Source organism: Henckelia pumila, chromosome 2, assembly GCF_033568475.1.
Source record: "Henckelia pumila isolate YLH828 chromosome 2, ASM3356847v2, whole genome shotgun sequence".
Classification (NCBI taxonomy): Eukaryota; Viridiplantae; Streptophyta; class Magnoliopsida; order Lamiales; family Gesneriaceae; genus Henckelia; species Henckelia pumila.
Window position 1 is genome coordinate 118,371,579 of NC_133121.1, and position 143,348 is coordinate 118,514,926.

General features: G+C 38.1%; 11 protein-coding genes and 1 non-coding gene across 23 annotated transcripts; 7 read left to right on the forward strand and 5 right to left on the reverse strand.

Moving 5' to 3' along the window:
- Window positions 1-19,558: 19,558 nt before the first annotated feature.
- Window positions 19,559-20,357, reverse strand: LOC140885249 (E3 ubiquitin-protein ligase RHA2A-like). The gene has a single exon (XM_073292194.1). The coding sequence runs from the start codon at window positions 20,293-20,295 to the stop codon at window positions 19,813-19,815; it is 483 nt and encodes a 160-aa protein (XP_073148295.1). The 5' UTR covers window positions 20,296-20,357; the 3' UTR covers window positions 19,559-19,812.
- A 1,327-nt stretch (window positions 20,358-21,684) lies between these two features.
- On the reverse strand, window positions 21,685-28,574 carry LOC140880068 (nuclear poly(A) polymerase 1-like). Of its 2 annotated transcripts, XM_073284162.1 has the most exons (14): window positions 28,404-28,574; window positions 28,028-28,075; window positions 27,450-27,553; window positions 27,174-27,251; window positions 26,983-27,090; window positions 25,923-25,985; window positions 25,673-25,834; window positions 24,720-24,833; window positions 24,584-24,646; window positions 24,128-24,457; window positions 23,571-23,735; window positions 22,610-23,470; window positions 22,101-22,174; window positions 21,685-22,000 (listed from the first exon to the last, which is right to left on the reverse strand). In XM_073284162.1, the coding sequence occupies exons 3-14, from the start codon at window positions 27,540-27,542 to the stop codon at window positions 21,964-21,966; spliced, it is 2,148 nt and encodes a 715-aa protein (XP_073140263.1). In that variant the 5' UTR covers window positions 27,543-27,553; window positions 28,028-28,075; window positions 28,404-28,574; the 3' UTR covers window positions 21,685-21,963. The 2 variants fall into 2 exon arrangements, with proteins under 2 accessions (XP_073140263.1, XP_073140262.1); XM_073284161.1 differs by having other exon boundaries at window positions 27,450-28,075.
- A 264-nt stretch (window positions 28,575-28,838) lies between these two features.
- Window positions 28,839-30,912, forward strand: LOC140879412 (uncharacterized). 3 transcript variants are annotated; one of them, XM_073283111.1, is made up of 3 exons: window positions 28,839-29,568; window positions 30,389-30,467; window positions 30,575-30,912. In XM_073283111.1, exons 1-2 carry the CDS (start codon window positions 28,903-28,905, stop codon window positions 30,392-30,394), a joined length of 672 nt encoding a protein of 223 aa, XP_073139212.1. In that variant the 5' UTR covers window positions 28,839-28,902; the 3' UTR covers window positions 30,395-30,467; window positions 30,575-30,912. The 3 variants fall into 3 exon arrangements, with proteins under 3 accessions (XP_073139212.1, XP_073139213.1, XP_073139211.1); XM_073283112.1 differs by having other exon boundaries at window positions 30,389-30,463; XM_073283110.1 differs by having other exon boundaries at window positions 28,841-30,467.
- A 321-nt stretch (window positions 30,913-31,233) lies between these two features.
- LOC140879411 (fructose-bisphosphate aldolase 3, chloroplastic-like) lies at window positions 31,234-34,736 on the forward strand. The gene is made up of 6 exons (XM_073283109.1): window positions 31,234-31,665; window positions 32,529-32,798; window positions 32,960-33,069; window positions 33,162-33,252; window positions 33,362-33,631; window positions 34,178-34,736. Exons 1-6 carry the CDS (start codon window positions 31,504-31,506, stop codon window positions 34,454-34,456), a joined length of 1,182 nt encoding a protein of 393 aa, XP_073139210.1. The 5' UTR covers window positions 31,234-31,503; the 3' UTR covers window positions 34,457-34,736.
- A 2,973-nt stretch (window positions 34,737-37,709) lies between these two features.
- Window positions 37,710-43,811, forward strand: LOC140881687 (CDP-diacylglycerol--serine O-phosphatidyltransferase 1-like). 7 transcript variants are annotated; one of them, XM_073287189.1, is made up of 15 exons: window positions 37,710-38,160; window positions 38,308-38,387; window positions 38,815-38,892; window positions 39,360-39,554; window positions 39,826-39,891; window positions 40,030-40,089; window positions 40,718-40,808; window positions 41,226-41,280; window positions 41,850-41,929; window positions 42,031-42,147; window positions 42,258-42,342; window positions 42,629-42,720; window positions 42,870-43,123; window positions 43,226-43,314; window positions 43,412-43,811. In XM_073287189.1, the coding sequence occupies exons 4-15, from the start codon at window positions 39,391-39,393 to the stop codon at window positions 43,537-43,539; spliced, it is 1,281 nt and encodes a 426-aa protein (XP_073143290.1). In that variant the 5' UTR covers window positions 37,710-38,160; window positions 38,308-38,387; window positions 38,815-38,892; window positions 39,360-39,390; the 3' UTR covers window positions 43,540-43,811. The 7 variants fall into 7 exon arrangements, with proteins under 7 accessions (XP_073143290.1, XP_073143288.1, XP_073143292.1 ...); XM_073287187.1 differs by having other exon boundaries at window positions 37,710-38,678; XM_073287191.1 differs by lacking the exon at window positions 38,308-38,387 and having other exon boundaries at window positions 37,710-38,164.
- A 19,247-nt stretch (window positions 43,812-63,058) lies between these two features.
- On the forward strand, window positions 63,059-66,586 carry LOC140881638 (proteasome subunit beta type-7-B-like). Its single transcript, XM_073287111.1, has 9 exons — window positions 63,059-63,332; window positions 64,220-64,381; window positions 65,031-65,172; window positions 65,289-65,385; window positions 65,481-65,550; window positions 65,640-65,744; window positions 65,827-65,925; window positions 66,027-66,114; window positions 66,244-66,586. Exons 2-9 carry the CDS (start codon window positions 64,247-64,249, stop codon window positions 66,315-66,317), a joined length of 810 nt encoding a protein of 269 aa, XP_073143212.1. The 5' UTR covers window positions 63,059-63,332; window positions 64,220-64,246; the 3' UTR covers window positions 66,318-66,586.
- Window positions 66,587-67,607: 1,021 nt separating this feature from the next.
- On the forward strand, window positions 67,608-70,284 carry LOC140882773 (sec-independent protein translocase protein TATC, chloroplastic-like). 2 transcript variants are annotated; one of them, XM_073288963.1, is made up of 4 exons: window positions 67,608-67,996; window positions 68,516-68,823; window positions 69,184-69,474; window positions 69,759-70,284. In XM_073288963.1, the coding sequence occupies exons 1-4, from the start codon at window positions 67,741-67,743 to the stop codon at window positions 69,966-69,968; spliced, it is 1,065 nt and encodes a 354-aa protein (XP_073145064.1). In that variant the 5' UTR covers window positions 67,608-67,740; the 3' UTR covers window positions 69,969-70,284. The 2 variants fall into 2 exon arrangements, with proteins under 2 accessions (XP_073145064.1, XP_073145065.1); XM_073288964.1 differs by having other exon boundaries at window positions 67,608-67,987.
- A 682-nt stretch (window positions 70,285-70,966) lies between these two features.
- Window positions 70,967-74,763, forward strand: LOC140877125 (ATP synthase subunit beta, mitochondrial). The gene is made up of 9 exons (XM_073280653.1): window positions 70,967-71,591; window positions 72,024-72,099; window positions 72,185-72,273; window positions 72,405-72,522; window positions 72,602-72,705; window positions 72,793-72,951; window positions 73,025-73,249; window positions 73,336-73,647; window positions 74,221-74,763. Exons 1-9 carry the CDS (start codon window positions 71,127-71,129, stop codon window positions 74,332-74,334), a joined length of 1,662 nt encoding a protein of 553 aa, XP_073136754.1. The 5' UTR covers window positions 70,967-71,126; the 3' UTR covers window positions 74,335-74,763.
- A 463-nt stretch (window positions 74,764-75,226) lies between these two features.
- LOC140877126 (loganic acid O-methyltransferase-like) lies at window positions 75,227-77,062 on the reverse strand. Its single transcript, XM_073280654.1, has 3 exons — window positions 76,793-77,062; window positions 75,988-76,668; window positions 75,227-75,896 (listed from the first exon to the last, which is right to left on the reverse strand). The coding sequence occupies exons 1-3, from the start codon at window positions 77,006-77,008 to the stop codon at window positions 75,555-75,557; spliced, it is 1,239 nt and encodes a 412-aa protein (XP_073136755.1). The 5' UTR covers window positions 77,009-77,062; the 3' UTR covers window positions 75,227-75,554.
- Window positions 77,063-80,377: 3,315 nt separating this feature from the next.
- Window positions 80,378-84,781, reverse strand: LOC140881791 (uncharacterized). 2 transcript variants are annotated; one of them, XM_073287376.1, is made up of 13 exons: window positions 84,521-84,780; window positions 84,318-84,427; window positions 84,053-84,163; window positions 83,903-83,966; window positions 83,718-83,807; window positions 83,456-83,550; window positions 83,303-83,356; window positions 82,148-82,285; window positions 81,834-81,885; window positions 81,619-81,733; window positions 81,417-81,486; window positions 80,991-81,062; window positions 80,378-80,796 (listed from the first exon to the last, which is right to left on the reverse strand). In XM_073287376.1, exons 1-13 carry the CDS (start codon window positions 84,693-84,695, stop codon window positions 80,680-80,682), a joined length of 1,263 nt encoding a protein of 420 aa, XP_073143477.1. In that variant the 5' UTR covers window positions 84,696-84,780; the 3' UTR covers window positions 80,378-80,679. The 2 variants fall into 2 exon arrangements, with proteins under 2 accessions (XP_073143477.1, XP_073143478.1); XM_073287377.1 differs by lacking the exon at window positions 83,303-83,356 and having other exon boundaries at window positions 84,521-84,781.
- Window positions 84,782-89,389: 4,608 nt separating this feature from the next.
- Window positions 89,390-92,209, reverse strand: LOC140882768 (wall-associated receptor kinase-like 10). The gene is made up of 2 exons (XM_073288959.1): window positions 92,091-92,209; window positions 89,390-91,701 (listed from the first exon to the last, which is right to left on the reverse strand). Exon 2 carries the CDS (start codon window positions 91,666-91,668, stop codon window positions 89,542-89,544), a length of 2,127 nt encoding a protein of 708 aa, XP_073145060.1. The 5' UTR covers window positions 91,669-91,701; window positions 92,091-92,209; the 3' UTR covers window positions 89,390-89,541.
- Window positions 92,210-114,315: 22,106 nt separating this feature from the next.
- On the forward strand, window positions 114,316-114,422 carry LOC140885671 (small nucleolar RNA R71). The gene has a single exon (XR_012151090.1). It is a non-coding gene; the product is annotated as a small nucleolar RNA R71 (small nucleolar RNA).
- The last annotated feature ends 28,926 nt before the right edge of the window (window positions 114,423-143,348 follow it).

Consider the following 143,348-nt stretch of genomic DNA (forward strand, 5'->3'; position numbering starts at 1 on the left):
ACGATGAACCCGGAAAGCTAGGGTTGGTGATAATCGTGGGGATCATGCCCCTAAAACACGGGCCTTAAATAAGTCCTGCAAACCTGGTTTTCCGGGCTCCTGAGGCTACTGGGCTACCTTAATACAGCCCTACCAGTCTGGGTCATTCGTGTTGTAAGAGTGGGTGCCCAGTGAGCCAACTGTGTGGCTATGGGCTTTGATGACTCTTTGTATAAACAATCTTTTGTATAATATTATTTACACTTTTATTAATGGCAATGACTTTATATTACTTCATATTGTTATATTGTGATATACTATTGTTGTTTTGATAAAGACCTTGAATATACTATAGTGTATGTAAGATGTGGTAGAACATGGAGATGTCTATCATGAAATACATCTTATAGTCACTGTATATTCTAAAAACCGTTCCTAGTCGATTGAGTCGTCCGATAATAAGGATAAGGATCGCTCGAGTTTGAGACTAGCATTTGCGATGCGGAGTACCACGTTTCATTGGTAGGGAACATGGAGATGTTCGAAGCATGCAAATGGATATTCATAGGATGAATAATCGAACTACCCTATCCGGACTTTCCAAGTGGTTATCACTTATCGAGTGGATAAAGTCCGCGGTTTTGGTTGTACACCATTAGTCCTTACGACTTGAAACATCATGGAGACTCTATATGCTAGTGCTGTGCTTTGACTCGTTTACCGACTCTATGGGGGTCATCAGGTGTCGGGATTGGGTACAGTTACGACACATATAGGAGTCAATGCATTGTTGTCAAGGATTCACCACATACTTGCGAGTGTGGATATCCTATGCGATCTGAGGAGATATTAGTGTGACAAATCTCTGGCAAGAGTACTTGATGTGATTTAAGAAATGGTTTCTTAGTAGCACATGCGATGTCACTAATTTGATCTTCAAGATGCATTGCATAGTTATCGAATCTTGAGCGACTCTCGATATACCAATGGTTGTTGATTCGATCGGGATATATGGATGAAGGGACCGTACTGTACGCTAACCAAAATCTACTGGTTCTTGTAGGCACTATCAGTGATACCTAGGGAATCATGGGGCGATGTTGCTAGGCGCTTTACCATGATTCGTTGGGCAAGTCGGAAATCGTTGTTCCGAGTCACAAGGAGTTGTGAGCCCACGGCTAGCTGTATCCCTGAACCATTGAGGGTCACACAGTGTAATGGAGTTTTAATCCCCGTTGAGATAGTTAAATTTAAAGAGTTAAATTTAATGAATAAAGAAGTTGGACTTCTTAAATAAGAGTAAGGGAGTAGGATTTCCTAAAATGACATAGGGATGTACATTTTTGGAAACCACTGAATTCGGATTCAGGAAAATTTATCTTGACTATAAAATGTGCAGAAATGGTTTCTGTGCACATTGGTAAAATCGGTTTATCAATCGGAGTCACGATGAATTTTATATTAATTTCTGAACGTGTGGGCTTTGCTTGTCGGGCCTCAACTTATGACTAATGGGCCCTAAGGTGTTAGTGGCCTGCATTATAAATAAGTTATTGCAGTACAGAAATTACACACAACAGGTCATTATTTTTGAGAGCAAAAAATTTCGAACCCTAGCCCCTCTCTCATAAAGTTTCGGCCGAACACTCCCACTCTGTCAGAGAAAATTTCGGTCTGTGATTTTGAATCGCAGTCAGGAATAACGAATCAGATTCGTTTAATCTCTTCGCAGAAAACTTCTGATAGATTTTCTAGTGCAATCTATCAGAGGGATTTAAACCCCATTCGTGGACCTGATTGAAGGAGTTCATCAGTTCCTGGGAGATACAAGAAGCGCAGAGAAATCTGTGTGGTGTCCATTAATCTCGCTTCGAGATTGAAGGTAAAATTTAATTAATTGTTATTTGAATTTTACACACACAATAATTTAATCGTTGAATGGTTGATACCCACACCATGGAATTGTTCCATGATAAAATTTTTAAACTTCCGCTGCACCGGGTATCAATCGTGATTGATCTGACCGCCAGTTTTCCAACAGTGGTATCAGAGCCAGGTTGCTCAGATCAAACGATTGAATTAATCAATTGTACAAAATTTTTGAGTCTCGGTTTTTGAAACAAAATAAATATTTTTAAATAAAATTTTTTTTTCGGGGCAAAACCCGGGCAGCGATTGGATCGCTGCCCGGAGGGGGCGGCGATGGTCGCTGCCCCCGGGGGAGGCGCACGGCGCCGCCCAGGGGCTGTGCGCTGCCCAGCGCAGCGCTGGGCGCTGCGCTGGGCAGCGCTCGGCGCTGCCCAGGGCGGCGCACAGCGCCGCCCAGGGCAACGCACGGCGCCGCCCAGCGGCGGCACCAGGCGCCGCCAGGGCAGCGAGAATCGCTGCCCTAAGGGGGCAGCCGGGCTGCCCCCGGCCCGCGCCCCGGGTGCGGGCCGGCCCGGGAGTGTCCCGGGCGGCCCGCGGGAAAAATTAAATTTTATTTAAAATTAATTTTAATGTGATAAAATTTTATTTTTGGTACGGTCAAAAATTGTTTTTGATTGGTTCACGAGATTTCGGATCGAATTGTTCGAGTCCGTAAATTTTAAAATTGATTTTGGATAAATTTGAATTTTTGGAAAATTTTAATATTTTATCCGTAAATTGAATTTTGAAATCAATTATTTTTGGTACAATTGATGATAAGATATGATCTTATGATATATTGAGTAAAATATGATTTTATTTGTAAAATTGGATTTTATAGATAAAATATGATTTTATTTGATATAGAGATAAAATATGATTTTATATGTGAAATGAGATTTTATATATAAAATATGATTTTATCTTGTTTAAATTTGAATTGCCACTGCATGTTATCCAATAAATTAATTTTGAATTAAATGTTATTGGATAAGGATGATCGATTGCCATGACCAATTTTGTAGGTGTATGTTAGGAATTTACATTTTGTTTTTATTGTTGTTGGTTTTATTAATGGGCCTGGTTTATGGCCCGATATGAATGTCATATGTAATAAAAGTGGGCTTGGTTTATAGCCCGTTCCCACCCCTAAAAATGTATCCCCTACTTGTCATTGTTATTTATTGTAAATACATTAGATTTAGTGGGAGATCAAGATTTGAAGACGGTGGGCCCAGCAGACAATAAAGACTGAAAAAATGTAAATTGGAAGCACATGTAATAGGATTGCATTGCATACTGCATATTACCTAGGATTGGACTAAGACCCGTGATTGGCAACCACGGGTCAATTAGAAATGGAATCGATCATCCTATATAATATTTGATATTATGATTGTATGCATGTTTAGACATAATTGCGTGAATCCGGCAAGCATGCAATAAATTAAATATGATGAGACAAATATTTTTATAATTAAAAATTCCTCATTTTAAATATGATTTAAAATTGATATCAAGATAAATAAAGGAAATTTAAATTTGTTTAAATGTTCCTACCTTCCATCAACGGTCAATGTATGTGATGCTACCCGCGGATACCGTCCGGCTCATATTATTGGGGGGGCCCGTCCGTCGGAAAGCTGTACATTGGATCGACAAATGTTGTAAGTTGGGTGGAACTCCCATGGGATCGGCTCATATTATTGGGGGATCCACATGGCGACCGTCCATCACAACTTAATATTGATGGGTCATCTTGACATGTCACTTTAAACGGCGTCATATTATTGGGCCCTTATTGGACATGAGGTAAACACATGAGGGTTGCTTTGGAAGCAATTGGGCTCTACCTTTTGAGAATTATGGTTGGCTGATATTATTCGGGACCATAAGTTTGTCAATTGGACTCCATGTTCTCACTAAGGAAAAAGTTTCCCGTTTTCACTAGAGGGTGGTGAAATCGTTAAAATAGTGGGAGTGAGATTCATAAAATTAAATTCGCCTATTTTATGTCTTAGTAAATTGTTAAACAATCATTGATATATGTCTGTTTTTCTTTTCAGTATTTCATACAATGAATTTGCGAAATCCATTATTCTCCAACAAAACAAACTTATTGGCGCAAACAATACAGAATGATTCCATAAGTTAAGATTGCCCTAAGTTCGGAAAAGATTTTCTAAAGTGTTAGAAAAGGCTTCTCCGAAAACAGCCCCGGCTGATGTAACTACCGAAGGGTTGGCCGAACTAGAGAAATGGTTGGACCATGATCTCAAGGCCAAATGTTACATGCAAAATTGGACAAGTCTAAACAAGTTTGCCATCACTGCAAGAAACCCGGTCATTGGAAACATAACTGCAAGGAATACCTCAAGCAGTTGCGAACTGCAAAGGGTATGTTTTACATTAAAATGTTTTTCTTAATACTACTTCTTGGGTATTGGATACCAGATGTAGATCTCATATTTGCAATGAGTTGCAAATGATGACAAGAAGTAATAGGCTAAGGATGGGTGAGACCCAGTCAAGGCTCGGGAATGGTTCCAGAGATAAATCCAAAGCTATAGGAGACATTTTTGCAGAACAATTTTAAGTTTTTTTTGAGAGATGTTTTATTTGTTCCAGATTTGATTAAAAACATTATTTCTGTTTCTATGCTTGATAGAGATAGTTATTCTTGCAATTTTGTGAATGGGATTTGCAATATTTACAAGAATGAATGTTTAATTGGAAATGGACAACTTGAAAACGATCTATACAACTTAAAACTAAAAGACGTTCCAGTGAATTATGTTGATAAACCGGCGACAACAAACAAAAGGAAAATCGATAGTCAAAACCCGGCAAACCTTTGGCATGCTAGGCTAGGTCATATTTCCTCAAGGAGGATGAACAAGCTAGTGGGAGAGGGCATGTTTGATATGTCTGATATTAATTCTCTACCTACTTGTGAATCCTGCCTAAAAGGAAAAATGACTAAATCTCCTTTTAAGGGGAAACCTGAGCGTAGTCAGAATCTGTTGGATTTGATCCATACAGATGTTTGTGGTCCATTTAGAGTAGGGACTCAACATGGCCACACCTACTTCATTACCTTTACTGATGATTATTCAAGGTATGGGTATTTATATTTAATGAAATATAAGTCTGAAGCATTTGAAAAGTTCAAAGAATTCAGGGCTGAAGTAGAAAACAAGCTAGGTAAAAGTATTAAAGCACTTCGATCGGATCGAGGTGGAGAATACTTGAGTACCGAGTTTTTGGACTATCTGAAAGAGAATGGGATTCTCTCTCAGTGGACTCCTCCTATGACACCACAGCTTAATGGTGTATCGGAGCGTCGTAATCGAACTTTGTTGGACATGGTTCGATCTATGATGAGCTTCACTGAGCTTCCACCTTCGTTTTGGGGCTATGCGCTTGAAACGGCGGTATTGTTGTTGAACAACGTCCACACTAAAGCAGTGGACAAAACACCATACGAGTTATGGAATGGCAAAGCTCCTAAGTATTCGTACTTGAGGATTTGGGGATGTCCTGCTTACGTGAAGCGGACAGTGGGAGATAAGTTGGATAGTCGATCCAGCTTATGTTATTTTGTAGGGTATCCGAAGAATTCAATCGGATATTATTTCTATTATCCTGCTGAAACAAAGGTGTTTGTTTCTAGGAATGCCACCTTCTTGGAGAAGGAGTTCTTATTGGATAAGAAAGGCGAGATGATGGAACTCGAAGAAGTTCGAGAAGAACCCGAAATACAAAATAACGATCCTACACCTCAGGAACCATTGCTGGACACGCCTGAACCTAGAAGATCCGAGAGGACTTCTAGACCTCCAGTTCGATATGGTCTTCTTCTTGAAGGGGATCAAGATGAACCCGACATTGGATGTGATCCAAGAAACTTCAAGAAAGCAATTTCTGATGCGGATTCGAATTTATGGCTTGAAGCTATGCAGTCAGAATTGGATTCGATGCATACAAACCAAGTTTGGTCTTTAGTAGATCCTCCCGATGGAATTGTTCCAATAGGGTGTAAATGGATCTACAAAAGAAAGCTTGGGCCTGATGGTAAGGTATTGACCTACAAGGCGCGATTGGTGGCGAAAGGTTATACTCAAAGGCAAGGAGTTGACTATGATGAAACCTTTTCACCAGTTGCTATGTTCAAGTCCATAAGAATCCTTATTGCCATAGCTGCATGGTATGACTATGAGATATGGCAAATGGATGTGAAGACTGCTTTTCTTAATGGAGACATTAAGGAAGAAATCTATATGAAGCAGCCTGAGGGGTACACATCCATGGGAAGCGAGCATAAGGTATGCAAGCTTCAGAGATCAATTTATGGTCTAAAACAAGCATCAAGAAGTTGGAACCAGAAATTTGATGAAACAATTAAAGATTTTGGTTTCATCAAGAACCCGGAGGAACCTTGCGTCTCAATCAACTTACATCGATACCATATTGAAACGGTTTTCAATGGATGGGTCCAAAATAGGACATCTACCCATGTGTCATGGAGTTTCTCTATCCAAGTCTATGTGTCCCAAGACTGATGAAGAGATAGAGAATATGACACATGTACCATATGCGTCAGCTATAGGTAGTATCATGTATGGGATGATATCTACCAGACCGGATGTAGCATTTGCTCTGAGTGTCACGAGCAGATATCAGTCTAATCCTGGTCAAATGCATTGGAAAGCCGTGAAGGACATTCTTAAAGTACTTGCGAAGGACTAAGAATATGTTCATGGTTTATGGAGGACGAGAACTCAAATTGGAAGGCTATACCGACTCTAGCTTCCAAAGTGATGTGGATGACTCGAAGTCAACCTCTGGATTTGTGTTCATGCTCAATGGCGGTGCTGTCTCTTGGAAGAGTTCCAAGCAGGACACCACAGCGGATTCCACCACTGAGGCTGAATACATTGCAGCATCAGCTGCTGCTAAAGAGGCCGTTTGGATGAGGAAGTTCGTCCAAGAGTTGGGCGTTATTCCTGAATTTGTTGGTCCAGTCCCGGTGTACTGTGACAACACGGGTGCCGTTGCTCAAGCAAAGGAACCAAGGTCTCATCAAAGATCCAAACACGTACTGAGGAAATACCACATAATCCGGGAGATTGTGGAAAGAGGAGACATCATTGTCGAACGAGTGGCCTCTGCAGACAATATCGCTGATCCGCTTACTAAGCCTTTGCCAGGACCATTGTTTGACAAACATCGCGAAGCAATGGGTCTACGTAGTATGACTAGTTGGCTATAGGGCAAGTGGAAGATTGTAAGAGTGGGTGCCCAGTGAGCCAACTGTGTGGCTATGGGCTTTGATGACTCTTTGTATAAACAATCTTTTGTTTAATATTATTTACACTTTTATTAATGGCAATGACTTTATATTACTTCATATTGTTATATTGTGATATACTATTGTTGTTTTGATAAAGACCTTGAATATACTATAGTGCATGTAAGATGTGGTAGAACATGGAGATGTCTATCATGAAATACATCTTATAGTCACTGTATATTCTAAAAACCGTTCCTAGTCGATTGAGTCGTCCGATAATAAGGATAAGGATCGCTCGAGTTTGAGACTAGCATTTGCGATGCGGAGTACCACGTTTCATTGGTAGGGAACATGGAGATGTTCGAAGCATGCAAATGGATATTCATAGGATGAATAATCGAACTACCCTATCCGGACTTTCCAAGTGGTTATCACTTATCGAGTGGATAAAGTCCGCGGTTTTGGTTGTACACCATTAGTCCTTACGACTTGAAACATCATGGAGACTCTATATGCTAGTGCTGTGCTTTGACTCGTTTACCGACTCTATGGGGGTCATCAGGTGTCGGGATTGGGTACAGTTACGACACATATAGGAGTCAATGCATTGTTGTCAAGGATTCACCACATACTTGCGAGTGTGGATATCCTATGCGATCTGAGGAGATATTAGTGTGACAAATCTCTGGCCAGAGTACTTGATGTGATTTAAGAAATGGTTTCTTAGTAGCACATGCGATGTCACTAATTTGATCTTCAAGATGCATTGCATAGTTATCGAATCTTGAGCGACTCTCAATATACCAATGGTTGTTGATTCGATCGGGATATATGGATGAAGGGACCGTACTGTACGCTAACCAAAATCTACTGGTTCTTGTAGGCACTATCAGTGATACCTAGGGAATCATGGGGCGATGTTGCTAGGCGCTTTACCATGATTCGTTGGGCAAGTCGGAAATCGTTGTTCCGAGTCACAAGGAGTTGTGAGCCCACGGCTAGCTGTATCCCTGAACCATTGAGGGTCACACAGTGTAATGGAGTTTTAATCCCCGTTGAGATAGTTAAATTTAAAGAGTTAAATTTAATGAATAAAGAAGTTGGACTTCTTAAATAAGAGTAAGGGAGTAGGATTTCCTAAAATGACATAGGGATGTACATTTTTGGAAACCACTGAATTCGGATTCAGGAAAATTTATCTTGACTATAAAATGTGCAGAAATGGTTTCTGTGCACATTGGTAAAATCGGTTTATCAATCGGAGTCACGATGAATTTTATATTAATTTCTGAACGTGTGGGCTTTGCTTGTCGGGCCTCAACTTATGACTAATGGGCCCTAAGGTGTTAGTGGCCTGCATTATAAATAATTTATTGCAGTACAGAAATTACACACAACAGGTCATTATTTTTGAGAGCAAAAAATTTCGAACCCTAGCTCCTCTCTCATAAAGTTTCGGCCGAACACTCCCACTCTGTCAGAGAAAATTTCGGTCTGTGATTTTGAATCGCAGTCAGGAATAACGAATCAGATTCGTTTAATCTCTTCGCAGAAAACTTCTGATAGATTTTCTAGTGCAATCTATCAGAGGGATTTAAACCCCATTCGTGGACCTGATTGAAGGAGTTCATCAGTTCCTGGGAGATACAAGAAGCGCAGAGAAATCTGTGTGGTGTCCATTAATCTCGCTTCGAGATTGAAGGTAAAATTTAATTAATTGTTATTTGAATTTTACACACACAATAATTTAATCGTTGAATGGTTGATACCCACACCATGGAATTGTTCCATGATAAAATTTTTAAACTTCCGCTGCACCGGGTATCAATCGTGATTGATCTGACCGCCAGTTTTCCAACACGTGTCCCGGGCCCCCTGGCTTACCGGGACATCACTACTCATCCCAAAAATAGTCGGGCTAGAGTCTTAATCGCTGTCCCGACTTACGGTTCCGCCACCCTTGCTTTAATACAACCCTGTAATCCCTGACTGTTTATGCCCCTGTTTCCCAGGGCATATGCGGCCCTGCTCCCCTGTCTTGCCGGGACATCACTACTCAGCCCAAAAATAGTCGGGCTAGAGTCTTAATCGCTGTTCCGACTTACAGTTCCGCCACCCTTGCTTTAATACAACCCTGTAATCCCTGACTGTTTATGCCCCTGTTTCCCAGGGCATATGCGGCCCTGCTCCCCTGTCTTGCCGGGACATCACTACTCAGCCCAAAAATAGTCGGGCTAGAGTCTTAATCGCTGTCCCGACTTACGGTTCCGCCACCCTTGCTTTAATACAACCCTGTAATCCCTGACTGTTTATGCCCCTGTTTCCCAGGGCATATGCGGCCCTGCTCCCCTGTCTTGCCGGGACATCACTACTCAGCCCAAAAATAGTGGGACTAGAGTCTTACTCGCTGTCCCGACTTACAGTCCTGCCCCTGGCTGTTCAAAGGTTTGATACCCCGGCCTTGTAGGTGTATCGTCCAGTAATGTCCAAAAATTATAGGGCTGACGTTAACCCTAGAATTTTGAAAAGACGGGCAGGTGTCAGAAGCCGTTACCTGTCCTTTCGACTGCCCGCGTCATCATTACGCTGCCCGGTTCAACTTCCCAAGATCATCCGTACCCTTCGATCATCGTTTCATCGACGGCCAGCATTAAAGCTCTTCGCCTATAAAACCCCCTTTCTCCACTGCTTCTTTACCTTCCCTATTCGCGTATTCCCTCCCTGCTACCAAACTTCTCCGGCTCCGGCGACTCCGCGTAACAAGCTTGCTTTCTTCTGTAAGTTTTCTATCTATCTTACCTTAAAGTTTCCTTGTCCTTTGAACATGTCGAATTCCACATCTTCAACTTCCGGTGGCCACGTTCGTGGCTCCTCTGATATAGAATCCGAGGCCTTACGCCACGATTCTCCCCCTCCTGTCACCTCCCATGTTCGATCCATAGTAGCTCCCTCCTCCTCTCGTCCGAAAAAGGCTAAAATCGGGCCTTCTAAGGACAAGGGTAAGGCTAAAGTATCCGAGTTTGGGCCTCTCCTTCCTTTGCCCAAACCAAACCCCGAAGGTCCCTGGTTCTCCCACGTTACCAGTACCCTCCGCCCAGAATCCATAGAGGAGCTTAAGCTTATGGGTAACATTCCCCCGGCGTACTCGATTATCATTCCGGGGCCCCTAGGTCGGGCTGACCAGCCGCCCGAGGGGTTCTATACCTTCTTCAGGGAACAGCTCAGGAATGGGCTTCGTTTCCCTATTCATCCCTTTTATTATAAAATTGCTTCTTTTTACAAGGTTTCCTTGAACCAATTTCATCCCAATGTCTTCCGCATGATGGCTGCCACTTATGTTCTTTTTAAAGCGAACAACTTAGCCATCACCCATCTCATCTTTCACTACTATTATGCCTGCCGTTTCACGGAGATGGCTTTCTCTTTGAATGCCCGGCAGAATGCCCGGTTTCTAGAGGATACCCCGTCCTCGTGGAAGGGATGGAAAGAGAGATTCTTTTATATTCAACTCCCTGGTGCCCGAACCAGACCTACCCAATTCTTGACGGCCCTTCCTCCTCAACCTGAGCTCCCTAAAAATTATAAGTTGGAGGAACCCTACCTCCGAACCCAAGAGCTAGTGGAAAACCAGAAGTTTCCTTCAGCCCCTCTCCTGGAGGAAAAAAGTTTGAATGATTACGGGCTGGGTGCCCGGGTAACTGATCCGGTTGATCGGATTATTGATGCATATGATGAGTCGGCCCCAGTCGCTGGTATGCTTTACTGTTACCATATATTTGCTTCTCTTATATGCTGTTTGTAATGTACCGATTTTTATCATTTTTGCGCAGCATCCCCAGCCCCGCCTAAGAAGAAAAAATCTCGACTGATGAAGCAGGCCTTTGCTCAGAAACGGGCAGCCGAGAAGGCAGCTGCCCGGGAAAAGGAAGAAGCCAGGGCTGCAGAGGCAGCGAGAAAAGCCCGAGTTCTTCAGCTAGCGGAGGAACGCAGAGCTCAACAAGGCCTAGGTGAGGAAGCTGCCACTGCAGTTGTCATCTCCGAGGTCGTCGCTCCTTCACCTTCTGCCATACCCCTGCCACTTCCATCTGTGGAGGCAGGGTGGACGAATGAGCCGGCTCCTGCTGCTGCCGGTCCTTCCTCGCCTTTGACGCGGAAGAGGAAAACCCTGGAGGAGCCAGAAATGGTCATTCTTAGTGACCCAGAAGAGGTGGCTCCTTCCTCTCCCTCCTTCCCCCCATTGGCCCCCTTTTACCAGGCTGCCCAGGGATCTAGTCCCTTTGGCGCAAGGGAAAATATATTCCAAGCCGGGGCCTCTGGCCGGGGAGTGCGGATGCTGAAGGACCTCTTGACTTCGGCGGAGCAGCTCCACCTCTACAACCAAAACCCAACCGTGAAGTATTTCGAGGGCACCAACCGGGTTATATCCGTAAGTTTACTTCTCCTAGTCTCGAACGTGTCATGTTTTCTATTTCTAACACCTCTGCTTTCAGGGATTGCATATGCTGGTGGACAGCTATGAAGATGCGACCAAATTTGGTCGGGTTGAGACTGATCGGGCACACGTAGAGGCTGAGAAATCTCGGGCTGCTGCGGAGTTGATCAAAAAGCTGGAACAAGACTTGATGATGGCACAACAAAGTCATGATCAAGTGGCGTCTAGTCTCCGTTCAGCCCTGGAGGCGGCCGAGCAAAATCTTCACTCTGCTCAGCTGGATCGTGCCCGCTCTGAAGCTGATCTAGGGCAGGCTCGAGATACTCTAGCCACCACTACGGGTGAGTTGAGGGCGGCAGAAAACCGGGCTGCAGAGGTTCAAGTGGAAGCGGCTAGCGCAAGGGATAAAGCAGAGAAAGCAGTGTCAGCTCTGGAAACTCGCCTGAAGTCAGAGGAAGAGCTCAAAGCAACCTTCCTATCTTCTGCTGAGTTTCAAGAGGCAGTGGTGGACAGATCGTACACCTTTTTCCAGGTCGGATTTTACAAATGCCGAGATCAATTCGAGGAAGCTGGCCTATGGTCTGCTGACAAGAGAGATTTTCCCGACTTGGATAAGGCCATCGACTCCCTCCCCGCCACCCAAGGAGCTGAAAATGCGAGGGCTGCCCCGAGTCAGACAACTGCAGATGCCGGTCCCTCTAATAGCCCCGCCCTTTGAATTATTATTTGTAATTGGGCCGCAAGTGCCCCTCCTCTTATATTCTGTTGTCAATGGAACTCCTCTATTCTTGTCATTCATTATGTAATGCCTGATATATATAAATAAAAGAGTAGGTAATGCCAAGGGCTTATATATGCCTTGGGCTTACGATGGGTGCCGGGGCCTGGAACCTCCCGGGCTTATATAATGCCAAGGGCTTATATATGCCTTGGGCTTATGATGGGTGCCGGGGCCTGGAACCTCCCGGGCTTATATAATTCCAAGGGCTTATATATGCCTTGGGCTTATGATGGGTGCCGGGGCCTGGAACCTCCCGGGCTTATATAATGCCAAGGGCTTATATATGCCTTGGGCTTATGATGGGTGCCGGGGCCTGGAACCTCCCGGGCTTATATAATGCCAAGGGCTTATATATGCCTTGGGCTTATGATGGGTGCCGGGGCCTGGAACCTCCCGGGCTTATATAATGCCAAGGGCTTATATATGCCTTGGGCTTATGATGGGTGCCGGGGCCTGGAACCTCCCGGGCTTATATAATGCCAAGGGCTTATATATGCCTTGGGCTTATGATGGGTGCCGGGGCCTGGAACCTCCCGGGCTTATATAATGCCAAGGGCTTATGATGGGTGCCGGGGCCTGGAACCTCCCGGGCTTATATAATGCCAAGGGCTTATATATGCCTTGGGCTTATGATGGGTGCCGGGGCCTAGAACCTCCCAGGCTTATATAATGCCAAGCCTTCTTTCATGATAAAACTTCTTCATTAATAAAACATTAAATACAAAGCATTACACAAAATACTTCTTCAAATGTAAAGCATTCCACGGTCGCTTGAGGGGGCGTCCCTGGCCATCTTGTAGGTACCAAGTATTGGCACCGACTTTTCTGATCAACTTATATGGTCCCTCCCATCGGGCATCTAGCTTCCCTACTTCCCCTGCTGGATTAACTCTTTTCAACACAAATTCTCCCTCTTGGAATTCCCGAGGCCGGACCTTCTGATTATAGGCTCTCATCACCCGAGCTCTGTAGGCCTCCATTCTACGAGCCGCCTTCTCTCTTTGCTCTTCAATGAGATCCAATTCTTGTGCCCGGGCTCCTTCGTCTGTGTCCTCATATGCTTTAATCCGAGCTGAAGGCTGTCCAATCTCTACAGGCAAAATAGCCTCCGACCCATATACCAGGCTAAAAGGTGATTCTTGTGTTGCACTGTGTGGAGTGGTGCGATAGGCCCATAACACACTCGGGATCTCTTCAACCCAATCTTTCCCCATTCCATGCAATCGCGCCTGTAAAGACCAAACAATAGTACGATTGGTTACCTCTGTTTGGCCATTAGCTTGAGGATAGGCGACCGAGGTGAAAACCTGCTTGATGCCCATCTCAGCACACCAGTCTGCCAATTTTTGGCCCTGAAATTGCCTGCCATTATCTGAGACCAGCTTTCTTGGTAGCCCAAATCGACATACTATACTTTTCCATAAAAACTTCATCACCTCGGCCTCTGTAATTTTCGCCAAAGGCTCTGCCTCCACCCACTTGGAAAAATAATCAACAGCTACCAACAAGAACTTCTTCTATGCCCGGGCTAGTGGAAAAGGTCCCACTATGTCCAGACCCCATTGATCAAAGGGGCAGGATGCCCATATCGGAGTCAAGTTGCTTGCCGGGCTATGTTGTATAATTTCGAACCTCTGACATCCTTCACAAGACCGGGAAATCTTGTATGCGTCTGCCTGCATAGTTGGCCACCAATATCCTGACAGCAACACCCTTCGGACCAGACTCATAGACCCTCCATGGTTTCCACAACATCCCTCGTGCACTTACCGCAAGACATATTTGGTTTCTCCTTCCTCCAAACATTTGAGCAAAGGGCCCTGGTAGGAACGCCTATACAGGCTTCCTCCCAAGATAGCAAACCTGGCTGCCTGTCTTCGTATGATCCGGGCTCGTCCTTTGTCCTCCGGGAGGCTCCCCTGAGTTAGGTACTTGACAATCGGGGCTTTCCATGTGTTTACTTGGAGGACCGGTTCCCCGGCTTCTATGGCAGCCACCGTTTCCCTTTGCAGAAGGGATTCGCTACAATCACCTTCCCCCGCGGCCGCTTTCTTAGCCAAGGCGTCTGCTTCCATATTTCTTTCCCGGGGTATCTGCTCTATACTCCAAGTGTCGAAACTGACCCCGAGCTCTTCAATCATCTTACAATATTTTATCAATTTCTCCTCTCGAGTACAGAAGGCTTTGTTTACTTGTTGAACAACCAACTGAGAGTCAGAATAAATTATGATATGACTTACCCCGACATCCCGGGCTCGTTGCATCCCCGCTATCACAGCCTCGTATTCAGCTTCGTTGTTGGAGGCCTGGAAGTCTAGCTTCACGGCTATCTCAATCTTCTCTTGGGCCGGTGAGATCAGGATGATCCCCACACTACTGCCTCCAGCACCACTTGCTCCATCTACAAAAACCCTCCACACTTCTTCTCGGCCAAAAACGGCCACCTCTGTCAAAAAATCTGACAAAGCCTGGGCTTTGATGGCCTTACGTGGCCGGTACTCAATATCATATTCTCCTAATTCCACCGACCATTTCACGAGTCTTCCCGAGGCATCTGGATGAGTCATAATACGCCCCAGGAGGCTATTAGTAAGAACAGTTACCGGGTGAGACAAAAAATAAGGTCTCAATTTCCGGGCCGTTATTACTAGAGCCAAGGCCATCTTCTCAATTTCCGTATATCTAACTTCCGCCCCCTTCAAAGCATGGCTGACGTAGTACACAGGCCTCTGATCTCCCTTTTCCTCTTTTATCAAGACAGTGCTGACCGCCTTTTCTGTAGTGGATAGATATATCCACAATCGTTCCCCTGGTTCCGGCTTAACCAAGATAGGCAAGCTAGCCAGATGCTCCTTCAACTCCTGAAAGGCCTGCTCGCATTGCTCAGTCCAGCCGAACCTCTGGGCTTTACGCAACACTTGGAAAAAATGATAGCTGCGATGAGCTGATCGAGCTATAAATCGGGCCAGGGCTGTAATTCGGCCGATTAATCGCTGTACCTCTTTAATAGATGTTGGTGAAGGCATTTCCCGCAACAGCTTCACTTTTTCAGGGTTGACTTCTATCCCCCGTTCAGTGACCATGAACCCCAGAAACTTGCCACTTTTCACCCCAAACATACACTTAGCCGGGTTCAATTTGATCCCATATCGCCGAACTGTCGCAAAAGTTTCCTCCAAGTCGGGTAAAAAACTATCCCGGGTCCTGGACTTCACCAATATATCATCCACATATACCTCCACATTTCGGCCCACCTGTTCCCGGAACACTCTGTCCATCATCTGCTGATACGTAGCTCCTGCATTCTTCAAACCAAATGGCATCACTACGTAGCAGAAAGTACCTCCCGAGGTAACAAAGCTGACTTTGTCTTGATCTTCCAGGGCTAAAGGAATTTGATGATAGCCCTGGTATGCATCCATGAAGCTCAGCAACTCACACCCGGATGTAGAGTCCACCAACTGGTCAATTCGGGGCAGAGGGTAACAATCTTTGGGACAAGCTTTATTTAAATCCCGAAAATCCACACACATTCTCCACTTCCCCGTGGCCTTTGGTACTAGCACTACGTTGGACAACCAAGTAGGAAATTGTATTTCCTTAATGTGCCCGGCCCGCAGTAGCTCTTGAACCTGCTCCGCTATCACCTTATCCTTCTCGGCCCCAAAATGCCTCTTCTTTTGTATGACAGGTCGGGAACCTGGGCTGATGTTTAATTTGTGTTCCGCCACCCGGGATGAAACTCCCACCAAATCACCCTGAGCCCAGGCGAACACATCTTTATTCTGAATGAGGCAGCCTCTCAATGCTTCCATCAACCATGCATCTAAATCCCGAGCTATCTTAACAGACTTCCCTGTTTGCCCGGGTTCCATCTCTACCTCTTCATACTCGCTTTTAGATTCCTCCACCGAACAGACTTCTCTTCCCCCCAAGGCTCCTACCTTTCCATTCTGTTTTGCCCTCTTGTAGTCTATCTTCACTGTCTCGGCATAGCATTTTCGGGAGGAAGGCTGATCTCCTCGAACTTCTCCGACTTTATCTCCCACTGGGAACTTGATCTTTTGATGGTAAGCTGAGGCTACGGCTTTGAAAGAGTTCATAGCCGGCCTACCCAAGATGACATTATAGGAAGAAGGTGCTTCCACTAATGTGAATCTTGTCATGACCGTCCTCTTCTCATCTCCTGATCCCAAGGTGATAGGCAGCAACATTTCCCCTTGGGGTTGGACAGTGTACCCGACAAAACCATATAAGGCGATTTTTACCGGGCTCAACTCATACCCCTACAAATCCATCTGCTCGAATGCTTCTTGAAAAAGGACATTCACTGAGCTTCCCGAGTCAACGAACACCCTTCGAACATCATAATTGGCGATCCGAGCTTGTATAAGCAAGGCGTCATTATGGGGTAAGTTTACTCCCTCCAGGTCTTGGGGTCCAAATGTAATGATTGGCCCCGCCCCTGCCTTCCTTCCTCCACCCCTAAGCTTTCCCTCCGACTCCAGGCCTTCCTAGCCCGGTTGGAATCTCCATCCGTAGATCCTCCCGATATCATGTTAATGATACCTTTGGCCGGCCCATCTCCCAATGTTTTGTCTTTTTTTGCATGATCCATTTCTTGTTTTCCTTTTTCCCGAGAGCTGGTGGCATCCCGGGGAGGAATCGACGTCTGTGACCCCCGAAACCAAGGCACGCTTCGAGGCTTTTTTGGGACCGGCCTACCATCTCTAGCATAAGACAGTTGGTGTCTTTGCTGCAGAGTTCGACACTCACTGGTGTCATGAGTGCACTCTTGATGAAGTGCACAGTACTTCCAGAGCTTCTTCTTAGAAATAGGGGTCTGTGTGTCGACCCTTTCTTCACACATATGAACAGTCTTATCTCGGGTTCCTCGGTACGGAGCATACCGGGACAATCGCCCCATGGGATCATGGTTCTCCCTACTTCTCCCTTGTTCCCGGCCTCCCTCCCGCCGGGCCACCTCATTTTTCTGCCTCTGAGCTTCCTCCATGTTAATGTATTTTTCAGCCCGAGCCAGCAAATCTTCGAAGGTCCGGGGTGCTTTTTTCACCAACGATTTGAAAAATTCCCCCTCCCGAAGACCTTGAGTGAAAGCCGTGATCTTGGTCTCCTGGGCACAAGTCCGGACCTCCAAAGCAATTTTGTTAAACCTTTTGATGTAGGTTCGTAAAGACTCCTCTCTAGACTGCTTTGCTTCAAAAAGGCTATAGGCAGTTTTCCTATACCTCTTGCTATTGCCAAAGTGCTGCAAAAATACTTGCTTGAACTTGGCAAATGATTGAACACTCTGGGGCTCCAACTTCTCAAACCATCTTTGGGCAGAATCCACCAAAGTGGTTAGGAAGACTTTGCATTTGATCTTATCTCCATAACAATGTAGCATGGCTACATTTTCAAACCGAGCCAGGTGCTCCTCTGGGTCTGTGCTCCCATCGTATTCCCGGATTTTAGCCGACTTGTAATTTAGTGGCAAGGGTTCCTCTATCACCTCCTGTGAAAAAGGGCAACCCGGAATTTTGATGGGGCAAGCCATTTGGGAACCCCCCTCCTCCAACTTCTGTACCTTTCTCCTGAGCTCATGCAACTCATCTGCCATGGACGTCTGTATTGAATGCATCCAAGAGCTTTCTTCTTCTTCTCCTTCTTGAACCTGGGCAATAGGGTTTGGATTACCCTGATTTCCTTCTTCCTCCACCGTTATGTCCTTTGATTGTGGTTGCTTTGCAGCTATCAACGACTTCCGTACCACATCTTGGACAAATGATTCTAACTGCTCCAAGGGAATGGTAATATTCCGTCCTGGCTGATGGTCTCCAGGTAATGTTTGATCATGAGAAGCCATATCTACGTCTATAGAACAAGCTTCCCACAGACGGCGCCAATGATGATGGTCTGTAAAACCAGGGCCCGGGCTATCAGGGTAGTGTTGTGGGCCTGATGTGGTGACCGGGCTAATGAAAGTGATATATGGACTGCCCTTCCTTAATTGAGATGAACTGCACACCAAAGAAGGGGATAAAAAGCACGTTAGTGGGACGCCGGAGGAAGTTCCGGCGGGGCCACTCCGATGCTTAAGTTAGACTTAGAAATAGAGTGGGCTTTTTAGAGAAAAATGAATATAGTGCTTTGGAACTTTAAGTGAACATACCTCTACCAATATCTGTGACCAGATATTTAAAGGCCTTGGAGTGAGAGTGTCACCCCGCAATTCCAGGGTAGTGGCCACGATCTGGATCGTGGGTGTGGTAGTTGCCCATGTTTGCCTGTCACGTACGATGAAACCGGAAAGCTAGGGTTGGTGATAATCGTGGGGATCATGCCCCTAAAACACGGGCCTTAAATAAGTCCTGCAAACCTGGTTTTCCGGGCTCCTGAGGCTACTGGGCTACCTTAATACAGCCCTACCAGTCTGGGTCATTCGTGTCCCGGGCCCCCTGGCTTACCGGGACATCAGTTTTTAATTTGTCAACCGAAAATTTTGGGATAAAAAACGATATCTTGAAAATTTTGAATTTTGTAAATACATTTTGGTGTTTTATTTATCTAACAAATATCTTTTTAAAAAAAGTTGACCCCGAGTGAGACCCCATTTGACATGAGTAAGAGGCTCATTGGTTCATGCAGAGCTTAAATCGAGGGATGTGCACGAGCGGCGGCAGAGACCTGAAAAAGGGAGTAACATGACCTAACCCCCAGAGCATACCCCACAATATTTCAGCTCCACGCGAGGATCGAACCCACAAGCTGGGGAATCTCTTCCCATATCACCTCAAGTTTTACCAACTCGTCTATGTCCTTGTGGACATTTATCTAACATATATCGTCTCTGATAAAGCTTGTTACCGCAGCGCTACTCTATCTAGGTTAATTAAGCCCATGTTTAATTAAATTACACAATACATCTTAATTAGTTTCATCCAACCACCAAGTTCGACACATAATTACAGTCATATATATTCATATGTCTATTAAAATATCATTTTATGAGTTTTTATTTCAATCTACCTTAAGGTATTATCCTAATAAGAGATCTAACAAGTATAATTTATCATATCAGCATAATAATATTAATTATGCATATATGTTTGAGACGTGGAATTTAGGTACCCAAAAGGTAGAATATCATTGATCCATTTTATGACAGAAAGGAAATGGTTTCTTACATATCACCATGAAACATTACAAAGGAGGGAAAGCTAGAAGAGAATTAAGGATTAAACTTGTTCATCACGTTTGATTATATATCAGGACCTGCTCATGAAATCCAATGCCTATAATTGATTACCTGATGAAAAATAATGATCATATATATATAGCATGAAATATTTATTATACATGATGAAGAAGAAGAATATTATAATATCTATGATGAGTGGGGACAATTTATAAAATGGATCATTGAAAAGGGAACCATGAAAGGAGATCACCAGCCACTTGCCTCTCCAAAAGCAAGCGATATTCATCCGGCGGCTGCGCCAACGGCTCACGGCAGACGGGGCAGTTGAAATTGAGCTGATCGAGCCAGCCTGCGAAGCAATCCTTGTGGAAAACATGGCCGCATGCCAACTCCCGCAAGTCTTCTCCTTCAACCTGCAGTGGATTCAGGCATACCACGCAATCCGAATCGAGTCCGTTTGGGTACGAGGATTCTCGGTTCTTGCTCAGTTGGTTGCAGAGGAGGATTAAGTTGGCCAGACCGGACCCTACGACTTGGTGGTACTGATCATGAGCCGGGTCCAAGCGGGGAGAGAGCAGGCCGACGGTGCGCAGCGTGGTGGAGACGACGGAGTGCACGTAACGTAAGCAATTGGCGATGACGACGGTGGCGACGATCAGGATTGAGTCGGAGCCGGAGAGTTGGTAGTTGTGTAAACCCATGTTTTCTTTTCTGTTCCCTCGTGTTAGTTTTTTTTATTTTTTATTTTTCACTAAAAGTTTCATGCAAGAAAATGAAAATGGAGTACATAATAAATACATATATAGTTGAAATATGTGCCCATATATGTTAATCTATATAAACATTTTAAAAAAATATACATAATATAATTATCTCTCTGGATTTTATGGGTAGCATGTCTTTTTTCTTTATGATAATGAAATTTTCGATTAATACTATTCCTTATTGAATAAATATTTACTTAACGAATCACACTAACCAAATAGCCAGTTGCATCTCTTTATATTTTTAGCTTTGAGGTGTCATATTCGAATCACGTTTGGGATATAGTATATTTTTTAAAAGAAATGGTGTATCATTATTATTATTATTATTTTTTTAAAAAAAAGTTGTCTGGGAGATTTGTTATCAACTTTTAATATAATAGAACTTTTATTTTTAAAAATAATTCACATAAATATATGTGCGTGTGTGTGCCGCTTTTAAACAAATTTATTGGAAAAATATAAATATTTTACATTGTTTACAACTAATGTATATATATATTATATATATATATATATATATATATATATCTATATAAAGATTATTAATTAATTAAGAAGATTATGTCATTGCATGTATAGTTGCGAGATTATTGTGTGGTGGTAATAACAAACACATTTATTTCGTGACCTTACTTTGTCATAGTTTGCGACTTGTGATGTGTATCACGTAAAGATGGAGGAAACTTCGCTCGTGAAAATCAACAAGCCTTTGTGTTGTGTTTTGCCTTAAACCATGTATGCATGAACCTGCTTAATTGATAATTTTTTTTTCTTTTTCATTTTATTATTATTATTTAAAAATTAATTAAATGCTTATGTACGTATCGATAGTTTATGCATATAATAGGCGATAATTAGTTTGAAGCACAATTACCAGTTTGAAAATTTGAGTAATTAATGTTTAATAATTTTATAAAATAATGATAAAATTACTACTTGCAACAATATGTAGTCTCGGATAGTTTTATATAATTTTGCAAGTCGTTCAAAAATCTTGGCAAATCTTCATAGACATTTGGTCCTTTTGACAAAATGCTATAATTTCCTGCAACCTCAAATTCTTAAAAAGTACTCTCAAGTGGATGAACAATTATTTAATCATCAAATTGTTTATTTCGATTTATGCATTTTCAGATATGATTTTGTTCATAGCTGCTACTCCATATAACATAACAAATAAAGGGAAATGACGCTTCTTTTATATTCAATCTCTTTTATTTTGTTTATTTTATTTTATTTTTTTAAAAAAGAGAACTTGAAACAGAATGAAGAAATTCCAAAGCCAGCATACATTCAACTTTCAAGTTCCAAGTCGTCAAAGTGTAAAGCGAAGAGTTGCATTTGGCAAAATTCGAAAATTTTTATTTCGTTAAGCATTTTGAAGATAAATACACAACATTTTACTGATGGGAAAAAAAAGAAAAAAAAAAAAGCACACATCAATTTAGGCACCCCAACTGCTGTACTGCATCAAGGCCACGCCTCCAACAATCATGCCTGGGGGCAAACCCCTTCCACTTAATTCGTTCTCTTTTGGATGCAGACTGGTGAGTTTTCGGTATTTTAACATGATTCCAGCCATGCGAGTATCTTCAGGCAACATTAGTTACTAGCCTTTGCTAAAGAAGTGAAACTGAACCTGCAAATATACCAGCGAATCACCAACCAACTAGGCCGTGTTCAAGAAGTTAAAAATCAAACGTAGGCAGAACATGCGGTCAAGTTTTGAAGACAAATACCTGATAAGAGGCTTCTGCAGTGGCATGCTAGCAGAAGGCGACTCTGTGGTAGGAGTTGCTGTCAGCTCAAGAGGCTATGTCCATGTAAAGAGACAAAGATTGAAGTTAATTTCCCTCCCACGTAAAGCAACACATTCATGATGTGAAACCAGTATTCTAAGCAGTAGTACCTCTGGTGGTTAAAACGGGACAAAAATAATGCATGCATATGTAAACAGACAGACATGAGATCTCGATAGAGAAACTTATGCTGCAAAAACTCAAGTAGTTGCAACACAAAGTGAAGCTCTAGCAAACTTTATGACCAACTCCAATTCAAAAATGCAGAATGTGGCCAAGATTGAAAATGCATACGCAACACTACAGCCTGTAATTTCTACAACCAAGCATATCCAGTAAAAATGAAAATAAAAGTAGCAAGCACAACTGGACATTTTACAAGAGCACCAATTATAATAAAACAAACCAATTGCGCATACAGATAAAAGAATCAAGTAAGGCGGCAAGACCTCCAGCTCTTCCGAGTCCCCATTTTGTTGATTCTTGGAGCAAGAAATGTTTTCTTTCCCAGCTGCCACTGCTCCTACATCCTGCTTTTCTGTGATGAACTCCAATGTAGTAGTTTCTTCTGCCTTGTCATGATGTTGAACTTCACTCTTCAATTCCATACCTTCTACAATCTCATTGATGATTTTCATAGATCCTTCTTGACAAACAATTTGTACAGAAGTGTGTGAGTTAACAGGCTTCTCTCTTGCTGATGAATCTGATGAAGCAACAAAAGAAACTGATGGCACAACAGAAGACATACTCGCACCAAATCCTGTAATCTCATGGTTGTTGTCAGATATATCCTCAGAATGTTTCGAGTTATTTAGAGTGTCATCAATATCAGGTTTGAATTGTTTTCTTGACATAGCTTCATCCAACAAAGTTGCATCACTACTACATATGGGCATGCTTGAGGAAACTCCTTTAGCAACTTCATCTCGTCTTCTCTTCTTCCGGCTCATTGCAGTATCGGCTTGAGATATGTTTGACGCAAGTGATGTTGGGGATGAGCGATTCTCATTAGCACTTTTAACAGGATATGGACGGATTCCACCAGGGAAGACGAAGTTGGGTATGTCTTTTCGTTTGACATGACAAACATGAATCCACATTGTCGGCTTCCAGAATGAGTATGCATAAACATCCCTCTTAAAATCCTCAACCGTCATCCTTATATCAAATTGTTTGCCTTCCTGAGGATTAGCGTCTTGTTTCCTTCGCAAGCCCATAAAATAACTATGATGAAATGGCTTAGATTTGTCTGAAAATTCACCAGGATGTGGATGGCACTGAAGTACCCCATTTGTGTCCCTTTCGATCTGATAAAAGTCAAATGACAGCAAGAAATTATGCAACAGGATTAAAATCAATGCATCATGTCTTAACCCGACTACAAAGAGAGAAGACACTTTCGCTAACCTTCAAAGTAAGCAAGCGTATTCGGGATTCAACCCAACCTTTCCAATTCCTCAAATCCTCGTCAGTCTCTGATGCTATATCTATCTGTAGATAATTCTTGTATGCTTCAAAGAAAGCGAAAGGTTCAAAAAGAGCATCCCACCTAGACTTGTTTGCTTCAATTGTCTTCCATGAAAAATAACAGAAGTTAATATAAGCAACACAAAATGACAAATTGGACTGATAGGTCTTGGAACAAACAAGGAAGCACATAAAAGGTATGTGAGGTGATATAGGTAGTATTATTAAATAACAGGAATTGAAGCCTAAGCATGTTCCATCAATAGATGAAAACAGTAAAAACTAAAATCCGTAAAGATTGCCTGCCACTGATGAGTTTTTTCCCAGAATCTGCAGATCCTAGAGTAAATCCCATCCCAAGAATTAACTCAGTTTAAAGCAAGAACAATATCTGAATTGAAAATGAAATCATAACAGCGCTAAAAGCATCTGCTGACCAACGACAGTTTGAACAGAAATTCACATAACCATAAAAAGGTGACAGCAAAGTGAAATACCTCGCACTTTTCATTTCCTATTCGAAATTCTTCCATCATGACACGCAATGTGCTCATTGACACATTGTAGCTAGAGTTCATACAGGGATACGCAGGCGTAATTATGGGCATCAGGTGTAATCTGTCTTTGTAATTTCTTCTAGGATCCCAAAAAGAAAGCCCCAAAGATCCTTCTTCAATTGGACACAACATAACAGGATTAGGCCAGCGCCACAAATTATAGACCCGAAAAAACCGAGAGACCAGCATGCTGGCCAGTGCATTTGGGTATAGCTGGCAAATTCTGGCAACAAGCAATGCCCAGTTAATGCCACCAAGGAAACCAGTTACCTGCTCATATCAGAAAGCATATTAAGGGAAGGAGAGATATATTAAAAAATGTCAGAATGGTTATACAATTGATATTGATACACCACAGGATGGTTGGGAAAACGAGTACAGTCATGATATACTTACATTTGAATAAACTCCACGGCGTTTTGCCCACAGCCTCATACTTCGCAAAGCAGTACGGAAATTCTAATTGACACAAATATTAAGTAAAAAAGAAATTTTCAGAACACAAATTAATATACAGACCCGGCATTCACACCTGAATATTTGGGACCAAACGTAATATTTGATCAGTCACTCTGCATCCATTGAGACTACGAACAGTCTGATCATCTACATTTTGTAGTATAGAATCTTGTGAAACATCCAAGTCCTGGAGAAAGACATGTAAAGATGCTCAAGGAACATAATCAGGAATTATCCAGAGAACCACATTTATTCCAATGGCAAAAACTAGTCTACAATATTGATACTCGATAGCAGAAATTTTCGACTAAGTTTCAAGGAAAAAGAAAGGATGTGCCGAACAAATAAGACTAAAAATGTAATCGAGGGTATCGACCAAAAACAAGGAAATACTAGTGCATTGCATTCTCCAAGAAGGACTTAGGTATAAGAAACAGCCCAACATGGACAAGAAAGAGCAAGGATAAAAAGAGTTGGTAGACCTAAAACACATGCTGTTCCAAATTGTTACAGTCTCAAGGCATCAAGCCATCAACTGTCATAAAGAAATGAAACGAAATGTCACAGAACTTAGAATGCATAGGAGCGGCATTTCCCCATTTTAAAATAACAGAATTGAGGATACATCTAAGCAGCATTTCTCCATTTTAAAGCGATCTAGTTTCCAAACAATGTAACAAAATTTACCCTTCAGACATTCACCTACACAGCGGGAAAACCCCAAATGTGATGAATCATCAGTGCTTGAATCCATCAGGGAATAACAGCTAACTGTTAGTTGAGTTAGATTTAAAGGTGAGTTAATACTTGTAAAACCAGTAATTTGTGTACATCAAGTCATCAATTATGGCTGATTCAGATTCACACAGACATCGCAAAAGAAACAAATCAAATAGCAAGATATAAGCATGCATGCCCAACTTCTTCATGTAGCAGTTACTGGTGGTGTACACGTCATCATAAAAAACGATTATCCTATGTCTTACAATAAAATTGCATAAAAAGGCCAAGAATAAATTTACATACTTCGGGAATGACCCAGAGAGACACATTTGCATAAAGCAGATCGATAGAAACACCGTTGAACTTGAATTTCATGACTGGCACGTGAGCATCTGGTACAGGATGCAGCTCTTGTACGTCCGGCATCTCTGACAACATTCTGTAAAGTTCACCAAAAAAGTCTTCCTGTATATGGATAAAAAAGTTATCTTTCCCACTGGGGTCAACTATCCATTTCCATGTGTATTGTCCAAATATGAAGAAAGTAACCTACATTTCGAGTAGCGTGTTTTGGTCCAACACACAATGTATCAATATCTGCACCAGGGCTGTGCACCTGTTAAGTATTAAACATAATGAACAATAAAATAATCAAATCCTTGGAGGTGATTCATATGGAACTTGTTGAGAATAAATGAATAACTTGACAAGACACACCAAGATAATATTTCTTAGCTATAATTTATTCCTGACCCATGCTCATCATTTTAAGAATAACACAGATAACTCCACATGACATTTCTCCCAAGAGTGAAATTATCTATTCGTTAGAGCTTCAAGTACAAAAAGAAGAAATCTTAAATCTGATTGATCTATGTAGATTTGTACACAAATTTGTATTAAGAGTAGATGAGATTGTATACACAAAATAATGAAAATCCATCGTGTCCACCCTCTAACATCATCGGTTTACATGCTTTTGCTCTGCATTTTTTAGAACATGAACACCAAATCTATCGGGCTTCAGTGTTCTGCATGCAAATCAAGTGATGTAGCCATCTGACTCAACTTGCTTTATACGATGCTCAGAAGCCTAGCAACTATTATTTCTGAAATTGCGCAACACAAATTTCGACTAAGTTTCATGGAAAAAAGAATTAGTGTAGATTTTCTGTGGCCATGAGCGGTGAAATAAGAAAGAGATCATTCATGGATTTTCGCATGATATACGAAATTGGTCCTAAGAGATTACCGATTACATAAACATAAATAGTATGACAAGAATCAACAATCAATACCTACGATAACCACAAGAAAGGAGCAGCCTAAGTAAATTGTGGCTGTGTAAAAATAGTCAGGGGAGCATGTTTCATAATATTTCTTCAGATCAAACCTTAAAAACTACATAAAACATTTAATAAAAGGATGGGACATTAATAGTCTTGAGATTCGCCGACGACCAAAAAGACCATCTTTATGCATACTTGTCTAATACCAGCACAAAGTTTTGGTCACATCGCATTAACAGGAAACATCGTTCAAAGGAAAAATTACAAAAGAACAAATGGAAATGGAAAAATATGATTTAAAAAAAAAAAGATAAATTTCCGTACACCAAGTCTATAAGAACCAAACGTGAAAATTTTTGCATTTGCTTCATGGACCATCTGCTCATTAAAACCTTTAGCACGACTAATATTCTTCACCCAAGTCTTCACAATCTGCGAACATATCACAGATCAGTAATTTATCACCATCATTGGGTCAAGTAACAGTTAGATAAATATATATTACGAGAGCTGACCTGGTCCAGTCTTCCTAAAACTTCCTCTCTTTTAATAGCTTCTTCATGACTTTCATACAAGCCTGCATCTGCAAGAAACTGACAGCGAAAATGCTGGTAAGATAACAAGCCATTTCCTTTTCATTATCAACCGATTGTCAATATATAATTTAATTAACTGGCCAAAAAACACAATTAAAATAAGTTGTTAATTCTAAAACAGAACCTAAATCAATTTTGAAAAACAAAATAACTGGATTAGCAAGAAGCACAACAAAATAGATGTAAAACACAAACCTTTTCCAACTGTCTGGTTTTAATAACATCGAATTCAGTGGGGCCACCAGTTGAAATTGGCCCAGATAATCCAATATGAGCTCCAGCAGGCATATTATTCGAACCTGGGCTACCCATGAACTATCCTCCAGTCAACGATTTATTAAGTTACTTTTCAGCAAATTCGTGAAAAGGAATGAAAGAAAGAAAAGTTATGTCGAGTGAAGCGCACTCACACCTTCACCTTCTTTCGCCTAAGCAATTCAAATTAGAAAAGGATATAAAAAAAAAAAAAATTTCTCTCTTCTTATTCCAAATAGAATTAACAATCAACTCTCAGGACAGCAGCAAAGATAAAATTATAAATCAACTAAAAAAATAAAAACATTGTTTCTGGATATTCAATCAATTCCAAAAAATCTATGAGGAAACAGATACAATCAAATCAAAATCAATAAACAGAACCCTCAATTTCCTCAGACACACTCTCTCTCTTTTCTTTTTTTCCAATCTCTCTCCTGCTATTATTTGTCTACAGCAGTACGATATTTGGTGTACAGAGCTCTAAAAATACATCCAATGAAGCCCCAGTCTCCGACCTCGTTGTAATACCACCTTCGGTTACACCTTATGGGTTGCTGAATGACCTATAAGCAAATCAAACCCTGGAGTTATACATAAGCATACGTGGGTAAAGTGCAGCACGGTAACAAAAGGGGAGAATTAGTGACTGAGATAAGTAGGAAGAAAACAGAAAAATTAAAAACAAATATCAAATACAAAAAAAAAAAAAAATCTTTGCCGAAATCCCATCAAATCCTTCAATAATTCGAATCGATCGATTTAAAGCACGGAAAAAAATGAAAAAAAAAATAGAAAGCGGGCGTCGATTTTCCTGAAATCACATAAACTCATCGCGTTTGCATCAATTCACTCTATCACAAGAAAAATAGGGGAAATCTTGATTGGGCTCACCGAATTATGAACCCAGACAAGTAGGCAAATTGGATTAGCACTTGAACATATGATTTTGCGATTTTCTGAAATCGGGATTGCGCAGGGAGACAATTTGGTACCCGAAACGAATGAGGCACGGAGTAGGATATCTCCTTTCCTCAACTAGAGGAGTAGTTGGATTTTATTTTAATTGCCCTTTACCCAAGGACAATATTTTTCAGAAAAGAAACTATATATTTGTTTTCATTTTAATCCGATAATATTTTTTTATTTTTCAACAATTTTAATATTTTTTATTGAATGCATTTTAATGTTGTTAATGTCAAATTTAAAAAAAAAAACTAAAATAATAGATTAAAATTAAAATTTAATTTATTTAATAATATAAAAAACCATTATCGAATAAGATGAAAAAGCTAACTTTATAAAAAAAAATTATAATAAATCTAAGCTAAGCTTTGCAGCACACATCTTCATCTTCATAGATGGAAATTTGATGGTTTCAGATGAAAGATAGATGGAAACCCACGTCCAAATCTTCTTGAACAAGCTCTCCTATGCCTCCATAACTGTAGCCACATTAACCATTCTCTTCCTCTATCTGCAAACCCCCGAAACCTGCGTGGACCGCTCCGACCCGAACCCGAAGCCCCACACCCGCTTTCCCACATCCACCTGTGATTTCAATCCCCGCTACTACGCCTCTCTCGACAAGCGGAACCGTCGCATCTGGTCCACTAAATCATGGACCACCGCGGTAACATCTTACGCCGCCTTCTTCCAGACCCTCCACATTTCTAACCATTCCCGAGCCCTGATCGTGTCCGCGGGGCCAGGTCATGCCGTTGTCGCGATGAAGGAATTGGGCGTGGCTGATGTGACTGGGGTGGAGCTGGTGGATTCTCCGCCTTTGGTCAGCCGAGCGGATCCCCACAATTTGCCCTTTTTTGATGGGGTTTTTGATGTTGGTTTCGGTGTGTATTTGGATCGGGCCCTCTTTCCCGGCCGGTACGTTGGGGAGATTGAGAGGACGGTGAGGAGAGATGGGCTTTGTGTTGTGGCAGTGGAGGAATGTGGACCTGGGGAAGTGGAGATGGTTCTGAGATTGTTCAAGAAATCACGGTTTGTTAGGGCCAAGAATGTAACTTTAGCTGGGGAGTTTAGGACAGGAATCATCTTGAAAGTTGAGAGCTCAAGCTGAAATGTTTCTTTCTTGGTTTCCCTTTTGCAGTTGTTTGCATATTTTAGCTTCTATTGTATTTCAGATTAGATTATTAATTCTTTTGTAAAAATATCATCTTGATGGAATGTCAATGACCTTCTAACTTGTACAAGATTTATTTTTTGAAGTGTTCTGTTTCCTCGACGCCGGATTCTGGTAGAGTTGATATATGCTACTTTGTGTACCAGCTTCAAATCACTTTTTGGAGTTAACTACGTGAAATTTGATTATGTTATTGTACGTTTATGTGCAGCGTGAATATTTATTGTCTCTGCTTGTTCTTTTTGTGATAGAGAGGATTGTTTTGGTCTGTTCTAGAAACAAGCATCGTAAGTGAAATGGAGTCTTGGTTCTGAGTTCTGACCCCTTACAGTTTACAAATTAGAGCTACATGACGGGTGGTCCTGTGCATTTTCGAAATCGTCAACCTTCTTTAAGTTGTGCATTCTTGAGAAAAAAGTGCTTGGGAGTGAACTTATGATTGTGTGTTAAGTTGGTTATGAAAGGTGGATTTAGTTTCTTCTTCCTAATATTTTAGGCTCTGTTCTAGATTGACGGTCATGAGTTGCTATCCATGTTTTGGTTTTTGGGTGAATTTGGATCTTCATGGGGGTGACTAATTGACAATAACTGTTTTTTGTGTGGAAAATGAGAAGGGTTATAATCAATCTATGATATTGGACTACATGCTTTTCGCTCTTTTCTTGTGATTCTTTTGTGGAAATGTGTTTTTCATTTGGCACTAAGCAGACTATGGTTTAAATGGTTTGCTATGTCTCAGGCGTAACTATGAACAACTCTGTTATCCGAATTCTACATTTTTGAGGGGTGGTGAATTATTTTGCTCTAGCCTCTTGTAGGTACCGAATTCTTCAAAGCTCAGACTCTCTTAATAATTCACTCATGGAATGTCAGCGAAGGGCTAGAGTACATGAAATATGTCTCTACATGCTCTTATTTTTTGCAGACGTTCAATGACTAAATTCCTCCAAGTCGACGGCACAATCACTTTGTACGAGCAAATCTTTCAAATTTCCCAAACACTTACATCTAAAGGCTCAAGTTGCACAGGGTGACCGAAACTTGTGAGGGACAGCATGAAGCTTTGTGTGCTTACCGGGATCAAGGCTTGTATCGGCATTGGGCAAGGCCGGTGGAGAATGAGCAGGAGAGAGAGGGCCTCTTCAAATGAAAAATAATAGTGGTGTTTGGCTCAGTTCAACCGTTGCTATTTTAGAATCGGTCAAAATAAGTTATGACTTATAGACAGATTTCTTAAAAATAAATTTAGTTACCCAGATTTCATTCATTTGTTTTTATTTTTTTTAGACGAAAATACAGTATATGATTTGCATTCAAGCATATGAGTATTTGCGGCGGCCCTGGTCAAGCAGTCGACTTTGCCCCCGACAAAAAAAATTTGTTACAATTTTGACCGAAATTGAGTCTTCTAATAAATAGTTTGAAAACCATATATCATAAACATGCATGCAAGGGATTAACACGAAAACATGTATGTATATGTATCTGGTAAATGGGGTGATAAACTAATATAACAAATAATATCGGGGTGCTAAAAAGATGAGAGTCATAGTTGGAGGAGTAAAATGAAATTAATACCCATCGTTTTCTTGCTCATGTAGATGAGAGTCATAGTTGGAGGAGTAAAATGAAATTAATACCCATTGTTTTCTTGCTCATGTACAACTACAACTATGCAGTGTTAGGTGGATCCGATCATTTCTTGTCTTCTTTCTACAGCCCAAGCGGAATTTACGAGAATAATCAAATAACCCGTATCCCCCTCTGTTTCCTCCATCATAAAACTGTCCCTTTTCACAGTACGCACCAAAATTACTCTCCTCTGCAAGCACCTGCGAACTACGAAAAGGTGTGATGGCTTGCTCCACTGTCGTGAAATTCAACGCCGCCTCCTCATCGTGGATCGCCGGTCAACATTCAATCAATCAACGGTCAGGATCGGTTGCTCGTTTCCCCGGTCGCCGTGTCTCCGTCGTCCGAGCCGGATCTTATACCGATGAACTCATCAAAACCGCTGTAAGCGTTTCATTAAATTAGTTTGATTGTTGGATCATCTTATATGATAGTCAAATTGTTGTTTGTGCAGTGATTCGTATTGTCTTTTTCCGGTTTTGTTTTTTCTTGAAAATTAGTATGTAAAAAAAAAAAAAAATCTTTTCACTTGTGTTGTTTTTATTGTGCGAGGATTGAATGTTTCAGTGCTATGTATGATATTGTTGTTTGCTGTTCTTAAGAGTCGAGATGTTGCATAATCTTCCTACAGTTTTAGCTTTAATATACTTGTTTGCCCTTTGCATATTTAATGAGAAACCATCCAGATACGCAATGATTACCTGTAAATTTGAATTTCAAATGTTTAATGCTATGTAATCGTGTTGAGAAAATTGATATTACTCTAAAAAAATCCCTTGATCGACTAGTTGAATTGGAGATCTTCTAGCTACTTAAAACGTAAAAATTAAAAATTCTTGTATGCACAGAGATTCGCAGCGCGATGGTGTTGTGAGGTCATATTTCTAGCCTTTTTATTTTGACTTCTTTTTTCCCCATTAGCATGCAAGTACCTGCAAACTTCTAAAATTGTTTGAGTTCTTTTTACTTTTGAAAACAAGTATGCATTGCATCCTTCTTGTTTTCCTTCTTGTCTTTGAATATCTTCTCCTTGATCTCTGGTTGATGAAGGTCTGACCTTTAAATTCTACTGTTCTATTTTAAATATTTTTATCTTGTACATTAATTCCTGTCGTCTGAAGTCGTGATGGGAGGAACTGAGTTGAAGTATCTCAATCCAATATCCAACAGTTTTCTGCATTTGCTTGTGATTTATGACTTCAAGCTTCCTTGCTGAAGTGGTTTCTGTTTGTTTTTGTTGGAAATAGAAATCAATTGCTTCTCCAGGTCGGGGGATACTTGCAATTGATGAATCAAATGCTACTTGCGGAAAGCGCTTGGCTTCCATTGGACTTGACAACACAGAAACCAACCGACAGGCATATAGGCAACTTCTACTGACCACTCCTGGCCTTGGTGATTATATTTCTGGCGCTATTCTCTTTGAGGAGACACTTTACCAGTCAACAACAGATGGAAAAATATTTGTCGATTGTTTGCGTGATGAGAATATTGTACCTGGTATCAAAGTTGATAAGGTGGGCTTTTATCAAAGTTCATTTTGGTTCGACATTTATGACAGTATACCCCTAGATGATGTTTGACATAATGTTTCATGGGGCCTACAAAATGCTTTGTGATGCTTTAACCATTTTGTTAATATCTTACTTACTGTGTCTCCTTCTATTTTATTTGACAGGGGTTGGTTCCTCTACCAGGATCAAACAACGAGTCGTGGTGCCAGGGTTTAGACGGATTGGCATCTCGCTCTGCTGAATACTATAAGCAAGGGGCTCGTTTTGCAAAATGGTACCGTCTTTGTCATAAAGTCATGTTTGAACCATGAAACACAATCTTATTTTATTTACCACCCTTTTCTCCGTCGTGTCCAAATAATATAGGAGAACGGTTGTGAGCATCCCATGTGGTCCCTCTGCTTTGGCTGTTAAAGAAGCAGCTTGGGGTCTAGCTCGCTATGCTGCCATTTCTCAGGTACCTTTTCAAATGTTAATACAGCTATTTTTTCTAATTCCATCTTTTGTGATATGCTGTTTCCAAAATAGTAGGAAAGTGAGATAATATTTGCCCAATTCGTGTGCAGGATAACGGTCTTGTGCCGATTGTGGAACCTGAGATTCTTCTTGATGGCGACCACCCAATCGAGAGAACTCTTGAAGTGGCAGAGAATGTCTGGGCTGAGGTCTTCTACTACTTGGCAGAGAATAACGTCGTCTTTGAAGGGATTTTACTTAAACCTAGCATGGTAACTCCCGGTGCTGACCACAAGGAGAAGGCTTCTGCAGAAACCATTGCCAAATATACACTCACCATGCTAAAAAGAAGAGTGCCTCCTGCTGTTCCAGGAATCATGGTACTAACTCATGCATTTGTTAGTGAACATAACTACTTTCCTGCTGTGTCTTCTTGCTTTTATGCAGATTTTTAAATCTTTTTATACCTTTTTGTTTAAGTTGTTTTATGGTCCTTCCTCCCATCAGGTGCAGGTGAGTCAAGGGATGGTTCTACGGTAACCAAATATATTTTTTTGGCTTAGTGGCAGTTCAAACTCGAATCAGAAGTTCAGTTAATGTTTATTTATGTTGTTTAATCGCATCGTGAACACTGGTAATTATGATTCTTTAGAGGCCTTGATGCCAAAATTGTTTACTAACATTAGCAAATTTATTACTTAGGTGAAATTTAACTACTAAGTCGTTATAAATGAGTTTACGATACTTATTATGGTTGTTTTCATACAACATCGAACAAATTCAAGAATAATTGCTACAGCTTGAAGTGAATACTTGCATGAGAAATAAATCTGGTCGTATTTTTCTTGTTTTATCTGGCAACACCAACATTTATATTTACGCCTGTACTGGACAACGCACCATTCTAAGTACTTTTCATCTTTTAGTTCTTGTCAGGAGGACAATCTGAAGTAGAAGCGACATTGAACCTCAACGCGATGAACCAAAGTCCCAACCCATGGCATGTTTCGTTCTCCTATGCTCGAGCATTGCAGAACAGTGTCCTAAAGACATGGCAAGGACGCCCAGAGAATATAGAGTCTGCGCAGAAATCACTTCTGGTGCGCGCAAAGGCAAACTCCTTGGCCCAGCTAGGAAAATACTCAGCACAGGGTGAGAGTGAGGAGGCTAAGAAGGGAATGTTCGTCAAAGGTTACACGTACTAAGTGAATCCTCTCTGATAAAGCTGCAGGTTTTTGGTGTTTTGCTTAGTGGTGACCTCTGCTAGCTTTGGGTTCTAAGAAGATTGCCTACAAGAGCTTGTTTTTATGTTCTTCTTTCTTTTTTGTCTTAATTACGGATGATGCTTGAATAATCTTGGTAAGGCAACTGCTGCAGTGCTAGTTTTTCTTATAAAGGAGTCGGTGGAGTTTGTAGCTACAGATGGAGTGGACATTTACTGGTTTTGTGACGAGGTTTATATTATAAAACCGAATGATTCCTATATGGGCTAATGTCAGAAGCCTTAAATTAATAGCTTCCTTTACCATATGTTTTATATCTATATTACAAACATGTCCAGGTAAATGGATCAGGTCAGCTGGACAGTACCCAAGCTGGGCCTTTAAATGAATTAGCAGCCCAATTCAGATGATGAGATTACCTATATAAACCAATTATTTATTTAATTAATATTAATATAAGTTCAAATTCGGAGCCTCGGTACCAGCATCTCATCAATGCTCGTTGTTTTTACAATTTCCAAAAAATTTTGTTTGGGAAGAAATCAATCGGACTTCAAGGTCCACGGACTTCAACGTCCTCCTATTTTACAATATTTAATTTAATGATAAAATTAAATAATTTTCATTTCAAATATGAATGCACACAAGATAAGTTAGAAAAAAAATAGTTAATTTAAGAACATTTCATTGACTGTAAATTTAAGCACATTATGTATTTAAAAAAAAATAGGGTTTTTTTGTTACACATGATATAATATAAGTCATACTATTTATCCAAAAAAAAAATCACATTTACCATATATAGTTATTTCATATAAACTCGTCGAATTTATTTTCAAGTGTCAAAATATTATGAGTTGTAATTGTAACAGCGGTAAATACTATGAGATTATATATATTTTATTTATAATAAAGTAAGAAATAATAAGAAGAAGAACAGTAATAAAAGAGTAAAGTGCGTGTCCTGGAAATGCAACATTGATATGGCTGTCGGAATCATGTAATTGATTAGGTTAATAATTTTGAGGGAAATGGAATCTATAGCCCATATGAGTTGGAGACATCTTGGGAAACTATGCTGCTTCATGTCCACTTCCCTTCCTTACTCTTTTTTTTTTAAATAATAAATATTATTGTTTTTCTTCACACATTCCAAAACGCAATTTATTTTTATAATATTATGATTCTGGTTGAATAATAAAAATTATAGTGGCTCTTACTCTTTTTTCGTCCATTATTTCAATATATATATATATATATATTTCATATAAATATTTGTAAATTTTTTGACGAAATCACATGGCCTACGTTATGATTTTCGACCTAATCCAACACCAAGTGTGACACCACATTTTGTACTCAACACTGTGTTTGCTAGGGTGTATTGGCCACCATTATAGTCCATACCACTAATCCATTTTTCATTTGAATTGACGCTAAAGTTTAGGGGGACCCCTTCTCTCTCTTTCTTTCTTTCTTTCTTTTCTCTTTTTTTTCCCATTTAAAAAATAATAATAATTTTAAATAGTTAATTTGGATGTGAGTTGAAACGTGTGGGTTCTTTGGCTAGTGTAGAAACCCTATCCAATGACATCTTTAATTATTTCTCTTAATCAGTCAACTTATAATGATAGATAGAAAAAAATTGGCAGTAGATTAATTTCGTGAAATTTAAAAATGCTCTGGCTCAGTCATTTTTAATTTGACTGAATATTTATTTTATATTTTTTCAGGTATATAATTATAAAACATGTCTTTAGCATGAGGGCTCAAATGACAAACTAACAATAATAAAAAGAAAATACACGATACCATTCACTTAAATCATAGTAATTTATTTGGTTTTTCAAGACATGTATACGATTCTTGAAATCAAATATTTCTGGACAAATTTTATATAATTATTAACGATTTTTTTTTTAAAACCCCAAATTAATTAGCACTTATTAAATATGTATAAAAATGACCCTCAGACTGACAAGCATGGTTTTGTCTAGATTTGTGGGGATTTGGAATGGCCAATGCACGGTAAAATCTATGTTACACGAGTGTGCTTTATGTGATATTTTTTGTGTCAAATGTGATATTAAAATTTATTTTCAATTTTAAATTTTTTAATAATTTTTTGTTATATGTGAGTTTATTAATAATCTCCATAGCTCTCTTAATTTTCATCTCATTTTTCTCAAACTTCTATCTAGTTTATGTCAAGCTCACATATTTCTTTATCCTCTTAGAGCTTTTTAAAAAAAATAAAAAATTTAAAAGATTAAATAATGTGAACACGCGAAAATAATATGCCATAAAACTATGAGAAGAGGAAGTGTCTTTTGCTATGTAATATAGACATAATATGAAGTCATAGATTGAAATGCAGATTTAACGGAGACGGAGACAGGAGAAATTTTGTTGGATTCATAAAAAATAGTTCAAATTGGAGGAATTTTCAAGAATTTCCATTTGAAAAAAAAAATATTATAGAAGGGTTCAATTTATTAATACTCAAATTCCAATCATTTAAAGAATAAAATCGAGTGATCAAACATAATTTATATTTTAAACATTTTTTTATCTCAAATTGTGTAAAATCACAAATTTTGTCTTTTTGCACCATTTAATAAGTTTAGGAACTTCTACATCTGCGAACGAATATAATAAAGAGCATTTGAATATCCATCGCAGTATTATAAATGATGTACGAAAGATTTGAAACATGGAATTATGTTCATGAGGAAACAATGCAAACACTAATTAAGTTGATGGGACTTTCCAATTTTTCTCATTGGATAATAAAAATTCCTTAATGCCCACAGTTTGAAAGCTTCGAGTTTCCCAAATTTAGGCAATCACGTCATCATGTTAAGAAAGTGGACCTTCAAATGGTCTAAATATTAAGCAACAATTACCACTATTTATTTCTTCCCAATTATATGATAATAAGACACACTTTAGAAATACATACACAAACAATTTTAGCCCTTAATTTATTTTTTTGGATTCTTTTCGTGGTCTGCCGCGTTAACACAATAGTCATGTTAAATTCGAGAAAATATCATGGGAAAAATTGAATTACTCAACATTAGTCAAATATCGTCTATTTCACTAAGTCGAACATCTTGTCAAAACGAATTTTTGTATTTTAACACTAATCGATGAAAGTTTATTAATGAAATTTTTTCTTTGTCGGAAACCTACGAGTTTATACAGATGGGCAACCAACAATAAATTCTTGAAAGAGTATTATTGTACATTTGCATAATCGAAGCCGTAGCGAAAACGAAAACTCTTACGCATGGATGTTTTGTGAATCGTAAAATTCAACGAAGAGTCCCCTTTGACCACCGTACCGTTTTACACATCACAACCTTTTCGCCATTGCTGAAATCAAAACCCGACCTTTCGCTTTCTCACTGCAAAAAATTGCTCCTTTTTGCACACAAAACATTCGCTATATATATCATTAAACACTCCTACATAACAAGCATTCACACAAACTTACCAGTCATCGGCTGTGTTGAGTGCGAGTTATCTTTTAGTGGAGCCGTTCTTGCTTCTTTCTTTCCCAAATCTCGATAACTCTGGCTCCTGCATTCTCGATTTCCTACTCCTTGTATTTGATCTGAGGGTGGAGGTTGCTTTGTCATCCCAATCGGGCTGCTGGGTGTCGCTTGCCAGCCTATCTCGACGTCAGTATGGAGATTGTTCGTTTTGATTACAAATTAAACGACCCATTTCTCACTACATCGCACTAATTGATATAGGATTGATTCTAGTTCACATCTTTGAATTAATGTATTTGGGAGTGTATATGAGATGTATGCATGATTATGCAGGTAGTTGTTTGGGGATGATTCTCTCGTTTAATTATTTCAGGAACCAGTCTTTGTAGCATGCACTGTTCTTCGAATGATGGGTCAGCTTTATTTTTCTCTAATTAATCGAAATTTTATTTGGAAAGTGACTTTTTGTAGGTTCAATGAGTGCTTCATTTTGTTGCTTTTTAATTGCATGCAGTGAATGCTTTTTCAGGTTTGGTTTGAGATTAGTCCTGGTTGATGGTGACCTCAATTTTATCCTGACTTTTTTTTTTTAATCCTTTGGTGAAAACTGAGTTAATTGTATACAGCACAATAGCTGTTTTGTAAGGTTTTTAGTTACTTTTAATGGATTACAGAAGGCTATTCGGTCTTTGTTTAGCTTAAAGGTATAAAAGTACTTAAGATTCTTATCTTGATTCCTGTAGTTGTCTTCTGAAACTTAATATGAATAGAGAAATTCTTTCTTGCTACAATGCTTGGCTTTTTTATTTTTATTCTCATCATTATACACCTTTTAACCAGGGAAAGAGTTATCGCAAGTCATTTTATGCTGTGTATTTTGATGCGAAGGATTGCATGTTTAAAATAAGGCTTGCAAAGGTGAGCATAGATATCATCGTTGCTATTTGATGCTTGTTATCTAGCCTTTCACTATGTGATGTATGTTAATATTGCTATGTTACACAATTAAGGGTCTATAAGTTATCTTTAGGTATTGTCCATGAGCCTGGGTCTAGATTGTGATTGAGCCAGAAAAAAATGTGGGAGTTGCATGTTGATTCTTGGAAGCTATAATCTGTATTTCTTATTCTATCGCAGCATTAAAATGGCCAGGAAGAATTATTGTTGTTTCTGCACCATGTGATGGCAGTGGAAATTGCTTTACTTTTTAAAAAAGAAATACGGGGTGTTAACACTGCATCAAGTGCAAATATTTTTAATGATTTTTTGTTTGTCATTTCCCTTGTTTTTCTTCTCCTAAGGACATGTTCTTTTGTTATTTCTATTTCTATCATGTACCTTGTAAGAAGGTAATGTATGCAATCATTTTATCACTTGACTTGTAGTGAGAAACCTTCATACCTGATATTTTAAAGTATGGAAGTTAACGGTCATCAGAAAGCCAAACGCAAGGATTTTGTTCCTCATCAAAATGGTGATGTGAATTCGTCGAGTATTGATCATGAGTTTGATCCATGGACTTCCTGGGCATACAAGCCGCATACCATTACATTTTTACTTATCGGTGCATGCTTTCTCGTGTAAGTTGCTTAATCTTTTAGTCCTTCAAATTTTCGCTTTCCAAGATTGTTTTGATGATGGACCAGTTAATTATCAGCTTGTTGGTTCTATTTTATTCATCTGGATCTATAAATCATCGCCTGCATGTTTCATTAACAAATCAACTACTGGCAACTTTTTTCTTCTTGAAATAATGGAACACAAGAACAAAAAAGAAACATATAGTGAAACGCTGAATTAGTTGGAAGGTTTTAGTGCTACTCTTATCTATCTATTTGAACATTCTTCCAGATGCGCAAGTGGGGTTCTTGATCCTGAAGGTAGTGCTGAAAACGATATTGTCACCTCTGTGAAAAGGTGAGTATTTTCTAAATTGTGTGCGATCTACCTCAATATTTTTTTCTTTTACTGTGTTCACATGTTCTTTTTTCGTTTAATTTATTTCTTTTATAGACTTGTTCAAAGCTCAAATGCTCTCTCTTACTGCTTTGTCAGGGGTGTGTGGGCAATGATTGCCATGTTTCTCGCTTATTGCCTGTTACAAGCTCCTTCTACGTAAGTGCTAGCTCCTTTATATACTTTGCTTGACAACAATCTGATACTCTTTGATCCCAGTTTACAGTAAATTTAAAAATAGATGATATTGTTGTGCATGATTCCTGTTTTTTCCATCTCAGGTTGAATCAGTTACTCAGGATTTTTAAATTTACTCGCTTTTCTATGTATGTTAGCAAAGCAGACTTATTTATTTCATTATGCACCTCATACAGTAATCAGATGTGAAAAGATGGTTTCTATGTGATAAACAAAACAAACGAATTTGATCAAGTATCGGTATGTAATTGGCTTGAAACAATTTATTGTCCATTAACATGAAGTCAAAGACAAATGGAGTTGCATCTACTTTATATGTGCCCGCACATCCAAAGTCATAAACATTTGTGGGGAAGACGAGAAAAAAACTCATTTCTCTGTTGGGTATTTTTTCATTCCTGCCAAATTGTCGCCGAGATAGGATAAGAGGCTAAAGAAACTCTTACATGGTTTTGATACGTTAGTGAATTTTACCATGTAACATCTTCATGAGTGTAGGCATTGGTGCTCAAATTTCTATACTTACCTGTTTACATGTCAATTTTCTTTTGTCTATTACTCATTAAATTAGGCTTATATTTTCTTACAGTGCACTAACTCGGCCGCATCCTGCAATTTGGCGCCTTGTACATGGAATGTCTGTCATTTACCTCACTGCATTGACATTTTTGCTTTTCCAGGTCAGACTTGAACTTGTTTCTGAGAAGTTTCTTGGATCGAGTGTGGTTTTTGTTCATGCCAAGAGAGAAATTTATTGCCATTATTTATCATGCTATAAAGATGCGAACATAAATTACCTGAATATGTTTTCCCAAATAATGTACAGCCGTGATAGATATAAATGAATAATCTTCTGTTAGGCACCAGTTGTTAGTTGAACAAAAAACAGCAGTTTATTGTTCGCATGGATATCTATGCGGCAGAGCTAATATGTGTTGATTAAGTTATGTTTTGATTAGCAGCGTAAATGCGTGATTGAAAACTTTGATAATTTAGTAGAATACAATGATTAATCTATCCAGCACAAAAATTTTGAATGTCTCAGTTCCTGTTTTCTCATTGAGGATTTGATGCCCATGAATGTTTGTCATTTCCAGAGGCGTGACGATGCTCGACATTTCATGAAATACCTGCATCCAGATCTAGGTGTCGGTAAGGGATTTGGGCATTATATTACTCCGTCAAACAATATGGTTTTCTTATTTGGTTGTGGTTCTGCATATCATTGCTTGGGGTGACAAATATTGAAATAAGTCGAATCTAATATTTTAATTTGTTAGATCTTGAGCTCAAATTTCATTAAACCATCTCGAAGCTCAAGAGTTTTACTGTGTTGGGATTGATCGATTCATATGTTTTGAATTTTATCATTGAACTGTATGAGCAAATAGTCTTTAAATGTATCCTCAAGAGGGGGGGGGGGGGGGGGTGGAAACACTAATTGCTACTATGGGATTGTTTAAATGCACTAACCATAAAAAACAAAATAATTTGTTCTCGAATTTAGCATAAAAATTATCAACCATGCTAGAGCTCAGTTCGAGATCATTTATTTCGAATTTGAATCATATATTTTCATTTTTCAAGCTGGTGGGAAAAGTTAAAAAATTAGGTCTGATACATTTTCACATCATCAACCTTATCATCAATATGAATGATAGATCACTGGAACTTTGCTGGATAATTGTTTTCTGAAGCTATATGCAAATTTTCTGATACAGAACTTCCCGAAAGATCCTATGGAGCTGATTGCCGAATTTATATGCCTGAAAATCCGACAAGCAGGTTTAAGAACGTTTATGTATGATTTCTACTTTCACATTCCTTCTTTAATATCTATCTTTTGTCTTACCATAAATTGATATTGTGATCATCTACATACTTTGTTTTAATGTGTTTTAGGAAACACTTTTTGATGAGTTTGTTCTGGCTCATATCCTCGGATGGTGGGGAAAAGCTATAATGATTCGTAATCAGCCTCTTCTATGGGCACTTTCGATTGGATTTGAGTTAATGGAGGTAGGCATTCATCTTCTGTGTGATATTCTGATTCTCTCAGTCCAGTCTCTAGAACTTGCAAATATGTGTCTTACTGTCTTTTGATTGCTTTTTTTGTCCCATGTTTTCAGTTTACGTTTAGACACATGTTACCAAATTTCAATGAATGCTGGTGGGACAGCATCATTCTTGATGTCTTAATCTGCAACTGGTTCGGTATGAATTTTTTATCATTCTCCTTTCCAGTTATTGTATGACGGTTTTGTAAATTCATTATATTTAGCTTTGGCAGTGGTAATACTGTTAGTGAGTGTGTGTGTGTGGAATGAGGTTTATGATGTACCAGCTAATTATCCAAATGAACTGAATATCTGTCTAGTTGATGGCTAACTGACCTGAATGATTTCACCACATTTCTCTGTTGGCAAGTTATTTGTTATAAAACCCAGCCTTTTGGGGTTAAAGTAGAATTTAACATGGATACTAATTATTTGCTTGATAGGTATTTGGGCTGGAATGCACACTGTTCGGTATTTTGATGGTAAAACTTACGAGTGGGTTGGAATAAGCCGGCAGCCAAATATCATGAGCAAAGTATGTTGGCTTGTAACATTTCTTTAATTTGCAGCTATGAATTCTTTACATACATGGTCATGGAGGGCTTCAATCTTGGGACCATGATTTTGACGTTTTTGTGCATTAACTTTAAAGTAGGAAATAATTGCTTTGCCTGGATTTTTCAGGTGAAAAGAACACTTGGACAGTTTACACCTGCCCAGTGGGATAAAGATGAATGGAACCCTTTTCTTGGTCCATTGCGATTCATTCAAGTCCTTAGCCTCTGCATAATTTTCTTGACCGTAGAGCTTAATACATTCTTCTTGAAGTTCTGTCTTTGGATTCCTCCTCGAAACCCCCTCATTGTATACAGGCTAGTTTTGTGGTGGCTCATTGCTATACCAACAATCCGCGAGTATAATTCTTACCTACAAGACAGGTGTTTCACTTTTCTCCCATGTTTTGCACGCGCTACACATGCACAACAAAATTTCGATTTTTTCTCATGAGATGACACAATATCTTGTTTGGTTATATTTAGGAAACCGGTGAAGAAAGTGGGAGCATTCTGCTGGCTCTCGCTTGCTATATGCATAGTGGAACTCCTCATTTGTGTCAAGTTCGGAAAAGGTGCGTTCACAATCTTGCTTCTCTCCAGAATGAAAATAAAAATCACATAAATTCAACAGGACCTGATTAGCTCTATTACGGCTTGCCGATTTTCCAGGATTGTTTCCTAATTCCATGCCAAAATGGTTGGTTATACTTTGGATGTGTGTTGGGATGTGGCTTGTGATATTCTTGGGTACATGGTCATGGCAACTACACAGATTGATGAGGAGGAAGCTGCAATGAGTTAATATATATTTTGTTTTATATAATTGTATTTTATCTTATGTTCTATTCATGTCATTCATTCATACATACATGTAGTAGAACCATAGATAAAATGCAATTGTGGAATAAGATTTGCCAGCTTCTTCAAGACTCTTCCCCTTGTTTTGAGATTTGAGCTTAGCCTGTACATATCCCGGGTTTTTTTTAGTTGTAAATGATTTCTCCATTAGGCTAGATTTTGCACTTGATGTTGTAGAAACCTCAATTCTTGTACATTAGTTGCATTGACCCAAGCAAGTGTAACAATAATTTTCAAGACCATGTATTTTTTTTTTCATTTGAAACTAAATTTGAACTTTGTTATTTAACTTGAAGGAAATAAATTTTATATACTTGTTTAAAATTGCCGATTCTTTTTTCGGCCGGATAAAATAGTGTAATTAGTGATTCCATTTTTTGTAGGAAACTAAACCTTTTTTTTGAAGTCGTGATGATCGTTACATGATTTTCACGTTTAATTTCTAAAGATTGTGAAGCATAACAAAACGAGCTTGTGAAATTTAAGTTTTTTTTTAAGTTGAAATTTGAGTATACTTTTGATCAAAAGGTCACTCTTGATTAATTTCTTTTAAGCTCAAATAATAAAGATTTTATTAATAATAATGAGCAGGATTATTACATGATTGATCCAAATGAGAAATAATACAATTCGGAGACCCTCTCCAAATCGTGGAACTAGCATAGAAGTGAGAAACTTTGGCTAAATCATGAGTGCACTCTTCGCTTGTCGCCGAACAAAACTAATCGAGAAATCATGTTCTCTTTTTATTATTTTTTTGTATTTGTACACAATAGTAATAAACTTTGAGACACCGATACAATTTGAATTTATGGCGTCCACTACCACCTTCACATCAAGTTCAAAGTAGACTTTCATCCCCAAACTTCGCACCCACAAGAGTGCTTCAAGGAGGCATTGTACGGACGAACAATGTCGTACTCCACGGTTCACATAGTTTGTCCAGATTTCCATGAGTGTTAGCTCAGTGAGTTATTTGCTTGGTTCCCATCCAATCACATAGGTACTCTTGTGCAAACCTCACCGCTGAGTCCGCTTGATTTTTGCTGGTGTTGTTCCATATTTTGTCGTTTTGTTGCCACCAAATACATCATAATAGGATCATACAAAACTTTGCTATCTCATAATCATCCAGCTTAGCCAATAATAAGAAAAACAATTCTAGCCCCTAAAGGGTGAGTAGGTGAACTCTTGGTCAGAGGTCAGAAGTTCGATTCCCCTTACCAACACCTTTTTGGAGGTTATTGCGTTAGTCCGGGGGTTTACCCAGTGCGCACCGAAGGTAGCGGCTGCGGGTTCCCACGTAAAAAAAAACAATTCTATGCGGGTTCTGAAAGAAATATTAATTCCTTGAAAATCTTTCCTTAAACGTGCTAATTATAATATTGAATTTTGCCACAAAAGATTTGATATGATATGGTTAAATATTCTATGATCTCGATAATATATTTAGGATAGATATTTATTTTAATTATATCTTGATATCGAATTGAAAATATTTATGAAATATTATCAAGATATGAATTGATATGATATGATAAATATTTATATGCTATTATCGAAAATATTGAGATAGATATTTGTCTAGATTAATTAATATCTTGATAAGGAAATATTGTGCATTATTGATTATCATATATTATCAATATATTATCAATTATATTTAAAAGAGTCTTATTCCTAACAAAACTAATTTTCTTATTTGTGTAGGACTTTACAAGTAAATCCTTCCATGTTTGGACTCTCATCTATAAGTAAAGGATTCTGTGCACAAACAATTGTACACTTCAGAGGAGAATTCATGAGAGCTTTTTAGAGAAAATCACATTGAAGAATTCGAAGATTCTGAAGCAATTTTGTAGTCGTCGTTACTACTTGTCCCCATGCTGCCGTTCGTGTTGAAGACATCAGAGACAACACTGTGGGAACTGTGTTGTTGAAGATCTTTTCGTGTCTTTTCAATTTAGGCTACGAGAGTTGCATCCAATTTCTTTTATACTCCGAGTGTGTTTATGATGCAAGTTTGATTTCTCAACTTGTTGAGAAATTTAGGATTTACTGACTTTTCGTAAAATCACTAGGATTATTTTTGTAAGACTGATCTTACGTTTACTAGTGATATTTAGCCCTAAGGCACCCGCACGAGTTTTTATACTCGTGCAAAATTAATTTTATGTGTTATTTATTTTTGTTTATTTTCCGCTGCACTGTGTTGTCGTTGATGTTGTGACACCGCGGACAACACCGACTCTTTATTTTAACCTACAATTACAATACGATTTCTGTCAGGTTCCCATGTCATAAAAAAAATAAAAAAACAATTCTAAGAATGATTCTGTATTTTGTAGACACAATCCAATGACTTTAGCAATTGTGAATGACTCCAACACTCTTGTGCAAAATGACACGAAATAAAAAGATCCGTCATTCAAAATAAAAACCTTTTCAAATAATATAAATCATTCAAATTAATTGAATATTGCGCAAATATATATGATGCATGCACATTTTGAAGCACGATTCACTGCTTGTCCAGATGGAGAGGTAAATTTCTATCTAAATCAGGAAGAGAAGTTTTGATTAAGGCTGTGGCTCAAGCCTTACCCTTCATACTGCATGAACGTATTCCTACTACCGCAGTCCACATGTGAGACCTCGATTCTAAACCACTAATCTCGGATTAAACAACTATTAAGCGAACAAGAATCCAAGAGTAAAACAAGTCAAAGTTTTTTTTTTTTTTTTTTTAAAACGCCCGCGCCCGCGCGAGGAACCAAGCTCGCGCGCGCGCAGGCAAACGATCCCGAGGCCCAACGGAGGCCTCGCGCGCGCGCGAGGAACGCCTCGCCCGCGCGCGGAAGGCCTGGGCAGAAATGCTCAGGCTGCAGAAAAAGAAAAGGGATTTCCGCGCTTGGTCCGACATGCCTTCAAATACAATTACAATAACAGGGTGTAGGGAAACATGCCATAACAAGTCATGCTTTCAGAAGGCATAAAAACAACCAGAAGTCTAAATCGATACAACAACAACATACTTCGATTTCAGATTACAATCCGAATACAAACTAATTCGAATAACAAAACATATCAAGTTCGAGTTCTAACATGCTTCAATCTTAAACTAGATAAACATGCTAATTCGACTTCTAAACCGAGTCTCACTTCTACTACTTGCCCTCAAAGCTAACCATGCCTCTTCTGACTTGTTCCTGCCCCACCTGTTGCCAAGTACACATACAAAACAAAGCAATAGCCGGATAACCGGTGAGAATGATAATCCCAGTAAAAGCAACATATCAAGTAATGAATATCCAACATGCTATCAAACCACATATTCAAGTCGAAGTTAATGATATGCATGTCTTTAAAACCAGGATATCGATTCTGATAAACACGGGAGTATTGCTCTGCTTTTGGGATCCCGAGGATGAGATCACGTAACGACTCACCGACTCTCCCAATCGAGGTGGTGCCACGTATCCCACTCCTCTAGACTTTGAGCAACCATAATGAGTATGCTAGCACTAGGCGAAATACTACAACCTAGGCCACTCAATCATAGTTCCCAAACGTCTAACAAAAAGGGCGGTTCTGCCCGCTGAAATCAAAGTAGGCTCAAGATGAATGCATAACAGAAACATAAACATAAGCCACATAACAAAAACTCAATCAATCAACAATTACAAGTTCCACGTGCTAGAACAAGTATCAATGCAATATGTGATTTAAAAAGGGAAACTCGAGAACCAACAGTCCCGAGTATGCTATCCCGCTACGATGACTGCTTTTACCTTTCAATGCAGTAGTTCCAACTCCAGGAAAGCTACAACAAAAGATTGTATCAACAACTATACAATCTAAACAACAACTACGTATCAAGGTAAATCTCATTACCGATCTTCGTCCAACTCTGAAACGATCAATCAGCTGCTAACTCAGGGCTTGACAACTCCAAACGAATCTGTTCAGATACAAGAGATTGATCAACAACAAAGACCAACTTACAAGCCAAGTTCAACAACTCAAAAACGGTTCGAAACCCTCAAAACTCAAACCGACGGCATAACGGCTATAAACTGAACAAACCGGCAACGCAGACAACAGTTCAATACTGATATCAACTCAATTCAATGCTAAAACCACAACAACAAGACAAACCCAACAAATCTCAAAACCCACATTTTCGAATAATACTTCCAAAAATCATAACAATTCCGAACGTCGCTCTAATTCAAAACCAACAGATAATAAACGATCAGAACTCTGTAGAGAACAACATACTCGAATCTAGAATGATTCTAACAACATCCAAAAACTAGAATGTATCCGATCGTAGAAGAACTTACAATATAACAGAGCTCTCACTGCAGTGATCGATAATCTGCCTTCAGAATTAATTTCTAACGGACGGATCGAGCTCGGGAGGAAATCTGAAAGCTCAAAACTCCAAAGGGGCGGCTCTAATGGAGGCTCACGGTTGGAGAGGAATATGGAGGCTTCTCCAAATTAAAATCCATGTGTAGATAATATATAAAAATCAAAATTTGCATTTTAGTCCCTGAAATTTCCAAAATTTGCAAAAAGGACCCTGATCAAAATCAAACCGGCTCGAGAACTCTGTAATCTCTGATTAACTCAAATAAACTCATTTAAGATAAAAATGGGGCGTTACAATTCTCCCCCACTAAGAAGAGATTTCGTCCTCGAAATCAACGAGAACCACAACTCAAAGATAGAATAAAGAATCAAAAGACAGTAAGAAGAACTCACGTCATCCGAACAACTTTGGAAAACGTTGTCTCATGTCAGATTCTGTCTCCCAAGTCGCTTCCTCGACTCCGTGACGGCTCCACTGCACTTTCACTAACGAAATCAACTTGGTCCTGAGTTGCTTTTCTTTCCGATCAAGGATCTGAATCGGTCGCTCAAAATAGCTCAGGGTCTCGTCTAACTCGGCTTCGTCAGTCTGAAGGATATGAGAAATATCTGGTTGGTACTTTCGCAGCATAGAGACGTGAAAAACGTCGTGAATACCAGATAAATACGGAGGAAGTGCAAGTCTGTAGGCAAGATCGCCTATCTTCTCGAGAATCTCGTACGGACCGATGAATCTTGGAGATAACTTTCCTCTCTTACCGAATCTGACGGTGCCTCTGAACGGAGAAATCTTAAGGAATACACGGTCTCCTTGCTCAAAACTCAGAGGTCGACGTCTGACATTCGCATACTTTGCCTGTCTATCTTGAGCTGACTTCATTCTGGTCTGAATGATCTTAACCTGCTCTGCCATATCTCTAAGCATCTCCGGTCCCAAATCTGGTGACTCGGACAATTCATCCCAAAACAACGGAGATCGGCACTTTCTACCATACAAAGCCTCAAAAGGCGCCATACCGATACTCGCTTGGAAGCTGTTGTTGTAAGAAAACTCGACAAGAGGCAAAGAATCCTGCCAACTAGTGCCAAAGTCTAGCACTACCGCTCGCAGCATATCCTCCAACGTCTGAATAGTCCGCTCTGACTGTCCATCTGTCTGAGGATGATAAGCTGTACTCAGATGCAATCGAGTACCAAGTGCCCCCTGAAGACTGTGCCAGAAGTGAGAAGTGAATCTAGGATCTCTGTCTGAAACGATCGACTTCGGCACACCATGCAATCTCACAACATTGCTAACATACAACTCAGCCATCTGATCATGGCGATACGTCATCCTGTACGGAATAAAACACGCGGACTTCGTCAATCGGTCGATCACTACCCAAATAGCATCGCATCCTCGAACGGATCGTGGTAGCTTCGTGACAAAATCCATAGAAATGTGATCCCATTTCCATTCAGGAACAGATAGGCTGTGCAAAAGACCACCTGGTCGCTTCCGCTCTGCTTTCACTTGCTGACAATTCAAACACCGAGATACAAATCTCGCAACATCGTCCTTCATTCTCTTCCACCAGAACTGACTCTTCAGATCGTTGTACATCTTACGACCTCCAGGATGAACGCTAAACCGACTGCAATGAGCCTCTCGGAGAATACGCTGTCTCAACTCCGAAATATCAGGCACAACAATACGGTTATTCACAAACAAAACGTCATCTCTAACCTGGAATTCTGACTGATGCCCAGTTCTGACTTTCTCTACCGAAACCTGAATGCTCGGCTCAGACTTCTGTGCTTCTCTGATTGCAACAAACAACTCCGGCTCGGCTTGAATAGCAAACACTCTAATAGTCTCCCTATCTGTTTCAAACTCTAAACCAGAAGTGCAACAATCATCGACCAACTGAGAAACACCGATAGTTGAAAGAGATAAAGAACAAAGCTTTCGGCTCAAGGCATCTGCAACTGCATTCGACTTCCCTGGATAATACTTGATCTCACAGTCAAAATCCTTCAACAGATCTAACCATCTTCTCTGTCTCATATTCAGCTCTGCCTGTGAAAACAAGTACTTAAGACTCTTATGATCAGAAAAGATCTCGAAAGACTCACCATAAAGATAGTGACGCCAGATCTTCAAAGCAAATACAATTGCTGCAAGTTCAAGATCATGAACCGGATAACGAGTCTCGTGCGGTTTTAGCTGCCTCGATGCATACGCTATCACATGCTTATGCTGCATAAGAACACAACCCAAACCTCGGTTAGAAGCATCACAATACACTGTGAAACCTCCAGTACCCTTCGGAATAGAAAGAATTGGAGCACTGGTCAGTCTCCTCTTCAGATCAACAAAGCTAGCCTCACAATCTGTAGTCCAGACAAAAGGCGCATTCTTCTGAGTCAGCTGGGTAATAGGCTTGGCAATAGACGAGAAACCCTCGATGAAACGATGGTAATAACCAGCTAAACCCATGAAGCTTCGGATCTCAGGTACTGATGTCGGTCTAGGCCAATTCATAACCGCTTCGATTTTGCTGGGATCGACAGAAATCCCATCTTCAGAAATAATATGACCGAGAAAGACAACTCGATCTAACCAGAATTCGCATTTCGATAGCTTGGCAAACAACTGCTCAACTCGCAAAATCTGCAAGACGATCCTCAAGTGCTCTGCATGGTCAGTATGGTTCTTCGAGTAGATAAGAATATCATCGATGAAAATAATGACGAACTCATCTAAATAATGCTGAAAGGTACGGTTCATCAAACCCATAAAAACAGCTGGAGCGTTAGTCAAACCGAACGGCATGACTATAAACTCAAAGTGACCATACCTCATTCTGAATGCGGTCTTAGGAACATCTTCCTCTCGCACTCTCAGCTGATGGTAGCCTGACCTCAGATCAATCTTAGAGTAGACAGAAGAACCCTGCAGTTGATCGAACAAGTCATCTATTCGGGGTAAAGGATACCTGTTCTTAACTGTAGCCTGATTCAATTGACGGTAGTCGATACAGAGCCGCATAGAACCATCCTTCTTCCGAACGAATAGAACAGGAGCACCCCAAGGCGATACACTAGGTCTGATGTATCCCTTGGCAATCAAATCCTCAAGCTGCTCCTTCAACTCTCTCAATTCAACAAGTGCCATACGATAAGGAGCTTTTGAAATAGGTTGAGTACCTGGCACTAAGTCAATGCTGAATTCAACCTCTCGAATGGGTGGCAATCCAGGAACATCTTCCGGAAACACATCAGCAAAATCTCTAACCACTGGTAAGTCAACCAAAGCTGGGCTAGATTTCAGTACATCAACCGCATAAACCAAAAATCCTTCTGCACCTCTCTGTAACAAACGAGTCATAGATAACACTGAAATCAAAGGAATTCTAGATCGAGAACCCTTACCAAAGAATTTCCACTCGTCTGCCATTTCAGGTCTGAACCTGACAACCTTCAGAAAACAATCAACTGTCGCCCTGTACTTGGTTAAAGCATCTATCCCGACAATACAATCAAAATCTGACAACCCAAGCACAATACAGTCGAATTCCAACAAATTCCCCTCGAAACAAAATTCACAGTTCCGGACTAGTCGGACAGAAACAATTCCTCCACCCAAAGGTGAAGTAACAGCTACTAATGTAGGCAACAATTCAGTTGGCAAAGCATGCAATAACACATATTTCTCAGAGATAAAGGAATGGGAAGCACCTGTATCTATCAAGACATGAGCAGAATGACCGAAAATCGAACAGTTACCTGCTATGACATCGTCAGGTGCTGCCTGAGCCTGATCCTCTGTCAACGCAAAGACTCGTGCTTGCTGTCTCGGAGGCTGATTTGCACTAGAGCTACCTCCCTGTCTGTTCTGCTGTTGCTGGGGTTGGAAAGAGTGCACTGCAGACGACTGCCTCTCCGGCTGAGCTGCAGGTCTAGACGAACTCCCACTCTGAGCTCTATCTCTATTACGTTGAGGGCACACTTTAGAGAAGTGTCCCGGTTGCTGACATGTGTTACAATTGCCGAAGACTCCCACACACTGATCCGGTGAGTGTCTTCCTCCACACTTGCTGCAGTACAAGGATGATGACCCAGAACTCGGTCCTGAACCGAATTGCTTCGAGCCACTGGAACTGGACGAACTGTTCCCCTGTCTCTTGAACTGTTTACCTCTTGCCTTGTACTGATCCTTTCTGTTTCCCCCACTGTTTCCACCTTCATACCTCTGCTGCTGGTTCTGATGTTGAGGTGGCTGATTCTGGTACTGAGATGGTTGGTTCTGATACTGCCTCTGCTGCTGAGGTGCCCCCTGATTACCTCTTTGCCTCCACAAGCCTGCTTCTGCTCCCTTTGCGTAATTCATGGCATCGGCAAAGTTGCTAGGCCTGTTGGTGTTAACCAACGTGAAGACATCGGGGTTCAACCCGTTGATGAACTGATCTGCCTTAGCTTCTTCATCTCCGGCAATTAGCGGTGCAAAACGCAACAGACTATCGAACTTAGCCACGTACTCTTCAATGTTCAGATTCCCTTGCCTCAGATTTGCAAACTCTGCTCCCTTATCCTTACGATACGAGATAGGGAAAAACCGCTTATAAAACTCAGATTTAAAAAGAGTCCAAGTAACCTCTGTACCTCTACTCTCAAATGCTTTCTTTGTCATGATCCACCAGCTCTTAGCACCACCACGCAGCTGATGAATAACCTGATTCGGCGGTCATCTGTGTAGTCAATGGAATCAAACAACTGATCCATATCATCCAACCAACTCTCACAGTCAACTGGATTTTCTGAACCCATCAACAATGGCGGATTGAACGACTGAAACCTCTTCAGCAAGGTTTCCATAGGAGTCGCTGAAGCATCCAACTGATCAACCTCAGTGCTAGCTTGCTCAGTCGCAGGGATAACTGGTGGTGTGTTTCTGTTTATCACTCGACGAGGACCCATCTGATAATCAAAGGTTAGCACACGAGATATCTCAATCGCTACCATCAGTGCCCTTACAACCGCTTGGAATACCGAATACCAGTCGAGAACAGAAACAGTTATATCTCAAGTAGATCATGCTTTATTAATTTAAATCACACAACCATGTAATTCAAATAATGCTCAAACAATAAAGCATGCTCGCATGGAATTAAGTACACACTTAAATAATTCAAACACATGCGAGGAGTCATTACACACAGACTCGATCTACCCCGCTCACTCTAGTTCGACCAAGAATCTTAACGCTTTGATACCACTAATGTGAGACCTCGATTCTAAACCACTAATCTCGGATTAAACAACTATTAAGCGAACAAGAATCCAAGAGTAAAACAAGTCAAAGTTTTTTTTTTTTTTTTTTTTTTTAAAACGCCCGCGCCCGCGCGAGGAACCAAGCTCGCGCGCGCGCGGGCAAACGATCCCGAGGCCCAACGGAGGCCTCGCGCGCGCGCGAGGAACGCCTCGCCCGCGCGCGGAAGGCCTGGGCAGAAATGCTCAGGCTGCAGAAAAAGAAAAGGGATTTCCGCGCTTGGTCCGACATGCCTTCAAATACAATTACAATAACAGGGTGTAGGGAAACATGCCATAACAAGTCATGCTTTCAGAAGGCATAAAAACAACCAGAAGTCTAAATCGATACAACAACAACATACTTCGATTTCAGATTACAATCCGAATACAAACTAATTCGAATAACAAAACATATCAAGTTCGAGTTCTAACATGCTTCAATCTTAAACTAGATAAACATGCTAATTCGACTTCTAAACCGAGTCTCACTTCTACTACTTGCCCTCGAAGCTAACCATGCCTCTTCTGACTTGTTCCTGCCCCACCTGTTGCCAAGTACACATACAAAACAAAGCAATAGCCGGATAACCGGTGAGAATGATAATCCCAGTAAAAGCAACATATCAAGTAATGAATATCCAACATGCTATCAAACCACATATTCAAGTCGAAGTTAATGATATGCATGTCTTTAAAACCAGGATATCGATTCTGATAAACACGGGAGTATTGCTCTGCTTTTGGGATCCCGAGGATGAGATCACGTAACGACTCACCGACTCTCCCAATCGAGGTGGTGCCACGTATCCCACTCCTCTAGACTTTGAGCAACCATAATGAGTATGCTAGCACTAGGCGAAATACTACAACCTAGGCCACTCAATCATAGTTCCCAAACGTCTAACAAAAAGGGCGGTTCTGCCCGCTGAAATCAAAGTAGGCTCAAGATGAATGCATAACAGAAACATAAACATAAGCCACATAACAAAAACTCAATCAATCAACAATTACAAGTTCCACGTGCTAGAACAAGTATCAATGCAATATGTGATTTAAAAAGGGAAACTCGAGAACCAACAGTCCCGAGTATGCTATCCCGCTACGATGACTGCTTTTACCTTTCAATGCAGTAGTTCCAACTCCAGGAAAGCTACAACAAAAGATTGTATCAACAACTATACAATCTAAACAACAACTACGTATCAAGGTAAATCTCATTACCGATCTTCGTCCAACTCTGAAACGATCAATCAGCTGCTAACTCAGGGCTTGACAACTCCAAACGAATCTGTTCAGATACAAGAGATTGATCAACAACAAAGACCAACTTACAAGCCAAGTTCAACAACTCAAAAACGGTTCGAAACCCTCAAAACTCAAACCGACGGCATAACGGCTATAAACTGAACAAACCGGCAACGCAGACAGCAGTTCAATACTGATATCAACTCAATTCAATGCTAAAACCACAACAACAAGACAAACCCAACAAATCTCAAAACCCACATTTTCGAATAATACTTCCAAAAATCATAACAATTCCGAACGTCGCTCTAATTCAAAACCGACAGATAATAAACGATCAGAACTCTGTAGAGAACAACATACTCGAATCTAGAACGATTCTAACAACATCCAAAAACTAGAATGTATCCGATCGTAGAAGAACTTACAATATAACAGAGCTCTCACTGCAGTGATCGATAATCTGCCTTCAGAATTAATTTCTAACGGACGGATCGAGCTCGGGAGGAAATCTGAAAGCTCAAAACTCCAAAGGGGCGGCTCTAATGGAGGCTCACGGTTGGATAGGAAGATGGAGGCTTCTCCAAATTAAAATCCATGTGTAGATAATATATAAAAATCAAAATTTGCATTTTAGTCCCTGAAATTTCCAAAATTTGCAAAAAGGACCCTTATCAAAATTAAACCGGCTCGAGAACTCTGTAATCTCTGATTAACTCAAATAAACTCATTTAAGATAAAAACGGGGCGTTACACCACAACTGATGGAACTTCAACGAATTATGAATTCATTCTGGTGGGGATCTAAACCAGACGGAAATCAAGGGATTAAGTGGATGAACTGAGAGCGGTTATGTGCGACAAAGATTCATGGTGGAATGGGTTTTAGAAAGTTGAGATCTTTCAACTTGGCTATGCTCGGAAAACAATTGTGGAATCTTATTTCGAAGCCAAACTCTATCATGGCCAGGGTTATCAAAGCTAAATACTACCCAAATTCGAATTTTTTGGAAGCCAACCTCGGCCACAATCCTAGTTTTATTTGGAGAAGCATATGGAGTTCTAAGCCTATCATGAAAAGAGGGATCAGATGGCGAGTGGGGAATGGTAATAGCATTCGAGTATGGAGAGACCCATGGCTTCGTGACGCAAAACACCTCCAACCAGCGACACCGACTCATTGATTGTTAGTGACTTGTTAAACCCCGTCACTCATCGGTGGGATAATGAGATTGTTAGGCATCCACTGTCCAAGCACCGTCCAGCCCTTATCTTCCTTTGTCTTCTTTCCTTCTTTTCCCTTACCTGCAAAAGAAATGAACCAACAGCAGCAAGAAAGGAAACCAAAGAAAAAAACAGAAAAATAAAGGAATGACAGTAGAATAATCGTAAAGAAATCGCAAGCTCCGGGCTCAGATAACTAGAACCATTTCTCCATTTCACGGGCAAACATCGACGAAGACCACAAAAGGATTTCCCAGCCCAAGCTCACGCCCACCGTTCTTCACACAGAAGAAAAGACCCAGCGCGATCGATCGAGAAAGACTCCAGCAGAGCAGCACAAAAGCTCAAGAAGAAAAGGAGGACACAAAGTCACCTGAGAGGAAGATGGAATGCACACTCGGTTCACGAAGAAAGCCAAGAACGCACACGTTCTTTTTCTTCGGCTGCTCAACCTCTCGCTCCTCTCTTAATCTCACTCTCTCGATCTAATATGCAGAATAGGTTTGGGGATAGGCTATATACAAGGGCCTAAAATTATTGGGCTGGGAAATAAGAGTTAGTTGGGCCAAAGCCCAACAATTCTCCACCTTTTGGCCCAACGTCGGTTCACTGGTTTTGGAGAGTTACCTACAGTTATCATCATCGCCCCACAACAAGAAACACAAAGTCAGTATCAGTCGGATGTATCAAAGTTTAAAATTTTCAAACACGATCTAAATTTTTCAACAGATAAACACTTAGTTCCCATATCAGCAGGATTAAATTCAGAAGGAATCTTTTCAAGATAGACAATACCTTTTGCCACCACATCACGAATGTAGTGGAACCTAACATCAATATGTTTAGTTCTATCATGAAAAACAGGATTCTTACACAGTTGGATGCCGGATTGACTATCAGAAAATACAACTATTTCACCTTCAAGAAAACCAATTTCAAAAATGAGACCTTTCAACCAAATAGCTTCTTTTAACGCTTCAGTTATAGCTACATACTCAGATTCGATGGTTGAAAGGGCTACAATGTGTTGTAATTGAGATTTCCAGCTAATACAAGCACCATACAACGTAAACACATAAGAAGTTGTTGATTTTCTATTGTCCCTATCATTGGCAAAGTTAGAATTCACATATCCAACCAATTTAACATCATTTTCAGATCTGAAAAATTTTAAACCATGATTTACAGAACCATTCAAATATCTCAGCAGAAATTTGAGAGCTTCCCAATGGTAAACTCCGGGATTAGACATATAACGACTCAAGCAACTCACAGAATATGCAATATCAGGCCTTGTGCTAACCATTAAATACATGACAGAACCAATAGCATTAGAATAAGGCACATTCTTCATGCATTTAACATCATATTCAGTTTTAGGAGCTTGCTCTTTACTTAGAACGAAATGACCAGCAAGAGGCACATTGACAAGTTTGGCATTTGACATGGAAAATTTACTCAAAACTTTCTTAACATAAGTATCCTGATTCAATAAAATGATAGACCGCTTTCTATCCCTATAAATATTCATGCCAAGAATCCGTTTAGCATCTCCTAGGAATTTCATATCAAATTTAGCACTCAAGCAATTTTTGACATGCTCAATAGTTTTCACACAAGAACTAATCAATAGCATATCATCCACATAGATAAGCAAGAAAACTGAAACTTTAGCATTTTGTTTGAAATACAAGCAATGGTCATAATTACTTCTAGTAAAACCCAAAGAGAGCATGCATTCATCAAACTTTTTATTCCATTGCCTAGGAGATTGCTTTAGGCCATACAAAGATTTCTTGAGCAAACAGACATGATCAGGATACTTAGAGTTCACAAAGCCTTCAGGTTGCCTCATAAAAATTTTCTCATTTAGTTCACCATGTAAAAAAGTAGTTTTAACATCTAATTGTATCAACTCCCAATCAAACTGAGCAACAAGAGCAAGCATAATTCTAACAGTAGTAAATTTCACAACAGGAGCAAATATTTCGGTATAGTCTATCCCTTCTTTTTGAGTAAAACCCTTAGCTACTAACCTAGCTTTAAATCTGACAAATTCACACTCATTCTTGACCTTGAACAACCACTTACAGTCCACAACAAAACAATTTTCAGGTTTAGGCACAAGAATCCAAGTATTGTTAACATGCAAAGAATTAACTTCTTCTTTCATCGCATTTAACCATTTTCCAGAATTTTCAGATTTAAAGCTTCATCATATGACTTGGGTTCAACACTATCAATAGATTCAAATACATTGAATGCATAAGAAGTCATGTGAAAGTTATCAAAGTGTTGTGGAGGCCTAATATTCCTTCTAGATCTATCTCTAGCTAATTGATAATCATTCAATTCATTTTCATGCACATTTTCACTAGTTTCCTCATGCATATCAGAATCATCATTAGCATTATCAGACAGATTATCAGACACTTCATCCACAACAGGCACATTCTGCACATTTTCAGAAACAAGACTTGGACCAGGCAAATGCTCCACCTTGTTTGGAGCAGTGGCAGCTTGGGGAATGGGTAAGGGAGCAGATAAACATGGAAAATCAGATTCATTGAAAACAACATCCCTACTGATTAACACTTTAAAACCAGTTTGATCCCTTAACCACAATCTATAACCCTTAACCCCATCAGGATAGCCAAGAAAAACACATTTTACTGATCTAGGTTCAAGTTTATCTTGTTTCTGATGCACAAAAGCAGAACATCCAAAAACTTTCAAGTTTGACAAATCAGTTTGCGTACCAGACCATACAAATTCTGGACACTTACCATTCAAAGGCACAGAAGGGGATCTATTTATCAAATAAGCTGTTGTACAAACAGCTTCACCCCAGAACTTTTTTGAAAGTCCAGAACATGCAAGCATACACCTCACCCTTTCAAGTAAAGTTATATTCATACGTTCAGCAACACCATTTTGCTGAGGCGTATAAGGGACAGTCTTGTGTCTTTGAATACCAGATTCAGCACACAGGTTGTCAAACAATTTGTTACAAAATTCAAGACCATTATCGGTTCTTAGAATTTTAATTTTCTTACCAGTTTGATTTTCAATCAAGTTTTTCCAGTTTTTAAACTTCTCAAACACATCAGATTTGTTTTTCAATAAAAACACCCAAACTTTCCTTGAAAAATCATCAATCACAGATAAGAAATATTGATTTCCACCATGCGTGGGCACACTAGCAGGACCCCAAACATCAGCATGCAAATACTCAAGAATTTCAGAAGTGACATATTGTTTGGGACTTGGGAAATGTGGAAACTTGACTCTAGATTGTTTGCCTAGAACACATACATCACAAAATGGCACACAAGACAATTTTTCAGTACCAAAGTAACCATCTTTATGCAAAATTTCTAAACCTTTAGAACTCATGTGACATAGTCTTTTGTGCCACAAATCAGTTTTATCACTCAAAACAGCATTCCCAAGGTTTTGCATACAAGATCCAGGTTCAGCATGGAAAACATACAAGTTTTTCAATTTTTCAGCTTTGAAAATCACCAAAGAACCTTTCAAGATTTTCATTATCCCATTACCCCATCTACCCTGTAGACCGTCATCTTCCAAATATGCACAGGAAAATCAAATTATGACATAAATTAGGGACATGTCTAACATTTTTCAAAGTCAACACATAACCTGAATCAAATTTCAAACATACATCACCAAGACCAGCAACTTGGCACATCTTTTCATTAGCCATAGAAACATACCCATGCTTCACTTCTTTATAAGTAGAAAACAGATTTTTGAATGGAGACATGTGAAAAGTGCACGCAGAATCTACAAGCCATTCATTTTCACACAAAGCACTTGAATGCACAGAATTCACAGTAGGCACATCACATACTTCAGTCACCATAAAAACATCACCCATGTTTTCACTAGAAGAAGCCATATTAGCAATATCATCATGCTGATTTTTGTAATTCTGGTTTTGTTTTTGTTTAGGCCTTGAACAATCTTTAATGTAATGACATGTTTCACCACAATTAAAACACTTTCTGTTTTTAGGCCTCGACTGAGATCTTTGCTTACTCTTACCTCTATTTTTCACAGAAGGTTGGTTATGGTTGTTTGAGTGTCTTTGAAAACGAGTTTTAGACCTTCCCCTAACAAACATAGCCTCACCGAAATTATTACCACCCCTATTCGTTTTCAAATCAATCTCTTTGCTTTTAAGACCATTCACAACAGTTTCTAATGTTATATTATCTCTACCATACTTAATAGCAGATTTAACATCACTGTATGAATCAGGAATAACATTCAAGAGAACAATAAGTGTGTAATCATCAATGTGTTTATCTCCTGTTTGCTTAATATCTTGAATTAATTTGGTAAACACATCAATATTTTCATCAATATCCTTGTTCAAATCGAGTTTGAAACGAAAAATTTTTTCAAGTAAAAACAATTTACTCGGCAGTGAAGTCTCCGTATAGAGCTCTTCTAATTTTTCCCAAAGTTCTTTGGCCGATTTCAGTTTACCCACTTTTCTTAGCACAGAATCAGATAAATTCAATATAATAGAGGAGTAAGCAAATTCATCCATTTCAGCTTTTTTCTCAGCCGTTTCGGCAGTAGGATACGACAAATCTATTGCTTTGAAAACTTTTTGTTGTATTAAGATTCCTTTCATTTTCTGCTGCCAAATTGAGAAATCAGTTTTTCCGTTAAAAGGTTCAAGATTAAAACCAGTGAACGATATTTTTCACATAGAAAAAAGGACAAGCAAATATTCACACGACAGTAAACCACAAATTTCAGCAAGCACAGCGAAAGCAACTAGAATCACGAAAGTCCTAGGTTTCTACCAGCACGTAATCCCAGAACCTAAACCGCGGCCAGCGGCTACTACTAAAGCGATAAAAGAGGTTCAAGCCAATTTAGCAGAGCGAAACTCTAAGTAAGAGTTTCGATCCCACGAACCAGTATGACGCGCAACGACGACGATAGGAGGCGACTACCAGGCGGTTCGGCTGATGTCAAGGCGATGGCTGGTTCTTCGTTTCTGAACCTGCACCAGCAGAAAGCAGAAACAAAGAAAGGCAGCGGGCAGCTGGTGCGAGTCGAACAACAATCAGCGGCACGGCGAGCAACTAGAGATGGCCGAACTAACCCAGCATCCGGCGGCAAAAATCAGCGGCGAGGCGACAGTGGCTCTGATACCACTGTTAGGCATCCACTGTCCAAGCACCGTCTAGCCCTTATCTTCCTTTGTCTTCTTTCCTTCTTTTCCCTTACCTGCAAAAGAAATGAACCAACAGGAGCAAGAAAGGAAACCAAAGAAAAGAACAGAAAAATAAAGGAATGACAGTAGAATAATCGTAAAGAAATCGCAAGCTCCGGGCTCAGATAACTAGAACCATTTCTCCATTTCACGGGCAAACATCGACGAAGACCACAAAAGGATTTCCCAGCCCAAACTCACGCCCACCGTTCTTCACACAGAAGAAAAGACCCAGCGCGATCGATCGAGAAAGACTCCAGCAGAGCAGCACAAAAGCTCAAGAAGAAAAGGAGGACACAAAGTCACCTGAGAGAAAGATGGAATGCACACTCGGTTCACGAAGAAAGCCAAGAACGCACACGTTCTTTTTCTTCGGCTGCTCAACCTCTCGCTCCTCTCTTAACTCACTCTCTCGATCTAATATGCAGAATAGGTTTGGGGATAGGCTATATACAAGGGCCTAAAATTATTGGGCTGGGAAATAAGAGTTAGTTGGGCCAAAGCTCAACAGAGATGTTGCATGAGCTATTTGGTGAACGAGATGTGCATGAAATCCTAAACATTCATGTACACACGGGTAGTGGAGGAGACAAGTTTATTTGGCCTTATGGGAATGATGGGAAATACTCTGTTCGCTCGGGCTACAAGATAGCTCAAGAGATTGAAAATCAAGGGGAGGAACGCCATATTCAAGGGGAATGGAAAAACTTATGGACTCTAATGATTCCCCCAAAGGTGAAGAACTTCTTATGGCATGAAGCAAGGGAAGTCCTTCCAAACAGGAGCAATGTACAAAAAAGGCGTCTGATCGTCCCTATCTCCTGTGCCATTTGTGATAATGAATGGGAAAACTCATGGCATCTATTCATCTTCTGTTCGATGGCTAAATCCTGTTGGGAAACAATGGGTATTTGGCACCTTGTACTCTCGTTGTCAAACGAGGCAGATAGCTTTGTCCAGTGGCTTTTCAAAATACTCAGCAAGGGTACTGAAATTAATATTGAAAAGGTGGTCATGGTATTATGGGGTATCTGGAGAGCCCGAAATGAGAAGTACTTATGGAATGGGAATATCCAAACAGCAAGCCATGTTGTTGATGCAGCAATGAAAGCTTTCTCGGAGTGGAGGGCAGTGTGTTGTATTGAAGGTAGAAGTGCAGGAAGACTTTCGATGGGTAGACAACATATCAAATGGGAAAAACCAATAGCACCTGCACTTAAATGCAATATTGATGCGTCAATTCGGAATGACTTGAGGAAGCTGGTTGGCGTGGGCATGGTACTTCGAGATGCGTCGGGCCTATTCATTTCTGCTAAAACGAACTGGTTTCATGGCCTCATGGAAATTAGAGAAGCTGGAGCAATGGCCTTTAAGGAAGCACTAAGCTGGATTGAAGGCATGGGACTCCGAGATGTAATATTTGAAGGCGACTCCAATGTGGTTATCGAAGCATTGTGCTCGCAACGAGAAGACGTGTCTGAATTTGGTATTATTATTACTGCATGTCGAGCATTTCTCAGCAACACACCATCATTCAGGCTTTGCTTTACTCGCAGACAAGCAAACAAGGTTGCCATCTGGTTTCTCTCACCAGATCTCATTTATGATGTTTAGAATGAAGATTGTAATCACTGTTCTGTTTAATAAAATTTTCTTCTCAAAAAAAGAAAATGTGAGGCCACGCCAAGTTGGTATGTTGGTGTGGCCTCTTTGTTTGTTTTTTTTATAATTATTTAACATTTTTTATTTTTTACAATGATTTAATAAAAAAATGGATCATATATATACACAACTATATAAAAAAACGGAGAGTACAAGCACTCAACAAATACAATTTTGTTATATGATGTTCTTTCTTCGGCTACAAGAAGTTGTACTAGCCGATATTCGAGATTAATGTATTATAATTTTCTCTTTTAAAATATCACGCAAATATATATATATAATTCTGAAAGAATATATACAAATTATTTTTTTCTGAAGAGAGAGGTGGAACTATTGTCGTGCCATAGAACCTAACGTAATTGGAGCAAATGATTTGTAAATCGGAAGTGGGATTGTTAGTGGGTGAAGTGTAATTTGTACGAACTTAAACTTCGTTTTCACTTTTCACATTTCACAAAATTTGCCTGCCTTGGTTTCCTTTCTTCCAAGAGTCTGTAAAAACCCTCATTTCTCAGTTCTCCGCTTGGATTTCCATGTTTTGTGAGTTTCAATATTCTTCCTCGATCATAAACCCTAGATTATCCGGGATAATAAAATATCGGTTTAATCAATCAAAATTTTAAAAACATCGGAAAATCTGCCCCAACGACGAAAAATCAATACTTGTGAGAGGTAATTCTCGGTTTTCGTTTCTCTAAGTTATGCTATTTCGAGGGATTTAAACCTCTAAGCTTAATCTGTGTTAACTTTCTATAGTGTGATTCATTGTTATCTTGTGAGATTAAACGGACTCTTAGGTAATTGAGAAGTAACAAACTTACAGTTTTCTTTTAATAAAATCTTAATTAGTGTGACTGTTCGACTTTTCCAAAATATATTATATTGTGATTTCTCCTCCTGTAGCTCTAGCTGTGATCGAAGGAAGCATTTAAGATGAATGTCTGCAGAAATATCTGAAGAAATATAAGAACTTCTCTCAATTGATGGTTGTGTTGTGGTCACTTTCAGACACGTTTTGTTTAAAATGTTCTTGTTTGCTATACTTGGATAATTGGATCGACTAAAAGTCATTTGAAAGAGATCCTATGATGTTAATTTTGTAGTATTCTGTACTTTTAAGCTGGGGCTATGTGACTTGTGAGTACTTCCACGACCATTGTAGACTTGTAGTTAGTAGAGAAGAAAACTCTTGTTATCTTGTGTGAGAAAAAACTTGTTCCTGCCGTTTTCAAACAAACTGAAAAAGCTATTCCCCCACCCCACCCCACCCCCCCCTTCCCCACCACCCACCCACCCCCCCCAAAAAAAATAAATAAAAAAAAAGAGGTTCTTTGGGTTCTTGACCAAAACAACTGATTTTTAACTGGTTCAGTTTTAATAAAGAAAATCGTTTGGTTCAGTTTTGCTAATTTCGGTTCGTTTATAACCGATCTCACTCCTAAATTTACTTCGATTTTCAAGTTTATGCTTACTATTAATGTATAGTTTTGTTTTTTTTCCCCAGTAATGCTATGATTGTTACTTTTGATTGTTTTTTTTTTCTAAACAAAATTAAATAGATTGTTTGGGGAGAGAATCTCGTAGATATGCCGACGGATATGCAATTAGCAGGTGGATTCAGCTTCGAGAACTGCAGGAGGAACGAGATGCTGGTGCAAAAGGGTTTGAAGCAACCCTCATTTCTTAAGACGGGAACAACAATCGTGGGTTTGATATTTCAGGTACATTGATTTACTTGTTTTCGGTTTCTTTCAGCTCCGAGTGGTTAAAGTCGTCTGTGCGATTTATTGATTTTTTTGCCCCTTTCAGTAAGATAACATTCTGGTGCTTCTTGGAAGTTTCCTCGTGAGTTTCTTTTGTTAGATTTAGGCTCCAGTCCTCCTTTTAGATTCCGGGTGTCGTTTTATCTGTGTGTATTTGGCACGAAAGTGTGGGATTTTTTGTGGGCAATTGGTCCAGTAGACATGGAACCACTTTGGGGCATGGCATTTAGTCCGGATTGAAAAGTGTAATGCTGTCTTTTCTTCCAGTCAGTATTACTCTTAGCTTTTCTTGGTAGCTTATAAGAAGATGATACAATTATTTGAATTTTGAATAATTATCTATTTGTTATTCCTTGTGGCACATGGTGAGATTTTATTATTGATATCAAACTAGAATTTAATTATTCTATCGATTTACTGTTGAATATCTTGAAAAATTTTAACAGAGGTTTTGGTCATTATAAACTTTTTATAGACTACCATGCATTGTCTGAATAATATTGATTTCCAATCATTTAATTGATGATCTTAGGTTCGGAAATGGGAAATCAGTGAAATGTGGCAAAATGCTTTTGTTACTCATGCTTGACTAATATGTGTGATTCAGGACGGTGTCATTCTCGGAGCTGACACACGAGCCACTGCAGGCCCCATTGTTGCGGACAAGAATTGCGAGAAGATTCATTACATGGCTCCCAATATTTACTGCTGTGGAGCTGGGACTGCAGCTGACACCGAGGCTGTTACTGGTATCATTGACATAACTGCATTTCATGTTTTGCTCATTGTATTCTAGCCTCAACGATCAAATAGCCTTGAGTACTTCATCTAATTATGTTTTTCTTCTTGATTTGTGCTATCCTAGACATGGTTAGCTCCCAGCTTAAGCTGCATCGCTATCATACTGCTCGTGAGTCCAGGGTTATTACTGCCCTAACACTTTTGAAGTCTCATCTTTTCCGGTGACTTTATATCTTAATTAATACTTTTCTTTTTAGTATTATTATTTTTCTTATGAGAGGACTATTATCTAACATTCCGTATTTTTAATATTCAGCTACCAAGGGCACGTTTCAGCAGCATTGGTGCTTGGTGGAGTTGATGTGACTGGCCCCCATTTGCATACGGTGAGTTATTTTTCTTTACCTTGGGATATTGATACTTCACATCATTTTGTTGCATACCTAAGATGTTAGTTGACTTGATAAATTTCCAGATTTATCCTCATGGTTCTACCGACACTCTGCCCTTTGCTACCATGGGCTCTGGCTCCCTTGCCGCTATGGCTGTGTTTGAGTCTAAGTATCGAGAAGGGATGAGTGTAAGTTCCCTGATTATCTTCTTCCCACCCGAGCCTTTAGTTGTTGCAGTTTCCTCAGATGAGCGTACTTGCAATATTGCAGAAAGACGAAGGTGTAAAGTTAGTAGCTGAAGCCATTTGCTCCGGCATATTCAATGACTTGGGGAGTGGAAGCAACGTGGATATCTGTGTAATAACAAAGGTTTCATATTTGATCCTTGAGACTTGCACCTAAATTTTAGTGAAGATGACTGTATATGTTTCTGCAAGTAATCCAAGTCCTGTCTATACTTTCTTTTGTAGGGGAAAAAAGAGTATCTGAGAAACTATATGTTGCCAAACCCACGCACTTATACCAATCAGAAGGGTTATTCTTTTGCGAAAAAGACTGGTTTGTATTTTCGTACTCCTCATTCTTTGCTTCGTGTTGCACTTACCTTAGTGTACATGCGGCTTCCCAATGTCATGCAATCTTTATAGGTTCATTGCTATAGCTGTCTGACATTTTGTGTGGTTGCAGAAGTGTTGAAGACAAAGATTACTCCGTTGAAGGAAATAGTGGAGGTGGTTGAAGTAGAAGCTATGGAAGAATGAAAAAGTTGTCGTGATTAAACCGATTCTCGCTTCTGCTGTCTGCATCAGTCCTTATTTTGTGTCGCGCACGAAAAATATTCCGTTGAACTGTGTTTTTATAGACTAGCCTCTGTTGAATTTGTAAGGCATCCTGCTCGAAGATTTATACTTCCATCTAATTTCATGATATATACATTAGATTTCCAAGTATTTGCAAAAGTGCGTTTGATTAAGCTAAACACGTTGTACTCTTCTTGTCTTTTATTAATGCTATGCGGTCATTACAGTAATGAAGTCTGTTATGGCTAAGCTTATATTGGATTACATCGATTCTGTTCTTTTGATTGTAGTTCTGAGTTCATTTTAATTTGATGGCTTATCTGCATTAAAATAGGCAGGTTGAGTTTTATGTATTGTATGAAGAGATGAAAAACAGCCATCCAGATATAACAAAATATCTCGAAGGCAGCATTGATCGAGAAAAATGGAAGTTTTTCGTGCGAATACTTTTGAATACCAGATCACTAGAGTTGGTCATGGTGCTGGTCATGGTGCATTTGTAAAGTTAAATGGAAAAACATGTCCATGTCGTCGTCGATTTTTTGATATCGACAGACTTTTGTAGGCAGATTTTTTTTTTTTTTTTTAAAATTTGTAAGTAGATGTTATTGCGGTTGCTGATCACCATGCATGACATGAACATATATGAATTATGCTCGCATTATTTTATCACGAATGTATGTGCAATGACACAATTTATCCTAGAGATTAATTATTTATGTTGGAAAATTTAAAAGCAGAAAGAAGAAACCAGTTGTTTAATATATGAATTTGACTTCCGAATTTTTGCGGAATTTTTGTTGAGTTGGTATTTTAGAACTCACGAGTTTCTGCTATTCCTCTATTTTAACGACATATTTCTCGGACATTTGCGTTAATGAAATTTTTTAATTCAATATCCGGAAAACATACATTTTAGAAAAATCATGATTGATCAATTCCAATTTTTTTTGTCGATAAAAAAATAAAATAAATTCCCCTAATTTAATTTATTACAAAATATGTTATGTGGACGCTATAGATAATAGATTCCATTATAAATATTGCCCTGTTTGGTTTCAAAAGCTAGGCCAAAAAAGCATTTTTTTAAGTGCTTTTCATTTAATAAAGTGTTTGGTTAACTAAAAAAGTGCTTAAAATAAGCACTTTTTTAGTCAAAATTAGAGCTTTTTCAAAAGCAAAAAATTATAACTTAAAAAAGTATTTTTTTTAAAAAATATCTACCAAATTCAAACGGGTCATTGTGGCCACTCCAGCGTCAACCGAGTCCGAGATCAATCATCTTCACCTACCACCTCCCGAACCCAGCGCGTACAATTGCAGAAAACGCAAAAAATTTTACGCATCTGTTCAAATCAGCTTGATTTTCACACCCTGCAAAGGAATGGGAAGTACGAGGGCCTTCACACACAATGCGCAGCTCAACAAGAATACCCCTTTTTTCAAATGCTGCAAATCAAATACACAACCGATAACTACTCTGCACATCGAGCAAAGAAAACCCAAGCTGTCGTGCTTCTCAAACGAGAGATATTTCAAGAAACTGGGCGGAATTGTTTGTACTGCGGTCGGTGAGCAGCAGCGAGAGACCAGCAGAGGGAGTCTTAATGGAGCTGGCTCATCCATTGGTGGTGAAATAGGTGAAGTAGATTTAGCCCTTTTCAATGTTTGTGTGTTTTTTCAAAAAGTTATATATATGGGTTTTTCCTCTTCTTTCTAATTCATGGCTTTGCTATATAATTGTGCTTTTCTGTTGGTTAAGAATTTCCGTTAGTGTCTGTTTGATTTGATCAGTATATGGAGAGACTTGGTACTGTTATTGTTGCTTTTTATACATAAAACGGACTTGGTATTAAGATATTGGGTTCTGTGTTCTGAGTGTCACTTCAATCTGAGATTGTTAATATGGTGAATTGGTGATAGATTCGGAGACAAATCATTTAGATTTGATCTCTCTGATTTACAAGTTGTAAATATTACCACACAGACAAGCCTTGAAAACATGAATTGTGTTTTATAGTCATCGATGATGTATGAATTGTAATGGCGCAAAGGTTGATTTCTCTTCTATTTCTATAATGTCTGCGGCTGATTGTGGGTTTTGGATTTGAATGATTTTGATCACCAATCGTGTTGGCTGAAAAAGCTATCTTTTTCAGATTCTAGTAATGATGCTAGAGAAAATCTTATCAAGAAAGATGAATCAGATGATGGAGGAAATGCTATTTATGATTTTCTTTATCCGGGAAAAGAACTCCTACCTGACGATACAGAAATGAGCATATATGATCATTTAGAGGAATTGAGAGATAGAATATTTGTGTCGATTTTGGCTATTGGAGCTGCCATGGCTGGTTGCTTTGCATTTTCAAAAGAACTTATTATTTTTCTTGAAGCGCCAGTTAAAGAACAAGGTGTTCGGTTTCTACAACTAGCACCTGGTGAATTTTTCTTTACATCTCTCAAGGTTAGAGCCTGTCCTGTTTGTCATCTTTAAGTATTCCTTCATCTGTTAATTTAATCAAGATTTTTTGATTTTTTATTATTTCACCTCTTGAAGTTGACTGTAGCTGATGATTCTGTCTCGCCTACTTCTATAGTGTTAAAAATGCTCAATGCACGTAGTTTCTCTTGCAATGCAATCTTTTTTGTTTGATCAAATATAAAACTATTTTGTTCAAGAAAGTGCAGTTATGTCCAACATAAGCTGGGTGAAGTTTGAACTTGGATGTGGCCGCTTGTCCATTAAATCTTGTAACATGCTGGGTGCCTGAATTTATAATGTATGTTATTTATTTATTTACTTAGCTATTTATGTTATATGCAGGTATCCGGATACTGTGGGCTTTTGATTGGGAGCCCTGTAATTCTGTTCGAGATCATAGCCTTTATCATTCCAGGTTTAACAAAATCAGAGAGACGATTTCTGGGGCCCATTGTCTTGGGGTCCTCGATTCTTTTTTATGCCGGCATCATCTTCTCGTACTACGTTCTTACGCCAGCGGCCTTGACCTTCTTTGTCAGTTATGCGGAAGGCGTTGTTGAATCATTGTGGTCTATTGATCAATATTTTGAATTTGTTCTCGTGCTCATGTTCAGCACCGGATTGTCTTTCCAGGTGACATATTAATACTACACATTAATCTTGCTTGAAATTTCCTTCTTTATTTTGTTGATTTTTTTTATTGTTTTATCATCTTAACGTCTCAGCTCACATAATACTCATTTCTGACGAAGAAGCAGGGAATTTAAGTTATTTTTATCCCCCAATAAGGAAAGTATGATCCCAAGTATTCTAATCCCAAAAGGGAAAATAAGAACTGAAAGATTAAACGCCTTACTATTGGAGAATTCCCATTTTTTCCTTTCAACAAATTGACGTTTTTTTCCGGCCCTCATCAGGTTCCAGTTATACAATTGCTCTTAGGACAACTTGGGCTGGTGTCCTCAGAGCAAATGCTATCAATTTGGAGATACGTTGTAGTTGGATCAGTAATCGCAGCTGCTATACTCACACCATCCACGGATCCTCTCACACAAATGCTACTTGCTGGCCCCCTTATGGGTCTTTATTTGGGCGGAGCAGGGATTGTCAAGGCTCTTGGTCGGTAAATGCTTTGTTTTTTATGGTCATAGTCTCGCATTTGCCGGAAATTATTGAAATCCATGGAGATTTTCATGTATTATGCTTGCCAAAGATAATATGTATCATATTATGCATTGTATTAAGTCGAGCAAGATCGCCTGTCGACTAGCACAAATAAGGCCCCAGGGGTTCTCAGCAACCTGAACTGAGGAGAGCTTGAGCCCTTAAATCTGCCATGATTGTCAGTTTATTTGAGAAAGATAGTCCTTGGATTTCTGTATAGATGTTGTAAGGAGAAATATTACGAGTAATAATAATGTTAACATATAGGAAATTTTCAGATATGGCTTGCATGAATTAGTAAATGCGTTGTATTTTCTGAGCACCAACCTTCATCTTCCATTCGAATATATAGTAAGAATGTGTGATTTCCAACAAATTGAATGCGTTTTTTTAAAGTAATTTTACGTGTAATTTGGGAGAATAATGAAAATCATTGGCCACGAGGAGAGGTGCTCAAATTTTGGTTTGAATAAGCAAAATCGTAAAAATCGGAAGCCTAAATCAAGAAATAGGAAATCTAACCAAAACCCGAATTTCTATTTTGGATACTGTTTGCAAATACAAATGTATATGTATAACATATAAAGAAGCGATTGAAAAAAAAACGAAGATTTACTTGGATTAATAATTTTACTTATTTTTAAACTTATTTAAATTTTACAAAAAAACCTAACTAAAAAACATATTAGAGTATATTTTAATTACTAAATTAAATAATCGGCCAAATCGAACATATTTCGTGTTAATAGTAGAAAACCAAATAAAAAATTGAAGTAAATTATAAACCTTTTCCGTCTAAAAATATTAGTAAAAAATTTTTTTACATTCCCATTTTTTCTTTGAATAAGTTATTAATAATTAATGGCATGAAAAATGTAAAAAATATAGAAATAAAAATAATACACAGCTTGAGTATATATGGTGTGTTTGTTGTGTGTATGTGTTGTGAATCCATGGGAAGTAACACTGCAAGTTTACTTCGTCAGCTCAGTCGCACTATTTTAGACTCCCCCTTCCCTTCCCTTCCCTTCCCTTCCCTTCATCTTCGACGAACCCTAACCTCAAATCTCTCCCTTTGACCTTTTCTTCACTATTCTCCCTCTGTAATCATCTCATTCGCAATGGCTTCACGGAGGCTGCTAGCCTCATTCCTCCGATCCTCCGCTGCCCGTGCTTCTAGATCCCCATTCTCCGCCGTCCCCAAGCCGCGGCCACACCGCCCCGCTCCTGTTGGCTACTTCCTTCACCGGGTCGCCGCTCATTATGCAACGTCAGCCGCCGCGGCTTCCACGCCTTCAGCTCCAACCCCGTCCAATGGTGAGACCGGAGGGAAAATCACCGATGAATTTACTGGTCAAGGCGCTATTGGGAAGGTGTGTCAGGTTATCGGAGCCGTTGTCGATGTGAGATTTGACGAGGGTTTGCCTCCGATTTTGACGGCGTTGGAGGTTTTGGATAATCAGATCAGGCTTGTTTTGGAGGTGGCGCAACACTTGGGTGAGAATGTGGTGAGATGTATTGCTATGGATGGGACTGAAGGGTTGGTTCGAGGTCAGCGAGTGCTCAACACTGGTTCCCCCATCACCGTGAGTCACATTGTTTTCGCTTGATGATTGGATCCTCTGGTGTTCCTGTTCATAATTATAGCTGGATTGATTGATGATTGGTCTTTTAAAGTCTTTTTAACTCCATGTATAACTACTATTCATTTCAGTCCTTCTATAGATTTTGGTTGGGTGAGTAAGAAAAATTTAATCTTTGCCATTTGTGAATTAAAGCCAAATGATTTTGCATTTCCCCATTACAAAACTTGGACTTTTTTTTTTTTTTTTTACATTTTATGCTTAGTATGAGAAATTTTTAAGCTTTTCTATGTCTGATACTCTGATTGTAGCTAATGAGTTTCGTGATAACCAAACATGGAGTTGGTGTGTCCATGTATGATGTGAGGATATTTTATACAAGATATGCATGCGATGTATTTGGTTATGATTGCTATTCACTTTGTTTAATCATAGGTGCCTGTTGGCCGAGCCACCCTTGGTCGTATCATTAATGTCATTGGGGAGCCTATAGATCATAGAGGCGACATTAGTAAGTGATGTGCTGCCTTTTAGCTGCAACCACTTAAGTGACCAAAGACGGTTTCCCCCTTGCTAACAAATGAACAATGTTGCAGAAACTGAACACTTTTTGCCAATTCACCGCGAAGCTCCTGCCTTTGTCGAGCAAGCAACAGAGCAACAAATTCTTGTCACGGGTATCAAGGTTATTTCTGAATTCTAATCAATCCAATTGAGACACATGCTTTCATTGATATGTTTTCTTTACATCACTTAATTCAACTGCTTATGTGAATTTTATGTTTGTAAATACACTCTATTTTTTTTCTAAGTCAGGTTGTTGACCTTCTTGCACCTTACCAAAGAGGAGGGAAAATTGGGCTGTTTGGTGGTGCTGGTGTAGGAAAGACAGTACTTATTATGGAACTGATTAACAACGTTGCAAAAGCTCATGGTTGGTTCCTAGTTGATGCGATATATGTAAAATATTTGGTTGCATATGTTTATCTCACTTCTGCATAATTTTCTTGCAGGTGGTTTCTCTGTCTTTGCTGGTGTGGGAGAACGTACCCGAGAGGGTAATGATTTGTACAGAGAAATGATTGAGAGTGGTGTCATTAAGCTAGGTGACAAGCAGGTTCACACCCACTTTGATCAATTTCCTCTATCTAGTTTGATGTTACTTTTTTGTCTCATTATGATTTCTCCTTTTACTTGTTATTAGGCTGATAGCAAATGTGCTCTGGTTTATGGTCAAATGAATGAACCCCCTGGTGCTCGTGCTCGAGTCGGACTGACTGGATTGACTGTGGCCGAACATTTTCGAGATGCGGAAGGGCAAGATGTGCTCCTCTTTATTGACAACATTTTCCGTTTTACCCAGGTGGGCTCGCATGCTCAAAATCATTCTCAAAATGGTTGTTGGTTTTTAATCATTTTTTTTATAACTCATACAGGCTAACTCTGAAGTCTCTGCTTTGCTTGGACGTATCCCATCTGCTGTCGGTTATCAACCTACTTTGGCTACAGATCTTGGTGGCCTTCAAGAGCGTATTACTACAACTAAGAAAGGTTCGATTACATCTGTCCAAGCCATTTATGTGCCAGCTGATGACTTGACAGATCCAGCTCCGGCCACAACCTTTGCTCACTTGGATGCCACGACTGTGTTGTCTCGACAGGTATAAATATTTTCTTCAAGTTACGAAATGAAACATTGTTAGACTGTTTGTGACTTGATTGTTTTTATTATTGTTATTTGAATCAGATTTCTGAGCTCGGTATCTATCCTGCTGTCGATCCTTTGGACTCAACATCTCGAATGCTTTCTCCTCACATCCTGGGGGAGGAACACTACAACACTGCCCGTGGTGTACAGAAAGTCCTTCAAAATTACAAGAATCTTCAAGATATTATTGCTATTCTCGGAATGGATGAGCTCAGCGAAGATGACAAATTGACTGTTGCACGTGCCCGCAAAATTCAACGGTTCTTGAGCCAGCCATTCCATGTCGCAGAAGTTTTTACTGGTGCCCCCGGGAAGTATGTGGAGTTGAAAGAAAGTATTACCAGCTTCCAGGTAAAGCATTGTTCTTTTAAGCATATTTGCTCTAGTCATGTCTGCTATTTTTATCATTTCGCCTGTACTTGCAGAGTTATGCCCAATATTGTGTGACATGGTGTGTCTAATCATTGACGTGTTTTCTAAGATCGAATGTCTTACTCTTCTTGCGGTCACCTGTCAAAGCATTTGTGCAACTTCCACGTTCATTTTCTTATATTATTCAAAAACTTTTATGGTAAATGCCAAATGGAACAAGGGTCCATATAGTAGAATTAAATTTCTCATGCATAAGTAAATCAATTAAACATTCAAAACTATAAACATGAGAAATTTAGTGTGTAGAATGTAGATTGGTTCTTTTTGGCAATTGTTGTTGTATATGTTATAGCAAAGAGACAAAATGATTAAATAAATCATTCTTATAATTTATTTTCTTGTGATTATTGGTTAATCATTGCCTATGACTTCCAGTAAGTAATATGATATCTTAGGGTTCAGACTGCCTCCTTTACTGTTTGTATTTTGGATCTGCTTTGGTAAAATTGTCATCAGTTTTCATATTGACACGTGGTGTTATCGCTTTTACAGGGCGTATTAGATGGAAAGTATGATGATCTTTCGGAACAATCATTTTACATGGTCGGAGGAATTGAAGAGGTAATTGCCAAGGCCGAGAAGATTGCCAAGGAATCTGCTGCTTAGATACATCAGAGTTCCAGTTAACCTCCTCTTCTTCCCCTCTGCTGATATTTGCGAAAATAATTTAGTTCCTGGCAATAATGCCAGCATAAAGAGTTATGTTTTTGGACTAAACTTTCCTACTTTTTTCCCCGTGTTGTGTGGACTGCTAGTCATACAGTTGTGGAGCTAAACCTCCTTCCCTGCCGAGCCCCCGTCTCTGTTTTGTTACGTCACTCAATAAGGGGGTTAAGACTGGGATGGACGACGTATATTTATGATACAATTGATTTCCACAAATATTGGTTCATCTCACTGGGAAAGGTTTTCTACTACTATATAGTTTTATTAATTTGCACATTCTGCCTTCGGAGTATCAACGTCATTGATGCTTACCGTGCATTGCGTGGCTACCTTCTTTGCTTTGCATCTGGAAAAAAGTTCTTATCGACATTTTGCCATCTCTCACGTGCTCTCATTTATGCTGCAGCAATATGACTGGGAATAGATAACTTGAAATCAAATTCAGGTTCTTGAAATCTAACTTCATTTTGCTGTGTTTTCGAAAAGGGAGTCTTGGACTGGAATACGATGATCTACCCGAACAATCACAGGAATCGAAGAGGTTACCCGTGAGTCATGTTACATATATATTTGCCCTTCCATGAAAAACAAAAGCTCAAATTATCTACTTTGGGTAGCTTGAGAGTGTGTTTGGACATAGAAGCCAATTAAGTCACTAAAAAAACTTTTCTTCAAAAATATATTTAAAGCTGTTTCAAAAAAAATAATTAGGTGTTTTTGTAGAAGTTAAGAGTTTTTAGTTTTTGACACCTCTGCTTCTACGCATATTTTAAAAATGAAAAAATAAAATAAAATATTTTTTTATATTTATTCAAAAACTAAAACCGTTTTTTACATTTCTTTAACAAAACTATTTAAATTGTTTAAAGCTACCGTATCACCACTGATTCACTTCACTAATCACTTGTAATTGTTTGATTCAGATATATGAGATTTTGTCGCACTACTTAAAATCAATAAAATAGAAGCCTTGTCTTAAGTAGCGCTTCCCGAAAGAAAACACAAATATGAGCAAACCAACAGAAAAACCTTTAAAACTCATCTCAGAAAAATTGAAGTACCACTTGATAAAGCTGGAAAACGTTAAGATAAAGCGCAGCTTTGCTGCCTAGTTCATGCTTAGTAACCATTCAAAATGGCATATCGTTGCTACTTCCATCTCATTCAAATTTACGCTTGAGAAGCACAAATATTATTATGGATTTCTCATTTGAAGGGTCTGCAAAAATGGGCGACGCTTCCAGTTTCTTCGTGTACCTGTCGAATAATTCATCCATAATCTCACTTCCGAAATGATTCACTAGCAATCCCTCGAAGACGGCTCTGAGGTACGTGGAGCGGGCAGAAGAGCTGGTCACGCTTAGTTTTCCTGGATTGTTTAGTATTTCTGTTCTTTCAATACTGAAACTTCGATTCCTCTCTATCATTGCCCTCAATTCTTGTGGGATGGTGAAATATAATGGGAAGTTGAATGAGTCCACCTTTGCTTCACTAAGTGTTCCCTGCAGCCATAATATTAGTGATTGGTGGGGTTTTACATCAAGAAATCAACTGGGAGACAATTTTTCCATGAAAAAATATTTGGTTTTTTACCTTCTTGGCCATGTCCACAAGGCAAGAACCTATAAGATCCATCTCTATGGGAGTCGTGAAAGTTGTCTCAGAACCCGTAAAACTCGGGACTGCAGGGACAAGAAGGGCCATCAATCCCCCTGATATCAGCTCCTCTGCCCTTGCTTCCAGAAAAGACTCTATATCTTTGGCATACTGATTCTTGTACGCATCAAAAACTTGTTCTCTAGCTCCAGTATAATGGACTCTCGCTTTATTCCACGCCGAAGACGTTTCATCCAATACCGCCTCAGGCACATCCGAAAGCCAGTTGAGTGCACATGAGCAATAAGCAAAATGAAGGGAAGACTTGGGAAAGAGTCGGCCATGAAAAGGACCAGGCACTCCGGCAGTGTAATATTGCCTTTCGAGTGGGAGAGAGTTGAAAAGTGTGTTGAAATCGTTCATGACTTGATCGTTAAAAAACACTTGAAAATCAGGTAATCGAGAAGCTGTATTAATATTCCCTCCCTCTGTTTTGAATTTTTCCTCTATGGCTTTGGTGATGATCTGCATGGCCGGAAATGAGTTGTGCCCGGTTGAGCTACCGAAATCCGCAATCCGGAACGAATTCAGGGTGGTTGAAGAAGTAATATTTTTTATGTCGAATTTTGAGTCTATCTCTTCTTCAAGAATCGGTTTTGCCACTTCAATGACTCCTCTCTGCAGGAAAAAAAAACAAGAAAGAGCGTTTGAACATACATGGATGATTAATATTAATCCAAGACTCGAATTTTGGGCTTCAAACAAACCTTGTTGGGACAAATGGAGAATGTAAAAAGTATACCTGGTAGGAAGAGTTCTGGGCATAGCTATTAGGTCCTTCTCCGCCATTCATGGCGTAGAGGCCAACAGTGGAACTTCCCCTGATCCCATTACTGGAGACGAGTTCTAAGTTATTTTGGACCCTGTTTTCGGTATTCAACGAGGAACTAATTATTGTCATCTTGATGGGAATTCTTGGCGATTTGTAGCAACTTATCATGGCATGTAATTGCGCCATCTTGTGCTCTTATCAATATTCTTAGCTTGTGTTTTCTTGTGTATATATATATACTTGAAAAATATCGAACAAGCATGGCTTTCTTTCATGGATTTGATTTTCGGGAAGATATTTGATTTGAAAAAATATTTTTTTATGAATTAATAATTTCAAGCGCCGTTCGAAATTCATCACATTTATTATGGAATATGAACGTGAAATCCGTTTCAATTTTATTCCTTCAAACCATGTTGAGTTATATTTTATTTATTAAACTGCTCTTAAGTTTTTTTATTTAGTTCTTGTTTTATATTATTTTATTAATCTCCAAAATTTTCGAGTGATATTGGAATTTTTTTTTTAAAATCCTTTTTTAAATAATTTCCTTGAAATAAAATATAAAGTTTAAGTCCAAATGGTTTTAGAGTTATGAACGAACTTTTTGATTTGTTTTTGTTTAATAAATTTCAATCACATTAATGGTGTTAAAAAATTCATCTAAACAAAAGAAACAATCTTGTGTGCAACTGCATGCCAGTGTATAATGTTAATCTAATTAATTCAGCACTTTTTATTACAGCAATTAATTCAGCACTTTTAAATTTAAAGTAAATGCACAAAAAACTATTTAAGTAGTGTTTGAGAGAGCTTGTATTTTTCAGCTTTTATTTTACAAAATTAGAGCCCGTTTGGTTTCAGTATACAATTGAGAAAAAGTACTTTTTTAAAAAAAAATGCTTTTATTAACTCAAATGTGTTTGGATAAATTTTAAGTGCTTTTAAAAGCACTTATTTAAGCCAAAATAAGTGTTTTTTTTTTAAAACTCAACTTTAAAAAAATGCTTTCAATATATTTATCTAAACACAACGGGCCCTTAATTTTGTGAATGAAAAGTGATAAAAGAGACTGAGGTGGGTGTATTCAATCCAAAGTTTTAGTAACTTTTAGTGACTTTTTAAAATGATAGACTTTTGTGGAGTTGATGAATTTTTATTGACTTTTATAGAATCTCACGGATTTACAAACAGATTTTCATGGATTCTTTGTAGACTTTTACAGGACTTTTATAGAGATTTGTAAACTTTTCATACAATTACATGAATTTGTATCTTAAATATATATTTTTTTTCTTTGAAGTAATAATTGTTTGACATAAATATTAACTTTATCGGAAAATTGCAAATTTAGTCATGTATGTTTGACACTTTGCGATTTTAGTTCTCTATATTTTCACGTTTCAGTTTTAGTCATTCATGTTCTATTTTTGGCAATTTCGGTCTTTTTTATTCAAAAATGCTTACGTGTCACTGTACATGTCAGCTCCACATCAGTACTGAATTTGTGTCACGTCAGCGCCACGTCGAAAAAGGATTAAAATTGCCGAAAAAATTAAGATAGCGGTTTGCGATTTTGGTCCTCTATGTTTTCACATTTCAGTTAGTCCTGCATGTTTTATTTTTGGCAATTTCGGTCCTTTTATTCAAAAATACTTATGTGGCACTGTACACTTCAACTCCACATCAGCATTGAATTGATGCCACGTAAAAAAAAGACTAAAATTGTCGAAAAAAAAATAAAGATAACGGACTAAAATTAAAATATGAAAATATAAAAGACTGAAATCGCAAAATGATAAACATACAGGACAAAAAAAAAATTTTTCCTAAATTTATTTGAAATATTTTTTTAATTTATTGATGAAAATGGATTTCATTTATTTTAAATGTATATATATATATATATATATTATTGTAACAAAATTATAAACTAAAAACTTTGTGATTGTGTAAAATTATTTTTTTAAAAAAACATATGATAACTTATAAATTATTTTATCAATTATATCATAAAAATTTATTTGTTTTTTTATCATGTCTGTTATCCGCTATTCAAATATTTGAATTAAATCATATTATAATTTATTGAATCATATATTATTATCATTAAATATTATAATTATTGATATAAATCATATATTAAAAAGCATAGAATATTTGGAAAATTTTAAATTTTTAAATAATATTTTTTCTTTTGATTTTTGGAGAAGAACGAAAAAATACATATATAGGAGAGAGTGAGATAGAGAGGGGTGAGATAGTGAAGAGTGAGAAAATGTGAGAAAAAAATATAAATTATGGGTTTTATAAGTTTAGAAATCCATCCAAATCTTTGGGTTAGACCAAAGACATTTTTTTACAAAATATAGTTGTACCGTAAGCATTAATGTTTGTATGTCCATGATTTTCATGGAGTTATTAAAAGTTCATTGACATTTTGAATAACACTAGACTTTTATAGAGTTTTTAAAAGTCAAGGTTGAATACCACTAGACTTTTAAAATCCATAAAAGTCATTAATTCTCCGGATTGAATACACCCCTGAAGCTGCAAAGTGCAAGTTGTGTATTTTTCATTTTTTTTATAAAGTACTGTCGGTTTCAAATATAACTTGTTTTCAAATTGATGTTTTCATCTATAATACACGTTCATGGATTTATTGTTGTGGGATCATCGCAGATAGATAATCCAGAAATGAATTATTGATGTATCATGTATATGGTATCATATCATATCATATCATATCATTATATTATCCAAATTAATAATTGAACTTCCAAACTTGACCGGAGAAAAGATAGGTTCGTTCGTGTAGACGTAGGGGTGTCAAAACTTAATCCAATTCGTCAACCCGACACGAGTCGATCTGAAAAATATTATGTTAAGGTTGGGGGTTTTTGTGTTTGGGTCGAATCGGGTTGATCCGAAAGCTAACCCGAAAAAATTAATCGGGTATATTGATATAATAGATTTTCGTCATTTATTATTTATTTTGCACGATTTTTATTTTTTAAAATAATTTTTTATTTTTTGTAATAAATATACTTTAAATTTTCTAAAACTAAAAGTTCAAATTTAAATTATATATAAGCTTAGATTTTGTTATTATGTGATTAAATTAAATATTAATATTATTATTGTGTGTTTTGAATTTTTATTTAATTATTTTGTTAAAAAATAAAAAAAAATAATAAAATTTGGTTGTTCGGGTTGATCGGGTTAGGGTTGGGCATAATCGGGTTGGTTTGGGTTCGAGTTGACGATTTTTTTAAAATTATTTTTGTCAACCCGACCCGAACCCACCCGAATTGACACCCCTACGTAGACGAGATCTTAACATATGGATAATACCTAAATCATGCATCCAATAAATTATGAGACAGAGTCCCGATTTAATGAACCGAAAAAGACATTTCATTATTTGCAACTGTATACCTGCTATGTCCAGGCATCACCCCTCCAGCACATGCACAGAAACATAAACTAAAGAACAAAAAATAAAAAAAAATATTGAAGATGAAGGGTTGTGAAATCAATGGTAAAACGCAACAAATCCGTTTCATTTGAAGATATAACTGGAATACACGCAAAGATTCTAACTCAAAAAAAAATTAACAGAGAAAAGAAAAAGGATATGTATTCACATGTATTTTCATCAGCTATTCATATCTATCTACAGATGAAGATTAATCACCAAAATTCGTGAAGGCAAAGCTAACTGATTTTCTATAGCAGCATACACATATTTTCACTATATAAAAGGAGGTATGAGTATTCTTCCACTTGTCTTCTATTTTCTTTTCTTTCCTTGATTGCCAAATCTTGTATGTTTAGACGAGCATTAAAAGGGTTTTTCACGTCTTATTTTGAGCATAGATTGATGCCCGAACAGCATACTGAGGCGACAAATTCTTTCCATTTACTATCACTTGCTCCAAGAAATCGACGCGGACTGATTTGAACTGATACCTCTGCAAGCAAAAACATGATGCAGATATCAAATCACTAAGAAAAAAAGAAAAGCGAGTTGGTATGTCCTCTATGATATTCTCATGTATTTCGTGATTATTAGCAAACCACACTCTTACACGTGTTTCCTAAGTTTTGTGCAGGTACTTGCAAGTGGAGAGAGTAAAAATCGTATGGCAGATTACTTGCAGCATACCTTTCCTTTCCATGAAAAATCAACACAACGGTAACGAGGTTCCAACAGTGTAACTTGATCTCCTTCTTTAATCTAAAAGAAGATGAAGTGAATAATCATGAACAAGTAAATCACAAGGGTGCAAGTTGCCAAGAAGGCTGTGGATGACCACGGTGTGAGTGGAGGCAACTGCTGTACTCAACAGGAAAAAAACTCAAATTTTATGGACAGTTTTTTTAAATCTATGTTTCACTCATTGACCCTTTGTTGTTTCCTTCGTCCAATATCTGGATCTGCCCCAGGCTATTATGGCAATGAAAATGGAGTAGAATAACAAAAATTGCATTTGTGAGTTGCGCAAGTGCAGAAAAATAGTAGAACAAACGCTGGACATAGTTTTGATAAATAATGATGGAAATTTTGAAACTCTGTACACAGCCAACTAACCGCTTCATTGCTTATTCCATACACTGAAAGGACGTAGCATATCTGACTTGAATCACAAAGCACATAGTAGCTGCAATACATTAAAAAAGTCGGTGATAAAGTATTGCTATAGTAGACTAAAAAGAAAAATACACAATTCCTGACAACACGAGAACATATATTATAGCTAGATTGAGTAGGATTTTCAGCAGATAGAACTTACAAGGGCGCCACATCCTCATGCTTAACAAAATATAGAACTTTTCCCACAATGGCAATTGCTTTGTTTATACCTTCAAACAGACCATCTATTGTCTCTCTTTTGTACGAAGCATTTACTAGTAGAGGAAAAGAAAAAAGCTTTGATATCAGATAACAAGCTCACGTTGCACAGTTTCCACATTATTTGAAAGAAAAGCAATATATGGATTTACTTACCACTGACAGTAGAGAGTGATGCTGCCAGTGACGCCAGGCGCTTCAACTTGGTCTGTTCAAGTGAAACAATAACAAAATTCCGTAAATGAATATAAAAGAAGTATTACCAATTTATGAACCATATACAAGACAAGAACCATAAATGGAATATAACCCAAGTAATTTAGTAATACAGGGGAGAATATAATTTAAATTTTAAATAAATTAAATTAATTCACTATTCTAGGCATCAATGTCAGAGAGGAGAGTGAGTTAGAAGAATGACTTATCATCCAAATTGGCCATAAATCAACTGCTAAACACAGGTATCTTACATGGAACAAACTTTCTACTTTGTCTAGAAGGTGAACGATCTTCAGAGCCTCCTCTGAAGCATTTAGACCAGGGTCTCTTAATGCAGCAGCTTCAAATCCACTTAGGGCCCTATCATAGTTCTCCAGATACTTGTTTACCTATATAGTTTACCAGGACAATAATATTCAGGAAAAACAAGGCATATAAAAAAGATAGCACGGAGAAACTATGTAAAGTGGCTCAGACCCAGATTATGGACAACATTGATTGTCAAAATTAGGAGTGCATAATGAAAGAGAAACTAGAGATATATGATAATCAATTGTTAAGGTCTAATATTTAACCTCAGAACATATTTTCAGAAGTAAATAGAAAAAGATGCAACCAGAAAGTTGTTTCCGAGTAACCTACTGCTCCAAAATAGGTCAAATAGTTTTAAAAATGCTCGAGTTGCTATTACCAAATGGTGGAGGTTCTTTGTCTGTTCCAAAACAGCGAAAAAATTGAAATTAAATAAAAATTTCAGGGTTATAACAGAATAATCGGGGCATCCTTCACGTCGTGTAGCTTGTGATTTTATAGATTAAACAATATAACGGATTGCTCACTTACACATCTAATGTTATCTTCGCAACTCATTCTCGGTAAAACTTCATCAAGCAATGAGAAAGACATAGTACTACTCTTGAGAAGATTTTCTATAAGATGGGCCGGTAGAAAATCTAGTCCGCGTTGAACCAAAACATCACAAGCACCAACACATCGTCCGGCTCACCTTCACTCACACCACAATAGCATGATAATTATATCTCCACTACAGTACTACACCAACACCGACCATGAACCACCAACATCTCCACTAAATTTGTAGTAATAGCAACTGCAACGCTAAAGATAACAATAATAATCTGGAGATATTAACTGCAACTATAAGTGTAAGACAAACACACAAATGGAGAAACATGAACTTTATGTCGATTCAAATTTTAAACAAATAAATGCTAACTATAAACACAGGTTATCAATTTCATCTCTAAAATTCCTCGCACAGAAGTATGTCTCAAGCAAGGTTCTCATGAAATATTTTCCACAAAAATAACTTGAATCTTTAGGGAGAGGGAGAATAGGAAGTGACGAAAAAAGAAAAAAAAATGAAACAAAAGAAAGTGCCTTACAATAGCACAGTTAAAATACAAGTCAGGATTTAACTTCATTATTTCATCTTTTTCCTGCAACGCATGAAAATACATCAAGTCCACTAATAGAGAAAAAGAAGCAAAACTGCAATATAAATATGACGAACACCAAAGTTTTAACATGATACACACCGCATGTTGGTATGCTTTTAGAGACTGCAGAAGTTTGCTGTGATCCCAAGCTCCAGTCACAAAAAAAGATGTGAGGCATGCATTTCCTAGGTTATCTGTGGACAGATCAGAAATAATTTTGAGATCCAAAAACAAAAGAATGTTCAAGTTCCATATGACGAGATATTATGACAATTGACGTAATAAAATTAAGAATAAAAGCAGCAAAATGCTCATATAGATAAAGGACTAATGCTACCGATGAATTCAAAGTTTTACATACACCAAGAATTTCCATCCTGAACATCTAGGGTAATAGCTTCCTTCGCATGCTTTACGCTTTCTTCGACAATTTTAACCTTGTCTTCAGAACCTGGAGATACAACGCAGTAAATTGTATGATAAGTTAAAATATCAGTGAAGCAAACATGATATTCTGAATCGAAAGAAATGTGAAACAAATAATACTCTTGTCTTGAGCCATTCTTCTCTCAAGCATGGACAATTGACAAAGAATACTTTTACTTGGGCCCTGAAAAACACATCAGGATCAAACAACATAACTCAATTACACATAAAAAATCTTTTTTCGGGAGCCACAAGGACACAGGCAAAAACCTTGCTTAAGGCAAGTGTATAACAATTCTTTGCTGAAGCTAAATCACCCTTCTTCCATATGCAGTTGCCTAAGCTCAACCAAGCATCTGCAAGTGAAGGATTCAATTTCACCTATAGATCCCACGAAAATAATTTAGCAAAATCCCAATACATAAAACTAAAATACAGGTAAGAAGAACATTTATTTCCCAATCAAACCAGAACAAAAGTTCAATTCAGCAACAAAATTTTCTAAAAAACATCAAATAAGTTACCAAATACTTACAGCTTTGGATAGATGATCTTCTGCCTCTTTCTTATACTCAGGAAAGACATCCAAAACCTTTCCTCTCAAGTACTCATACGTAGCTCTTTGTAGTGACGTCTTTCTTTTCTCTGAAGCGTAAGAAACAATAGATAAGCACACCTAAATCAGCAAAAGATGTGCACAGTATCACACACAAGGAAAGAGTGAGTGCCTATCAATACCCGATGGAATTTCATCGAGCAATTGGAGGGCAAGATTTGCTTTTACGAGAAGTTTTGAAGCTTTCTCATCTTGGTTAGCTGAAAAATAGGTATCCCGAACGTTGTAGAGATCATCGGTAGCCTTCAACGCTTCTGCAAATGGATCATCTGCATTTCCTCTAACCTCACCGCTCATTTCTCACACTGATTTTCACAGAAAAACAATCCCAAAACTTTAGTTTATTATGCTCTCAATGCGATGCGATTATGTTTAATATTTTTAGAAATCCACCACGAATGGAAGGTTTTCTTATTATTCTACTACAATAAAAATTTCTATATCATTTTCATAAAATTTTAAGACGCAATCAATTTTTAATCAGATGATTATAATTTATAATAAATCCTAATATCTATTCTATATATATTTTTTATGTTTATTAAGGTAGTTTTTGGTAGAAGGAAGCATTTTTTAACTTTTTTTTAACAAAAATTTGAATTATTTTAAAATTTTGTTAACGAAAAGTTGAGAATTGTTTTTTAGGAGATGCATTAAACACTACCTAAGTGGAACACTAGGTAACATATGTAATTTATCTAAATAATATAATATTTCATTTTTTAAAATAATATTTCATTTTTTTAAAGAATACTAATATATATTTTTTCTACAAACTTATTTCAAAAGATTTATTTATTCCGTTATTCAAATTTTATTATTATTTTCAACTTTAACACATTAATTTTTACAAAATAAATCTATCAGAAACGGAAAATGAATCTAAAATTCTATTTAAATATTTTAAAAAAATTTGTCACAAAAATATTTTTGCAGAAAAAATACAATGTCTAATGCGCATGTCTGCTACTACTATTTAGTAGTATTCATATTTTGAAAGTAATAATCACTCACTAAGTAACTTTTAATTTCATTATTCGCAGTGTGAGTCATGACATTTGATGCGTACAAAAATTTTCGCATCACATAAATTACCTTGAACTGGTAATCACGAACCAATTTTTTCAATAGACCGAACCGAATGCTCCCAAAATATTTCTGTGTATCAAAGAAAACATGTGAGATGGCTCGCCCGAAGGCGAAGCCACTCCGACGCTCAAGTCAGTATAGGATTCAATAGAAAAGATGTATGAAAATTGCAAGAGATAGAAAATATGAAAAATATATGTAAAAAACATAGATGAGAGGTGTAAGAAAAGACTGAGTGGCGTTATGTAAAAAATATAACATGTCTGTATAAGGGTTAGAGGTCCCTTATTTATAGGAAGAGAATCTCAGTCCACATAGAATTGTAATGTATAATAAAACTAGATTTATGCATATCCATGCAATTTATGATATATCTCTAGAATATAAATAAAGATATGATAGGATTTTTATCATATCATAAATACTTCCTTCCGGAGAGAAGTGACGACGAGTGAAATGAGGATGAACTTTTAAGTGGTTGAATTTATATTTTAGAGCATAAAGACAATATTCTGGTTGTTTGCAATTTCCTTTGAGCGTTTGTGATGGAGTGAACTTACATGGTATCGAGATGGTCGGGCTTTTAAGACAACCATGAATTGCGTGGGATGTGCCGAACTTGGTCGAGATTTTGAGATAACCACAAGTGGCGTGGGTTTACATCGTGCCGATCGGGTCGGGCTTTTGAGATAACCACGAGTGGCGTGGGTTTACATCGTGCCGAGCTTGGTTGGGCTTTTGAGATAACCACAAGTGGCGTGGGTTTACATCATGCCAATCGGGTCGGGCTTTTGAGATAACCACGAGTGGCATGGGTTTACATCGTGCCGAGCTTGGTCGGGCTTTTGAGATAACCACAAGTGGCGTGGGTTTACATCGTGCCGAGCTGGTCGGGCTTTTGATGGAGGCCACGAGTGGCGTGGGCTTACACGTTGCCGAACTGGTCGGGCTTTTGAGATAACCACGAGTGGCGTGGGTTTACATCGTGCCAAGCTGGTCGGGCTTTTGATGGAGGCCACGAGTGGCGTGGGCTTACACGTTGCCGAACTGGTCGGGCTTTTGAGATAACCACGAGTGGCGTGGGTTTACATCGTGCCGAGCTGGTCGGGCTTTTGATGGAGGCCACAAGTGGCGTGGGCTTACACGTTGCCGAACTGGTCGGGCTTTTGAGTACCACCGGAGTGGGTTTGGGTTTAGCACCCCCGGAGAGGATTTTGGTTTAACAACCCCGGAGAGGATTTTGATTTAGCACCCCCGGAGATATTTTTTTATGAAGGCCACGATTGGCGTGGTCTTACATGTTGTCGAACTGATCGGGCTTTTGATAATTTGTCAAGCTGTGTTGGGCCATGAATTGAGCCTTACTGCGAGATTGCATGTCGATTTCTGTAAAAAGGGCCTAAACAAAAATATAAAGCAATAGACGCGCAATATAATGTTGGGTTAATTAAACGTATAACTTTGCATAAAAAATTTATTATGAGATATCTCAAATTTGTCACAACAAGAATAGTTTGCTAAAAATAATTATAAAACTTATCTTTATTTTTCGAATGGTCGAGTAAACTCGACTAGGTTGTCACGGGATATCAAGCTAAGGTACCCGATAAAAAAATTTCCATAAACTAAGTCCAAGAAAGTAGTCAAATATAATATGTTTCTGCAGCCAACAAAAAACCAAGGAGAATGAATCCAAAGTAATAACATGATCGTAATTTGAATGGTTTACACATGAACTCCTTGTACACAGATTAATGATTGTGTCGTGAGGATGAGGGTGTCAGCTATTTATTATTGGCCTTAAAAAGCTAATCTCCATTCTCAAAGGAGTGACATAATAGTCCTCCATGAAAATGGTTTTATTTTTGGTGTCTGGAACACTGTGACCGAACATAAGGCCCTAGCATAATAAATTTTACATATATAATGATATACCATAACTTGAATGCACGAGGCAACAATATTTTTATGAGAAAATATCCAAATCCAAGTAATGATAAAATCTAGAGCTAATTAAAGAAGCCTAACATAATATGCAACCAAGTTCGAGGAAAAAAAAACAAATTTAGTTAAGATGTCATGCTAGAATTCAAATATCTCAATCTCTAAAGTTTAGTAAAATCTGGAGGCAGATATAGGGTCTTCGAAGCTATGCATATATGTTGAATATTTTTCATATTTTTTATTCTTGCACTCATGTTGATGAGAACAAAAGTAAAAAAATTGATATCAAGTAATTTTAAATTCATCATGAACATGAAGAAATATATTGAAAAAGTATCCAAAATAGTGATAGAATCTCATGCATGTGGAGCTTATAACGTTCAAGAAATCGAGGGATAAATGAGACTTATCTATCTCAGAAGATGCGGCCTTGACTTCCATGGCCCTTCAAGTTTTGAAATTTACCATGCACTCAAAATAAGGATCTTTATAGTTGAGAGGCAGTAATGAAAACCAAATTCATGAGAGGCGGGATGTCAACGATCGACGAAGCTTGAGAGAAAGTCATAGCCACTGAGTAAATTGTTGTTGTCTTCCTTCATGCATGCTTTTCGGCTGCTAAGTGGTGGTTTCTGGTAGGTGGTCGGCTCCATCGACAGTGGCTGGTAGATGGCGGCACATCTGATATTATCATAAGACCAAGTTCATTCCTGGTGGAGGCTTTTGATTTTGCGATGGAACCTTCAATTTGACTAACATTCATATTATCCCCATACAAATATTCAGACCACTTCTGCATTCATGGAGAGTTCAAGCCCATGATTTCAACTGATTTTCCGGCACTATTGGCATGAGGCAGAGATGGTGACTCAAGAAACACAAAAGGTGTTTGGTTAATCGGATGGCGTTGACGGAAAGGATGAACAAGTAGCCATAAAGATGGGTCATGTAGTGAAAGAAAAAGATGACGATCAGATCTGAGGATTCCACCAAGATGTTCTGTTCTTTTTTTTTTTTTTCTGCTAAAGATTTTTACCATGGGATAAAGGATAATCGTTGAGTGTACGTATGAATGGAGGTTCGGTATTGTTGGGGCCAGTTTGTAAAAAATCTGAATGGGTTCGAGGAAATGTTCTTAGTGGAAAAATTCGACATGTGACCAAGGAAAGCATTTTGGTTCTTTGATGGAAGATGCTGGGAGTGATAGGTGCAGGCCGTGCACCTATGATTTTTAGTTTCTTTTCTTAATTCAATCAAGTAGAAAAAATCATGGGTTTAAAATTCGTTTTCCACATACGACGCCAATTGATGAGTTCAAAAATTTCCGCATCACATAAATTACCTTTAATCGGTAATCACAAACCAATTTTTTCAATAGACCGAACCGAATGCTTCCAAAATATTTCTGTGTATCAAAGAAAACATGTGAGATGGCTCGCCCGAAGGCGAAGCCACTCCGACGCTCAAGTGATTCAATAGAAAAGATGTATGAAAATTGCAAGAAATAGAAAATATGAAAAATACATGTAAAAAACATAGATGAGAGGTGTAAGAAAAGAGTGAGAGGCGTTATGTAAAAAATACAATTGTAATATATAATAAAACTAGATTTATGCATATCCATGCAATTTATGATATATCTCTAGAATATAAATAAAAATATGATATGATTTTTATCATATCATCAACATTATAAAATAGAGTAAATTTTATCTAAAAATAATATGTTTTCATTTGCGCGAGCTGTTACGCTGCCAACGGCCCAACACACACCTCCTCTGCTTCGCATGCCTCTACTTCTACTTCCCTCCCATCAGAATCTGTTTTCTTTAATATTTTTTTTGTGAAGTTTAATTTTGTGTTTTGCATTGTTTCTCGTTGGGATGATAGTATATATTCCATGCTGATTATTCTTCAAGTACAATACCATCTTTGAGGCTTATTGGGGGCAAGTGCAATTGAAATCGAAAGACATAAATCATTTTCAAGAAACGGGATCCTGTAATAAATGTTAAAGCTACAATTCAAGAATTAAAGACATATCATCATCTTCAAGAACTTTTATATATTGTTCGGATGAACAGCAGCAGCAATGCTGCAGCCTGCATTATTACACCAACAGCGGACGGACATCTGATGCATTTGTATCGAACCGCATGCTACTCGAAGCTGATGCGATATCAAAAGCATCAGACAGTTCAATAGAATGGTATTCTGTTTCATCATAGTTGTGCTGGAAACCTGACCCTTGTTTCCTTATTTGAATTCCTTCCAACTCTGCTGCTACTTCCCTCATTGTTGGCCTTTTCTTACCTTGCAGATGCAGACATCTTTTAGCCAGTCTTGCGATTGCCACGATTTCTTCTTCTTGTGCTTCTTTGAGCACCCCTGAATCAATGATGTCGAACAATTGATTTTCCTCCATTGAATGCAGGAAATATGTGATCAAACTCCTTCCTTCTTCTGTTCTAAGGGATGATATTGCTTTCTCCCCGGTTAAGAGTTCGACTACTACCACACCAAAACTGTAGACATCGCTCTTGTCGGTAAATTGGCTGGATTGGAAGTATTCAGGATCCAAGTAACCAAAAGTGCCTAAAACTCTTGTGGTTAAATGAGTCTGATCGATAGAAATCGTCCTTGATGTTCCAAAGTCTGCGACCTTCACCTGATATTTGTTGTCCAAGAGTATGTTTGTTGATTTGATATCCCGATGATAGATAGGCACAGATGCAGCTGAGTGAAGGTAAGATATAGCACTGGCTACCTCTGTCGCAATTCGCATCCTCATCTCCCATGTTAAGGGGAATTCTTCTTTTGGTTCATGGATATGCTCAAAAAGTGTGCCATTAGGAATGAACTCATACACGAGAAGTGGGACTTCAGTCTCCAAGCAACATCCCAGTAGTTTCACTATGTGTCTGTGGTTAATTTGTGATAAAATAACCACCTCATTGATGAACAGTTCAATATCGTCTTTGTCGACCTTCTTGGACTTCTTCACCGCCACAACTCTCCCGTCTTTCAGCATTCCTTTGTAGACAGTCCCTTGGCCACCACGCCCGAGTATCCGATTTTCACTATATTGATCGGTCGCTTGTGCCAACTCTTTTGCATTGAACAACTTGGTTTTCTCTACACCATTATCTGTTGAATGTAAATGTTTTTCTAACAACATCCCACCATTTCGAGTGAAGAATCTCTTCTTGCGGTTTGCCTTCAATCTTTTCCTAATAACCCTGTAACACCACATTGCGGCGATGAGCAGAAGTAGTGATCCAACAGCACTCACAATACCGGTGTATGCAAGTGTTTTCCTAGGCGACTGGCATCTATAAGACCCTAATGTGTTCATACAAGTACCGACCGGACAAATATCAGGTGTCGGATTGAGACATTCGTTGATATCTTGGCATCCTTCAGGTAAGTAAGGATTTCCTTCAAATCCAGGATCGCATGAACACAGTCGAGATGTTCCAGCTGTTGCGTTAAACATGTATCTGCAGGAACTATAATTCGACATAGTCATGTTGTCGACCTCCCATTCAAGTACCATGTTTGCAGATCTAAACCCTTCATCAAATGGATTTGACAGATTACTGAGAAGCCCTCTATATGTTTTATATTCCTCTTGGAACCATTTTCGCTCCGTAAGAAAGGCGTATCCACAAGAACTTCCATTAGTACTAGTTCGATTAAAGGAATACTGAAGTTCTTGGAGCCCTTTTGGGATTGTAATCTGACAACAATTGACACCATTGCAACTGGTGTCGTTCGAACCAGGAGCACAAACAGCCATACAGCCACGAGTAGTCTCATTGTTGGCGTGCAACCATATTGAATTGTCGCATCCAAGAAGAGCTAAAGAGTTTTGAAATGCTGAGATTGTGAAAGCACTGCCTATCAGCGATCTTCCCAGCGATAAGATTATTCGACTATCCGAACAATTCAAAGGCGACACGGGCTCGATTACTCGAACTGTACCAGTATCCAAGGAAATGTTTTGTATCTCCATGTTGATGCTGCTCAATATTAGCTTTGGAGGAAAGCTGGAATTTTGGCAGGCAACTGTGAACCACGAACTTGCACTGCATTCGGCACCGATTCCAAACGGATACGGAATCGTCAAGTTTCCACAGGTGCTCGTGCAATTAGGCTTGGACAAAGACACTGCTAGAGCCACGGTCATTGAAAGACATATTGAGAAAGCAAATCGGGCTGTTAAGGTGAACCCCATCTTGATAAATTGTTTGGAAATTCAATTTATAACCTGCATAAATTGTTATTCTGATTAGATTTTGATGAGCATGAGGAAAAGAGCAGAGTGGTAGATACAACTTATAACATGTATAGCAAGATCTTATAAAGCTATTTGCAGAACCACTTGCTAAAGCTTTACGACTAACTTAAGCAGCGTTTGCAAGAGCTGTTTCATCGACTTATTCCTAATTCCAAAGAGGTATGATTTACTATTTATAACAAAATCATACCAGTCTACTAACTATCGAATGATTTTTCCACAAATGAATGCAGAACAACAGATATATGATATAATCATCCAAAATGGTAAAAAAGCTCAATAATAGAGATATGATATATAAAACATTCGACGGGAATAAAAATAAATATTGGGGGACATAAATTAATGGAAATAAGCACCTTTTTTTTGGGGTCTAAGTTGTAGATTTCCCTTTATTTTTCAATAGAAGGCAAAGCCAAAATGTATAACTTTTTTGGCTGTGTAGGATGGTGTATAGCACCAATTGAACATGTATTTATATGATCGAATAAAAGATAGAATAGAACTTGAATTAGACTCTTTCCTTCTTTGTCGGAGTGATTTTACTTTTCAGCGCAAAATAAACGTAGGAAACATCACCACGTCATTCATTAATATATGAAGACATATTCAGAGTTTTTGGCTACGCGTTCCACGAAGTTTCTATCTCTCTTCAGTCTTCATTGGATTAACTTTATATTCAGGAATAATACAATTATTAGATGTAATGTGCGTCTTGACTTTTACATATTTATAATTTTTCTTATTAAATACAAAATTTCTCATAATAAAAAATAAATATCTTGTTGATCAAAAAAATTTTGTACATCTAGCATTACTCTTATTAAATATCTTGGAAGAAAGACCAATAGAAATTTATGCATGCATTCATTATAAGTGCCAAATGCAGCTTTTCTAAAGGCTTGACATATTATAATGTAGTAAGTATAATATATAATAATGAATTTCGTAAATAAATGCACAAAAGAGTAAGTGAAAAAAAAGGAAAAAGAAAGTATATAATACATTATTCAATCAAATAGTTTAGCTACACAATTTTTTTATTATTTTTTGCTTTAAAGGTTTTTCACTTCATTTGTTTAGTTTAATTATGGATGGAAATAGGGCGGGGCACTCGTCTCTGTCCCCGACTTCGAACCACATCCCCATACCCGCCTCAATTTCCACAATTTCTTATTGGGGATTCCCCATCCCCATATTCGCGGGAACCAATTCCTCATCCCCATACTAATACCCAATATATATATATATATATAATAAATAAATTTTATTATAAAATATTTATATATATATATGATATTAGTAAATTTTATTATATAAAAATATAAAAAATCATTATTCAATTTATACATAAAATATTTTGGGTAAATTTTTTTTATTATAATATTAACTTTTAAAATTAATAAAAATATTTTAAATAACAAATATTTCTATCAATCAAAATTACTGAAAATTAAAAGTTAGTATATCAATGTTTAGCTGTTACGTATGCAGTTGGATCAAAATCACTGAAAATTAAAAGTTAGTTTACCAAAACCAAATTTTGAAAAGTTAATAGACCAAAACCAAAACATTGACAAGTTAATTGACCAAAAAAGTGTTTTTTCTTTGATTTAAATGTGGGGATTTGATTTGAGGAAGAATTTGAAGCATAAATTTCAAATAACACCCACTTTTGGATGAATTTGAAATTCTCCTCGATCATAATTGAAAATTTGTTTGACTTCATGCATAGTGGATTTTCATATAATGGATTTCAGAACCATCCTTTCAAACCCATCAATCTACGCACAAGTTTAGTTAATATTTGATTTTATTTAATGTGACACCCAAAGCCAAATTAAGGCGGTACATGCTCGATCCGCAAGTTAATACCTAAAATATGGAAATCTCATCAATAACTGAGCGACGACACACCAGAATAAGTGACATATATAAAAAAATTTGATATGTACTGTTCATATCAACAATGTGCATCTTTTTTTTCACGTATGAACAAGACATAAGCATGTTGGAAAGACTTGTATTGATATAATGGATGTTAAAAGTCAATTAACCCGACGAAAAATGTGTAGAATTGTGTATACTAATTACTAATTAGAGCTCTGCTTGGAATGTCTCTCTTGGGTATTGCTTATGACATCGTTTCCCCCACATATTCTATTCAACTACGAATATCTAGGGGATAATTCCTAAATATATCCCTCTAGTTTCGTTATTGAGCCAATTATATTCTTTTTGTTTTTCGTATCCTGAAAATATCCCTTTTCAATTAAAAAGTATCTCGAACATGTCCTTGAAACTAAATAATACATATTCTGTCCTTTATTTTCCAATTTTATTAAAGTTATGCATAAGCCTATCATTCTTCCGTAAGATTAATTAAAATTAAATACCTCTTTGACCATAGTGTCGTCGGGTCATACCTGCCGAGTTTTACGAAGTGCTCCTCACACTCAACCACGCAGTCGCAACAGATGGTTTCTGCACAAGCTCCTTCAACGACACCTAGCACAGCCTTAATTCGTTTTCTACCTTAAGGCGTATGGTATAAAAAATTAATTATAAAATATAAGCATGGATGAACAAGAGACTTAGGAAATTTATTCAGACAATATATTATTACATAAATAAACCTCCTTTGAAGAGGAGGAGATAACTAGTTTAGCTACTCATAGTAGCCTTGTTCTTCAAATACATGAAACAGAAATGTAACACAAACTTAGAAAGAGAAATATTACAATAATTTTTATTTCGTAAGAAAACTGAAGGGAATGATCGATGTCTTCAGCTTCCTCAAAATCCTGTATTTATAGCCAAAGTTTCACTCGTTTCACCGAGAAACTTCAGGGAATCTTACAGCTGTCTTGAATTCTTTATGCCATTATTGATGGCATCTTTTGCTAGTGGGAGAGTCACATGCCCGATGACATCTTTTACTAGTGGAGGAGTCACATGCTTGACTTTTTCTTTTGAATTTATTCTCCTCACATGCCTTTTTTATTGTTGTCGGGACATCTTTTGCTTTTGCAGTGGGCCCCTAGGAAAACGCGGTTTTGGTGGTCCCTGTCCACCTTTGCTTGTCTCGGAAAAATCTTTTCGATCCGTTTGGGGTTTGAAGGTTTTTTCGAATTCTGGCTCCTTCTGGTTTGGACATTCTGGGCATATATTCTCTGACCATCTTCCGATATGAGTCATGTTACAAAATTTTCGGCGAGTTTCTTTACTCTCCGTCAGCTTGTTGTTCCACAAAAAGTTTCTCTTCTTTTCGAAGAGTTCTTCCGCAAAAGCCGTAGTTTTTCCTGTCATTGTGTTTAACAGGAATGATCCGTTCACATAATTTTGATAAAATTTGAACGGAAACTTGACCTTATCCATCTCGGTGAGACAAACCCAAATACCCCATGCCCTTCTGGTTGAGATTTCATTTTCTCCAAAAGTGGACACCTATGATATTTCTTCAGATATAGGATCCTTGATAAATCTTTGATTATTCATGTCAGGTCTCCTTAGCTTGATGAAATGAAAGGGCTCATGTGATCCTTTCCCTGTTGGTTCTGGAGCTGCACTAAAGAAGTATAACTCGAGCATATCTCATCTGGACAAATGATCATTATTTGCCCATGTTTCTTGGACTACTTCCTTAATCCATTTTGGTAGTTGTGATTGTTAGCTATGTTTCATATGCATATTTTTACTGTTAGTTTTGCATGCATTCATATGTTTTTGTGGTTGTTTTAGTTAGTTTTAGCATCTTTAATTCATTTATTTGCATAATACTCCTCTTGGTCTGTTTTGAAAGAAAACTTTGCATTATTTAAATTTTTGGACAGAATGTTGCTCGCTCGAGCGAGAGGCAATGCCCGCTCGAGCGACCTCGAGGTTGCAAGTTTGTTCCAGAAGGTTGCTCGCTCGAGCGAGAGGCTACTCCCGCTCGAGCGATCTAGACGGGGCAAAAAGGATTTCGAGACAGAAGATGGCTCGCTCGAGCAAGAGGCTATGCCCGCTCGAGCACGCAAGGTTGGAAAATTTATCTCCCGGACAGAGAACTGCTCGCTTGAGCGAGACCCTATGCTCGCTTGAGCGAGAATCGCGCACAGAGTTTTTAAAAACGAAAAGTCATACTCGGGAAGGATACCAACTTTTGAAGACCCTTGGGCATATAAATATGATTCTTATCAGCAGAATAAGGGTTTGACATCAGATTTGAAGGCAAGAGGCGGCTATTACCATCAACTCGATTTTTTTTTCTTATTTTATTTTATTTTTGGATTTGATTATTGATGTTTAGAGTAAAAAACTTTTGTTCTTAAATTATGTTGAACGTTGAGTAGTTTCTTTCGTTCGATCAAGGCCACGTGATTGGGCCAGACAGTTTATGTAAAAACTTGATTTGTGATCGAGCTTTACTTGTACTATGAATCTCAGAAAATAATTGTATCTCGCAAGATCGAGATAATCGCAAGTGCACGATGCAAATTATAATATAATATGTGAATATGAGTATCGTCCACAGGGACTAGTGCACAATTTCTACCTAAATACTAATCCTTATTTCACTTTTACGAAAAATGAGTATTGTTTTTATTAACTACTTAATGACAAGAGAATTAATAAACTCAGAAATAAATAAAAATCTAGAATTGAATCAAGCTTAGTGAATTAAATTCAAATGATGGAGATAATGTTGAGATTGTCGGGTCACCTTCCCCTAGTCGACTCTGAAAATTGCTTCCAACAACCAATTCACGTTTTTGACAAGATTCCCTAATTCATTAACATACTCTTTCAAGTTATGCTAAACTAATTCGATGCTATGAAATAATCAAATGTCTTCAATTATTTATCATAGATGATTGCATTCACAACTTGTGGAATTCCTTAGCTTTCGACCTACTGGACTATCACTATCAACATGTATCCAATTTCATATGTCTATGTAAATTGTAGATCCATGAATCATGCTATTTGTTCCTATCATGAAATTTTCTTTCGAAATAAAACATGATATAGAAATATTGAGAGAGTTAGCTACGCTCCAACAATGCCAAACAAATTAATAGCATAATTAAACATTCATTAGAAGTCAAAAACCAATATTCGTGAGTCGAAAATTGGGATCAGATCCCCTAAATCTCAACACAAGAAGTTTAGCTACAAATAAAACTCATAACTAACATCAAAATGTTTTTTTTCCAAACAAAAATAACAGAAAAGAATTTAAGAAGAAGAGGAGAAATTGCTTCACGATTGTTCTTCACTCCTTCCGCTCCGTTTCTCCAGTTTCTGATATTTTAGCCACCCAGAGATGTGCCAAAAAAGTCCCTTAAATTCTAAAAATCAATCCCTATTTATCTTCAAGAGTCATTGCTTTGCAATTTTCTTTTTTTTACTCAACGACCTGCGCCATGGCTTAAGAATGTCACGCTATGGCGCGAAAAGGTCTGTCTCCATTCTTCACTTTTTCCCAGTTCACGCTATGGCGCAGGAAACATCACGCCATAGCGTGAAAAATTCTGTTCTCTTTTTTCACTTTTTCCCAGTTCACGCTATGGCGCAGGAAACATCACGCCATAGCGTGAAAAGTTCTGTTATATTTTTTTCATAATCCATGGTTTACGCCATGGCGCAGGATATGGCAGACTATAGCGTGAAAATCTCTGCCTCCAGCTTTAACACAGCACTTTTCGAGCTCCGTCTTCCGTCTTTTTCCTACAAAACAACTTAAACGCATGAGTGCATACTATAAAGCTTGAAAACTCGAATTTTTAAACGGAAACACGAAACAAACCACAAATCACATGGTCAATGGAACCCAAAATAATCTAACTTAGCATGCATTTTTGGGTTCTATCAACCCCCTTATACTAGCCTTTTGCTCGCCCCGAGCAAAATAGGTTAAAGCCAAAACACAAACTTGCAGTTCAAAAATACATAATTTTTTTTTCCGAAAAGCCTCAGAGAGTGACAGCGAACATTTTCTTTTTCTTTTCAAATTAAACTCAAGCAGTGCATCCCTACAAAGTTCTCACATTACACCCTTGAGAGAGAAGTAGACGTGTGTGAGACCTCGATTCTAAACCACTAATCTCGGATTAAACAACAATTAAGCGAACAAGAATCCAAGAGTAAAACAAGTCAAAGTTTTTTTTTTTTTTTTTTATTTTAAAAAAACGCCGCGCGCGCGCGCGAGGAACCAAGCTCGCGCGCGCGCGGGCAATCGATCCCGAGGCCCAACGAAGGCCTCGCGCGCGCGCGAGGAACGCCTCGCCCGCGCGCGGAAGGCCTGGGCAGAAAAGCTCAGGCTGCAGAAAAAAAAATAAAGGATTCCGCGCTTGGTCCGACATGCCTTCAAATACAAATGCAATAACAGGGTGTAGGGAAACATGCCATAACAAGTCATGCTTTCAGAAGGCCTAAAAACAACCAGAAGTCTAAATCGATACAACAACAACATACTTCGATTTCAGATTACAATCCGAATACAAACTAATTCGAATAACAAAACATATCAAGTTCGAGTTCTAACATGCTTCAATCTTAAACTAGATAAACATGCTAATTCGACTTCTAAACCGAGTCTCACTTCTACTACTTGCCCTCGAAGCTAACCATGCGTCTTCTGACTTGTTCCTACCCCACCTGTTGCCAAGTACACATATAAAACAAAGCAACAGCCGGATAACCGGTGAGAATGATAATCCCAGTAAAAGCAACATATCAAGTAATGAATATACAACATGCTATCAAACCACATATTCAAGTCGAAGTTAATGATATGCATGTCTTTAAAACCAGGATATCGATTCTGATAAACACGGGAGTATTGCTCTGCTTTTGGGATCCCGAGGATGAGATCACGTAACGACTCACCGACTCTCCCAATCGAGGTGGTGCCACGTATCCCACTCCTCTAGACTTTGAGCAACCATAATGAGTATGCTAGCACTAGGCGAAATACTACGACCTAGGCCACTCAATCATAGTTCCCAAACGTCTAACAAAAAGGGCGGTTCTGCCCGCTGAAATCAAAGTAGGCTCAAGATGAATGCATAACAGAAACATAAACATAAGCCACATAACAAAAACTCAATCAATCAACAATTACAAGTTCCACATGCTAGAACAAGTATCAATGCAATATGTGATTTAAAAAGGGAAACTCGAGAACCAACAGTCCCGAGTATGCTATCCCGCTACGATGACTGCTTTTATCTTTCAATGCAGTAGCTCCCAAGTCTGGATACACTACAAAGAGATTGTATCAAAGTCTAACCAATTTATACGAAAACAAGGTAACAGTGCAAAGAATTTCTCTATACCGTTCTTCGTTCAAAACTCTGAAACGATCAAACAGCTGCTAACTCAGGTCTTGAAAACTCCAAACGAATCTGTTCAGATACAAGAGATGATTGATCAATAACCATGACCAACTTACAAGCCAAGTTCATAACTCAAAACGGTTCGAAATTCCCAAAACTCTAACCGACGGCATAACGGCTATAACTGAACAAACCGGCAACGCAGACAGCAGTTCAATACCGATATCAACTCGATTCAAAGCTAATACAACAACAACAAGACAAACCCAACAAATCTCAAAAGCTAGATTTTCGAATAATACTTCCAAAAATCATAACAATTCCGAACGTCGCTCTATTTCAAAACTGACAGATAATAAATGATCAGAACTCTGTAGAGAACAACATACTCGAATCTAACTCGACTCTAACAACATCCAAAAACTAGAATGCGTCCGATCGTAGAAGAACTTACAATATAACAGAGCTCTCACTGCTGTGATCGATAATCTGCCTTCAGAAATAATTTCCAACGGCCGGATCGACCGGAAATCAAAATCACAAAGCTTGGAAAGTGTTGGAGGCGTCTTCAATGGTGGAGCTCGGTTGTGAGGAGGAGGAGGAGTGCTTTCAAAGTCAAACAAATGAGTAGATAATATAACAATCCAAAATTTGCGTTTTAGTCCCTGAAATTTCCAAAATTTGCAAAAAGAACCCTGATCAAAATAAAGTCGGCTCGCGAACTCTGCAATCTCCGATTAACTCAAATAAACTCATTTAAGATAAAAACGGGGCGTTACAACGTGTGTGTGTGATATTGATCCTAATGTCATGTATTTCGTGCTAATCTAGTTGCCCCAGATGGCTAAAGTGACATGTCAACACAAGTATAGTTTCCACACGCATCTCTTCAACCGTCACTGACTGAACACAAGTGATTATTTGGCTTGGGGTATGGGATATAAAATATTGGAAGAATATGTACAATGAAGAGGGTACATCATCCATTATTTAACACAATCAGATTTTTCATCCGATATCCTCTACACCTTACATTCCCACCTTTTTGCCTCGATTTCAATTCCGAATTCATTAATTTCATTAGGCCGCCCCTCACCTTACTTTCTCCATCCTCTGTTTCTTTTTGCAAGAAACCATCACTGTACTCCATCGGATATAGATTTGGTTTGGGACATGAGTAAAATAGAAAATAACTAAAGACATTTATCAAATGGAGTTTAATGATTATGCAGGGTACACTCCATTATTTTTCAACTAAGCTAACCAAGAAACTCAAGGATGACTCTTTTTTTTATATATTTTTTTTTCATGAAAGACTCAGGATTTTAAACGACTTCAACACATTTATTTGGCAATATCAGTCAGCTACGTTCCGAGAATGCATGCTTGATTTCTGCAAGTATCTAATGTCACAAGAGCTTCTCCAGTTTAACAGTTCATCACACTCCATACACTTCATTATTCACAACAATTCGTGCAAAAGGAGGTGCACTCTCTACTCATGGGTTTCATGATTCAAAATTTCAAGGATGCTAGTCTGTCAATTACCAACACTTTCAGAATAAATTCGCATCAACCCAACATCATCACTGGCTTCTCTTTTTTTTTTTTCTCAACTAAACACATAAAAAACTAAGCAACAGAGACAACTAAACAAAATGAACTAAACGCAGAAAAATAAACAACATAAACAACTAACACAAACGCACGACGAGTCCCCCTCATACTAAGACTCTGCAGTGTCCTCACTGTGACCGAACTAAAACACAAGAACGAGAAACCAAAAAAATAAAAACAGAAAGAAAAATAAAAGCAAAACTCCCCTGGCGGTGGATCAATCCTCCTCCTCTTCTTCGTGTTCTGGTGGTGGGACGCCTTCTTCATCAGTGTGTGGTGCTCCCAATGGAGATGGGTGAGCAAATGGCGGTGGGTACGATGGTGGATGCAGGTACCGTGAAGCATCAAAACCAAAGTGGGTGACAATGTCACGCGTCATAGACTCAGTGGATATCATATACTGGGCATTGACCCGATCATATTCATTCCGATATGCCTGATATGCATCCTGACGCGCAATCCATGCACAAATATCATCCACCTTCTCATTGTTCGTCTTCTTCTTTGGAGGTTGAGGTGGCTCGGAACTGGAGCTCGCTCCAGTTCTAAGCTTGGTTCGATTGTCCTTCATCCCCTCATATATCTTTTTTTCGATGGCTTGTAGCGGTTGGATCCATTCATCATCCACACCCGTGTCAACATTGGCCAAAGCGCACAACTCTGTAATGATAGTCGGGAAAAATAGCTTCGATTTTGGCTTGTTGGCGCATTGTAGAATCTGGCTTGAGATAATGCGGCCAACATTGATTGGTATTCCCTTCATAATTGCGAACAACATAACTGCCCGGTCCATATGAACTTCGCTAACATGGGACACGGGCATCAACCGGAGAACCAAAAAAACATACCACAATGACGGCTTAATCTTAAGATACATGGCCTTAAAATTCAAAAATTTGACGGGATCACTCCACATTACCCCATCATGAGCTAAATCCCGCATAATCGCCATATAATCCGGTTCCGCACAAAGTGCGTCATACTCAATCGTATCAACTGAGGGCAATCCAAACAACTCGTTAATCTTTGCCTCTCCATAATGCACCCACTTTCCTCTCACAAACACCGTCCGTTCCTTGCTCTCTTTAGCATTGGCATAGAACTCCCGGACCAATGGTATAACTCCCGCTTTCGGTTGAGCACAAAACAAGTTCCAGTTTCTATCTTCTATGATATCATGAATATAACACCCTATCCCAGAATTTGTAGACAAATGAAAGCCCCTCTCGGGCCATAGAGTACGATTAATCTTAGAATGATCATACCGGTTCTTGGCCTCTTGGAAAACAAACTTACCCGCGATAACTGATGAAGAAGATGATGAAGAACCCCCAACCTTAGCTCTTTTTGGTCCCATGAAGAAATTGAAGCTTGGAGTCTCGAAATTTGACCTTCCGCACCGTTCTAGACTTCTAGGAGTGAGACGAGGCGTTAGGGAATGACGCTTGGAGCTTCCTCTCCGATCGAAACTTGAGAATTTGAGAGATTTGGGCGTGAATCAACGGATTTTTAAGATGGGGAGGGGCTTAGGGTTCGAACAAAAGGGAGAAATTAAGAGAGGGGTGAGTGAAAATGAAAGGGGGGTCTGCGTTTTTTAATCCGCCGATCTGTCGCACCGCGGTGTGACGAAGTTCACGCTATAGCGTGACTTAAAAAAAATGGAATCCCGAACTTTTCACGCTATAGCGCAGGAAACACCACGCTATAGCATGAATGAAAAAAACTCAAATTAGTGAAATTCACGCCCTGGCGGATAAAGTATCCCGCCTAGGCGTGCTCCGGGCCCTTCAATTTTATTTATTTATTTATTTTAGCAAAATTAAACATAAAAACGACACGAAACGGTAATAAAAGGTTCAACTGAAATAACAAATAGGGGATGAAGAGATAATTCTCAATTTATAGTCTAGAGCTTGACTTTGTCAGAATTAGATTTATGCGGTCTCTGACTGGAACACAGTTGTTCCAACTTTCGGCTCAAAGTGCTCGCCCATGTAGTGCTTCAAGCGTTGAGCATTGACAGTGAACTTCTTCTCTATGGAGTCGGTCAGCATAATTGCTCCGGAAGGGTAGGTTTTTTTAATGACAAATGGTCCAGACCATCGCGATTTTAGCTTGCCTGGAAACAACCTCAACCTTGAGTTAAAAAGCAACGCCGCGTCTCCCTCTTTGAATTCTCTTTGCATGATGCGCTTGTCATGACTTTTTTTCGTGCGTCCTTTATAGGAAAGCGCCAGATCATATGCTTTATCACGGAATTCTTCCAGCTGGGCCAACTCTAATAGTCTCTTTTCACCTACAGCTACAAAATCAAAATTTAGTGATTTAATCGCCCAATATGCTCTATGCTCCAATTCAACAGGCAGATGACATGATTTACCAAAAAGTAACCTATAAGGTGTAGTGCCTATAGGTGTCTTGAAAGCAGTGCGATATGCCCATAGGGCGTCATCTAACCTGACAGACCAATCTTTTCTACTTGTGTTCACCGTTTTTTCCAAAATTCTTTTTATTTCACGGTTTGACACTTCCACTTGCCCACTGGTCTGGGGATGGTACGGAGTAGAGATCTTGTGCGTGACACCATATTTTGCCAAAAGTTTTTCAAATAATTTGCTGCAAAAATGTGTCCCACCATCACTAATGATCGCCCGTGGTGTGCCAAAGCGATTAAAAATGTATTTCTTTAAAAATTTCAACATCACATGAGCATCATTATTTGCACAAGCCTCTGCTTCGACCCATTTTGACACATAGTCAACCGCCACCAAAATATATTTTTTCAAGAAAGATATGGGAAACGGCCCCATAAAATCAATGCCCCATACATCAAATACCTCGCATTCCATAATATTGTTTAAAGGCATTTCATTGCGATTAGAGATGTTACCTGTGCGCTGACACCGATCACATGCAATAACATATGCACGAGCATCCCTAAAAACCGCAGGCCAATAAAAACCAGATTCTAATACCTTTGCCGCTGTTTTTGTCGGTCCAAAGTGACCGCCAACCTCTCGATCATGGCAGTGGCTCAAGATTGGTTGCATCTCTTCTTCTGGCACACATCGCCGTATCATGGAATCTGCACAGATCTTAAACAAAAATGGTTCCTCCCAAAAATAATATTTCACATCAGATAAAAATTTCTTTCGTTGGTGAAATGTAAAATTTGGTGGAAGTGTGCCTGTCACCAGATAATTAGCAAAATTCGCATACCATGGACAATCTTTTAATGAAAACAATTGTTCATCCGGAAACCAATCATCAATATCACCAATTTTTTTCCCCCGTGTCCTCACTGACACACTCAAGCCTAGAAAGGTGATCCGCCACTACGTTCTCTACCCCTTCTTATCTTTTATTTCCAGATCAAATTCTTGCAACAGTAATATCCACCTAATCAATCTAGGCTTAGCATCCTTTTTGGCAAGTAAATATTTCAGTGCCGAGTGATCGGTGTACACAACAACTTTAGATAAAACAAGGTAGGAGTGAAACTTATCAAACGCGAATACTATAGCGAGTAATTTTTTTTCAGTTGTTGCATAATTCAATTGAGCTTCATCTAAAGTCTTACTCGCATAATATATAGTATGGAATACCTTGTTTTTCCTCTGACCCAAAACAGCACCTACCACCGTATCACTAGCATCGCACATTACCTCGAATGGAAGATCCCAATCAAGAGCTACCAACACAGGAGCTGTCACCAGTCGCTCCTTCAAGATCTCAAATGCCTGCACACAATTATAATTATAGTCAAACGGTATATCTTTCATTAGTAAAGAGGATAGGGGCTTAGCAATTTTAGAAAAATCCTTGATAAAACGCCGGTAGAAACCAGCGTGCCCTAAGAAACTTTTCACTCCCTTAATAGATGTTGGTGGAGGTAGATTTTTCATGATTTCCACTTTTGCTTTATCCACCTCCATTCACTGTTCAGAAATTTTGTGCCCAAGCACAATGCCTTCCTGTACCATAAAATGACACGTTTCCCAATTCAAAACCAAGTTAGTTTCCTCACGTCGTAATAGCACCAAATGCAAATTTTTCAGACAATCATCAAAAGAAGATCCAAAAATATAAAAATCATCCATAAATATCTCTAGGAAATTCTCTGTCATGTCATGAAAAATAGCAGTCATACATCTTTGAAAAGTGGCGGGTGCATTACACAATCCAAACGGCATCCGCCTATACGCAAAGGTACCATAAGGGCAAGTGAAAGTTGTTTTCTCTTGGCCTTCTGGTGCAATCATGATTTGATTATATCCCGAATACCCATCTAGAAAGCAATAAAATTCATGACCCGACAATCGCTCAAGCATTTGATCAATGAAGGAGAGGGGAAAATGGTCCTTATGGGTGGCATCATTCAACTTCCTATAATCAATGCACACACGCCAACCCATAACCGTTCTAGTGGGTATCAACTCATTTTTGTCATTTTTTATCACAGTTATACCACCTTTCTTAGGAACACACTGTATAGGACTCACCCATGCACTGTCAGAAATAGGATAGATGATACCTGCGTCCAAGAGTTTAATGGTTTCAACTTTTACTACCTCTTGCATTTTCAGGTTCAGCCTCCGCTGAGGTTGAACCACAGAAGAGTACTTATCCTCCATCAAAATTTTGTGCATGCAAATCGATGGATTGATTCCCTTAATGTCAGAAACTTTCCATGCGAAGGCTCTCTTATGCTCCTTTAAGATGTGTACCAACTTTTCCTCCATCACACCTGTAAGACAAGAAGAAATAATAACAGGTAAATTATTATCATTACCCAAATAAATATATTTTAGATGTGAAGGTAAAGGTTTGAGTTCTAGAGTAGGTGGTGCATCTATGCTTGGTTGTTGAAGGACTAAATCCTGCCTATCTCCCAATTCTTCGAGTCTGAATCGCACTTGCTTCTTCAATTGAGGATTAGCAATAAAATATGCAATGATATTTTTCTTCTCTTCATCAAAGTCATCCTCACATCCATCATTTATAAGTGCAACTTCTAAAGGGTCTTTTAACTCATCCTGCACAAAATTATGAACAAGTGAATCCAATGCATCAATTCTAAAACAATCATTATTGTGCAGTGTGTGCTTTAGTGCATTATAAACATCAAAAGTGATTTCCTCCTCTCTTACTCTCAATAACAACTTCCCTTTTTTGCACGTCAATTAGGGCTTTTCCAGTCGCCAGAAAAGGTTTGCCCATGATCAATGGCATATCCAGGTCCTCCTCCATGTCAAGCACCACAAAATCTACTGGGAAAATAAATTTGTCCACTTTAATCAGCACATCTTCAATTATTCCTCGTGGATACTTTATGGATCTATCTGCCAGTTGCAGAGAAACTCTTGTAGGCTTTGGTTCTCCCATTCCAAGCTTCCTAAACACAGAAAATGGAATCAAGTTAATGCTGGCACCCAAATCACAAAGAGCCTTATGAAAAAACACATCACCAATCATGCAAGGGATAGAAAAACTCCCTGGATCTTTCAACTTCGGTGGAATTTTGTTTTGCACTAATGCAGAACAATTCTCAGTTAAGTTGACCATGGCATGCTCCTCTATTTTTCTCTTGCTTGCTAAGATTTCCTTCAAAAATTTTGCATAACTAGGCATTTGCAACAATACATCAGCAAAAGGTATATTAATATGTAACTTCTTAAATACCTCAAGAAATTTTGAAAATTGCAAATCAAGTTTCGCTTTCTTCAGTGCTGCAGGAAACGGAGGTGGAATAACAATATTAGATTTTGATGTGGGTGATTGTGTAGAGTCAGATGACTTACCTGTAGATGGCTCTTTCTCACCCTCCTTCTTTTTCTCTTCGTGCTCCAACTCCTTGGTTTCCAGTTTTTTCCCACTTCGCAACTCTACGGCCTTTACTTGCTCCTTTGGATTAGTCTCAGTGTCACTTGGCAAAGTTCCTGGCTCTCGATTTGACATCCTCTTTGCCAGCTGCCCTATTTGATTTTCCAAACTTCTTATAGTTGCGTCTTGGTTCTGCATTCGAGTCTCAGTGGATGATATAAAATTTTGCATCATTTGCTCTAAACTGGACTTCTCCTCTTGAGGTTGCTTCACAGGATTTTGATTCTGATATGGACTAGACTGATTGTTGTGACCACCCCAAGAAAAATTCGGATGTTTCCTCCACCCCGGATTATATGTATTTGAATACGGGTCAAACCTGGGGCGATTTTGGCTTCCCACGTGATTCACTAGTGCCTCATCCTGCACATAAAAAGGATTACCATCTTGATAATTGACCGCGTTAATCGGTGTGAATAAATTCAACTGGCAAGCGTACCAGGTCAAGTAATAATATAATGGACAAAGGTCCAAGTGTCGAACCCACAGGGACTGTATAAAAATGATTACCAAAATATATTTATTTCTACTTAATCTAGACTAATTAAAAAGGATGATTTCATATTTTATAAAAATTAATAAAATTGCAATAAAGATCAAATTTATTAAAACGCAGCTGGAAACTTTGGATTAACTTAAATTTGGAAAAGTTCGATCAAGGACTCACGTAGGTACCAGACAATTCATGTAAGAAGCAGTAAATCTAAGATATCAGACTTAATCGTAATTCACGGGAATTTTCCTAATTTGTTCGAAGGACTATTTCTAGAACAATCAACCTATTCAAATATTGATGAACTAATCTTTCGTAATTCTAATCAAATTTGAATGCATAAATTGCTGTGAAAATTCAGTAAAAACCTAAACCGCATAATGAAACCGAATTCTATTTCTAGTCAGTTTTACACTATGTTGATTATCGAAGTGATCAAAATCGAGACCTCCTCTGTCGACTTGGAATCGATTAACAAGCAAACAAATAACTGGCCAAGAAATTTGTAAGACAAATATAAATTCGATAATTAATAAATTCAAATCAAGTATAAAAATCCCAAATAAACAAACGAGTTTTATACATAAATTGTCTGGCCCAATCACCTGGCCTTGATCGAAAAAGAAAAACTACTCACAATTCATAATTCAAAACCAAGTTTTAATCATGAATTGATAAAATAAAAATAAAAGAAAAGAGAAAAGAATTCTTCTCCCAAGCGTGTAGCCGTCTGCCTCCGTCTCCAACTCAGAAAAATTGTGGAACCCTTGTAAAATAATCAAAACTCCTATTTATAGTGTTTGGAAAGCCTTAAAAATTAATTTCCTAGTTGAAATATAATTTTCGAAATTTTCTGGCCCGTCGACACGCGCGCGTGCGCCTTTGAGTCCTCGCGCGCGCGCACCTATAAACAACAGTGATTCCTTAACGCCTCGCGCGTGCGCGAGGAAGAAGCTTGCACGCGCGCGCCTTCCTTGCAACTCTCTGGATAAATATTCTGCGCGCGCGCGAGGAGTGGTTCTCGCTCGCGCGCGTGCCTCATTTCTTCATGCGCGATAGCGCAGCTTTCAGTGCTGAATTTCCTTTCCTTGATGCGCGATTGCGCCTCCTTGTGCACTGATTTGATGCGCTATTCATCATTCTTTGCTCTTGCGCGTTAGCACTCTCTCATGCGCCAATCACCTTGTTTTAAGTGCGTTAGCACTCTTTCTAGCGCCAAAATCAAGAGCTAACGCGCTACAACATTCACCGTCAGCGCAACATTCCAACTGCTCCAAGCGACGATTTTGAAAAATTCATATCTTAAGATCTAGCCGTCGGATTGACCTGAAACTTGGACTGCAGCTTCAAAACATCTTGAACTTTAATCTGACCGGTGAAGATCGGATTTGGATCTCTCAAAAATTAAATATGATTTTTAGATCAAGGCTGCTCCGTTATTCGCTCTTCAAAAATCTAATTTCCTACAAAATTAACCGGAGAAGTGAAATACACACATGCACTAAAACACATAAAAATACATAAAAATAATATGAATGCACACAAAATAGACATAAAAATAACATGAAATAATGCATACAAAATGCACTTATCAACACCCCCATACTTAAACCTTGCTCGCCCTCGAGCAAGACATGCAAAAACAAAATGCAAACAAAAACATAAGTAAGGACAAGTCATGAATGTGCACAGCCTTTGAAAAGTTCAATTACCAACAAAAATCACAGACATGCTCTCAACTTTTCATAATACACTTTCGGTTTTACGTAAACGTGTGTGTGTGAAATGTCATTCCAGTTTCATACAACTTAGACCGAATTCGTCTCAAATCTGCTTAGCGACCTATGACAAATCAGTGAAAATTTCACTTTTCAAGTGTCCATTCATTCCAACGATCTCTAGACATACCCACCTCCCTTGAGATAATGAATTACACACCTCCGGATTTTGCACCCGGTATTGCATTAGCCCCAATAATTACCCGCTGACTTAGCTACAACTGGATAGGATATGAAAAATCATTCTATTTTTTCTTTCTAATCCCCTCATCTATAGCCCGGATGGAGCATCAATCCCATTTAACCCGCATACTTAGCCTTAAATTTAATCTTTTATAGGATTTTAATCCTTTCAAGGCCCGGATGGAATTGTATAAAACTCTTCTTTTTTTTTTCTCTAGGTGCGCCCAAGATCATAAGTGTAAACTAGAGCCTCATCAAAATTCATAGTACACAATCAAGATTCACAAACCACCTATTGCCGTGCAATGGTCAAACAGACAAAAACTTCATCAAATCTTTTGTTACAGTCCACTGGTCTAACATTAGAGCTTAAAAATATTCACGGTTCAACCTACAGTTTCTCATGTCAAGCCAAGAGCAAAAATTTTTTTTCAAAAATTCATTTTTTTCAAATAAACTTCATCATCATTGGCTATTATGACTCATCCAACTCATGCAAGACAACATAAACACAAAACATAATGAAATGCATGAATACAAACTATATGCAATAGACTATACCAAATGAATGCAAACACCAACACAAACAAAACTAATCTACCCCCCCATACTTATCCAAAGCATTGCCCTCAATGCTTAGAACAATAAACAAAATGCAAGACAAACAAAAACACAATGAAAACAACAATAACACTCCCCTGGTTTTCGATGCATCCTCTTCCTTCTTGACAAAATCCTCTGGGACGGTATCAACAGTCTAGATTATCGGCGAGCACGACCAACTGGCATGGGAAAGAAACAATAACCAAATAAAAACAAAAATAAAAACCAAAAACATAATAATAAAAAAAACACTGGGTTGCCTCACAGCCAGCGCTAAATTTATAGTCTATAGCCCGACTATACTCCTCTTTGAGTGGCGAAATTCAAGGTGGTTTATCCACCGTCTGTGAAAAACTCGAATCAGTCCTGCACTTGCATGCTACATCATTAAAGAACTTGTGCAAGAGATTAATTCCTGCAGACAACTGCACCTGCAGACATTTACCAACATCAGCATAAATTACATCAATAAAATTAACATGAGAGCAAGATTTGACAGTTAGGCTATCGGTAGCCGACTTAAACATTTTAAAAACAACTTGCTCATCATTCAATCTCAGAACCAACTCTCCCTTCTCAACATCAACTAGGGCTCTACTAGCAGCAAGAAAAGGACGCCCTAAAATCAGTGGAACCTCACAGTCCTCATCCATGTCAAGAATAACAAAATCTACAGGGTATATAAAGTGTTCTATCTTGACTAGGACATTCTCTACGATCCCTCTCGGATATTTAATAGAACCATCAACAAATTTAAGAGAGATAGTAGCAGGTTCTATATTTTCAAATCCTAATTTTCGAGCAATAGAATAAGGCATTAAATTAATGCTCGACCCAAGATCACACAACACATTCTCAAAAGACAAACTTCCAATATGACAGGGTATAGAAACTCCCTGGATCCTGAGATTTTGTTGGAAGCTTCTTTTGCAACACCGCCGAGCACTCCTCCTTCATTGTGACTTGCGTAAGATCATTCAGCTTCTTTTTATTTTTCAGCAAATCATTCATAAACTTTGCATATCTCGGCATCTGAGCTAAAGCATCTGCAAAAGGTATGTTAATATGCAGTTTCTTGAAAATTTCAAGAAACTTTTTAAATTGAGACTCAAATAATATTTGCTTAGCTCTAAGGGGGAAAGGTAAAGTAGATAAATCAACATTTTCATTAACTTCAAATTTTGAACTCTTACCTTTCTTACTTGCCTTGGAGGAATTTTCAACCCGCACATCTTCCATAACTTCTGAACTTTTCGGCCTCTCCATGGTCTCTTCTTCGTCCATCTGCTTCTCCTCAGACTGTGCTCGAGTCACGACCATAATAGCATTCACGCCTCTTGGATTTGGTTCAGTGTTGCTAGGCAACGCTCCAGTAGGACGAGTAGAGAGTTGGGTTGCGATTTGACTCATCTGATTTTCCAACCTCTGCATCATAGCTTCTTGATTTTGTAAACGAGCCTCAGTACCCGCCACATATTTCATCATTATTTCCTCGAAGCTCGGCTTCTTCTCCTCTTGCTTGGACTGCCAGTTCTGATTATAAGTGGTGTTGTAGGAGTTGTACGGCTGCCGTCCTTGATTTCCCATAAAATTTACAGCATCAACTTCAAACAACTGCTGATCCTCTTTCAGATTCCCTTGTGTTGGCGCTGTTTTCATGAGTGCCACTTGATGTGTTAGAGAGTCGATCTTAGCGTTCAGGGCCATCAAAGCATCGACCTCTAGAATTCCACCCTTCTTTTCCTTCTTTACATCCGGCCACCCAATATTACTCTCTGCCATGTTGCCAATAATCTCCCAAGCTTCAGCTGGCGTCTTCCTGAATAAGCATCCATTGGCGGCAGCATCCAGCATAGATCGAACCGACTGATCGGCTCCGTTGTAGAATGTCTGGGTCTGCTGGCTTTGAGTAAGATTATGCTGAGGACATGTCCTCAACATCTTTTTGAACCTGGTCCACGCCGCATGTAGAGATTCTCCCTCCTTTTGCTTGAAAGATATAATATCAGAGAATAACTTAGCCATCTTCGTAGGAGGGAAGTATTTCTTTAGGAATTCTTGGACAAGATCCGTCCAAGTAGTAATACAACCAGTCGGCAGGTCATCAAGCCACTCCAAGGCTTCGCACTGTAGAGAGAATGGGAATAACCGCAGTCTTACTGCATCAGAGGTTACCCCATTGAACTTGAATGTGTCGCAGATCGACAAGAATCGCTCCAGATGAGCACAAGGATCCTCAGTAGACGTGCCTCCAAACCGTGCTTGAAGTTGGATAATCCGAATAGTGGAGGGTTTAAGCTCAAAGTTGTTCGCCTCAACAGCGGGGCGAACGATGCTGGATCCATAACCTTCAACCGGAGGCCTAATAAGATCCCAAACAGTGCGGTTGTCAACTTCTTCTGCCATTTCTTCCTCAGACTCAGAATCAAGCTCCAAATTAAGATCTTTCCTAGCACAACGAATTTTTCTGAGTGTGCGTTCTATCTCCAAGTCGAGTGGTAAGAGATTTTTAAAAAATCTAGATTGACGCATGCACTAGCAGACGAGTATCTGACAAACAAAAAGAAAATAAAAATTCAGAATTTTAAATAAAATAAAAAAAAACAGTCTAATCTCAAGCGAAATAAAAATTCTGATAACAAAACAGTCCCCGGCAACGGCGCCAAAAACTTGACCGCGTTAATCGGTGTGAATAAATTCAACTGGCAAGCGTACCAGGTCAAGTAATAATATAATGGACAAAGGTCCAAGTGTCGAACCCACAGGGACTGTATAAAAATGATTACCAAAATATATTTATTTCTACTTAATCTAGACTAATTAAAAAGGATGATTTCATATTTTATAAAAATTAATAAAATTGCAATAAAGATCAAATTTATTAAAACGCAGCTGGAAACTTTGGATTAACTTAAATTTGGAAAAGTTCGATCAAGGACTCACGTAGGTACCAGACAATTCATGTAAGAAGCAGTAAATCTAAGATATCAGACTTAATCGTAATTCACGGGAATTTTCCTAATTTGTTCGAAGGACTATTTCTAGAACAATCAACCTATTCAAATATTGATGAACTAATCTTTCGTAATTCTAATCAAATTTGAATGCATAAATTGCTGTGAAAATTCAGTAAAAACCTAAACCGCATAATGAAACCGAATTCTATTTCTAGTCAGTTTTACACTATGTTGATTATCGAAGTGATCAAAATCGAGACCTCCTCTGTCGACTTGGAATCGATTAACAAGCAAACAAATAACTGGCCAAGAAATTTGTAAGACAAATATAAATTCGATAATTAATAAATTCAAATCAAGTATAAAAATCCCAAATAAACAAACGAGTTTTATACATAAATTGTCTGACCCAATCACCTGGCCTTGATCGAAAAAGAAAAACTACTCACAATTCATAATTCAAAACCAAGTTTTAATCATGAATTGATAAAAGAAAAATAAAAGAAAAGAGAAAAGAATTCTTCTCCCAAGCGTGTAGCCGTCTCTGCCTCCGTCTCCAACTCAGAAAAATTGTGGAACCCTTGTAAAATAATCAAAACTCCTATTTATAGTGTTTGGAAAGCCTTAAAAATTAATTTCCTAGTTGAAATATAATTTTCGAAATTTTCTGGCCCGTCGACACGCGCGCGTGCGCCTTTGAGTCCTCGCGCGCGCGCACCTATAAACAACAGTGATTCCTTAACGCCTCGCGCGCGCGCGAGGAAGAAGCTTGCACGCGCGCGCCTTCCTTGCAACTCTCTGGATAAATATTCTGCGCGCGCGCGAGGAGTGGTTCTCGCTCGCGCGCGTGCCTCATTTCTTCATGCGCGATAGCGCAGCTTTCAGCGCTGAATTTCCTTTCCTTGATGCGCGATTGCGCCTCCTTGTGCACTAATTTGATGCGCTATTCATCATTCTTTGCTCTTGCGCGTTAGCACTCTATCATGCGCCAATCACCTTGTTTTAAGCGCGTTAGCACTCTTTCTAGCGCCAAAATCAAGAGCTAACGCGCTACAACATTCACCGTCAGCGCAACATTCCAACTGCTCCAAGCGATGATTTTGAAAAATTCATATCTTAAGATCTAGCCGTCGGATTGACCTGAAACTTGGACTGCAGCTTCAAAACATCTTGAACTTTAATCTGAACGGTGAAGATCGGATTTGGATCTCTCAAAAATTAAATATGATTTTTAGATCAAGGCTGCTTCGTTATTCGCTCTTCAAAAATCTAATTTCCTACAAAATTAACCGGAGAAGTGAAATACACACATGCACTAAAACACATAAAAATACATAAAAATAATATGAATGCACACAAAATAGACATAAAAATAACATGAAATAATGCATACAAAATGCACTTATCAATAATCTTTAGTGAAATGCTCACCTTGGCACCTATCGCAGAACACCTCCTGAATACGCATCGCAGAATTTCCTAAGCTCAATCCATCAATCTTCTTATTCATAGCCTCCAGTTGTGCTGTCATCGAAGTGAATGCATCCACTTGATGAATTCCTGCTGATTTTCGCATCATGCTCCTCTCAGATTGAGGTTGATAGCTACTAGAGGCCATTTCCTCAAACAGTTCATAACCATCTTCCGGCGATTTCCGCAAAAGATTCCCACCTACAGCTGCATCCAACATAGTACGATTTGCAGATAGTAAACCATAATAGAAAGTTTGTATCACAAGCCAATCAGGTAACTGATGATGTGGGCATCGCCTTAGCATATCTTTGTAGCGCTCCCATGCTTCATACAACGACTCTTGTTCCCCTTGAGAAAACATAGTGATGTCGGTTCTCAGCTTCATGGACTTCGAGGGAGGAAAGTACTTAGTAAGGAACGCTTTAGCCAAATCTCCCCATGTTATGATAGAACCTACAGGTAAACTATTCAACCACGATTTAGCTTTGTCTCTTAATGAAAAAGGAAATAAACTTAGACGAATAGCGTCATCAGAAACTCCCTGTTGTTTGAAAGTATCACAGATTTCCAAGAAGTTTTCAATATGAGCATTAGGATCATCAATGGTAGATCCACCGAATTGGACTGTGTTCTGGATCATCTGGATGATTGCCAGCTTTATCTCATACTAATTTGCTGTCACTGTTGGTCTAACGATACTCGGTCGAACATCCTCAATAGTGCGTATACCACAGTCCATCATGGATCTATACACAGGTGGATTATTAGCTTCTCCATCACCGTTATTGATGTGTGGTAGTTCGTTTTCTGCCATATTAGCTCGTTGTTGTCTTCGTCTCTTTCGAAAGGTTCTCTCGATTTCTGAATCAAAGGGTACAAGTTCTGAGCGCAAGGATGGTAGCATGCACCACTAGAAAATCCTGCAAAGGTAAGATGGATAATTCGTGAGAATATGAAGTGAAATTAAAGAAGATATCTAAGCAAAAAATTGTAAATCAAAAGTCTCCGGCAACTGCGCCAAAAACTTGATCGAGCTTTACTTGCACTATGAATCTCAGAAAATAATTGTATCTCGCAAGCTCGAGATAATCGCAAGTGCACGATGAAAATTATAATATAATATGTGAATATGAGTATCGTCCACAAGGACTAGTGCACAATTTCTACCTAAATACTAATCCTTATTTCACTTTTACGAAAAATGAGTATTGTTTTTATTAACTACTTAATGACAAGAGAATTAATAAACTCAAAAATAAGTAAAAATCTAGAATTGAATCAAGCTTAGTAAATTAAATTCAAATGATGGAGATAATGTTGAGATTGTTGGGTCACCTTCCCCTAGTCGACTCTGAAAATTGCTTCCAACAACCAATTCACATTTTTGACAAGATTTCCTAATTCATTAACATACTCTTTCAAGTTATGCTAAACTAATTCGATGCTATGAAATAATCAAATGTCTTCAATTATTTATCATAGATGATTGCATTCACAACTTGTGGAATCCCTTAGCTTTCGACCTACTGGACTATCACTATCAACATGTACCCAATTTCATATGTTTATGTAAATTGTAGATCCATGAATCATGCTATTTGTTCCTATCATGAAATTTTCTTTCGAAATAAAACATGATATAGAAATATTGAGAGAGTTAGCTACGCTCCAACAATGCCAAACAAATCAATAGCATAAGTAAACATTCATTAGAAGTCAAAAACCAATATTCGTAAGTCGACAACTGGGGTCGGATCCCCTAAATCTCAACACAAGAAGTTTAGCTACAAATAAAACTCATAACTAACATCAAAATATTTTTTTCCAAACAAAAATAACAGAAAAGAATTTAAGAAGAAGAGGAGAAATTGCTTCACGATTGTTCTTCACTCCTTCCGCTCCGTTTCTCCAGTTTATGATATTTTAGCCGCCCTGAGATGTGCCAAAAAAATCCCTTAAATTCTAAAAATCAATCCCTATTTATCTCCAAGAGTCCTTGCTTTGCAATTTTCCTTTTTTTACTCAACGACCTGCGCCATGGCTTAAGAATGTCACGCTATGGCGCGAAAAGTTCTGTCTCCATTCTTCACTTTTTCCCAGTTCACGCTATGGCGCAGGAAACATCACGCCATAGTGTGAAAAGTTCTGTTCTCTTTTTTCACTTTTTCCCAGTTCACGCTATGGCGCAGGAAACATCACGCCATAACGTGAAAAGTTATGTTCTCTTTTTTTCATAATCCACGGTTTACGCCATGGCGCAGGATATGGCAGGCTATAGCGTGAAAATCTCTGCCTCCAGCTTTAACACAACACTTTTCGAGCTCCGTCTTCCGTCTTTTTCCTAAAAAACAACTTAAACGCATGAGTGCATACTATAAAGCTTGAAAACTCGAATTTTTAAACGGAAACACGAAACAAACCACAAATTACATGGTCAATGGAACCCAAATAATCTAACTTAGCATGCATTTTTGGGTTCTATCAATTTGTTTATTTGAGATTTTCAGACTTGATTGAGTTTATTGATTATCAAATTTATCTTTGTCTTACAAATTTCCTGGCCAGTTGTTTGTTTGCTCGTTAATTGATTCCAAGTCGACGGAGGAGGTATCGAATTCGATCACTTTGATTTTCATCATAGTGTAAAACTGACAAGAAATAGAATTCGGTTTCAATATGCGGTTTAGGTGTTTACTGAATTTTCACAGTGATTTATGCATTCAAATTTGATTAGAATTACGAAAGATTAGTTCATCAATATTTGAATAGGTTTGATTGTTCTAGAAATAGTCTTTCGAACAAATTAGGAAAATTCCCGTGAATTAAGATTAAGTCTGATATCTTAGATCAACTGCTTGTTGCATAAATTGTCTGGTACCTACGTGATCCTTGATCGAACTTTTCAAAAATTTTAAGTAATCCAAAGTTTTCCAGCTGCATTTTAATTAAATTGATTTTTATTGCAATTTTAATCTTTAGTCTAAAATCTGAAATCATTATTTTTTAATTAGTCTAGATTAAGTAGAAATAAATATATTTTGGTAATCATACTTTTACAGTCCCTTTGGGTTCGACATCCGGACTTTTGTCCACTTTATTATAATTTGACCTGGTTCGCTTGCCAGTAGAATTTATTCATACCGAAATAGCCGGTCAGTGATATTTACTGGAAGCCTGGTGAAGTTGTATAAACTGAGGCTAGAGCCCCAAATTCATACCATAGTTTTACATCCTTAGGATTGACATTGTTTTTTAGCCAAACCCTTGGATATATTTCTGCAACATCAACCATGCAAGTGATTGGGTTGATTTCACTTCTTGTGGTTAATTTCTCCCATCTTTGTTGATAAACCTGAAATGGAGAAATTGCAGCTGGGTTAGTATCGATCTTAGATTTGCCCTTGTCAGTGTGGGTCCTAAGATTGAACTCTTCCTCTTTTACCCCAGAGGCGGAGGGATGACTTGATGAGTTATCATCATTAATTGTTTCTTTATCTAGATCATCAAAAGCTGATGGTAGATTAGCGCTTGTTTCTTGAGTATTAGAATCCTCAACATATTGTTTTACAACCGGTGGCTGTATTTCTTGTTCTTGTAAAACCAATGGTTTTAACATTTCTTATTTTTGAGAAACCAGTGGTTTTTCTATGGCACGCATAATTGGCCCTTGAATAACAGCCCATAGTTGAGTTTGAGCTTGCATAAATCCTATGATTCGATTGGATACTTTGATCCGATCAGCTTGTTGTAACCTGCCCGCCATATCGGCACTTAGGACAAGCTGGTTGAACTCGATTTGAAGCAGCCCAAGGTGTTCCCTGAGATGCCTCTGCATTTTCATGATGGAATCTACGTCACTTCCTTCTATCTCTTGTTAAGAAATCTGCAAGAATATTTTCATGAGATTTAATAATAACAATATCAAAAATATAATTTTGACATAAAGCTTGCCATCTTAATAACCTAGCTTTCTCAGGTTTAGATTCAATCTTATTCTTTAGAAAAGCTTTTACCTGAGTGTTATCAACCTTCAAAGTGAATTTTTTAGCAAGTAAAAATAATGGCCATTTTTCGAAAGCCCTTTTAACTGCATAAAATTTCTTCTCGTTGATATGCCATCTGATAGCTTCAGATTCTGAAAAAAGACCGCTACAGTATCTGCATGGTATTTCTCCATCCGGAGTGATCTTAGTAAGCACTGCTGCCCACCATTCATCACTAGCATCTGTAAATAACACCAGATCATCTTCATCCATGGGTATAGCCATTTTTTGGAGATTCTTACATATCTCCTTTAATTGGTTCACCCCTTTAGTATGGTCATCGGTCCATATAAACCTTGCATCCTTTTTTAACAAAGGGCTGAACACCTTTCTGTATATTGCCAGATTGTTTATGAACATCCCTGCAAAATTAACTACTCCTAGAAAACTTTGGAGTTGTTTTACATCTTTGAGTTTATCTGAAAATTTTTTTACCTTTTCCACAATATGAGGTTGTAGAATTATTCCAGTTTCATCAATCTCAATCCCAAGGAATTCAATTTTTCTTGTGGCTATGACTGCTTTCTTTTCAGATAAAACCAGTCCTTCTTGTTTACAAATTTTAGATAAAATCTCTAAATGTTTAACATGTTCATCTATGTTTTTTGATGCTATAAGAATATCATCAATATAAACAAACATGAAGTTGAAATAATCTTTAAAAAGATTATCCATTTTTCTTTGAAATATTTGGAGTGCATTAGCCAATCTCATAGGCATAACTTCCCAGATATAATGTCCTTGTGGTGTAGAGAAGGCTGTGAATTTCTTACTGCCTTCTTCCATTCGAATCTGGTAGAATCCAGACTTACAATCAAATTTTGAGAACACTTTAGCATTTCGTACACTGCTAATTAGATGTTCTCTACTAGGTATGAAGTACCCATCAAACTCCAGGATTTTATTAATACATTGGTAGTTAATAACTAACATGGGTTTTCCTCTTTTTATTTCACCATGATTTCTGACCAGAAAACCTGGGCTGCTATATGGTGAAACTCTTTCTTTGATTAGACCAAGGTCCAAATATTTCTTGATAATCATTCTCATATCCCTTTGATCTGTTATGTTCATTGGGATAGGTTATATCTGACAAATTCATACTCTTTTCCTTCCTTTAGAGTAAGACTGGCTTTGAGTTGATTTTTATCCCACCATGCCAAAGGATGCTCATTGTAACTTTCTTTGATCCTCTTTTTGACATCTTCAAGGGATACCTTATTTTCTAACTCTATATCTCTGTGATTTAGAGTTACTTTGAGAAGCTCCATATCCTCTGTTTGGAGTTCTTGTTCTGTTGTTATTTTCAACATGGTTTCTCCAAACCTTCTTGGATCTTTCATTTTTGGGTGAAAAAGTTGTCCTTTATCACCACGCTGGCTGCAAAATATTATCGGCAATTGTCGATAAAAAGCAACCTTGAGTCTTTGAACGATAATTTTATGATCACAAATTGTTGTGAACATAAGTCTTCTTGACTCGTTGTCTTGTGTGTACTTTTTAAACATTGTAAGAAGTTATTTCCTAACAGGATGTCTGCTCCTGTATCATGGAAATAGATTGGTGGTGTTTTAACCTTGTACCAGGGTGTTTGACCTGCTGCTCCCATAAGGATCTCTGCGTGTTTTATTCCTTTGCAAAGAATTAAAATTCTGAGAGAGAAATCTCGTCCAGCAATTTTTGGCAATTCTTCTTCACATTCTTCAGGGAAGACTCCCCTTTTTGCTGTACAAATTCCTGCTCCCGAGTCAATATAAGCTTCAAAGTATTCAGCCTTATATTATTCATACAACATACCAATCGGAATGTATATGGAGAAAGGACTTGTCGTCATTTTTTAAAGGGATTACTAAATGGCCCCGCCATTTTTAACAGACTATGTTGTACCTTAGTAATCCGATTAAGACTATTCACCTTTAGTTTTCCTAAGGCTTCAGAAGGTAGAGTATGATTACTCCTTTCTACTTCCTTAATGAGTTCTAGTAAATCATGTTCATGACTTACTAATTTCAACAATTGCTTCTTCTTCTGTTTGTGAACAGAGTTTTCGAATCTGATTAAGGGATTGTCTCTTATCCAATTGTCTTGGTTTTCCATCTCGTAGAATTCTTATTGAATCCTCCAAGTCTTTTCTTTTGTCATAAACTCTATTTCTTTTTCAAGGCGTTTCCATGGTTTATGGTCCTCCAGAAACTCTAGGCCAAGAATGAGCTGATCCACTTCTTTTCCTGGAATTCCACAGATTTGAACTTCCAATTCTCCAATATTTATTAATGCTTGGTAAGTTCCTGTTACTTGCTTCTCTAAATAGTAAATCGAGTTATAAGGAAATTGGTTCCTGTGACTTGTAATTTCGAATACTATTTTGACTTCTTTCCATCCTTCTGGAGATCTAAGTTTTCCTATTATCGAAAACTCCTTTTCTTCTGGTGAAATTTCCTGAATATGAGATTTTTCCTGTAGTAACCCAGATACCATTTTAAGATAATAATATGTTAAACATGATTAAGGGTTGGTATTTAACCAATTTCGGAGTGTTATTGGACTTCAGAAGTAAAATTTGGGTTTTTTTAATTTTGGGCCGGATAGTAAGCTCCGATCCCAGATAGTAAGCTCCGATCGGAACGGAAGCTCCGATCCTAGAACGGAAGTTCCGATCCCCAGCTGCCAGAAATGATCGATGACTCAGTCGCGAGTTTTGACAAGTGTCGAGCATAGAGCAGATCGGAAGCTCCGATCGTAGATCGGAAGTTCCGATCCTGGCGTGGCAGACATGCACGCAATAAGCTGGATCGGAAGCTCCGATCCCGAAATCGGAAGTTCCGATCCTGGCCGAGAAATTTGGCTATAAATAGGGCCGTTCAGAGTTCATTTTCAATTACGAATTCCCGAGTTTCCTTCTTCAGTTATATAGTGTGAGATATACACTTGAGGGCCCTATCGGTTATAATCGAAGTTCTGGAATAACCAAGTTGTGGTTATAGTCATCCGAGACTAGCGTCTTCAAAGGGCTTACTTCGGACGAAGGTATGGTCCGGGAATCGATTTAAGTTTTGGGAGTACTTATTAGCTTAGTTAAGGCTTATAGAACTTGTGTAGTGATACGGTGAACTTTTGAATATAGGCTTGGAACCTAGGATCCTATTATACTTGAACTAGCCTAGAGGTACGTACACATTGACTGAGATTGCCAGCGAGTATACATGTTTATATGTTGCATTTATTTGGCATTATTATATGACATGATATATGATTTACCGCTTTCTATATCCATATGTCATGTGCATATACACGTTGAGCCTATACCTTTTTATACTTGATTATAGAGCCGCTCAGCTCTATACTCGATAGTCTGTCACTGAGAGTACCGCGACGGCGGGGGCATTTATGTCTGTCTACTTTGGTGTACTAGACGAGTGTGGTTGCACCCAGAGGTTGATCCGTGCGATGGCAGCACTCATGTGGCGCCGGTTCTGAGCATGACTTTTCAGATGACCCTGTACCAGTCATCATGTTGCATGCATTATATACATATGTTTACTCATGTCTATGTACTGGGCGTAGCGCTCACGTCCTAGTTGTTATCTTGGACACCCTATTACATGGGGCAGGTCGCAGGATGGACGGAGCTGGTAGTTCAAGGCAGGACTAGGGAGCAGGAGCCTTGAGGATTATATTATACAGCAGGATTCGATATAGCTGTATAATGTTTACTGTTTAAGATTTCGATTTGGTTGTATCACTACAAATTTAAGCCTGGATTATATTACTAAGCTGATATGTAAATTATGGTTAAGTTTCCGCACGTTTTTACTCTGTTAAGTATTTTGCTGTATTAAGTTTAATGCATGCTATTAGTTGCCAGTTAGTAGGTGATTCCATGCAGGGTCACTACATTTTTGGTATCAGAGCATGCTTAGATTTTGGGATTAGTACTTGGGATTTAGAATTAGTTAGAGTAATTCTTGCGCATTTGGGATTTTAATGTGCAATTCTTTTCAGGATATGGCTGACGAGAGTCACGGTAGTGTTGGCCAGGGAGGTGGTCATCATCATCGTCGCCATCATCATCAGGATGATCAACATCGTCCTCATGAGGGTCGACGTCGCTATACTATTAATAAGTTCATGCAGGTAGGACCGAAACCCTTAGTGGGAGGCGAGAATCCTGAACAAGCTAGAAGCTGGATGTCTAAACTTGAGAGCACGTTCCGAGCTTTCGAGTGTACTAAGGAGCAGAAACTGGAAGTGCTAGAATTCGTTCTAGAGGATAGAGCACGTTTTTGTTGGGATGCCAAGGTTGCTCAGGCACGTACTGAGAGAGGACAAGTGACTTGGGGGGATTTCTGTCGGGAGTTTCAAAAATTATATTTTCCTCCGGCTGTTCGCCAAGCACGATCTATGGAGTTGCTTACTTTGAGGCAAGGATCAATGACTATTGATCAGTATCAGCAGCGATTTCTTGATCTGCTACCTTTCAGTCCCCATATCAATGAGAGTGATGCGTCGAAATATGATATCTTTTTACAAGGTTTGAACCAAGATATCTACTCTCAGGTTGTCGTCTGTGATGACCCGGTGTCTTATGAGACTTTGGTGAACCGTTGCCGTCTTGTGGAGACCAGCAACAGGCGTGGACAGTTGATGATGCCAGCACAACCTAGTGGATTTGTTGAGCCTCGAGCTCAATCTGTTGTGCCATCTGTACCTACGTCTTCTTCTACTCCTACTACTTCGTCTGGTTCTCGTGGTTCACGAGGTACTTTTCGCTTTGGGAAGAAGAAGAAGAAGGAGGAGTTTTGTAGCCACTGTGGTGGGAAGCATCCTGCAGCTTCATGTCGGAGAGCTACTGGGGCTTGTTATATTTGTGGTCAGCAGGGACATCTGCGGAGAGATTGTCCTCAGCGCATGGGTTCTGCTAGTGGATCGGGATCCCAGGTTGGATCTCAGGCTTCTACTTTTCCATGTCAGCAGCCAGCACCACAGAGTTCTTCTGGTTTTCGTCCCCAGACTCAAGGGCATGTGTTTGCTCTGTCTCAGGAGCAGGCTACTGAGGGAAGCGATCACATGTTGGCAGGTAACTTCTTGTTATGTGGTATTCCTGCACTTGTATTAATTGATACTGGAGCATCGCATTCCTTTATTTCTAGTCGTTTCGTTAAGAGACATAGATTACCTTACGTATCATTATATATGGATTTAGTTGTAACTACTCCGTTGGCCATATTTAGTTGGAGCAGGAGGTAGTAACTAAGCGTCTAGTGATGGGTTGCCTTCTGGAGTTTGAGGGTAATGTGTTATCGGCTAATTTGATGATATTAGCGATGACAGATTTTGATTGTATTTTGGGAATAGATATGTTGACTTTGTACCACGCTACTGTGGATTGCTATCAGCGTCTGGTACAGTTTCATCCCGTTGAGGGTGATAGCTGGTACTTTTATGGTGAGGGTGCGCGACCTCTGATGCCACTTGTTTTGGCTCTGAAGGCATGTCATGTCTTGGAGTCAGGTGGGGAGGGATACCTCATCTATGCAGTTGATATGTCCATGAGTAGTACGGGTATTGATCAGCTACCGGTTGTCAGCGAGTTTCCTGACGTATTCCCTGATGAGATTCCTGGTTTTCCTCCGGTTCGAGAGGTTGAATTTGGTATTGATCTAGTACCAGGAACTACGCCTATATCCCGAGCACCTTATCGTCTGGCACCGTCAGAGATGAGGGAATTGAAACAGCAGTTGCAAGATCTGCTTGATAAGGGATATATTCGTCCGAGTGTTTCTCCGTGGGGAGCACCTGTTTTGTTTGTCAAGAAGAAGGATGGATCGATGCGATTATGTATTGATTACAGGCAGTTGAATCGTGTCACCATCAAGAATAAGTATCCTTTGCCGCGGATTGATGATCTGTTCGATCAACTACAGGGTACTTCTGTTTATTCGAAGATAGATCTGAGATCTGGATACCATCAGATGCGGGTACGAGACTCAGATATATCTACGACTGCTTTCAGGACCAAATACGGGCATTATGAGTTTCTGGTGATGTCATTCGGTTTGACGAATGCACCGACAGTCTTTATGAATCTGATGAATCAGGTATTTCGAGATTATCTGGATAGATTTGTCATCGTCTTCATAGATGATATTCTTGTTTATTCTCATGACAAGGATGAGCATGCACAACATTTGAGGATTGTTCTACAGACGTTACGAGATAAGCAGCTATATGCGAAATTGAGCAAGTGTGAATTCTGGCTTGATCGGGTAGTATTTCTCGGTCATGTGATTTCAAGTGAAGGGATATCTGTTGATCCTAGTAAGATAGAGGCAGTGCTGAACTGGTCTCGTCCGACAACGGTTGCTGAGATTCGTAGTTTCTTGGGTCTAGCGGGATATTACCGTCGGTTCATCGAGAATTTTTCACAGTTGGCCAGGCCTTTGACTCAGCTTACTCGGAAAGATGTTACCTTCATTTGGTCCTCGGATTGTGAGGAGTCATTTCATGAGCTGTGTAGACGTCTTACTACTGCACCTGTGCTAGCTCTACCTTCTGCATCAGGAGGTTATGTTGTTTATACTGATGCCTCTGGTCAGGGGTTAGGATGTGTTCTGACACAGCATGGACATGTTATTGCCTATGCTTCTCGACAGTTGAAGACGCATGAGACTAACTATCCAGTGCATGATCTCGAGTTAGCCGCCATTGTATTTGCGCTCAAGATTTGGAGACATTATCTTTATGGCGAGAAATTTGAGATATTTACGGATCACAAGAGTTTGAAGTATTTATTCACTCAGGCAGAGTTGAATATGCGACAGAGACGCTGGATGGATCTCCTGAAGGATTATGATTGTGAAATCAAATATCATCCAGGTTCTGCTAATCTTACTGCTGATGCCTTGAGTCGGCAGGTGAGACTGTCTGCACTTCAGACTAATGAAATATCTCATATGATTCAAGAGTGCTGTTCATTGAGTTTTACGCTCAAGCACAAGAAAGGGAGGAATGTGATTCGTTTGTATACTATTCTATCTGAGCCAACATTGTATTCTCGGATCAGAGATGCTCAGATATCTGATGTTAAGACTCAGCGATTGGCACGTCTAGCCAATGGAGTTAATACATCTGGATTTTATTTTCAGGCAGATGGTTTATTGTGCCTATCCAATAGAGTGGTTGTACCTAATGATGCGGAGCTCAGGAATGATATTCTATCTCAAGCTCACAGGAGTCGATTATCAGTTCATCCTGGAAGTATGAAAATGTATAAGGACTTGCGAACTAGATTTTGGTGGAAAGGAATGAAGAGGAGTGTGTATCAATTTGTTTCGAGATGTTTGGTTTGTCAACAGGTCAAGGCTGAACATCGACGACCAGGTGGATTACTGCAGAATCTTGAGATTCCCGAATGGAAGTGGGAGCACGTGACTATGGATTTTGTTACCCACTTGCCTATGACTTCACGTCAGTGTGATGCTATCTGGGTTGTCGTTGACCGTTTGACAAAATCAGCACATTTCATTCCTTATAACCGGGAGTATTCTTATGATCGCATGACACGCTTATATATCCAGGAGATTGTGCGATTACATGGGATTCCAGTGAGTATCGTCAGTGATAGAGATCCGCGATTTACTTCACGTTTTTGGGGTAGTTTTCAGCAAGCGTTGGGTACCACTCTAAGTTTGAGCACTGCGTATCATCCGGAGACTGATGGGCAGTCAGAGCGCACTATTCGTACGCTGGAGGATATGCTACGTTCTTCTGTCATGGACTTTGGTTTATCTTGGCAGGATCAGTTACCTTTGATTGAATTTGCCTACAATAACAGTTATCATCGTAGTATTGATATGGCACCTTTCGAGGCATTGTATGGTCGACGGTGTTGTACTTCGTTATTTTGGGATGAAGTCGGGGAACGGCAAGTCGAGGGTCCTGAATTGGTGCAGCAGATTGTAGACAAGGTAGATTTGATCAAGCATAGAATCAAAGTTGCTCAAGATAGACAAGCCAGTTATGCGAATATTCGCCGCAGGCCACTTCAGTTTGAGCCTGGTGAATATGTTTTTCTGCGAGTATCACCTTTTAGGAAGGTGATGAGATTCGGTGTGAAAGGCAAGTTGTCTCCTCGTTACATTGGGCCTTTCCAGATACTGGAGAAGATCGGAGATGTTGCTTATCGTTTGGCTTTACCGCCATCTCTTTCCAGTATACACAATGTTTTTCATGTGTTGTTGCTTCGACAATACATAGCTGATGAATCTCATGTGATTCAGTCTACTGATATTCAGCTAGAGCCAGATCTGTCTTTTGTTGAACGACCAATCTGTATCCTAGACAGGAAGGAGAAAGTTCTTCGGAACAAGACTATACCACTTGTGATGGTACAGTGGCAGCGCCGAGGCGTTGAAGAAGCAACTTGGGAAACTGAGAGTCGTATGCGAGCAGAATATCCTGAGTTGTTTGCTTTGTATTTTTGATTACCATGTAAGATGTAATTACCGTTGTTGTAATAAGACATGGTTTGATGTTTCATATTGTTATCTTGATTTGTCTTTAGATGTTATTTCGCGGACGAAATATCTAAAGGTGGGGAGAATGTAGTAACCCAGATACCATTTTAAGATAATAATATGTTAAACATGATTAAGGGTTGGTATTTAACCAATTTCGGAGTGTTATTGGACTTCAGAAGTAAAATTTGGGTTTTTTAATTTTGGGCCGGATAGTAAGCTCCGATCCCAGATAGTAAGCTCCGATCCTGGATAGTAAGCTCCGATCGGAACGGAAGCTCCGATCCTGGAACGGAAGTTCCGATCCCCAGCTGCCAGAAATGATCGATGACTCAGTCGCGAGTTTTGACAAGTGTCGAGCATAGAGCAGATTGGAAGCTCCGATCGTAGATCGGAAGTTCCGATCCTGGCCGAGAAATTTGGCTATAAATAGGGCCGTTCAGAGTTTATTTTCAATTACGAATTCCCGAGTTTCCTTCTTCAGTTATATAGTGTGAGATATATACTTGAGGGCCCTATCGGTTATAATCGAAGTTCTGGAATAACCAAGTTGTGGTTATAGTCATCCGAGACTAGCATCTTCAAAAGGCTTACTTCGGACGAAGGTATGGTCCGGGAATCGATTTAAGTTTTGGGAGTACTTATTAGCTTAGTTAAGGCTTATAGAACTTGTGTAGTGATACGGTGAACTTTTGAATATAGGCTTGGAACCTAGGATCCTATTATACTTGAACTAGCCTAGAGGTACGTACACATTGACTGAGATTGCCAGCGAGTATACATGTTTATATGTTGCATTTATTTGGCATTATTATATGACATGATATATGATTTACCGCTTTCTATATCCATATGTCATGTGCATATACACGTTGAGCCTATACCTTGTTATACCTGATTATAGAGCCGCTCAGCTCTATACTCGATAGTCTGTCACTGAGAGTACCGCGACGGCGGGGGCATTTATGTCTGTCTACTCTGGTGTACTAGACGAGTGTGGTTGCACCCAGAGGTTGATCCGTGCGGTGGCAGCACTCATGTGGCGCCGGTTCTGAGCATGACTTTTCAGATGACCCTGTACCAGTCATGCATTATATACATATGTTTACTCATGTCTATGTACTGGGCGTAGCGCTCACGTCCTAGTTGTTATCTTGGACACCCTATTCCATGGGACAGGTCGCAGGATGGACGGAGCTGGTAGTTCAAGGCAGGACTAGGGAGCAGGAGCCTTGAGGATTATATTATACAGCAGGATTCGATATAGCTGTATAATGTTTACTGTTTAAGATTTCGATTTGGTTGTATCACTACAAATTTAAGCCTGGATTATATTACTAAGCTGATATGTAAATTATGGTTAAGTTTCCGCACGTTTTTACTCTGTTAAGTATTTTGCTGTATTAAGTTTAATGCATGCTATTAGTTGCCAGTTAGTAGGTGATTCCATGCAGGGTCACTGCATTTTCCACCTTCGACTTGTCATTCGGTCACCTTGGAAAGATAACCTACGGGGTTCTATTTTAAGATCTCTGTATAGAACCGGTTTATCTTGTATTTGAATGTCAGTTTCTTGAATTAAATGAAACTCGATTCTTTCCGGGTATATTGCTTGAGCAACTTTCCCAAAGATTTATGGAATTTCAATAAACTCATTTCTAATAAATAATTCAGAATGATGAGTACTAGAAAGAGCATATGAAATTTGATAAGTAATAGAATATGGTCTATTACCTTCCTTCATTAATCTTTTTTCCTTGAAGTTTTGATGCAACGTCAAGACTCGACTAAAGTCTTTGTCAGCTAAATTTTAGGCTATTCTTGGATAAATAACTCCTACAATTTTCCCTGCACATAGATTTCCTGAGATTGTACCCAGAACAGCATCTTGGATATTCCCCATTCTTTTATCACATACTACGATATCTATGGGTGAATCTTTCCTTCTTTAAAAGTTGCCTTGATCATTATTTGGATTGCTCCAATATGAATCCAAGACATCGTTCTTGCTACCTCACTTTTCAGTTTCTGCAATTCCTCTCTTACTTCTTCAAAAGGAATTAACTGCATCTCTATTTGATTACTTGTTAACTCCATAGGGATTGCCATTTCCCTTCTGGATACTTTGTAAATCAAATGATGTCTTCTTTGTCTAAGCCCTAGGTTGCCTAAGACTCTTTCTACTTGTCCTGCCGAAAATCCTTGGTACTTTTGTAATGTTGGATTTTCTCTCATAATCATTTGGACCATATTATGAGATATCGTGGTTTGACTAAAAAACCCAGCCAAACTCTCATGTGTTTCGTGTCGAAACACTTCTTCTTTATTCTAATTCTGATTCATCTTCAGATTCATCTTGGTTAAATAATATCTCTTCTTTGTATATACTTTCATCTGAGGGATATCCTCAAATTGATATACTTGGACTAGATCTTGAAAAAAGACCGCATCATCCATATCTAGTGTTGCTTCAAAGAGTTTAACTCATTTTCTCTCGTTTTCTGGATAGTTTGTAGATATATGGCCTCTAGCTCCACCTGTCCAGCAATTGCAATCCTTAAAACTTTCACTTGCTCTCGTATGAGTTCTTCTGAAAGTTCTTCTAGATGGTGTTCTTCCCCTGCTTTGTGATGAGTTTGTTGCTGGGGATGCTCGTGTAGGTCCACTTCTTCTACCTGATCTATAGGATTTGGAATTTTGTTTGGACCAAAATGTTCTTGGTTTCCAAGAACTTTTCATTCTTTTATTATAGGGATTATTTCTGAATTTCTTCCTCTTAAATCCTTGTGATCTATTCCCTATAACCGGAGATCATTTTCTCTACAACATAGAGGATTATGCTTATTAATACCCCTTATTTTCTTGTAGTTCTTCTGTAATGCTGCCATATGGCACCATTCCGCCAATTTACCTTTCGAAAAGGAGGCGCGTCTTGCCAATGTATCAAGATTACCTAGAACGTATTTTTTTATCAGCATTTCTCTCCAGGGGCTTGTTATTTTTGCGAAAAATAGCTGAATGGCTACATTTTCTTCAACTCCCGAATTCCATCTGTATTTGGTGAATAACATAATATATTCATCAACTAAACAGATATCATGTAACTCGAGGCTATACAGAGCTTGAGTATATCTTCTCTTTTTCTCTGTATCTTGATTATTGAAATAGTCTACCCCTATGAATTGTGCTTTAAAAAGGGTGGTCATTCTTCCTCCAATCTCGCTAAATGATTCTCCTGCTAAGATTGATTCCTTGGTTTCTGGCATGGTGATTTCTCAAGCTATCTTGACAGATCCCATTAGACTCGTTTCCAGAAGTTTAATAAATCCTTCTTTATTGAGATCTAAAGTTCCTGCTGCTATTCTCATTGCTGATGTCCAATCATCTATAAGATCTTCTCTGTTTTTGAAGTCCAGAACATCCAGGTTTAACATAACCCCAAAAGGATGTATCGGGTCTAAAACAGTTTTTCCATAAGGAGTTTGATGTATTGGTATATTACTCCTTCTTGATCTGGTTCCGGCTGGATGTGAATTTTCTCCAACATGGAACTCACTATGTGGTTTTTCTGTTTTAACCACATATCTAGGGGGATTCCCTATGGGTTGTTCACCCTCAGGGGAATTCATTTTTAGATCTACTACTTTGAGATTCGCAAAAGAATCTGCAAGATCTTGTAGATCCTCGAGATTTAATCTTTCTAAAGTAGTCATCAGATAGTGTTTTTCTCTGATACTTCCTTTATAAGATTAATCATCATTTCATCATCAGTTAAAGGTTTTTGAACCATTTTGGTTTTACCTTTCTGATGTAACAGAGGTTCGGTACCAAACGAGAGTGGTAACCTTCCTCCTGTATTTCCCTTTCTAGAACTAGAAGTGTGTTCTAGATTTACGATTTTGGTTTGAAGATCCTTTATAGTTACAAGAATTTCTTCTTGTTTCTTAAGGATTTCTCCAATCTGCTGAGGTATTTCATACATCTGATTACTGTAATATTGTATCTTCTTTTGAATTTTTCTAAGATCTCCGTAGAGTTTAGAGGAATCTGGTGTGATCTCTAGAAATTGAGAATTAGAAATCATATTTCTTAATCTCTTCAGAGAGTATATAAGATGTAGTGACCCGCACAGTGATCACCTACTAATCAGAAGCTTAAGCATGCATTTAACTTAATTAAATAAAATATCAGAAATAACAGCGGAAACTTAAACAATAATAAAAATATTGTTTACAACCATATCGAATAAAACCAGTGTATTAACCCAAATACAACTGAAACAAAAGTTTAGACAATAACCCTGCTGGTCCTCCATCACCTAAGCTCTCTTGGAACCACCCGCATCGTCCAGCCGCAGACCTGCCCCATGGAATAGGATGTCCAGATACAACAAAGTACGGGACGTGAGCATGATAAGCTCAGTACGAGAGTATGAGTATACGGTGTTATGTGTGCATGTATGCAAGTGAACTGGGTACCAAGACTCTCAGGTCAAGAAACAAGCTCATAGACCGGGCCCAGGGTATATAGCACGCTGCGCCATCGCATCAGGAGGTGGCTCATATACCCAGTGGATAATGGTGACCTGATACTAGTACATGTGTCCAACCATAAAGGTGACCTGACACAAGACTTACGTATCCAACCATCCACAAACTCGTAGGGTGAGCGCCCTACTACAGGATACCTCTAAGGTAAAAGCTCAATATGCTCATGTATGCAACATACAGTCATGACATGCTGTATATATAAAGACATATAAAACATGCAATCATATAATCCATGCAAACACATAATACATGCATACTCAATCTTGACATCTCGAATAATACTTCCGTACCTCATACACTAGGCAAGCTAGACCAGCACTATGTCCAAGCCTACAGTCCGCACTACAATGCAAAGTACTCATGCATTACCACTTTATTCTAAAAGCCTTAACTACGCTATAGCATATTCCCTATTTACTATAAGGAGCCAGAGCTATACCTGCGTCCGTCGCCAGCCCACTGATGACGATAATCCCAGAACTTGGGCACCACTCCACTGTAACCCTGGAGCACCTCGCCAACCTCCGGACCAAGCCTAGGAAAGCTGGAAACACCCCAAAAAGCTCCTAGAATGCTCTAAAATCAAGAGAGAAAGAATATGATTTGGTGTGAAAAATGAGGCTCTCGGATGGCCTATTTATAGGCCACGATCGGAATCTCCGATCGGTGCATGTTTGCCACATTTTGGACGGACGAGATCGGAAGCTCCGATCGCAGGATTTAATGGTGACCTGATACTAGTACATGTGTCCAACCATAAAGGTGACCTGACACAAGACTTACGTATCCAACCATCCACAAAATCGTAGGGTGAGCGCCCTACTACAGGATACCTCTAAGGTAAAAGCTCAATATGCTCATGTATGCAACATACAGTCATGACATGCTGTATATATAAAGGCATATAAAACATGCAATCACATAATCCATGCAAACACATAATACATGCATACTCAATCTGGATATCTCGAATAATACTTCCGTACCTCATACACTAGGCAAGCTAGACCAGCACTATGTCCAAGCCTACAGTCCGCACTACAATGCAAAGTACTCATGCATTACCACTTTATTCTAAAAGCCTTAACTACGCTATAGCATACTCCCTATTTACTATAAGAAGCCAGAGCTATACATGCGTCCGTCGCCAGCCCACTGATGACGATTGCCCCAGAACTTGGGCACCACTCCACTGTAACCCTGGAGCGCCTCGCCAACCTCCGGACCAAGCCTAGGAAAGCCAGAAACACCCCAAAAAGCTCCTAGAATGCTCTAAAATCGAGAGAGAAAGAATATGATTTGGTGTGAAAAATGAGGCTCTCGGATGGCCTATTTATAGGCCACGATTGGAAGCTCCGATCGTAGGATCGGAAGCTCCGATCGATGCATGTTTGCCACGTTTTGGACGACCGAGATCGGAAGCTCCGATCTCCTGCTTCTGGCCACGTGTTTAAATCTCCTTGACACCTGTTTCTGGTTGAGATCGGAAGCTCCGATCTCGGATCGAAAGCTCCAATCTGCCCGGAAGCTCCGAACTGTTTCTCATGTTTCCGAACTGGTTTTGGGCCCCCAAGACCCCCGAGACCTACCCCACCATTTTCGGACGTTTCGGATCTGATTTTCCACTTATTTTTACCAAATAAGGACTCCTTAAACATGTTTTGACACTTTTAAAATTATTTGTCATTTTCTAACATGTTTAAAATCACTTAATCTTGTAAAATGGAATCGGGCTACTACATAAGACCTAAGTCTCTTTAAGTTTTGTAAATAATCTATTTTAAATAGATTCACTTGTTTATGGGATTTCATATAAATGAAATCCTTCTGGTTCAAACTCTTGTTTGAATCCATGGTTTGTTGAAAATCTCTTCCTCAACAAAGAAAAGTATGATTTAATGAATAATATAAAGTTTGAATAAAATTACCTAGGTTCTGATACCATTTTTAGCCTTTGGGAAATGTTTATACAAAATATTAATATAAGGGTAGTATAGAAAATTTTTAGTTTGGAGGACATATCAGGGAAACTTTTTATAAAAAGAGGGACGTAATTGGCCCTGAAAAAAGTGTTAGTATATTTTTGGAAAAGTTAGGAAATTTTAGGAAAATAATCATTAATTATCCCAATATCTAGCAAGATTAATGCAAGATGGTTGACTCAAAGTCTTGGTCTCTTGGATGCCCCTCAACTAATAAAGTTGCACTTCATATATTTTGTTTTTTAACCTCTATTTAAAGCAATATCTCTACGAAAAAAATTGTATGACATGCTATATTTTCTCACGCGGGGCATATTTTTCACTTTTTCAGACCCAAAAACTTGGGGAAAATGGTACTATTTATTGAAACCCGGCATTTGATGTCAAAAAAAAAAAATCTTAAAAATCAATCTGTCCATTGTAGAAGTTTAAATCCAAGACTTGACTTGTGTTATATATTGAAAATTGTATTAATGGGATTCCTTAATTGGTTCCGTTTAAACATATACTTTATAATCATTTTTAGCATTTTATAAGCGAAAACACTTAAAATATTATGCATGCATTTGGTTAATATTTTTGTAAAATATTTTTGAAAAAATATTTTTAAAAAGTGTTCTCCAAATATAATTTTTAAAGAACAATTGAAAGATGTACTTTTTAGATTTTTCAGAATGAAAGACAATGATGGAACTCAAAACACATTATTTTTGAAATATTAAAAAGTTTTTTTTATAGAATAATTGTTCAAACACATTTTTATTCTTCAAAAAAAATTTAAAATAATTTATAATTTTTTTGTAAAAAACACTTTATAAAAACTAAAATTATAAGTACTTTGAGCTAATATAAATTCAGTGTTTTTTTTTGTGTTCATTGAAAAATATGAGTAGTGTTTATTTTTGGACACTATTTTCTTATCATGAAGCTCTTTTAGAAAAGCAAGATACTTACTTTGAGTTTTTTTGCCCTGTCACATTAATTAGTTCGTATTTTTAGATTATTATTTTTTTTTTGGGAAGGTGTAGTTTTAGATTTTCATGTTAGAATGAATAACATCTAAAGTTCATTGCAAAAATTCACAAATAAATTGATTGGACAGAGCTACGCCAAGAGTGGTAGCTTTCCAAATTCTTGGTAACTATAAACCAATAAAAACAAATGTGTTCTATATATATATTAATTGATCATGAGTACTCTTTATTATATTGGGCATGCATAACATTCCTGGTAACTACCATCAATTAATCAAAATAAAAACAAATTCGAGCACATACCAAAATGTTCAAATTCAACATAATCAATGAAAATCTAAATTCAAGAGATCCATTTTGTAGAAAAGCAAATGAACAAAATAGCTAGTATAAGTTCAATTATAATTCGAACACATACCTCGCTAAATAAATAAATACCAGATCTCGACATCAATTGCCTGATGAGCAATGAGCAAAATTATGCATGTATACCTAATTGAAGTACTGGTCAGAGCTTTGCTTGGAGTGTCTCTTGGTCTTGGATATGGCTTTACTTATCAACACCAAGTAGCTAGCTAGCATGATGGTTGACTCGAGTCTTCGATGCCAATTTTATAATCATTTGTTGAAGTATAAATTATAACAATAAAATTGACAAGATAAAAAATAATATTTTTTTAAAAAAAATTTAGAATGTATAAAAAATATTAAAAAGGAAAATAAAAAGCCAAAGAATGTAAAAAGAAAGAATTAAAAATATATTAAAAGTCAAAAAAAATAATAAATAAAAAATAAAATTATATTGTGGTGTAAAACTATCCACCACAGCATGCTCTGCTGTGGGGATGTCCAGAGGAGGGATCCATTCTCTTGATAATTGGTCTAGAAAGTCCATAATGCAATGTACTCTTGAATTATTGAAGTCAAAATATAGACTATTGATCATTGGATGTTAACCATTTGATCGATTGACTTGCTCAACATTACAACATATAAAATATATATATATATATATATATATATATATACATATATATATATATATATATATATATATATATATAACTTTCATCTAAATTCTAATTAAAGGAATACAAATGTAAAATTGTAGGAACGAGTGTTTGAGTGGATAGCTTGCTAGATGGGGGCCATGGGGCTGACTCGAAAGTCTTCCATGCAATTAGAATTTACTGTTATTAATTAATTGGTTTATGTTTTGAAAAAGTAAAAATTTATGGTAAAAAATAAAAACTCCAAAACTTAAAATATATCAAACTCTACACTTTATAATATTTTTCTCTCAACTCAATTATATTTTTCATCACAAATGAATACCTATTTATAGATCCACATTTGAGATTAGTTCAAAAATAAATACATTATCATCTACATCATCACACACTAATTTTCCACATTTTACAACTCAATATTCAACATTCAACATTCAATATTCAACATAATATTAATAATAATAATATATTTTTCAACACTCCCCCTTGTGATGATGATCGTGATATGATGACTATCATCATTACGTGTTTTATACTGCCTCGTTAAAAACCTTACTAGGAAAAACCCAGTGGGATAAAAACCATAGTAAGAGAAAAAGAGTGCAGCCATGTAAACTCCCTCTCATGTTAACATGAGTGATTCTTCACATATTCCGCAGATTGCGCATCCCAATGTTGTATATATGCTTTCTGAATATCGTCGTGGGAAGTGCCTTTGTGAAGAGATCTGATGAGTTCTCACTTGATTGAATATAACAGATATCAATATCTTTATTCTTCTCAAGCTCTTGAGTGTAGGCAAAGAACTTTGGGGGTATATGTTTTGTTCTGTCACTTTTGATGTATCCTTCTTTCATTTGAGCAATACATGCAGCATTGTCTTCATACAACGTCATAGGCTTCTTGTCTACTGATAATTCACAAAAAGTTTGGATATGTTGTGTCATTGATTTTAGCCAAACATATTCACGGCTTGCTTCATGTAGCGCAATAATCTCAGCGTGATTTGATGAAGTTGTTACGAGTGTTTGTTTCTGTGAACGCCAAGAAATTGCGGTGCCTCCACGAGTAAATACATATCCGGTTTGGGAACGTGTCTTATGTGGATCAGATAAATATCCAGCATCGGCATAACCAATGATACTTTGATTGGTGTCTTTTGAGTACAAAAGTCCCAAATCTGTCGTTCCTCGTAGATAACGAAATATATGTTTAATTCCGTTCCAGTGCCTCTTTGTTGGATATGAACTGAATTTTGCCAATAAATTTACAGCAAAAGATATATCTAGTCTAGTGCAATTTGCAAGATACATAAGGGCACCAATGACACTTAGATATGGTACTTCTGGACCAAGAATAACTTCATCATCTTCACATGGACGGAATGGATCAGTTTCTATGTTTAATGATCTTACAATCATTGGAGTACTTAATGGATTTGATTTATCCATATTAAAATGTTTAAGGATTTTTTCAGTATAATTTGCCTGGTAAACAAAAATTCCACATTCCTTTTGTTCGATTTGCAAACCCAGATAATACTTGGTTTTTCCAAGATCCTTCATTTCGAATTCTTCCTTCAAGTACATCATAACTTCTTGAATTTCTTTATTCTTTCCAATGATGTTTAAATCATCAACATATACAACAATAATTACACATCCGGATGTTGTTTTTTTGATGAAAACACAAGGGCATATTGGATCATTTACATATTCCTTTTTCATCAAGTGCTCACTTAGCCGATTATACCACATTCGGTTGGATTGCTTTAACCCATATAATGATCTTTGAAATTTTACAGAATAAAATTCTCTGGATTTTGAACTTTGTGCTTCAGGAATCTTAAATCCTTCAGGGATCTTCATGTATATATCACTATCAACTGATCCGTATAAGTAAACTGTAACAACATCCATAAGACACATTTCCAGATTTTCAGACACTGCCAAACTAATCAAATATCGAAACGTAATTGCATCCATAACAGGAGAATATGTTTCTTCATAATCAATTCCAGGCCTTAGAGAAAACCTTGTGCAACAAGTCTAGCTTTATATCTGACTATTTCATTTTTCTCATTTCTCTTTCGAATAAAAACTCATTTGTATCCAACAGGTTTTACACCTTTAGGTGTGAGGACTATAGGTCCAAAAACATTACGTTTATTCAGCGAATCCAATTCAACCTGGATGACATCTTTCCATTTGGCCCAATCATGACGAGTTTTACATTCACCAAAAGATTTTGGTTCATGATCCTCATTTTCATTTATGATGTCACAAGACATATTATAAGAAAATATCTCATCAATATCTTCTATGTCTTTTCGGTTCCATATTTTTTCAGTATTAATATAATTTTAGAGATTTCACGATTCTCGTCAGTTTGTGGTTCTGACAGAACATTTTCATCATCAGGTGTTTCTTCTGGAACACCATTTTCTATTTTATGATCATCGTGCTTTTCTATGCCTTTTCTTTTTCGAGGATTTTTATCCTTGGAACCGACTGGTCTTCCACGCTTCAAGCGTTTTATGACATCATGAGTGTCTTCAATTTGTTTCTTTGGAATTTCAAATCGAGCAGGGGCATTTACAGCATGTATATATGATTTTGTTACCCCTTTTGTGTCTGGAAATGCATCTGGCATTTGATTTGCAATTCTTTGCAAGTGTACAATTTGTTGTACATCTTTATCACATTGTTTGGTCTTTGAATCCAAATATAACAATGATGGTACATACCATGTGATTTCTTTTTCGATGTGTTTCTTTTCTCCCCCTAATATTGAGAAAATTTCTTCATTAAAATGACAATCAGCAAAGCGTGCTGTAAACACATCGCCTGTCTGAGGCTCAAGATATCGAATGATTGATGGACTATCATAACCGATATAAATACCGATTTTTCTTTGAGGACCCATTTTTGATCGTTGAGGTGGTGCAATAGGCACATACACCATACATCCAAAAATTCTCAGATGAGAAATATTTGATTCTTTACCAAATGCAGGCTGCAATGGGGAGAATTTATGATATGCACTTGGTCTAATGCGAATTAATGCCGCAGCATGTAAAATTGCATGTCCCCATATAGAAATATGGAGTTTTGTTCTCATAATCATTGGTCTAGCAATCAGTTGTAGATATTTAATCAATGATTCAGCTAATCCATTCTGTGTATGAACATGAGCAACAAGATGTTCAACAGTAATTCCCATTGACATACAATAGTCATTGAAAGTTTGGGAAGTAAATTCTCCAGCATTATCAAGTCTTATTTTCTTGATTGTATAATCGGGAAATTGATTCCGCAATTTTATTATTTGAGCCATTAGTTTTACAAATGCCACATTTCGAGTTGACAATAAGCATACATGTGACCATCTGCTGGAGGCATCGATCAATACCATAAAATATCGAAATGGTCCACATGGTGGATGAATTGGCCCACAAATATCACCCTGAATACGTTCAAGAAATATGGGTGATTCTGTTTGGATTTTAGCTGGCGATGGTCTTATAATAAGTTTTCCAAGAGAACATGATTTACATTGAAACTTATTATTCTGAAAGATTTTCTGGTCTTTCAATGGATGACCATTCGTATTTTCAATAATTCTTCGCATCATTATTCAACCAGGATGTCCCAATCGATCATGCCAATTGATTAATATTGAAGAACTATTAACCACCATATTTGATTCGATTGGCCTTATATGTGTATAATGCAATCCAGTAGGGAGCATTGATAATTTTTTAACCACATATTTCTTTCCTCATTTATATGTGGTAAGACACATATATTTCTGATTTCCATCAGTTATCGTCTCAGTATCATATCCATGAGAATATATGTCATTAAAACTCAACAAATTTCTTTTTGATTGTGGTGAATATAAAGCATCATTTATCAAAAATTTTGTACCATTTGGTAACAAAAATTGTGCTTTACCACAACCTTCAATCAAGTCTACAGGACCTGATATTGTATTCACCATTGTTTTTGTTGGTTTTATTTCCAAGAAATATCTTTCATCTCGCAGAATAGTGTGTGTTTTACCACTATCCGGTATGCAAATTTTCATGATATTATTCCCATGTTTGCTTATAGCATTTTCCATATCAAACTTTACAAAAATGCAATAAAAAAAATTAAGTTCAATACAAATGCAAAATATAACATGCTTTATAATACATGAATTCATGAAAAATACAAATTTGTTACAATCTAGTTCCACCAATTTTTAATCAATGTCTTCGAAATCATTTAAAAAATCTGCAGCATTGAAACTAGTTGAACCAATTAAATGGTCATTATTTTCAACAAAATTGGTCTCTTTTCCTTTCCCCTTTGTCGATTCTTTATAGAACTTACATAGGTGCTCAGGGGTTCGACAAATATGTGACCAATGTCCTGGAGTGCCACATCTATAACAAACACTCTCAGTTCTTTTTGAGTGATTTTTATTTTCACTCATATTTTTATGCTGCCTTTTTGGGTGGTTCGTGACGTTCTTTTGAGATTAGTTATTGAAGTAACTATCTCGATTATTTTCATATTCACGACCATAACCACGACCACGATCATTTCTACGTCCACGTTCATGACCACATCCTCGACCTCAACCAAAATCTAGTTTATGCCTTTGGTTTTCATTTTTACTTACGACATTTGCTTCTGGAAATGCTGTAGATACATTGAGTCGGGATTGATGATTTCTCATTAACATTTCTTTGCTCTTTTCTAGTGATATCAAGAGCAACGAATTTAAACTTTGCCAAATTTGACATGGTGGTACTAGAAAAATAACAATGCATTTTATAAGTTAATTTTCATTAATATGACAATACAAAATAATGGATAAACGATGAGTACAAGTACGTGTACAAAGAGAGAAAAATTATGTGGTGGAAAATCGTTGGTGAGTACAAGACTCGTGAGCATGATGATCATAGTCGTTATGAAAAATAGTCTTATCAATGCCATCATCTTTATCTTCGAAAAAAACCGAGGAGAAAAATTTTTTTTGAGAGAGTGAATTTGTTGTGATTGAAAATGAGTTTGAGTGAACATATTTATAGACCAAAAACTAGCCGTTTGTTACCGTTTGTGACCGTTGGGGTAAGGAATAAAATCGAGTATGTGTTGAATAAAAAATCGTGATAATCATGTGATGCATATAATGATAATCATAATTAAATAATTATGTATATCATATCACTTTATTATAAGGTCGGTGCCGTAGACATCCTTTTATATAATATTGTGAAATTATACCAATATAGTTAGTATAAAGTCAGGTATATTATATCATATCACATTATTATAAGATCGGTGTAGTAGACAACCTTTTATATAATATTCTGAAATTATACCAATATATTTAGTATAAAGTCAGGTATAGTATATCATATCACATTATTATAAGATCGGTGTCATAGACAGCCTTTTATATAATAACATGAAATTATACAAATATGATTATAATGTTTAAAAACCTTAGAGGCTTTTATACTTGTCGTATCCCTTACCGGGAGTGTGGGATGTTGTCTTAACATCCTCCCAGGATTTATAACAAGTTTTTGAAAAAAAACTTATTTTTTTTTCATAACATGATATTATATATTAATATATACACAATAAAAATATATAAACAGTAAAATAAAAATTCTTACTTGTTGAATATTTTTGACTTCTTCTTGTATTTTGGAGCGTTGGAAATTATAGAGAACCTTCGAGCGATCGTGCTGATAACGTGTTTTGAAAAAGTAAAAATTTATGATAAAAAATAAAAACTCCAAAACTCAAAATATATCAAACTCTACACTTTATAATATTTTTCTCTCAACTCAATTGTATTTTTCATCACAAATGAAGACCTATTTATAGATCCACATTTGATATTAGTCCAAAAATAAATACATCATCATCTACATCATCACACACTAATTTTTCACATTTTACAACTCAATATTCAACATTCAACATTCAATATTCAACATAATATTAATAATAATAATATATTTTTCAACAGTTTATATAATTGTTCTTATTCAATGCTCTCTCTTAAATTATTGATTCAAAATATAGAAAATTGGACATTGCCAAAAAAATTATTTTCCAATTCACCTATTTCCTAATATGCCCTCTGATTCTTAGGCTGCGTTTGAATATATACTTTAAAAATATTTTTAATGTTTTATATATAGGTGAAAAAGATTTGAAATATGTGTTTGGATAAAAAAAATTTTGTAAAATATTTTTGAAAAATAATTTTAAAAAAGTGTTCTCCAAGTATAGTTTTTGAAGAATACTTGAGATGTGTTTTTAGATGTTTTTAGAATGAAACTATGAAAAATAAAAATGAATGATGTTACTTATGAAATGTTAAAATGTTTTTATAGAATAATTGATCAAACATATTTATTTTTAAAACAACTTTTAGAATATTTTATAAAAAAATTTTTAAAAAAAAAACACTTTTATAAAAATGTTTTATAAATAGATGTCCAAAAGAAACATAATTCTCACAATTACAAGTATTACTATTTAGAAATGAACCCAAACACATACTAAGATCCCTAACTGATTGAATATATATAACAAAATAGCGAGTGTGCTTCAGAATTCGGCGTGGTATGCTTTTCGGCTCAGCTAAAAAAACGATCGGCAAAATGAAACTCGAATGATTGTTGAAATTCTAGAGTTCTAAACTAGAAAGTCGATCTTATTTATAGGATAAAATCAAACGTTCAAATTCGAACGACTCTATTGGATCGTATAAGTCCAGAGTCCAGTTGTCAAAAATAGCATCTTGCGACATATTTCCTTAACAATTGTCCCGAAATAGCACTGTTGATAAGTGCGCGGGAGACAATGCTAGAGGTAAAACATATATTGTGTATAACGATATTTACAACAAATATATCGTGAGATTTTGCTATTATATCGGGATATTTTACATTTAATTTATCATGAGATTTTGATAAATGAAATTTTTGTATTGAATTTTTTGTGTTGTACAAATTTATGTATAAATTTGATTGTACATGCAGCATTGCTCTTACAACTAATGGATTCGAATTGTTTGTCTTTTCTTTTTCTTTTTTTTTATAAAATCAAAAACATTATCTGATCGTCGGATAATCGGATTTACTTCTTTGAATGTTTACCTATAATGAGTAACAATCGGTTTAAGATGAAAAACTGAATTACTCCGGTGGAGATCAATCGGCGAAGCTCGGTATTCGGCGGTCAAGCTTCAAACTTTTCAAGCTTAAGCGAGCTTAAAACGAGTTTAAGCGTGAAAAAATGTTTTTAATTTTTACTATAATTTTAATTATTTTAAGACAAACATTAAATAAAATGTTAGATGAACTATAAATATATGATTTAATAGACAATTCAAGTTCTAAACTATAAATATACATATTTATAAAAATGTTTTCATTTCAAAAAAACAAATAAAATCTTCCGTTCTAAAAAACGGTCGCTTAATCGAATTTAAGCGTATTAAAGCTTAAGCGAGCTTTTTAGAACACTACTAAATACTAATGAATTAGGCCAATATAGTTATTTTGGGAAAATAATATATTTTTTTATGGAAGGGAAAATGATTTCAGATAATTTAAACGAGCCTAAAAAAAACAAGCAGTAAAAATGTATTAAATTATGTAACATTATAATTGAGTTTTAATTGAAACTGAAATAGAGCATTTTATTATTTCAAAAAAAAAAAGAGCATTTTATTGGGCATGAGCACATACGGAGCTAGACTTTTTTACAAGGGGAGAGCGAATCGTCATTATAGGTATTTCAGAATTTTTGACAACTATCATTACATGATTGAATCTACATAAAGTAGCAAAATGGTGGGTCTGAGACCAATATTCAAATGGTTTCTACTTTGTTTACGTTGCAATCTTATTAATACGAGAGTGTTTTCCGACCCGATGGACGCGGTCAAAGCAGTGCAAAGATCATCAGAGATTTTTAGTCCAGAAGAACTATTGATCTTTCAGATAAGCAGTGCAAAGATCATCAAATTCTCGGTCCAAAAGAACTACTGATCTCTTAAATTTGTAACATTATGGCTGCCTCTGGCTTTCTTAGGATTAATCACATGCGCCGAAATGCTAATTTGGCGGCTCATCGACTAATTACATTTGCAATTTCTAGTCCTCATTCGTGTATTTGGATATCTTATGGCTTTACTTCTTGGCTCCAAG

Excerpts from the sequence above, each read along its gene's own strand:
- LOC140882768 (XM_073288959.1), bottom strand. The coding sequence starts at position 91,668 with ATGGGGTTCACCTTAACAGCCCGATTTGCTTTCTCAATATGTCTTTCA.
- LOC140877126 (XM_073280654.1), bottom strand. The coding sequence starts at position 77,008 with ATGGCGCAATTACATGCCATGATAAGTTGCTACAAATCGCCAAGAATT. Across the intron at positions 76,669-76,792 it reads CCCAGAACTCTTCCTACCAG|AGAGGAGTCATTGAAGTGGC; the intron begins GTATACTTTTTA and ends TTTTTCCTGCAG. Across the intron at positions 75,897-75,987 it reads TTGTGGACATGGCCAAGAAG|GGAACACTTAGTGAAGCAAA; the intron begins GTAAAAAACCAA and ends TTATGGCTGCAG.
- LOC140881791 (XM_073287376.1), bottom strand. The coding sequence starts at position 84,695 with ATGAGCGGTGAGGTTAGAGGAAATGCAGATGATCCATTTGCAGAAGCG. Across the intron at positions 83,551-83,717 it reads TCAGGATGGAAATTCTTGGT|ATAACCTAGGAAATGCATGC; the intron begins GTATGTAAAACT and ends ATCTGTCCACAG. Across the intron at positions 81,734-81,833 it reads ATCACTCTCTACTGTCAGTG|TAAATGCTTCGTACAAAAGA; the intron begins GTAAGTAAATCC and ends TTCCTCTACTAG.
- LOC140877125 (XM_073280653.1), top strand. The coding sequence starts at position 71,127 with ATGGCTTCACGGAGGCTGCTAGCCTCATTCCTCCGATCCTCCGCTGCC. Across the intron at positions 72,523-72,601 it reads CAACGTTGCAAAAGCTCATG|GTGGTTTCTCTGTCTTTGCT; the intron begins GTTGGTTCCTAG and ends ATTTTCTTGCAG. Across the intron at positions 72,706-72,792 it reads TTAAGCTAGGTGACAAGCAG|GCTGATAGCAAATGTGCTCT; the intron begins GTTCACACCCAC and ends ACTTGTTATTAG.
- LOC140880068 (XM_073284161.1), bottom strand. The coding sequence starts at position 27,566 with ATGGGTAGCCCAGGTTCGAATAATATGCCTGCTGGAGCTCATATTGGA. Across the intron at positions 25,986-26,982 it reads TTGGTTCTTATAGACTTGGT|GTGCACAGCCCTGGTGCAGA; the intron begins GTACGGAAATTT and ends AATACTTAACAG. Across the intron at positions 24,834-25,672 it reads CTCTCTGGGTCATTCCCGAA|GACTTGGATGTTTCACAAGA; the intron begins GTATGTAAATTT and ends GTCTTTCTCCAG.
- LOC140881638 (XM_073287111.1), top strand. The coding sequence starts at position 64,247 with ATGCCGACGGATATGCAATTAGCAGGTGGATTCAGCTTCGAGAACTGC. Across the intron at positions 64,382-65,030 it reads TCGTGGGTTTGATATTTCAG|GACGGTGTCATTCTCGGAGC; the intron begins GTACATTGATTT and ends TGTGTGATTCAG. Across the intron at positions 65,745-65,826 it reads AGTATCGAGAAGGGATGAGT|AAAGACGAAGGTGTAAAGTT; the intron begins GTAAGTTCCCTG and ends GCAATATTGCAG.
- LOC140881687 (XM_073287187.1), top strand. The coding sequence starts at position 39,391 with ATGGAAGTTAACGGTCATCAGAAAGCCAAACGCAAGGATTTTGTTCCT. Across the intron at positions 41,930-42,030 it reads GCAGGTTTAAGAACGTTTAT|GAAACACTTTTTGATGAGTT; the intron begins GTATGATTTCTA and ends AATGTGTTTTAG. Across the intron at positions 42,721-42,869 it reads AGCCAAATATCATGAGCAAA|GTGAAAAGAACACTTGGACA; the intron begins GTATGTTGGCTT and ends TGGATTTTTCAG.
- LOC140879411 (XM_073283109.1), top strand. The coding sequence starts at position 31,504 with ATGGCTTGCTCCACTGTCGTGAAATTCAACGCCGCCTCCTCATCGTGG. Across the intron at positions 32,799-32,959 it reads CTGGTATCAAAGTTGATAAG|GGGTTGGTTCCTCTACCAGG; the intron begins GTGGGCTTTTAT and ends TTTATTTGACAG. Across the intron at positions 33,632-34,177 it reads CTGCTGTTCCAGGAATCATG|TTCTTGTCAGGAGGACAATC; the intron begins GTACTAACTCAT and ends TTCATCTTTTAG.
- LOC140882773 (XM_073288963.1), top strand. The coding sequence starts at position 67,741 with ATGGGAAGTACGAGGGCCTTCACACACAATGCGCAGCTCAACAAGAAT. Across the intron at positions 67,997-68,515 it reads ATCCATTGGTGGTGAAATAG|ATTCTAGTAATGATGCTAGA; the intron begins GTGAAGTAGATT and ends TATCTTTTTCAG. Across the intron at positions 68,824-69,183 it reads TTTTCTTTACATCTCTCAAG|GTATCCGGATACTGTGGGCT; the intron begins GTTAGAGCCTGT and ends TGTTATATGCAG.
- LOC140879412 (XM_073283110.1), top strand. The coding sequence starts at position 28,903 with ATGGAAACCCACGTCCAAATCTTCTTGAACAAGCTCTCCTATGCCTCC.
- LOC140885249 (XM_073292194.1), bottom strand. The coding sequence starts at position 20,295 with ATGGGTTTACACAACTACCAACTCTCCGGCTCCGACTCAATCCTGATC.